Here is a 144,179-nt window from a genome sequence, read left to right as displayed (position 1 = left end):
TTATTATGCCTCCTGTTCTTAAATTCATCATTTCTTTTCGTTCACCTTGTTCACTCCTGCTCCCCACACAGCATTCCAGCTGCGGTCGACCTCTGGTGGAGACACGCGCGTCCATTTATCTTCTCTTTGCCCTCAAACGGCCGCCGGAGTACCTCCCTCCCTGTCTGACTCTTCGAGGGAGATCTTATTTTTGTCATTGACACATGAACTCACCTGCTGCATTTCTTACGAACACGCACGAGGGAGGGGAGGAAAAAAAGGGAGGAAGAGGTCGTCCGACCTTCTTGTCACACGGACCCCCCCCCCCTCCCCCCAGTCATCGGGGTTGCTTCTGTCTCTCACTCCGTCATTCACTCCTCTGTCGATCGTAACATCCACGTCTGCCAGTCAAGAAGAAAAAGGGGGACGTTGCGCGATCCCGCAGACGCATCGCTATGCCCACCGCTGCCACTCGAAAGGAAAGGGACGCATTATTGTTATGTCCACCCGCGGCGCTCAAGTGCCGAATTCCCGTTCACTGAGCCATCAACTCATCCTCTTTTGAAGCTCAACTTAGGTCGCCTGTCTACTGCCTAAAGCGTAATGATATAACCCTTGAGATAAGTCGTGATCTCTCTCTCTCTCTCTCTCTCTCTCTCTCTCTCTCTCTCTCTCTCTCTCTCTCTCTCTCTTTCTCTCAACTCCTGAGGATTTTACTGCTCAAGTTTTCCTTATCACTAACTCCCACCCAACTCTCATTACCCCCTTCAGCACTTAAATGCTCCTCAACTTTAAGCCTTCCGTTATTTGCCCTTCGTAAGATCACAGTACTTCTGCTGTTAGCCCCCCATCCCCCGCACACACACAGGAGCATCGACCCCACATCACCACCACTGCTTTGGCCCCTCAGCCAAACCACCCAGCCAGCCCTCCACTTCACAGTGTCGACCGTAAACAAACACATTAACGAGTCCCATGACACTCACCTCTCCTCCTCGCTTTTTCTCGTTTGGATCCATTATAAGTGTTTGTTTATGTTTGGGACGAGCTGCCTTTGGGTTGTTTACACTCTGTGACACCGATCCCCTCCTCCTCCTCCTCCCTCCCCCTCCCCTTCCCTCCCTCCCTTCCCTCCTTCCCTCCCTTCCCTCCCTCCTCCTTGGTGTTTTAGTCCATTATATTATCGCAGCTGCCGGCCACTTTAGAGCTATTTACATCGTCGAGAGGCTATGAGAGGAGGGTCAAAATTCACTAACCCGAGAGTATTTCAACACATTCCTCATTCCTCCGCTCGAATCCGCGGAGGGAGGATTCCAGCAGTTGCCCTTGGGTCTCGTGTACACGTTCGCGACCGCGTTACTCTGCTGTAGCCGCTGACTTTGTTTATAAAGGGTATATACCATGTAATGTCCTGATGCCTTGGTGTTCCCGACCCTCGCCCACAAGTGGTGACACCGCCAACGAAAAGTGATCCTGGACGAGGCAGGCCTGCATCACAGACAGACGGGAAGGAGTACAGACAGCGTCACATCTTTCAGGGTCAATTCCCCTTCCGAAGATGTCTACGTCGCTGTACATCCGCGTGGAGCGCAGCCTCGGAAGCTGCAGGAACCCCGTTAAAAAGGGGGTCATGGGCGTTCCATAACTAACTGTCTGTGTCGCAGAGAACTCTGAACTGAATCGGTATTTGGGGACTGAGAGAAAATCGTGCGAGTCTTCGAAACATTTCGTCTCCCGGGTGGATTGGAGACACCTTATATTGCCCCCCCGCGAAAAGTACTACCCCTTTCAGGTGTTGTAGGTCAAGAAGGTTAGGACAAACCTTCAGGCTGCCTGTGATGGAATTAGACTTGATGGCAAAAGGTTTTCTACCTTATTTTTTTCTCTTCTCAGAAATTCATGGAGGAAAATGGCGATTTTATACAGATGCTGAAAACGATGCACCTGGTCAGCTTGTAGTCTTTAACACCCTTGGGCACGACGGCCAGGCATCAGCACTCACGTCCTCCTATTTAGGGTCGTACTGTCATGCTCAAAAGCCTGTGCCCTACCGTCGTACCCGAGGGGTGGGAGCGGTTCTCCCTTGCCCCTCCATCCGACTTTAGTATACAGGTAACCGGTAACGCTCCTTAGGGGTATTCCTCAAGAAGGTTCAGGAAGCTAAAAGTCCTGAGATGTGGCCTTACCTTGCGATGGTTTGGGTGGCTCATCTATCCCCCGACGGCTCGGTCTGAGACCTTACCTTACCTTTACGTAAACCTCAGAGTTTCAAGACATTTGCTGTGTAGACATACATAGACAGAGCGATCTTAGCGAGAGCATGGGTGAAGGGCACGTATCTAGGGGTTAGGCGGAGTATAGAGAAGTATTGAGCGTACAGTGCATACAGTACATCGACGTGTCGGCTTTCGAAGTCATCCCACACCTTACCTTATCTTACGTATATACATTACGATGGTATAAGGGAAGCTCTTGTGAGATCTCACCACCTTGCGTATCCCTTACAGTGGTCGAGAAGGCTTTGGTCTGAGTGACCAAACTCCTCCTCCTTCTCCTCCTCCTCTTTTCCTCCTCCCTCCACCAGCACCACCGCCACCTCTTCGAGCGTCTCCTCACCAGATAGCCATCACTCACATCGCGTAGCTCAGGCCACCGTCACACACCGGGCAAATAAACCTTGTAACACTCACATATACATCATGATAAACGAATTTCAGGACCCGAATGCCTCGGGAGGCGAACAGCGCCCGCCACCGTATCAAAGAGCCTGGCGTCCTCTTGTTTAACTGATGTCTCAATCTTCGTGGGGGACATGTGTTGAGGAGACAGTAACATGTACTTTATAATCTCCCTGAACGTGGTACTGTACTGCATTGTCCTGGACGTCCCGACCCTCATCTGCCTGTAGGGTTTACTCGTACTCTTTAACAGCCTGCGTCTCAAGTCTCCAAAGGGCATTGTATGGAACTGTATTCTCTTTAGTAGCAAGATTTTGAGACTTCGTTCCCTAAGTGTTTGGACAATGCTAGACACTCGTATCGTAGATGGTAATTGATGAATGTGTCAATAGGTGAATTAATGAGTCATTTTTGCAAGGAATATCCTCGACCCGTTTAATTACTTAGAAAACGCATGGAGAGTTACCTGTAGTAGAAAACGCATGAGAGTTACCTGTAGTGAAATTTATAAATTATTTACTGGATAATTAAGTAGTCGTATGAACGTCACATGATCGTCGCGCATATGTGTATAATTTCTATATTTGAATGAAATCTTTTGTCTTGATTTGCATTAACCTTACCTCTACGTGGTGTATATCCAGAATAGGCACTGGAATTCGGAGGTCATTTCCAACGGGCCCTTTAACGAAACTTATCAGCTGAGGGATCCGAGTCTGTTCTGCATTTGCCTTAAAAATATTTAGGGAAGAGTTAATGAAGCAAGAAGAAGAAGATAGAAAGTATTTTTATCATTCCAATCCTTCTCGATCTTAGTCTTCTAATGGTCGCGGAGTGTGGAATGGTTTTGGGATTTGTTGAAAAAAAAAATGGGTTAAAGAGAGACGGAGTCGGATGGCGCGAACCAGTCCCATAACACTCGCTTGGTTTTTGAATCGAAGATGTGTTTCGTTGAGGATCGACTCGCGTTGATGTCTCGACTCCTTTCGCGGGCGGGTTTTCTGCGTCTCTTGGGAGAGGGGGGGAAGCACCTGTTGCCGACACCAGACACTATCGGTACATTAATCTATATCCCCCTGGCCCTCCGATGCACTCCCGGACTCTCCCCGGCGGGGCCCAGAAGACCGTCCAGGTCGTCTTTTGTTTCTGGGTGAACCCCAATCACGGTCAGAAAGGTCGGTCCGCGCTCGGATTTCAGACATCTGTATCATTTTCCCGCTAAAATCCTGCCTCGGGAAGACCCAGCGGTCTCTCAAATATAAGGATTCTCCTGATACATGAATCACCTAAGTGTTCAATCCCACCAATGTCGTTTTTCGCTACAGGTCGAAAGAAAAGAAAATAAACAAGGTAAAGTCGTACGTATTTAGCAGTTATCGTACGTGAGACAAAAGAGAGAGAAGAAGTATCGTATTGTGTGGTGTAGAGTGACGTACTTGAGATAATGTTAATCTCGGGGTTTAGTGTTGCTGGTACAGTAGCTGGCTATCTGCTGGGGAGGAGCGTTGCACCAGCTCAGGTTCCCAAGCTTCCCCTCCGTGCATTGGGAAGGCGAAGGAAATCCTCTCCTTAGTGCTAAACGCTGCTCTCTCACTCCTGGTACTCTAGTGTTGTCGTTTGCGAATTACGTGATGTATGCGGTTGTAAATGCAGTGTTTGTTTACTTCAGCACCTTTCACCTGCTCTGTTAAGCTTTTGAGAACATTTTATTCGTTCTCTCTCTCTCTCTCTCTCTCTCTCTCTCTCTCTCTCTCTCTCTCTCTCTCTCTCTCTCTCTCTCTCTCTCTCTCGTTGGTAGGTATTCTCTGTTTATATGTAGGTATGTCATGTTTCCTTTTTTTTACGTTTCTCTCCATGTCACCGCCTGGGAGTTCTCCTGCCACGTCTTTTAACAGCATATTGTCACCTGTTGACTCGCATCTCTCTCTCTTCTTCCCAATCTCTCAGCCCTTCAGCCCACGTCCTCCCAGTCCCCATCATCTTCATCAGTCTTTTCTTTTATCCTTTTAACCCACTTTATTCCTGTCTCTCCTCCTCCTCTTTCTTCTTTCAATTCCTTCTTCATCCCTCTTCCTTTCTTGGCTCTCCTGTCCTTACCGTTCTCTTACAGACGGAAGAGAAGGGGGAGGGTAAGGGGGTTTGGGTACTTGTGCCCGCGTCGGGTTGGGTCGGGTCGGGTCGGTCGGGTCGGGTCAGACGTCTCGAGGATGCTTTACACAGGTCGGGTTCCCTTGGGTCGGCTCGGGTTACCCAAGGGTCGGCTCGGCGGCGACACATGTGGCTCATGCCACGGCGGTCTTAGCTAAATTATTAACCGGGATTAATTACCGGCCAAATCATCCCATTAATCATTTAAGACGTTATCCCTGTACGATGACGTAAGTCAGCTCATGGAAACTGTACGACAGCGCGTGTTGGGGAGAGGTGGTGGAAGCCTCCCCCCTCCCCCCCTTACGACCACCAGAGTATGTTGCCAGTTGCGCGATGATAGCTCTGTGATGTAACGAGGTTGTCAAGTGTGCTGTTAGTGCTTATCTCCGCCAATTAAGGCTCAAACCAGCGGTGTTAGGCTGTCAGGTCCGCCTGGCACTGTGGGTCCCCGCCGGCCGAGGTTCCCCGGACGCACGCTGTCATCCGACCGTGATGTACGGCGGCGTACGGTACTTTGTCGGCGAGCGGTCACATCGGCCACGGTGGGGTGGGGGTCCGTGTGGGCGTGCGACAGCGTCGGGGACGTGCAACAGTGTCTAGGGCGTTCGACAGTGTCGGGGACGTGCGACAGTATCAAGGACGTGTGACAGTCAGGGACGTGCGACAGTGTCGGGAACGTCCGACAGTGTTGGGCACGTGCGACAGTGTCGGGGACATGCGACAGTGTCGGGGACGTGCGACAATGTCGGGGACGTGCGACAGTGTCGGGGACGTGCGACAGTGTCGGGCCTGTGCGACAGTGTGGGCCCACCATGACACAACCAGCACAGCGTAATGAGGCCAGCAGAGCTCACTTGAATACAAGGGTCCTCGAGGGCCCTGGGTCCATTCGGGGGGGGGGGGGGTCCCCACGTGCCACCCACCCGTATCGATGTAATGTACCCACAAGCCATGTACCCTTCACCCAGGCTATCAGTGGAGTGTTTCGTCTGTGTATACGTAGACAAATAGAGATCTTAAGACCTTTGTAAAGACTTTGAATAATAATCGACCACTTTACTGGGTACGTAAAACTGGAAAAGATATCAGAGTGTGGGTGATGTACTTCTGCCTCAAGAGCGGCTAGTTGACGATGCACTGCTACCCGTCCTGTGGGGCGGTGGTGGCACAGAAGAGGATATAGAGTGAGGGAACAAGAGGCCCAGCGACTGCCTATCATTGATTCATTGACGTTACGTGTTACATAATAAGTGAACTGTGTGTAGTAGAGAGCAGTGGATGGGTGACTGGTAGGAAGAGGTAGAGCATAATAGGTAACTGGTAGAGTGAGGTAGTAGTGAGTAACGGGTGGGAGACTGGTTGGCGGAGGTAGATAATGATGGGTAACTGGTGGAAGGAGGTAGATAATCAATGGGTGACTGGTGGAAGGAGGTAGATGGTGACTGATAGGTGACTGGTGGAAGGAGTTAGACTGTGATGGTCGAGATGAGTTGACCGGTGTCTTATTGTTCACATGTTAATGACTGGAGAGTCCTGTCTCGGGGTAGGAGAGAGAGAGAGAGAGAGAGAGAGAGAGAGAGAGAGAGAGAGAGAGAGAGAGAGAGAGAGAGAGAGAGAGAGAGAATGTTAAAATAGACCAACGTCGCTTCTTTTATTTACACTCAGCGAGTCGTATCAGCACTTGATATTCTCGCTGAAATGTCTGGAGGTAAAACGAAATGACAGGCAGGAGAGGGAACGGATGAGTGCAAGGTGTTGTTTGAGGGCGATGAAGGGCTTGGCCCATGCAGCAGATCAGTGTCCGGGACCGTAGAGAAGAATATTTGTCGGAGGTTAGCGCAGGTCATCAGATATTCCCGCGGCGTCGCGGGGACTCGAAATCGAATGCCTCGTAGAATGTAAAACAGGGGCTCCCAGCCACGCCAGGACTGGCCTGGACTCGCAGCCGATATGCCTGCCTCTCACCTGCAGCAGCGAGGGAGGCTCTGGCCCGAGAGGCTGTGAACATAATCTGGACGATTCCAAGAACGTAGGTTGAAGGCGGGAGCGCCAGGGGAGGCGATTGTGCTGTTGGATCGAAAGAGACGACGGTGAATCGCGCCAGGACTCTCCCACGTGTGATTCCTTGACCATTTAGGGACATTGCGTCCCGTCGTAGGTATTCCAGAGCATGATACCTCTACGTTCCAGGGACGCGAGCTCTTGTTGTCATACCTCTGGAAAAATGTATATGTTTGGAGGGGTTCATCTGGACCCAAAGGGTTTTAAAAAGTGTGTTGCCGAGAAACAGGTTCTTATGAACGACCCCCACGAGTCTGGGGACCTACACCGCCACACTCTAATCACTGACACACAACCCCCCCTGCAGGAGTCTTAGAAATCAGTCTACGACCCGCGAATCTTGGTGTCAATGAATGGCCGCTTCTTAGAGAAGTGACCACTGGCGAATCCCACCCTAAGGACACCCTATTGCACAGGTTAGAATCACCAACCCGAATCCCCAAGGGCGAAGAGAGAGAGAGAGGAAGGGAAGAAAAAATATACAATCATGATCCCACCATGATTGTCAATTACCCTTGTAAACCCTGCACTAAAGCTTGAAGAGATTATCGAGGCCATTCCTTAAAGAGCTGCTTGGCCGGCCATTTAGCACCGCGATAACGGGAAAATGTCGCATTTGCTTGCAATAAGTATATCTTAACAGTCCGCCAAATATGTGCGGGACCCGGGTAGTAAACAGGGGGGGACAGCGAGACACACTGATGGTTAACATGGAGCCAAACAGCCAGTTTTTGTCTGGGGCTCTGGGGAAGACTGGTCGACCTGAGTGTGAGAGCTGTTGACCGTATCCCCCCACCTGACGACCAGCCCTGGTCCCTCTGTCTGCGCTTTGGTTCCATTTGCTCCGTCGTGTGTGTGTGCATGTGTGTGTGTGTGTGTGTGTGTGTGCTGGGATTCCATACTTCTAATCCTCCTCAGCATATCTACGTATTCGATTAGTATTTTGCATTATATATATATATATATATATATATATATATATATATATATATATGCTCCTTATTGATCCATTCACTGAATCTCTTACATATTTCTCAGTGGTTCCTGGTCTGAGGCACGTAACAGGCGCTCAGAAGAATCTTCGTCTAATATGGCCATTTCGTCCGACCCTGTGAGGCAGTTCCCCCCCATGATCGTTAACCAGCGCATGTAGCGCGTAGTGAATGTGTTATGCAAGATGTTCGACACACATGCGTCATGCACGGTGCCTTGTATGCATGAGTTGGCCGAAAGGTATGATGAGTGGTCAGGTACGGGCCGCATGCAGAGCGGGGGAGTCGGGTGGTGGTGGTGGTGGTGGCAGAAGCCTGTGTGCATGGCCTGGCTGTTGTAGTGACCACCGCTTGTATGTTGGTGGTGGTGTTGACGACGGTGGTGGTGGTGGAGGTGTGTTGTTGGTGTTGGTGATGGTGTAGTTGTTGGTGGTAGTGGAGGTATGTTGGTGTTGGTGAGGGAGAGAGGGGGGTAAATTATATGATGGCGAAGGAGCTTGAGCGGAGGGTTGATCACGTTATCGTGTTTGTGAAATAGACCTGCGAGCGATTGCTAAGAACGACCTATCGAAGACCTGCGAGAGATCGCTTAGACGAACCATCGAAGACGTGCGAGAGACTGTTAAGGACTGATCATCTTAGACTTAGGAGAGATTGTTAAAGACGAGCCATCGAAAGACCCTGGTTCCTGCAAGGTTCTTGCTATGGCAACAGGGGAGCCGCACACGGCTAGTTTTTTAAGGCCACTATACACACCCGAGTTCGCCTCAAGACCTGATAGATGACTCACGTATTAACCTCATTTGTCAGGTGTGATGCACTTCCTGACCCCATGTGTCGGTAAATGAGGCGTTTGTGACCCTGAATGTCGGGTGTTAATTCGATTTCCTGACCTCATATGTTGGTAATTGAGATCTTTCGTACCCTGTCTGAAAAGTACAACATACACTTTTTTTTTTTTTTCAAAAGGTTCATCAGTTGAAGAACGTCGAATGTTCTTAGCTCCTGTACGTGTGAGTAGAGTTCCACTGACCACAGCATGTGGTAGTTGTAATGAGTCTTTGGGTCAGAGCTGTCGTTACGTTGATTCACATTGGTGCCCAAACCGGAGTCGTATCGTCAAGAGAGCCCCTTAACAGCCCCAGGAACTGTGACCAGCGCCAACCACCGTCACCATCCACCAAATCCAAGATCGTGGTCATTGTGCGTATATCAGCCTTGTTCTCATCCTCTCTCTCTCTCTCTCTCTCTCTCTCTCTCTCTCTCTCTCTCTCTCTCTCTCTCTCTCTCTCTCTCTCTCTCTCTCTCTCTCTAGGCCGCGGGCCTCCTGTTGGCTGTTCAGTCCACCAGGTCTTCTCGGTATCACTTTGGACGATGAACTAAGGTGGAGGGAACACGTCCAGACCATTAGCAGATACTTCCTGCTATCGTCTCGGCCATTCTTTTCTCGACTCGAGACGCTCGTCCTACCCTGACCTGAACTTAAAGGACAAATACACCACTTCCATTCTTCCCTAACTCACCTATGTCTACCCCACCCGGTCCTCCTCCCAGGCCACCATACAAAAGGAGGTTCTAGAAACCCCACACTGAAGGGCATGCAGGATCAGTATTCCTTCTTCTTCTTACACAACACGTCATGAGTCACGTAACACACTAGTCCTCTTGACTCTCTCCAAATATCACCTTGTAAGATAGTATGGGAGGAAGTTACTGCGCCACCGTCGACAGCGATTTGAGATCCCTCGTCCCTGAGTTGCAGTTCAGTACCACAAACACATCGATCTCTTTCTGGCTCGCACAGACAGGTACAAGAAGAGCCCTTCCTAGCTGTTGTGAACGCTATCAGTAATCATTAGACAACCATCCAAGTGTTCATGTAAAGACTATCTGTTTCTTCCCCTCTCTCCATCCTTTTTTATAGCCTTATTCATATATGTATTTTCTCTGTGTATTTTCAGCATCTGGCTATAATTAATTCAATTATTATTATTATTATTATTATTATTATTATTATTATTATTATTATTATTATTGTTATTATTATTATTATTATTATTATCATTATTATTATTATTATTATTTCTATCATCATCATCATCATCATCATCATTATTATTATTATTATTATTATTATTATTATTATTATTATTATTATTATTATTATTATTATCATTATTATTATTACTGTAACCCAAATACTAGTCCACTCAGCTTTAGATATATCTCCAATCCAGTCACGAGTCCCACTGTGACTGCTACCAGCTCTGTCACCACCAGACCCCCTTACCCCCGTGCCACCACTCTCCTCTTACCGTTACCACCACCGCCACCAGTAGGAGGAGCACGCGGCCTTCAGGAGGCCTCCTCCTTGCGCCTCTCGCATCCTGTCATGTAAACCCCGGTCGGCCTGCAAGGGTAAGGGGTAACATTACCTTAGGCCCGTGGTGGCTGGTGTCCACATGGTCCTCCCGCCAGACCCTCAAGAATCTCATCCTTTTACCCTCCCATTTGCATGATAATCCCTCGTCTTCAAATTGCTCTCCGCTCATAATGACCCTCAAGGGTATTGCATATCACAAGAAGGATCTTGTGCGTGAGCATTACAGCAAATTTGCATATTTATTTGTGTGTTTAGTCATTTTGTTTTATTTATTTTTTGGAGGAGCTTTAGGGAAGATGGTCATCTGAGACGGGGTTAAGGCCTTTAAGAGGCCCAGTGAGCTCCCGTCTTAACCCTGGGCCTCCCCCACCCTAACCATATCCCCCCCCCCCCCCGTAGGGCTCTGAGCTTCCCTTCGGTTCACCTGATATAAACGCCATCTGTTGGGCGGAGGTTGCTGCGGGCGGGGTGTGTGCCCGCCCGCCCGCATGCACCTCATCCCACCCACCAGCACCTTGCAGTTTTGCTGCCTGTCTTGGTAGTCTGCCTGTGATTAGGAGACCCTCAGAGCAAGCAGCAGACGGAAGAGCTCGTTGGGAAGCCATGATTATTCGCCATCACTGAATCCTCTTCGACGTACGTAACATTTGGCGTGCGAGGCTCTTATGACTGTGTCGCCAAACGCTAAATTTTTACCAGAATTTTGGCATCGACTTTGACGAGAATTTTCGTCCTGAGGGTCAGTCATTTAGATCCTGAGACATATGAAGTGAATGTCCGCGTATAAGAGACTGTGCATCAAGGAAGAACTCCCGGTGATGAACAGTGTAATGTTCGGATGGATGTTGTCTTCAAGCTTATAATGTTGATTTATTGTCAAGATCGTGGTGAGCGAGGGTGTTGATTAAGGCTGTCGATGAAGAGTTTCCAGAATCGATCTCCTCCAAGAACCGCGGAGGAATTATGCGTACGATCTGCAGAACCGCTGACGTGTGGTATGTCCCTCTGTGGTGTCTTAATCTCCCCTCCGGAGTGTGTGTGTGTGTGTGTGTGTGTGTGTGTGTGTGTGTGTGTGTGTGTGATCACACGTGTCATGATACGTCCTTTGAACCAGAAAATCATCAGGAACTCGGTGCAACCGTTGTCTACACAATGGGTAATGGATGCCTTTCTTGTACCTTTTTTTTTTTTCTTAGCAATACTTTTCGTTTCTTTAGATTACTACTTTCTGTGCGTCAGTCCAGAGGTCCGTGCACTGAATAAGGTCTTGTCAACTCCTTTGGGAAGGACATGAAAGGCCCTAGGTCCAGAGACCGTGGTCTGAGGAGGACCATCATTATCGCACGGGGGGAAATTACGAGTCCCAATTGACCCCAGCTCGTCTGTTCTTTCCATATCCAGCCCGACTGTCCCTTTCAATGCCCTTCCTCTATTCTTTTCAGTGTTTTTTTTTTTATCAATTTCTGCTTTCGCCTCTCTATTCAGTCCGGCCTGTCATTAGGTGGGACCTTCCGCATCGTCATTCAAAAGGTGAGGCTAAGAAAAGAGGATGAAAATGCTATGTGAGGCGGATGCTGCCGAGTAGAAATTGTTTGTAATGACGCCGTAATTATGGCCAGGCATGAATCTGAACCAATTACCGGCCGCCTCGTCCACTCGGCCCGTCGGATCTCTGCCACGCCTGCGTCTTCTGCTGCTGCAAGTAGCCTCGTCCACTCCCAGCTGCCTCTTCCACTCGGCCCGTCGTCTCTCGGCCACGCCTGCTTCTTCTATTTTCGTTTCAGCTGGTTCGACCTTCTGCTGCTTGCTCGACCTCCTCGTCCTCCTCCCCGTCTCCCTTCTGTTGGTAGTCCTACCGTAGTTACCCATAGTAACAGCTGTGCTGAGTGCTACCGCTTGCTACCGTGGCCCACTGATGGTGTTACCTGTTGCTACCCCTTACCTCTCGTTACGACTCCCTCTTGCTACTGATACCTCACGAAGGTGTTACCTCCCCTGCTTCTAGGGCCTCCTCCATCTGCTGCTGCTGTCATGCTGATCTTGTTGTTGCTTCCTTTTCTGTTAGACGAAATGTGGCGGGGATATAGTCGAAAGATAAAACAAACGGAACGTAATTCGTCCCATCTCCGGACCGGACTATATACTGGCCTCTCGTACCAAACTGTGCTGGCTCCTTGCATCAGGCTACTATACAGGCCCCTCAGACCAAGCTGTCCTGCTCCCTCGGACCAAACTGTCCTGCTCCTTCAGATGAAACCGTCATACTCCCTCAAACCAAATGGACCCACCCTGAGAGGTCAAGCCCTAGGCGACCACCGCCGGCACATCTGTGTGGCTGAAGTTGTTACTGGTCGTGATAGGTTCCCAGAGAACAACAGACCCGTGTGACATTGTACTGACTATGTGGTGACGGTGTGGTGTCTGTGGTATGGTCACCCACTGCGTGGGTTGTCCCTCTGTCTCATTCCTCTCTCCCCTCCTCTCCCCAGAACTCCTCCCACCCACCCAAACTCTTTCTCTCTCTCTCTCTATCCCCCCACTCCCTCGCTGTCTTCCCTCACATTTCCCTCTCCGTTTCCTTCACTTTCGCCAACATTTCCTGCTTTAGATAACCGTAACTTACAGTGAATCGCTCCATTCTCTTCTCCTGCAGCTGATCTGATAAATGTGGTGAATTTCAGTTCGCCGTCTGCTATCCGCCAGACATTGACGGCCTGGGTGTAGGGCCGAACATCAGGTAATGTTAAAATGTTCCTCTTGTCTTCTGCTCCCGGGGATTCTTCTTCGCTCGCGTGCCGCCACCTCCTCTTCTGCCATGGACACGCTGCACCGGACGAGGCCACCACTGCCGCCCCACAGATGCGGTGTGTGTGTGTGTGTGTGTGTGTGTGTGTGTGTGTGTGTGTGTGTGTGTGTGAGTTAGTGGCAGCTGGAAGGTTGGCTGACTCAGTGTCTCCCTCTCGCCTTCCTCAGCTAGACTTGCGGAACTCCTTATCTTCTTAAGCATCTTCCGATTCGTACGATTAAGGTGGGTCTAATATTCATCAGGCCCAACCACATATATGTATATATATATATATATATATATATATATATATATATATATATATATATATATATATATATATATATATATATATATGTATATATATATATATATATATATATATATATATATATATATATATATATATATATATATATATATATATATATATATATATATATATATATATATATATATATGTATATATATATATGTATGTATATATATGTATATATATATATGTATATATATATATATATATATATATATATATATATATATATATATATATATATATATATATATATTAAGTCTTGACGGTCGGAGCTTTACGTCTAACGCAACCACACTGGTGGCTGGTGCGATATCGTGTCTCTTGTTTCTCCTGAGGTACGATAGTCCTGGGGTGTTGCTGCCCCTGTGTTGATGGCTCGTACTGCTAAGGTACTAGGGAGCTGTTGCAGGTGTGCGCTATCATCCTTCTCTTCAATGGAAGGAGAAGTTCAGACATGATGGAATCATACAGGCATATCTGTATAGTAAGTCAGATACGTATGTTTCGTTCACTGTCGTTGTGTAAAGTGAAATATGAAATACAGAACAAATTGCAGTATGGTTTTGAATAACTCTCTTTATGCGTATAAAACTTTTCTGGTATCCCGGCATGTGTACATGATAACCATAGATTACAGACGTTTAGTTCGCCTTCGTTCTGCTATCCTTGGCGTCCACGTCCGTGCACGTGCACGCGTGCATGTCCAGAACTTGGTTACGTTTTTTTGCATCCGAATCAGTTTTCGGTCGCTGTACGATGTACGGCCACGTATACTGGTGCACATTGAGGGGCGCTTCAGCATCCTTATCAAATTTAGGTCACCTACAACCTACAAATCACGCCTCAGAGGCGAACGTGGTTAATTGGCGATTCTCTGTCTTCTTTGGGCTTCTTCATTCCATCAGAAGGACTTGAGAAAGTTAGAGTATGTTCATGAGTCACACTTCCCCGGTGAGGTGTGTGAGATGCAGTAGGATCTGCGAGGGAGATGTGTGTGAGGAGTTAGGGCCGAGGGTGTGGGGGAAGAAGAGGGTGGCAGTGGTGGTGGTGTGGAGGAGGAGGAGGAGGAGGAGGAGGGAGATTATTCAGGAACGTCCACATTAGATGGGACAGGAAGCTTGTATATTTAGCCACGAGCCGACCGGGATCATCTCCCTCACACTTTCCGGCCAGCCTCTCCGGTGCACAGCTGCTGGGCACGAGACTATCCCGAGGGCAGAGGACGGCGAGAGGAGGAGGAGGAGGAGGAGGCGGAGGTGAGGTGGCTCGGCCGGGGTCCAGGAGGAATGTTTTGGGGTAGAGAGGGGAGATGGTGGGGAGGAAAGGCTAAAGAATGAAGAGGAAGGGAGGAAAAGTCAGGGGAAGATAAGTTGATGGGGAGAGGACGAGTTTCGAAATGGAGCGAGGATTGTGGGGAGGGAAAGTTAGAGGGAAGGAGAGAAGAATGTGGAGGGGAAAGGTTGAAGGAGAAGGATGTGGTGGAGAGGAATGGTTGTTTAGGGTGACAGAATATTGCAGGGAGGAAGAGCTGCAGGATGGATCTGATTTTTGGCTTAAGATCGACGAATACATTTTGCACTCCTACGCGTCCTGTGTGCAGTGACGCAAAAGATGATACGGAACGAGCGCAAAGAGAATCTAGGGCGTGAGCCTGAGTGAGTGAGTTACATTACAAGTTGTACAGTAAACTATTTACCGTAGGCAGAGTTAGAATGCTATCTGAGGTAGATCTCTGTCATGGATGAAACGCTGACACATATCTTGTAATGTCCTGTAGGAAGGTTCTCCGAATTCACCCATTTGTCAGTAGTTAAGTTCATAATGTCGCAAGGTGTCAGGGTAACTCTGCCGGTAGGGTTTGCACATCTGGTCTGTTCTGTGTCAAGTGGAGGGGCGAACTCTCACGGGAATCTGTAGCTCAAACGGAGTCGGGCAACGGCAGCAACATGCAAAGGCGTCTGCTGATCCTGTTCGTGGAGCCATATATGTATGGCTGTTTTTTTGCATGATGGTATAATGGATTTGTTGGTGTTTATATCACTTCGTCTCTAGCTAGAGGGGAAGAGTAGGGGATGAGATGCGAGGAAATGTGATGAGGGGATGAATGGAACGGACCTTACACCTCTCATCATCTGTTGGTTGTACTACACACGCACTTAATTTTATTTCTATCTTGGTCACGATACGAAGCGCTTCTTAAAGAAAGAGGAAAGAGAAAATCCACAGCAAATATCACCTACCACAGTAGCCGACAGCTTCAGAGAGCCACACACACACACACACACACACACACACACACACACACAGACACCACATCCTTCATCATCTCCTGAACTCGTAAATCACTCACACCGCGTCGCTCCGTAAATTAATTACTCGCCCTCCTCCTACCACCCTCCCCTCTCACTGATACAAAGTGCGGTAAGTAACTCACAAACGTCCCTAAGTAGCCCAGGGACTAATGCCTGTAATCACGACCTCCAGATTATAAGGGAGAGGGAGAGATCATCCCCGGTAGGTAGGATGGAAACCTCCGTCAGGGGCGACAGATGAGCATCACCCTCATCCCCTCTCCCCCGACCCTCAACCCTCCACCCATCGCCACGAATCCATCTTGGACGTAATGATCGCCTGCCAAGATTCGCTTCTTATTGTTTTATTCCCCGACCTCCCCCCTCTTGGCCCATCTCCCGGAGGACGTGTCCGCGTTGTGTGTGTGTGTGTGTGTGTGTGTGGAGGGAGTACGACGGATGCCGCTCCTTTGACAGACGAGGGAACGACGTGCTGTTTCTCTCCCTGCCAGAATCGTCGTAAACGTCTGCAAAACAGTGTGTGTGTGTGTGTGTGTGTGTGTGTGTGTGTGTGTGGGGTGGGCCGTCTGGCCACCATGGTCGCGGGGCGTGCAGTGTCAGGGCGGATAATGAGCCACTCCGTCTCCTACAGACGGATTTATAGGGCGCTTCGATTATTTATAGTTTTAATCGATTTATGACTTAATTAAATTGTTCCTGGCGGAGGTAAAGTGGTAATTCGCTCTCCTACATTTTTTTTTCTTATCATTCCTTTTTTTTTTGGGGGGGGGGGGCGCTATAGTATTTCTCATTTCATCCAGTAAAATGGTTTAACGATTCGTTGAACGTTACCAAGACGTTCGAGGTAGGACGGAGGAGACGAAGAAGTGTGGGGTTGAGTTCTTAGTCTCGTTGTTTTTTTCCTTCCACGTCGTCATCGTGTCGTATCCATCGTAATTACTCCCTATTCCCGTTCGTTTGGAAGGATCACGAGGGGGGGGGGGGGGAAATCTCGACGTCAGCAGGTTTTAAAAGGCGTCACAAGGGGCTTCACGGTGCTCTACTCCTGGGCCACTTCTGGATGACGGCCGTAGCCACTCAACAAAGATGATTTTCGACTCTTCGCACTCAGGATCGCACTCGGGAGTACGTTTGTTTTTTTTCACTCATGAGTTTCCTGCGAGATGTTAATTGATGATTTTGTGCTGAGAGAGAGAGAGTGAAACATTCATACGGTCCGGATATGTCCGCGGCATTTCAACGAAATTATGACTTGAGGAGGTATAACCTGTGCCAGCTCTTTCCAAATCCCTCCATCACCATAACTCAGCCACCGCAGCCAGTGCGATAAAGCACCGATATAAATACCACGCTCCTCCACACCTCCTCCCCCAACACCCCACACACCACAACCTCTCCTCCCCTCCTCACCACCACCACAACCTCCCCAGCTCTCTCTCAAAAAAAAGTCATAAAGATCGCAATATGAGAATAATAACAGAGCGTCAACAAGCGAGAAAATGAGTGCAGTGCGCGGGAGGCGGAGTGAGGAGTGAGGAGGAGGAGGAGGAGGAGGAGGAGGCGAATAACGACATCAAGAAATACCGCTTGTGGCCCAGCAAGAGAGAGAGAGAGAGAGAGAGAGAGAGAGAGAGAGAGAGAGAGAGAGAGAGAGAGAGAGAGAGAGAGAGATTTTCAGTGGAGCACATGCAACTGCCGTTTGATCACGCACACACACACACACACACACACACACACACACACACACACACACACACACACACACGCACACATAGATAGATAGACAGAAAGACGGACAGACAGACAGACAAACAGACAGATAGAGATGTCCATGAATAACTAGAAACTATGTAATAATGCGAGTACGTGGATGGAGACTTCATTAAGAACAGTCGTTGTGAGCGAACCACAATACCAATCTTGACATTGATTATAAAGAGGAATCCAGGCAGGATGTGATTTGATTTTTGCCTCTCGAGCGGCGCGTTTATATTGTGCCCTCCACCCCGTCCTGTGGGCGGGGGGGCAACAGGAAAATGCAGAGGGCACAAAAGGTCCAGAGACTGGGCCTATAATGATCGAATTACTGGTTCCATAATAAGCGAGTCGTTTACAAGGACTGACAGACAGTGATTGGATTATATAACAAGGCTTGTAACAAGTGAATGATCACGTACAGCAGACAGAGTTTGGATACTCTTCAGGTACCTTCACCTAGAGCATTATGTCATGGATGAAACACCAGCATATACCTTGTAATATCTTGTAGGAGTTGTTCCCGAAGTCACTGATTGTACACCAGAGGGTCGACCTCACGTAGAAGTCATTCTGCCTGCAGACTTGACATCATGCCCTGTCCGGTATCAACGGCAGAGGGGGGAGGGCAGCGAACTCCCATGAGTATCTCTATAGCCCAGCCTGAGTCGAACATCATCATGGTATATAGAGACGGGTCGCATTACATGACAATGTAATGGTAGATGGATCTGCGTACTTGTGTTGGTCTCGCTTCGTCCGGAGTTCAAAGGTTTTTGTTTCGAGTTGAGTTCAAACGTTTTTGTTTCGAGTTCCAACCCCCCTCTCCCCCTATTTTTTTTTTTTTTTTTGAGTGGGGGATGGGGGGATGATTGTTGTTACGGTTCTCGCAGGTAGTAGATCCAGGGTGATAATTACCTCCCTTGAGGCATATAGTTCCACGGATTCATCATTCTCGTCGTGCATTCTGAGCCCGACGTGTGAGGGAATCCGGAGAAACTGGACACACTCTTAACCCCACCTTACGATGATTATGATACATGTATCTTTTCTTTTTTCTTTTTTTAAGCACTGGGTCGTATAGGTATGTGTTATATTACGTCACCGGGTTCCGTCTAAAGGCGGGTGGTGACGGAGAAGTAGGAATGGTAAGATACGACTGAAGATGTGGCAAGGTAAGATTAATGTGACGAACGCGAACACGTACGAGGATCACGAATGGATTATTCTGCTCATGGAGACCCGGAATATGCACCTTCATGGCTAAGAACGATTGGTTGAGTCGTGCACGGGAATTAACGTAGCCTCACAGATGTGAGGCATGACCGGATGATTCAAGTATGCAAATCAGCTACATGTTCGGAGGGGGGGGGGGGTAGCAGCATCAGCAGCAGCAGGAGAAGCAGCAGTAAGTAGGAGCAGGGAGGACGAGCAGGTAGGTACCTAGTGGCCGGGCCGAGCCTGTCTGTCACAGACGGGTCATCCGAAGGGACTGCCCTCCCGCTGACCACCTGACACCGGCGAGTGATGGAGAGGGAGACGGATGCTGTCGGGAGAGAGAGAGAGAGAGAGAGAGAGAGAGAGAGAGAGAGAGAGAGAGAGAGAGAGAGAGAGAGAGAGAGAGAAGGGGTCGTGGAGGGGTGGATGGGAGAGGAGAGACAGCAATGCAGCACCAGCAGTAGCAGGCGTCGTCTTCACTCCACATCCCTTCGAACGAACTTCCTCTCCCGAAAAAGATCGACCATAGATGTTGCACTGAGGAGATCGGGCGAGGCGGTAGACTGAAGAGTTTGGTGTCATGGTAGAGTTGCCTCTCATGATGCTTGTGTGGTGGGGTTCTGCAGCGCTGAGACACTTGATTACGCTGCAATGAGTAACGGAGATGATGTTGCCGTGTTGGACTGAGTTATATTGCCGTGATGGGCTGAATTATGTTGCCGTGATGGGCTAAGTTTTGTTCCTGTGTTGGACTGAGTTATGTTGCCGTGATAGACTATGTTGCCGTGATGGGCTAAGTTATGTAGCCGTGATGGACGGAGTTGTGTTGCAGTAATAGAGAAATCAGTGTTGCCGTAATAGAAAGACCGATGTTGGAGTGAAACTAGTAATTTTAGAGTGATTGGAGTGGGGTGGAGGTCGGGAGGATGGTGTTTAATAGGTGAGAATGGTTAGCGTGATTAGGGGACATGGATAGTTGGGATGGTAAGGGATAGTTAGAGTGGTTAGTGGGCAGGGGTAGTGGGAATGATCAGCGAGAAGAGTGGTTGGAGTGGTTAGTGGGCAGAGATAGTTGGAATGGATGGGAGGCAAGGACAGATGGAGAGGTTAAGAGGCAAGGATAGGTGGGGGTGATTAGCGGGCAGGGGTAGTTACATCGATGGGAAGGCAGGGATTGTTAGAGTAATAGTGAGGGATGAAGATCAACTTTGTAGCGATAGTTCAGGTGGCTGACTGTCTAAGGCTAACAGATGGTTTGGTTTATGATGGTGTCGGTGTAGCAGCTGCCTGAAGTGCACTGATTGGTTTTCAAATCTTTGTTTGTGTAAGTATACACAGACGAAGCATTTCGGTGATAGAATGGGTTATGGGTACATGTCATGGAGGGGGGAGGGGTTAAGTTTTGAAATATTTGTCGTCTATATAAACATAGACAAATCATTTCGGTGATAGGTGGAGGCACGTATACAGAGTACAGTGGGTACAGAGACCCCCCGCCCTTAAGTGAAGGCCATGGGTTACCCATACTTAAATCGTTGTGTCAGAGAACCAGGCGAACACGACAGTGATGAATTCACCGCAGCGTCGGTTTTTTTTTCTTTTTTTTTTTTACACATATAAAGATCCTGCGCCTCGGTTAAGCCATGGAATACCTCCCCGTGCACCCGAGTGGGGTTGTTGTTCTTTTTCTCCTGGTTTGTGACACCGGCGGTACGAGTGTTTCCTGCGTTTCCGTTAGTGGGTGCAGGTGAGAAGGTTACTGGCATTGACAGCCCCCCCCCCCCCACACACACACACACACACACACACACTGTGTCGTTTACTGTTACGATGGCCGATAAGGAGCGACCCCGCTAAACATATCTCTCGTGGCGGGAAATGGCTTTGGCGATGATAAATGAGCCACATCTAATAGTCCGTCGTGGAGGATTAAACACGCAAGATCGTAGCGGCTGGGAGTGGGTGGGGAGGAGGAGGAGGAGGAGGAGGAGGAGTTTATTCTAATTTTCGTCACCCAGTCATCACGAATGTCTCTCCCACGACGTCGTTTTCTATCGTGCGAGAGAGGATTCTGTTCTGAGGCCACGTCTGAGGTAGCTGTTGGGCGTCATCAGTCGGTGTGTTGCTTCTATACCCTTTCCTCGCCGTACGTGTGTAAGAAGATGATGTCTCGACATTTGTGGTGCGAGACTGAAGTGTCCGGAAGTGATTTGGGTAAATCCTCGTTATTGTTATCTGTGCCTGCCGCCTCCCCAGGCGCACCTACCTCCCCTCACATCACCCCCTCGGCAACGTGTCGTTCACCCGCGTTATCGCTCAAATGTTACTTTCTCTGCATGACTGGGGAAGTAAAGGATTAGGTGTTGCCAGGACTACGACTCTGCCTGTGGTTACAGCTCGGGTGAAAAAGGTCACCTTTGGTAAGGCTGTGTCACTGAGTGTATGCACTGTCTCGTCTGAAAAAAAAAAAAAAAGACTTCTCACTCTTAAAGGAGTCCACTTTTCCCAGCTACTGGAAGTAGCGTAGCCTTGAGCTGCAGGATCCTCGAGAAAGAGATCCATGGTAACACCAGGACTCCTTTCGCTTCAGAAAGAGGTTCAAAAGTAATAAAGAAATAGAAATAAGAATAATCAGATTAAGAGGAAAGATTGAACCTTGCGTGAGCTTTACGAAATCATGGATTAGATGGAGCCAACCACAGCGGCTCATGGCTGAGCCCGTCTCTCACCACAACACAAGCAGCCGCCAGGGGTCTCCACCGGCTCGTTAAAATGGGGTCACGCATCGGCGACAGCCCTACAGGAGGCGACCCGCAACCTGATCCCGGCCTTTACCGGCCTCTTTTTAACCGAAACCAGAGTTGATATTTTTTTTCTCCTCCATTTTTACCTCAAAAAAGGTGAATTTCATGTGCACTTCTATTCTCTGTTATTTTTTTTCCTGCCTTTTCTCATAGTTTTTTTTTTAACTTCATTTCTTTCTATCGTCTAAACATCAAACTGTGGCTGGATCACCAATGCTCAGCCGATGACATAGAAAAGGCCTCGGAAATTTTTTAACCGTCTTGTGTGTGTTAGTTAACCCATGTATTCTCTGCCTCCCCTCCCCTCTCTTTCTCTTGCATTTTTGATAGATTTTGTTTTAATCCGTTATCTTGTCCTCTCGCTGTTACCCGCACTGTGAAGCTCATCATAAAGATATAATGACTGAATACCGAAAAGAAGTCTTTTTATCAAGTGTTCTCTGCATATTATTTGTTGTCAAATGTTTTCTGGATATCATTTGAGGCTTTCGTTGCATATGGTGACATTTTAATTCAAGGTATCTCTGGTGTCCGATGCATTCTTTGTGGTAATTCGCGTATTTTTGTTATTTCTCTTTGGAACTTCTCCTGTAATTTTCTTAAAGAGATATCAGAGCACTGGGGAAACCCACAGCATTCCACGTTCCGCAGTGGCTCAACGGGGGGGTCCACAGTTGCTTCATCAGTAAACATTTAAGACCTGAGCGTCGTATGGTGAGGCAGGGTCGTCGGGGGGGGGGGGGGGGGGTCGTGGGGATTAATGCACCAACGACACTGTCCGAATCAGGGAGGAAATCTAATTAGGGCATCCGAATTAAGGCGACGCGTGTGATAAGCATATGTGTTGGTTTTGGGGAGCCCCGGGAATGCGCGTGCGCATCTTTTTATCGCGTCATCTATATTGGGTTACGGTCCTCCGGGAGCGGGTCATGTATGTTTGCTTGTGTGTAGAAAAGGGAAATAATTAGCAAGCTGTTCATTACCTGAATTAAGAGAGCTAAGTTAAAGGGAAAGGCTATAGAGGCCTGAACTTCGTCCATCATGGAGGAGAGAAAAGTCAGGAGTGACCTGAATAAGTGTGGTGGATGAATGGAATGGAACCAAATTATGAGACCGCCAATGTGCACAGCACTGTGAAATTTAAGATGCTGGAGGATTGCGCAGAGAATTCAAGAAATGGGGTTCCCCACGAGTGTAGAACTCCCCTCCCTGTACGGTGCACCTACACACACAGACCAGACCTCCCCATGGGTATCTCACCACCCCTGTGTTTTGGCCTCCCTGACAGTTTGACGAGAGGGCCAGGGCCATTTGCCGATTTCCTCAGGGGCAGATGGCACTGCCAGCCAGCCAACCAGAGGCCGGGAAACACTTTCTCTCGACCAATGACATCTGAGTTCTCTCTCTCTCATTTTTTTCTTCCCCTTACGTAGTCCACTGCTTATTTACTTTAAAGTGTGATGGGCTCGTTGGTAATTCCGGCGCTAAGGAGGAATGTAGCTAAAACGTGTGTTATGGAAATGTTCAGTGCCAGTGTTGAAAGCTTTTGACTTCATGGCCATGTGGTACCTGCCTGTGCTGTGGGTTGCAGCCGTGTATGATGGCGTGGAAATGAAAATAGATGAAGAGTGATTCATTAGGTTTAAGTAGCCATTCAGCGAAAATAGACAGTATTACGGGTGTCACAGAAATGGGAGGTCATGGTGATAAGTAGTTAACCAATCATAGAAGAGCATTCGTATGGGTGTGTGTGTGTGTGTGTGTGTGTGTGTGTGTGTGTGTGTGGAACGTAAGTATATTTATATCCACCCGCGAGTACACACGTTTGCCAGAACGAGAGACACGTATTAACACGTCTGTCACAAACCTTACCTTAATCTTCGATTCTTTGAAGAAAATGTACCAGAATGTCACTCTGCCTTCCTTCCGCACCAGGCCTCTCCTCCCCATTTAGGAAACCCCCGAGTCGTTTCACCCCTGACCTCCAGAACTAACGACCCAGTCGCCACTATATCTTCCCTCATCATTTTTCCCTCCCTCCTTTCCACAGTCATTGACAGGGTCGTAAGGTAATACATGTAGTTTTCTCCGTTCCATTCCACCGTGTGTTCCATTCCACCATGCGTTTCATTCCACCATGCGTTCCATTCCACCACGCGTTTCATTCCACCATGTGTTCCATTCCACCATGCGTTCCATTCCACCGTGCGTTCCATTCCACCGTGCGTTCCATTCCACCATGCGTTCCATTCCACCATGCGTTCCATTCCACCACGCATTCCATTCCACCATGTGTTCCTTTCCACCATGCTTTCCATTCCACCATGCGTTCCATTCCACCATGCGTTCCATTCCACCGTGCGTTCCATTCCACCATGCGTTTCATTCCACCATGTGTTCCATTCCACCATGCGTTCCATTCCACCATGCGTTCCATTCCACCATGCGTTCCATTCCACCATGTGTTCCATTCCACCATGCGTTCCATTCCACCATGCTTTCCATTCCACCACGCGTTCCATTCCACCATGCGTTCCATTCCACCATGCGTTCCATTCCACCATCCTGACGACGTCCTGGCTCTCCCCAGGAGAGCAGCCGCTCTGACCTGGCCTGCCCTGACCCCCTGACCTCTAAGCGACCCCTTGCTCCCAGGGCGAGAGGAGAAACAGCGGCAGCAGACCCCAGCTGGCCAGGACCCCAGGGGATGGGTGGAATTCTTACTCGAAGTTGAAGAATCTTGAGTCGTATGACCGCCTGCTAGTGTGCTGGCGGCAAGAGAGTGCTGTTCAGAGCTGTACTCCAGTACATCGTATTGGCTTTGAGTAACAGAATTAATTCTTGGGTCATTTTTCTTCCTTGTTTATAATGGATTCTGTTGACTAAATGTGATTTTTTCGGGGGGAGGAAAGCATTGGAACGATGATTCTTCCTTTATTACTTACTTGACGACGTGGGTTATTAATCAAACTACATCATTACATATGCATATATTTCATTTCCTCGATAGCCATTTCCCGCGATTGCGAGGTAGCGCCAGGAACAGGCGAGGACACTGGCATTGTGTCAGGTTCGTGCGTGTTGTCCGTTTTCTTGCCAACTTGTTGGTTGGCGATGTCTCCATCTCTCAGTGAGGTGATGGCGTCCAAGTCCATCCTTTCTCGATGGCAGATCGTCTTATATAGGCAAGGTAATGTACGTCATCCTTTTTCCATATCTTTCCCGCCTCCCATAAACCAGCTCTCAAAAAAAAAACACTTGCAAACTTCGAGTAAAAGGAAAAAAAAACCTCATAAACCATAAAAGTTACTCAAAGAAAAAAGCCATCGTGGTGTCCGGCCTCCCTCCGTCCCTCTCTCGCCTCACATCGCCAGCACACGTCACGCCTGGCCAAGCCTAGCCAAGCGTCCAGCCAAGCCAGGCTAGGCTAGTCGGGGCTGGGGAAGCCTGGCGCATCCCAAGTGAGGTGAGCGGTGGTGTTGTGTGAGGGACTTACATATGCCTTCCTCCCTCCTCCTCCTCCTCCTCCTTGAGTGTATGTGCGTCACGGCGAGGAGGGGAATTCGCAGAATCGTCCTCAGTGAATGTGAAAACTCGGGTAATGGATTATTATAGCCTGGGACAAAGATACCGCAGCGGTAGCGTCATCCAGGGATTTCGGGGAGGTTTATGGAGATAACGCGTTCTCCGGGAGGGATGTAGGCAGGCAGGTACGTAGGTAGATAGGCTCGTGCCGCATTTGCGTCCGTGGTTTAGTACCGGCGTAGGATTACTAGCTTTTTCGGGTTTAAGCTCCGTGCGAGTTCACGTGTACTAATTAAGTTGTTTCTGCCCACACACACACACACACACACACACACACACACACACACACACACACAGAGGTCAAGTGTTAGTCGTCTCCCTCCCTCCCTCACTCACATCGAGAGTTTCACCGTTGGTTGAGGGTGAGACCCGGTTCTTCTTGGGCTCTTTAAAGTAAGATCGCAGGCAGTCGGGGTGAGGGGGGGAATTGCTTTTGCATGTTAAGAAGATTTGGTCAGTTGCTGGTGTATTGTAGTTGTCATTCAGGCCACATGAGGGGGGGACGCATTTGCATTCATCTTGGCTCCAACAGTTAAGAGGGCGCACTCGGACATTCCTTCTCCCCGTTATAGCCTATAAAAGTTGGCCATAACATCAATTCTGCCTTCGTTAAAAAAGAAGAGAGGGGATTGTTTGCCCTGTTTGCCATTACGTTTGTTCCTGTGAAAAGGGACCGTCGCCCTGCTCTCTCGGGCTACGTCAGACACTTGTCTATTCTTCACTGTATCAGTATCTCATAAAAAGGAAGATACTCTAGGATTATATCCGAAATTCAGTAGGGAGTTCATTTGGTCATTACTATTACTAATTCTGGTTATTCTCTTCGCATACATATTGGGAGGAGCCGTCTCTCTCTCTCTCTCTCTCTCTCTCTCTCTCTCTCTCTCTCTCTCTCTCTCTCTCTCTCTCTCTCTCTCTCTCTCTCTCTCCCCCAGTAAATCATATGTACAACTAATTCGCATGATTTCTATTAACTCGCTGTGTCAGTGCGGTGCAAAAGGTTAATCTAGATAAATGGTAAATAATAAAGTCGAAGAAAGGAAGAATGGAACATGTTAACTGGCAGACACTGGGAAAGGAATGCACCAGTCCATGGTTGAGAGATGTCTCTCATTAGCCACTGCCTCGTCTCTCTTTCACGTCCAGCAGCGCAGTTGTTAAGGGCTTGGACGAGATCGCTTCAGCGCCAAACGATTGCTTAAGATTTCATGAATCGGTCATTTCCGTGTGGAGTCTTACGTATCAATTTAGTTAAGGAAGAAATGAAGAAGAGAGAGAGAGAGAGAGAGAGAGAGAGAGAGAGAGAGAGAGAGAGAGAGAGAGAGAGAGAGAGAGAGAGAGAGAGAGAGAGAGAAGAAAAAAAAGAAGGGGGTGTATTCAACACCTGTAGAGACGATTTCTCAATATGAGTTATGGAGGCTGTTCCAGCGACGTGCACACGGGAGACGGCAAGTTATGCCGGCATCTGTCTTCCAGTTTGGGTTCTTTGTTCTGTGTGTAGGGCATCGGCGATGTTTGAAGAATGTGATGGAAGGATGCTAATGCATGTGTTGGGAGACCTTTTTGCTGTCCACCCGCATAGCTGCTGCAAATATACGGTTCCTTATGGTGGGGGTCAGTAAGTGTTGAGGTACAGGAGAAGCAGCCCTTTGTGGAAAAGGTGTTTGTCTGTCTGTCTGTCTGTCTGTGTGTTTCATCCCCGCTCGTCCGTCCCTGTGTCTACACGACCAGTTAGTTTCCTAAGACGCTGAAGCCCTCCCCGCAGGTTGAGAAGAAGAAGCAGAACGCTCAAACAACGTCTTGAGTAACAGGAAGCCTTCGTAAAGAAAACACCAGGGTGAGAGTGGAGGGTTGCGGTACACCTCGCCTCTCCGGAGGTGGACGACGTAACAGCTTCAAAATACACGGCTGACGTGAGCGACCTTCTTTATCTGGTGAGGTTTCAGTCGCAAGCCTTGACTGCCACTCCCAGTGCAAGAGGTCCCTCCCTCCGGGGTCACTGTCAGGGGTCATCTGATGCCCAGAGCTCGACCCTCGTGGTTAATTTGTGATTAGTTTTTGGGCCATGGATGTGTTAATTCCTTTACTGTCACCTGGGATAACTGTAGTAGTAAAGTGCATTGCATTCTTTGTTATATATATATGTGTGTGTGTGTGTGTGTGTGTGTGTGTGTGTGTGTGTGTGTGTGTGTGAACCGTTTATTTATTTCTTTATTCATTTACTATACATATAAAGTTGTAAATAAGTACTGAAAGCAGATTTATAGTTAGAGAATAAAATGTCGTAATAAATCCGTGGATTCAGACCTCAGTCTGCTTAACGTATCTACACACGAGAGTCGTCTTGACCTCCTTGCGCCGGAGGAGAAAACGCCAAAGGATGTCCCCGTCGTGCCTCCTGCAGGAGGGAGCGGGTCCTTACACCACGCGCCCATATTTAAGACACCTCCCTGCCCGAGCCATAAACATAATTGATGACATGCAATGAATTGCCATTTTATTGACTTGCTCTGGTTGCCAATTAATTATCCGAGGTCCTGTTGCATATTTCATCCGCCAACCCCCCCAGTCAGGAGAGCCACACCGTCTAACTCCCTCGCCATTAACAGATAAGCGGTTGGAGAGAGAGAGAGAGAGAGAGAGAGAGAGAGAGAGAGAGAGAGAGAGAGAGAGAGAGAGAGAGAGAGAGAGAGAGAGAGACGATGATCGGCCCAACTGGAATGATTGGAACACACATGCTGGCTTCGTTCGCGGCCCGGGAGCTTTCCTCGTCCCTGATTGCGATTAAGAACTAGTGCTTATCAATACTGCCTCAAGTGTCGGCAATTATCGAATTATCACTGAGCGTGAGTGTGTTTCCCGGTGTGTGTGTGTGTGTGTGTGTGTGTGTGTGTGTGTTTCTACGGAAGATATATAGATAAATAGATGGATGGATGGATATATATATATATATATATATATATATATATATATATATATATATATATATATATATATATATATATATATATATATATATATATATAATCCCTGGGGATAGGGGATTAAGAGTACTTCCCACGTATTCCCTGCGTGTCGTAGAAGGCGACTAAAAGGGGAGGGAGCGGGGGGCTGGAAATCCTCCCCTCTCGGTTTTTTTTTTTTAATTTTCCAAAAGAAGAACAGAGAATTGGGCCAGGTGAGGGTATTCCCTCAAAGGCCCAGTCCTCTGTTCTTAACGCTACCTCGCTAATGCGGGAAATGGCGAATAGTTTGAAAGAAAGAAAGAAAGATATATATATATATATATATATATATATATATATATATATATATATATATATATATATATATATATATATAGAGAGAGAGAGAGAGAGAGAGAGAGAGAGAGAGAGAGAGAGATGGCGGGCGGTGGCACTTGTTTCTCCCGTCTATAGAACCGCGCAGGATGGTCTCTGCTGAGAGGCCCGAAGTTCTGGTAGTGGTCGTCGTCTCTAGCGGGCAGGAGGATGCTTGGGGGGGGGGGTGATGTATTGGTATATACTCGGTGGCCTGCGTGATTCCCACCTGGGGTTAATTACCTCTAATGGTCGTTAATAGTGGTGGCCCTTGGAACCGTGCCTTCGTAAAGTGTGACAGGCTGTAGTTTACGGTCGTGTGAGATGAAAACATATATATATATATATATATATATATATATATATATATATATATATATATATATATATATATATATATATATATATATATAACATACGACTTTTGAGCTGTGTTAGGTCGTGAATATATGTGGCACACAGAGGAACATAGATGAAGCAAATGAATATGTAACACAAGTCCCCCCACCCCAACAGCCACAAGAGAGCCCACGGTATAGACCCACCTATACGTTGCTAACTCAATAATGCTTCCGATGATGAATCCTTTACTGGGGGAAAAAAAGATGAGGTAAACCTGGTAAGCCAACACTATACTAGAAAAAAAGATATATATACCCCAGACTAGGTAAAAAGACAAGGAGATGAACTTAGTAAGCAAACGCAATATACTAGAAAAAAAATGCATCAGATATGGATATGCCAATAACGCATCTCTTATCACTATAAGTTACAGTGATGAGATGGAAATAAACTCACCCTTGTGGACGCTTAGCGTAACAGCATTTCTCCCCTGACCTCCCAGATCCCGAACGAGGGGTCATCCGTTCATTAATACATGCAAGAGAGACAGATATCTCTGCTGTTGAAGTATGCAAATGAAGAGGAGAGAGGGAGGAGGTGGGGAGGAGGAGGAGGAAGAAGTAATTAATGAACCGAGAGGAGAAGGGTTGGACCTGTGATCTATTGGAGGTTTGAGGAGTATTGAGAGGGTAATGGACGTCCCAGGAACCACTGGGGGAGGACTGACTAATGCAAACAGTAAGAGATTTTAATTATGCTCTGTTTGTCTTGTGTGTGTGTGTGTGTGATAGGGAGGCGAATGTGGAATACGAACCTTTGTCCTGAGATTTACGGTCGAGGCTCTTGGCAGAAAATTATAGATATGATTATTGAGATATATACGCCAAGCATTGCGAGAATATATATTGAATGATTTGCGAATATATATATATATATATATATATATATATATATATATATATATATATATATATATATATATATTTATTTATTTATTTTTTTATTTATATTCTTTGTCGACGTCATGAAAGTGTTTTAGAGACCTGACACATGTGATCAGGTCGCCCCTCTGTCGTGCAATGTTGGAAAACCATCTAATCTTTCACTGTAACCGTTTTGTTTTTTGTCCTCCTCTGCACTCGACCTTCTCTTTTTTATTCGTATTTTTTTTTCTTTTGGTTCGGCAAGTGAGGCGACCAAACTTGTAGAGAGCATCTTGTTGCCATTCTGGCTTCATGTGCGATGTGAATAGCTCCTCGAGTATTTTCGTATCTGTGTTCACTTGAGAGCAGTTCCTACATTTGCCAGCTGTGAAGTTTGTCCATATCCCCCTTTGTAGTTTAATGCAATCGCCATCGCACTTTAACCCACCTCATGTACTTGACACGATCCACATACCTCCGTTATTCAAGTAGCAATCCAGTCCTTGTGGCGAGTCATTAAATAGCGCAAAATCAGTCTGGGACCCAGGAACGAGCCTTGCGGTGTTGAAATATAGCAGGTACAAGACGTGTGAAGTGATGATGATGATTATTCCTATTACCCGCCAGATGATGAAGCAGAGTATGATGATGATGGTGAGTCGGCACCGCTGTACATACTGTGGAAGGCCACCAGTCTGGCAATATCAGACATGGGATGAGCTGCGATAGTGTCCCCCTGGAACCACAGGGTATGATGTATAGTCCGCATAACACTTATCTCTGGACTGCGTTGCGTTCCTACGTAAGAATAAGTCATGACCCCAGGCGAAGAACTACTTCACAAGTAGCGTCACTTTTACTTTATGTCTCGTAATATCCTCTTAGTTCATAGCATCACAGGTGTCTGGATAAGTTGATCACTTGGATTAAAGAGTATAGAGATATCCGGATGTCATCATAGAGATGTCCGGACATCATCATAGAGATGTCCGGATGTCATCAGTTGTGTCAAGTTTATTCGTGACTGACACATCTATTTCTCCTTCCACTAAAGTGTATGTGTGTATGTCTGTGTGTGTGTGTGTGTGTGTGTGTGTGTGTGTGTGTGTGTGTGTGTGTGTGTATACGTAAAATTTGGTTGTTTCTTTATACATGTGATTCAAACTTCCTCGTCGGATGTAAAGATGAATGAACATTTGTGTTGCGTAGCGTGTATGATCTCGTATGCACGTATGAGGGGGCCTGGCATTCATCTCTGTCTGATAATGAAGTACGGGTTGTGCGGCGCCTCTTAAACAGGCGTGGCGGCCGTGTCATTCCTCATGTGCTGGATGACCTGACGTTGTTACACCTGTAGGAAAACCCTTGTGCCCAGAGTGGACGAGATTTGTGATTGGCTGAGGAGGTTTTCTGGGGCATGTTAATCTACTTCAGACTAACTGATCATCTATCCGCTATCCTACCTACCCGCTCACCCGATACTTAATCTTCTCCTATCCTTACGTCTGCTATCCATGCCCAACTCGTGTCCATCCACTGACTTCCCCCCCCACATCCAGCTATTAACAGTTCATGCATCCATTACGTCCCATCCAATACCCATCCCCATTCAGTATCCACCTACTCACCACTCTCTCTCCCAGTACTCCTCTATCCACTTCCTGCTTACTCACGAGCCCACTACCCAACGACTGGACTCTGTCTTATTACCAGCCTATCCACTTATCTTTCCATTAACTATCCGCTAACTTTATATGTGCTCCATCAAGGCCTATCCACCTACCTACCCGATACCCATGTACTTACACTCCATCCACCCCCTATCCGTCCTCCGGTTACGAACCGACTGCTCTGTTCACATCTACCTACCCGCTAACCCCCTAGCCACCCACACACCCAGTGGTCCAGCCATTAAGCACCCATCAGCCAATAACCCACCCAACTCTATCCATCATCCATCCAGCACTCGTACATCCCTTTTCCACCCAGAATCCGCCTAGCTAGCCACGCTCCTACCCATTATCCGCTCATCTACCCGTTCTCTCCACCTGTTACTTTCCCATCCGCTATCCACTATCACGCATCTACCCGCTAATCGCCTGCTCTTCATCCACCCATCCTCTCACAGTCCTTCACACCATATTACCTCTACACCCCAACATACTGCTAGTCCTAACACACACACACACACACACACACACACACACACACACACACACACACACACACCCGTACCAGCCATCCCAATCCAGTAAATCAAACCAGCTCACAGACACCCTTTTAAAAAGACCCAGCACATCCCCCACGTCAGAAGAACCACACAAGTCTACAAGATACCTTGTATGTATTACGCCTCACACATCTTGTACATCTCTATAAAGTCCTCCCACGTGATGATATCTCGAAGACTGAACCTTCGTCAGGAGCCAGAGGTCACTACTGGAAGTCCCTCCCCGGCAGTGGGTCCCTTGCGTTGTGTCTGATACCTCCCTTGGAGGGAGGGGAGAGTGAGAGGAGAAGGGAGGGTGATGGGGAGAGGAGTGTGGATGTGGGAGGAGGTAGGGAAAAGGGAGAGTTTCGTACCCCAGCTGCCTGGGAGTGATCTTTAATGTGACGTGTTATCATATTAGGTGTGGCCGCCCCTTCTCCTCCTGGCGGTTCTGTATCCCTCTCGGTGTCTCTGTCTGTCTGTCGGTGTCTGTTACGCTGGCTGGATGGTGGGGGTCTGTTACGCTGGCTGGATGGTGGGGGTCTGTTACGCTGGCTGGATGACTGGGTCCGTTAACGCTGGCTGTCTGTCCGGGTCTGTTACGCTCTAGCTGTTTATCAGCGTCTATCACAGTGTCTATCGATGGTTCTCTTCCAGTCACTCTCTTTACACACTTCTTCTTCCTTCAGTTTCTTCATTCATTTTTCAGGACTTGCTCCACGTCCTCATTTCCCCATTCCCTCGTATATTTCTTTTGATCTCGTATGGTCGTTTAGTAAGGAATTTAAAAGTACAGTTATGGTTCGTTCTCGTGTATTATTAACTTTTCCTCTGGCCCCGCCATTGTATTACTATATTTGTCATGTTCTCAGGCACAAAGAGAAACATTCCCTCCCTCCCTGTACCATCACGGCGGCTAGCGTGCCCAGGTCATTTACAACCCAATCTATATAAATTAAGATTAGAATATAAATTACATCGACTCTTATACCCCAGCTGAGCTTTAATTTAGATGGAAAGGATAGATTATCGTGCTGGTGGCGTCCCCCAAGGTGTGCGGATGACCCGCGAACATTGTTGTTGGGACGTCGTCGTACATGGGGAGTCAGAAGTAACGAACGGTTGCAGCGTTGTCGTTTCTTGTTCTTCGCCTGCAGCCGTCGTCGCTCCGCTGCTGCTGCTGCTGCTGCGGTACATCCTGGAAAGTAAAGGTTTAATTTACTGATGAATATTTTTGCCTGGCATGACACGGATTATCTCCAAATGGCCAGTTGATAGCCGTTAGTCATGACGTACCTACGTACATACATCCATACGTACATACATGCATAATTTCCTCATTGATCCTTTTTTGCTGGCTATGCCCTATATTTCCAGTGCGTTTGTGCGTGTGTGTTTTTTTTTGTAAGATTATGGAAATGTCTGTGTATCGCAGTGAGTGTCTGTACAGGTCCAGTTTCCCTGTCAGTTTCTCGTCTGTGAATCAGAAGAATGAGTGTCTTTAAATTATTTTCTATATCACTTTTAATTCACAAAATTGTAATGAATTCGTGATTTATAATTATTTTTTTTCGTCAGAGTCGGTTTCTTCCACACCACCCATTCCCCTTTTTCCCAGACTCACAGAGACTCACACAGTCTGGCAAAACCACCCCAGGGTCTAAAGAATAGAGAATAGTCAATATCATGTTTACAATTTCGCTAAAAACTGACGCTCTGAAGCCCCGCCTGTTTCTGGCTTGGTCTCAAACGGTGCATGGGGTTACGAGGGGCTAACACAGACTCACACACACACACACTTACAGAAATTCACACAGACTCACATCTACACACACAAATTCACAGACTCACATATACTCACACAAACTCACGTATGATCACACACACTCATATTCACGGAGAGTTGCATATTCATAGAGACTCACATAGCCTCAAAGACACTCGCATAGATTCATATTCACACAGACTTTCTCATTCATGAAAATTTACATAAGCAGAGACGTACATAGACTCATACTCACTGCCATTCACATAAACTCGGATTCACAAAGACTCACATTCTCGTAGACTCAGAATCACTCTTATATTGACTCGCACAGCCTTACGAAAACCACGCAAGACAAAAAAAAAAAAAAAAATACTCAGTTCAGCAGACTCGCAGACTTACGTATGAAACTTGCTCACTCGTACAAGCTCGGAGGGGCTTTACTAACAAAAGACTCAGTGGTCTCGTAAAGCAGAGAGAGAGAGAGAGAGAGAGAGAGAGAGAGAGAGAGAGAGAGAGAGAGAGAGAGAGAGAGAGAGAGCTTGCCTGCGGGTTCGTACGAGGGAGATTTTTGCCACATAGTAAGACCTGAGAGAGAGAGAGAGAGAGAGAGAGAGAGAGAGAGAGAGAGAGAGAGAGAGAGAGAGACCACCTAGCATTCCTGGCCGGTGTCTGCTCGACCATAACCAGCACACTGGCGGGCCAAATGACACTAATTTCACGGTAGCGAATCATGTGCGGTAACCGGCCGTGCCCTTGTCCGGGGTGCGGGGTGCGTTGCGTGGAGGCAAGAGGGGTTAGGACGAGAGGGGGTGCGTAGAGGCAAGGGGGTAGGGAAGAGGACCACATCGAGGCAAAGAGTTAAGTAAAAGAATATGCGTAGGGGCAAAGCGTAAGGGAAACGGATGCGCTGCGTGGAGGCAAGGGTTAGGGGAGAAGGGTGCGTTGCGTGGAGGCAAGGGGTAGGGGAAAGGAGTGCGTTGCGTACAGGGAAGGGAATTGGGTGAAGGGCCCACGTCGAGGTCAGGGAGAGGATAACGCAAAGACGAGGAGAGCTGCGCGAGGATTCCTCTCGTAGCACCGAGGTCTCTCATTCCGGCTGATGTAGAGAGGTAGAGTACACTCGTATGTGGTCGTTTCGGGGAGATAATAGCTGTCTGCAATAATTACGGAGAGCGATTGAGGTCTCTATAAAGATGTCCGGTCGTAATAGGATCGGGGGCGTTCTTCTAGTCGGTTTACAAGCTTCCTCGTCGCCGTAGAAGGACGACCCGGGTCGTTATGTAGACTAATGAGACGATGCTGGACGCTGGAGAGAGTTATGCGGTGAGCCCCACTGTGCGGCGACTGGAGGTTGTTTCAGAGCCGTTGCGGGGGAAGCAGGCGACCGACTGCGTGGTGATGGCGACGTACACTGGACGGGCGGGTGGTTGTGTGCAACGTTACCGCACCATAGGCATTCCCCGCTTTACGTCGTGGCAATATACGGTGTTCCTCCCTTACGTTCAGTGTGCCAAAAAAAAAAAGGAGTTGAGATATTGTTGGAGGATTCGGTGGCAGCGTCTGGTCTTTCCAGAGCACCGCCAACTTTACCGATGCAGTGAGATGGAGACCAGGAATAAAGAGGTCATATAACCCGGCTCTCAATCGCTCATCCCCGACCGTCTCCCCCGTCACAAGGCGCCCGGCTGCCAGCACCCGCCGCCGCCGTCACCTGACCGGACGTCGCGGAACAGATCGAAAATGGAGATAAAAATCCCTCCCGCAAGGTAATGCCTCCCGAGCCCAGAACACGGCACGGAAATAAGCCATTCGCACCTCTAATACGCGTACACGAGTTTCACAGTTTGAGGGAATAAAGACGTCCCCGTAGATTCAAACCCCCCGGTGTAATGGTAGGGTGAAGAGCGTTCGGTCTGCAGATGAACGGAGGTGGTAAATGGCGAGTATATCCGCTCGGGAAAATCTGGCTGCAAATGGTCACACACACACACACATACACACACACACACACACACACACACAAAGTCTCATAGGACAAGAGTCATGCATGGCGAGAGGCTTGCACGCGTTCAAGCAGGCACAGCTTCATGGATCCAACTCTTTTTTTTTCTCTCTCTCTTCTTTCCAATTACGTTCGTAGATTGTGAGTGGCGGTGCAGGGAGGGCCGGGATATGTTATATATATAAAAAAAGGCTTAACGTCTTGTCAAGTGCGTTTCATTTTGCGTCCATTGAGGTCTTCTGGTGTAATGGGACAAGTTGGGATAAGATCAGGTTTAAAACGTGGCATCATGAGAGGTTGTGGGTGGGTGATGGGTGTTGGTGAGGAGGGGAGTATGTCCAGCCAGGTGACCAGGGGTCTGGCTGGGTTGTCGCTGGTTGTGGAGGTATGGTTCGCTTCGTGGCAACAAGCCGACTTTACAACACGAGAAACAACATCTACAACAAGGGTCTACAATCAGCAAAAGTGTCAGGGGAACAACACGTGGAGCAAGAATATGAGGTTAAACGCAGACTAGCGTAGCACCCATAGCAATAACATTTGCTGGAGAGAATAACAAGTACAACAGTGAAGCAAAAGTTGTAACAACATGTAGATGAAAACTGGAGCAACTGCCACAGTATGACCATAAATGATAGACACAGGCCAAGGAACAAAGTCTATAACAAAGACAACAAATAAACCTTCTATGGAAACAACAAAGACAAACAAATAAACCTTCCCTGGAAACAACAAAGACAAACAAATAAACCTTCCCTGGAAACAACAAAGACAAACAAATAAACCTTCCCTGGAAACAACAAAGACAAACAAATAAACCTTCCCTGGAAACAACAAAGACAACAAATAAACCTTCCCTGGAAGCAACAAAGACAACAAATAAACCTTCCCTCGAAGCAACAAAGACAAACAAATAAACCTTCCCTGGAAACAACAAAGACAGACAAATACAAACGCAACAACGTACCCATGAAGAAGAACAACAACAGTGACACACTTACAACCCCAGAACAAAAACAAGAACCCTTAACCGGAGCAACAACACTGCGAACAAGAACAACAAAAACATTACTTCTCGAGCCCTTCCTGGACACACTGGCGGGCAAGATCAAAGCTCCGCCGAGTGGGGGGGGAGGGGGGGGGTTTAGGAGGGGGTGGCAGGGCAGGAGAAGGGAAGGGATGGGGGGGGCATATGCTGACCTCTAATTGTGGGTGCATACGGTAATTAGGGTTCATTACCAACTACCAAATTGCTTGTTAGGGCCACCAGTCCAGATTCCAGGATTTACACACATTTAGGGAAGGTAGCGGGTTCCCAGCTTGTTGTTGTTGTTGTTGTTGTTGTTGTTGTTGTTGTTGTTGTTGTTGTAGGTTTTTGAGAGTTGCGGGAAGATGTTGTTTGGACTTTTGTGCGTTTGTGTATGGGGTGGGGGGATGTCTGTGCATTTGTGTAAGTTTGTGTGTACGTGGGTTTTCCTGGATTTATGATTGTATACATATGTATATGCGTATGGTACATGTTTATATGCGTATGTCTGTCTCTGTGATTGATGTGTGATTGGATACATATGTGTATTTATATATAAGCGTATGTCTGTCTATGATATTGTATGAATGTGTGTGTGTGTGTGTGTGTGTGTGTGTGTGTGTGTGTGTGTGTGTGTGTGTCTGTGTGTGTGTGTGTGTGTGAGAATATGTTTGCGTCTGTCTCGCGTGTATTGGTCTTTGCTAACTTGTTTATGTATGTTTTGCGTTTGTTCGTATGTTTCATTATCCATGTCATTTGTCTCTGTATGTGCTTTATGATATGTGTATACAACGCTCTGTGTATGAATTGTCTGTGTATGTTTTTGTTTGTCTGTCATTTCTCGTGTTTCTTTGTGGTTGTCTGTGCATGTTTTTGTTTGTCTGTCATTTCTCGTGTTTCTTTGTGGTTGTCTGTGCATGTTTTTGTTTGTCTGTCATTTCTCGTGTTTCTTTGTGGTTGTCTGTGTGTTTGTCTCTATGTGTGTGTATGAATATCTGCATTTGTGTTTGTACTGCATGGCAGCCAGCCAGCCAGTCAGCTGTTACCACGTCATTCGACAGACAAACGTACTTACTTAACCCCTTGAGCACGACGGTACGACCCGTAAGCGCGACGTTACGACCCATGGGTATGTTGACCTGGTAATTACCCATACCGTTAAGGGTTAGGTCAGAGATCATCCAGCCCTAGTACTCAAAGGTCGTGCCGTCGTAGAAAAGGGTTGTACTGTCTTGGTAAAAGGTCGTAACGTCATTCAACGGTCGTACCGTTGTTCAAGAGTTTTGCCATTGTGCTAAAGGGTCGTACCGTCGTGTTCAAGGGTCGTACCGCTGTTCAAAGGTCGTGCTAAAAGGGTCGCAACATCGTGTTCAAAGGTCGTACCATTCGTATTCAAGGGTCGTGCCGTCGTGCTAAAGGGCCGTACCTTGTTGCTCTGTGGTCATACCGTCGTCTCGCTCGAGAGATCAATACAGATATAAACTTACATACACAACTTCTCTCGTTCTCACTTCTACACCTCTAATCCCCCCCCCCCCACACACACACACACAAAATCCTTCTTCCTCTTTTCCTTTCAGTCTCAAGAGGGAAAAGAAAATCACATACATGACAGTTCGAACGCTGAACCTTTCGTGACCTGGGCCTCTGCTGCCGCCGATACATCTCGTTGGTCAACTGCAGGAGAGTTAGAGGGCCCGACGTTCGTATAGTGAATAGCAACAATCCACGGTAATCCGGGGCAATTACCCGGACGATTGAATGTCATAATTCCGTAGATGTATACAGACGTGTAATCAGGTTATTCCGACTTGAGTGTGATTACCAGGGGCCAGCTGATGATGGTGGTGTGTTTGTGAAGGCCTTGAGGGCACTGCTGTTTGTAGTGTTGCTGCGGACTGGTAGGAAACAATACCTTTTAAAGCACCGGTGTTGCGCGAATCTTATATCTTATTTCTTTATCACTTAGTGTTTCTTCGAGTTAATGGCCGTCACATTAATAACGTGTCTCGTGATCCGTGTAATGACTGTTAGTCCGAGGAGTGTTAGGTGGTTTTGTGTTCCTCGATCCTCATCTGAGATGATCATAGTGTGTTGCATCGCCTTAGGAGGGTTTCAGCACTTAGCTAGTGTTGCACCAGATGGTGTTGAGGTTCTCTCGTAGTATAATCCTGGACCAGCTCTTGCTCCTGCTCCTCACACTACTTCATTTGAACTAACCGCTACCACCTGTGGGGGTTCATAGTATACGGTGGGCAGGTGGGCAACACGTATAAAGCATGCAATGAGAACATTCATCTATATATACATATGGTATGAACGCCTGAAGGTGTGTGTGTGTGTGTGTGTGTGTGTGTGTGTGTGTGTGTGTGTGTGCAAGATTTTTCTGTTGACTGTTATAACTCGACAGTTGCGGTGTCGAGCTGCAACTCTAGGGGTGAGGGATCTCAGGTGGCAGGAGGTGATGGTGGTGTTGTAGATTCTTTCCAGACTGTTTGGTTACGGGCCGGGTGATAGTTAGAGAGATCTGGGAGGACCAGTGTCTTGAGCATCTCTTTGATATGTGGTGCAGTAGGGACGGAGCAGGATTTTTACACGCCTCTTCTTCAGCACCTTTTCTAGTTGTCCTGGTTGTATGGAGGGCAAGATGGAACACCAGACGGGGGAGGCATAAGTGAGACAAAAATTCGTAGGTATTCCTGACTTCAAGAGGAGGGATTCCAAATACCGTGGATCTGCGAAAGATTTAGAGAGGAAATACGAATGGTACAATAATGTTACAGTGCTGACCAGTTCCCTCCAGCTTAGTTTATCATCCAGAATGGCACCGAGAAGCATTGGGAAGGCTGAGCGAAGTGGAATGGAGTCCAGAGGCAGTAGTTTATACCCCTATAGGTTAGCAGAACGAATAAAACATCTTCGCGCATCGTGTTCTCGGCAGTAATGCACAGATTACAAAGGCGGTAAGCAGACGATGAAGCTGCGTCAGGGGGTTTAAGCACTCAATTGGAACTGGCTTTTCTTTTTTTTTTTTCGCGTCGACGATGTATAGTTTACGATACGTCCTCGGCTTCCGGTGTGATGGAGACTAAATTGCATTGACGTGGCCCATCATTATACATATATATATATATATATATATATATATATATATATATATATATATATATATATATATATATATGCCCCATGTGCTATATCATATCGGTACTGTTGGCTCCTGCATTAGCTTTATGATGGTATACACTTACCGTGTCGTCATCATCATCATTTTCACTCGTTGAATATTGAACAGAACCAACCCTTTGTCTCGGTATGTGATGCACTGCCCCGACGAGCTTGCAGTAAACATACGGTGTCGAGGATATTTTATGCCCGTAATGGATCCCTCGACATTATTTCTCATCCTCGTTCTTCGGCAGAGGGAGATATTCCGACCCTCGTAGAGAGAAGCAGCTTCTCACAGACGATACACAGAACGCACAGTGAGGTAGAGAGACGAGTTTACATCGTAGAAGGTGACTTTGACCACAGCGTAGACAGGGACACAGGCGCTCAAGACGCTTGAGTGTTCCTCCCACTCCCGGCCTCCACCGCAGATCCCTGGAGGATGCGGCCCCTCCCTCCCGCCTCCAGCCTGCGAGGCATCTTTCGTCATCATAAACTCCTCATCACATGAGACTAAAGCCGAGCTCTTGGTTTCCTCGGCTCGGTAACTTGTAATCTATGTCGTCTTTTTTTTTTTTTCCAGTGCATCCACAGAGCGCGGATTCCAGAAGCTGTTTGGAGTCTCTCTCTCTCTCTCTCTCTCTCTCTCTCTCTCTCTCTCTCTCTCTCTCTCTCTCTCTCTCTCTCTCTCTCTCTCTCTCTCTCTCTCTCACACATATTTTTCTCTCTCATCGGATTAATTCCAGCAGACGTCAAATTCATATACACGAAGCCACAGCTTTTCTCGTCGTCGTCGTCGTCGTCGTCGTCGTCCTTCGTCGTCGTCGTCGTCGTCGTCGTCGTCGTCCTCCTCCTCCTCCTCCTCCTCCTCCTCCTCCTCCTCCTCCTCCTCCTCCTCAGCTTACCACCAGACCTCTGCTCCAGTATCCCCAACGAAGACCAGACTGCAGCATGGACCACGAGTACACCCCTTCTGTACCCTCACGAAAACCACTCCTCTCCCGAGGCCACAACACTCTTGTGTGATATACGAGTTAGTGTACGGTAGGCGTTAAGACAGCTGGGGCAGCTGAAGTAACAGCAGAGCTAGCAGCAGCAACAGCAGCAGCAGCAGCAGCATGATTGACAACAGCACTGCCAAGAGCAGCAGTCGCAGGAACACCAGCAGGAACATCCATCGCCTGTAGTAGGAACACCACTGCAGTGGCAGGAGCACAAAGAACAGCAGAAGTGGATAGAACACCAATAGAATACCAGCACTGGGAACACCTCCAGCAACGGCTGTAGGGACAGCAGCAGCAGCAGCAGCAGCAGTGAGGATGACACCACTAGCAGCAGTGACAACATACAGCCACCAACATCATCACTGTAACCAACATCGCCAGCCAGCCACCACCATCACTAACCACCAGCCAGTCAGCCACCAACATCACCAGGTTAAGACACAAGGCGCCAGCAGGGGCTGTGAACAACCCACCAGACGGCCTCATTAACCATGTTTTTACCTTTATGGCGACTGATCTGCTCTGATGGTGGCTTAATGTCGCGGCTGAAGCTCCTCCTCCTCCTCCTCCTCCCTCGCCTTGCCCAACACGTACCCTCCAAGCTTCCCTGTAGTGAATTGGAGGATACGTCTGGGGCCTCGGCTGACGATTCTCTCATTTTCACTTCTCTTCGACAGGAACTTTTGTTCTCGAAAGTCTCCGGAGAGCTTCCGATTTTGTACGTATTAACATTCTGCAAGTGTACTAGCAGGGACTCTCTCTCTCTCTCTCTCTCTCTCTCTCTCTCTCTCTCTCTCTCTCTCTCTCTCTCTCTCTCTCTCTCTCTCTCTCTCTCTTAGACCCCTACGTTGGTAGTAGATTCACGAGTGACGCAGGGAAAGGCTCAACACGCTTACGTCTGGAGACGCAGGAGGTCGGTGGCGACAATACGGATCAGTTTCGCGTCCTGTCATGTTCATTTATCAAAGTCCCAAGCAAGGGGCATTAGCGGGTCAGCTTTTGTCCCCGCCTCACATGGAAAAGAAGGCAGCCCTAATTGTATTATAAATGCTGATTACCCCCCAGTGGATATGAATTAGCATCACTTACGAATTAGCATCAGTGTCCCCCTTTCTCGCTCCCCTTGGAGGCAGGTGGTGGCCGGTTCACAGTATCGTCGTCCCGTGACAGAGGTGTTTGTGGCGGGGAGGACGACCCGTGGCAGGGCTTGTGTGCGGCGAGGGGTAGGAGCGCTAAGGGACCACCCAGCCTTAATGGATGCAGATAGATAGCTGTAGATAGAGGGATGTTCTTGATGTTGGCATAATTGCCTTTGCTATTAGTCCGCAGAAGTTTGGGTGGTAATGAGATTAAAAGTGATGAGGGTCTGGTTGATGGCTCCGGTGTGTGTGTGTGTGTGTGTGTGTGTGTGTGTGTGTGTGTGTGTGTGTGTGTGTGTGTGTGTGTCTCCCCCCGCCGTTCGTTACTTACTCCTGCCGTTGCTGCTGGAGGAGGAGGAGGAGGAGGAGGAGGAGGAGGAGGTATGTTGATGGTAATGCTCATTGATATTACTGATGGTTGTACTAATGGCTGCATCGGTGGTGGTATTCACGGCGCTCGGGATGGATACTGATAGTGATGATGGTGGTGGAGGTGGTGCTGTGTATGGTGTTGGGGATGGAGACTTTACAGGATCCTGTTGATGGTACAGTTTGATATGACGTTACTGTTGGTTTCAACGGGGGATGACCGTTGTGTGTATTCCCTTCATTTATTAGACCTCTCTCCAGTTCGCTGGACCGTTTTCTTTTTATTTTTTTGTTGCGTTTATTGTTGCTGCTGATGCACCAAGTGGCATATTTGTTTCTCGTGTTCCCTGCTGCTGCTGCTGCTGTTACTGGCTGGTGTTCCTCCATCTGCTGCTTCTGCTCCTCCATCTGCTGTCGATGACTCCGCTCACTTGGCAAATGATGCTGTCCTGCCACTGCCATAGGCTGTATAACCTCTTTTTGCCAACGTACACCACTCAACACGCTCAGTCTGCCTGCTCCACCCTCCTCCCCCACTCTCTCTCTCTCTCTCTCTCTCTCTCTCTCTCTCTCTCTCTCTCTCTCTCTCTCTCCCCAGAACAGCAACTGAAAGAGTGTTCAGATACAGAATACTCGGTGAATATTCACAAAAGGTATCCGTGAATCATATCGACAAGCAAGATTTTTAACTGTTAAGAAACGTTGGCTAGTGAGGAAGGGGTTCGCCTCGTGAATTAAGCAACGCGCACGCCACACACTCATGGCCATAGAGATTAATACATTACGCGTATGACGTAATACGACTCGGGTCAAGGAGGCCCAGATATCTACAGACAAGATTAGATGTTCAATTATACATGTAATCACGACCAGTGATCTGTACACACACACACACACACACACACACACACACACCCGGAGACCATCGTCTTTCATACACGCCACACGTCAGTTTAATGAGCGAATCACAAACAATCACTCCTTTTGGCTTACGTGTCTCGTCCGCTTCACCTGGCTGGCGTCGGCATCCGACCGACACAGATCAACCAATTTGTAAAGGTCACCTCACTTTGCGAGAGTTCCCCGGGGACCCAGGCAGCGGCAGCATCTGCCACGCGCTCGCCCCCGTCCTTCACCTCCGAGCTAAGAGATTTGTACGAATTTTTCGTCTTTCGGGCGCTCGCCGGAGAGTAATCTCAGCCATGTGTCGAGGGGCGTTAGAGACCAAGCTCTCGCTGCAGGAGGAGAGGAAGCATCTGTGCATTTTCTTTTAGGCTTCCATTTTTTTTTCCCCCAGTCGAGCCTCCGATCCACGGAATACCGTCGTCAATCCATCAGCTGGTGAGTTAGATACATACGGACATACGTGTATATGTATGCATGCTTAAGAGACGCAGCCAGCGGCGAGGGAACGGAAAGGGTTTATTATAGGCCTTAAGCACCCGGGGTGTAAGGGTGAGAGTGAGACGGTGGAAGGTGTGAGTCATAATGGCGTCCATCTCTTTTTGATACTAATCCTTAATTCCGCCTTCCGTCTGTTGCCTGTTGTCACGGGCCCTTTGTCCCGTCGGGGACATACCCCCCCCCCCTCTCTCCCTCTCTCTCTCTCTCTCTCTCTCTCTCTCTCTCTCTCTCTCTCTCTCTCTCTCTCTCTCTCTCTCTCTCTCTCTCTCAACAATTTTCCACCCTTATCTTCTCTTTTTTTTCTAATTTCTCCCAGCAGTTTTCTTTGCTCTATGGGGGCATTTAAAATTCTATTTCTACCCTTCAATGCATATTGGCGTGTAACTTTCTCGGTTCCATCGTCCGCGCCAAAATCTTGGCAGACGTCTTCATCTCATCTTATTTGTTTTCCCCCCTGCCATTTCCTTCTTCGTCTTTTACTTCTCACACCACCGTCATCTTCGTCTTGCCCTGTCATCACCTCTCGTTTACCACTTAAGCGTCCGTCTCCACCACCATCATCCTCTTCCTCTCCCGTCTCCATCATCATCATCTTCCTCTTCCATCTCCATCATCGTCCTCTTCCTCTTCATCTCCATCATCATCATTATGTCAGTTTCCCGTCTCCATCAGCTACCTACTTCTCCCTGCCCATTATCGTGGCCCCCTCCTTTCCCTCTCTATCATCATCACTTCCCTTCCTCCTGCATAGTCGTGACCTTTCTCTCTTCCATCCTCTCTCTCTCTCTCTCTCTCTCTCTCTCTCTCTCTCTCTCTCTCTCCCTCTCCCTCTCCCTCTCCCTCTCCCTCTCCCTCCCTCCCTCTCCGTCGCCACCTTGCCTGACCCAGGGTCTTCAGGTAAACACCCCTATTGTTTGACCTCGGCTTGACCTGTCCTGCGGGTTCAGGTGAGGCCAGATGATCTCCTTGAAAAGGAGGTAATGGCAGCTTTGGCTACTAGTCGCTGCTGGTCTCAGGTCCCTCAGACAGCCGCTACCACCTGCCTGGGTCCTGGTCTGGTGACCTAGCAGAGGGGCTTTGACGGCCACCTCACCTTGTGTGAGGTAAAAGGTCGTGGAAATCTGTGTGTGTGTGTGTGTGTGTGTATGTGTGTGTGTGTGTGTGTGTGTGTGTGTGTGTGTGTGTAAGAACGACTCACTTAGGCTCCTCCTGCGTTGTAACACTACTTAGATTGACCCGGTTCGAGGAATTCGCGCTGATCATAGGAAAAAAAAAAAGAAAGAACACAACTTACAAGCAAGATAAAGTAAATTGGTCGTGCTGGGGAAAAAAAAAAGACTCGTCTTCTCAGCGACGAGTGTACATGGAGGTGGACAAACCAGCAGCACCACCACAACACTCAGTGCTCCTCCTCCTCCTCCGCCTCCTTACACTGAACCATTCCTCTCCTATACCTCACAGGAGAGGAGGGATTATACGTTACTTCTGACTACATTACGAGTTTAGATTAGGCTGGACCACCTCGGGTCGAGAGGTCAGCGAAGGCCACGTGTAAGTCCGGACTAGATATAATTAGAATATATGATTATGAATTCCGTGTCCGCGCACCGCTTGACGGCACAGAGTCGCCCATTAAACTTTAATTGGTCGATATCATTCAGCTTATGATGGAGCCTCGTGCCGTCGCGGAGACTCGAGAGCACCGTGTTAAGTGTTACAAAGACACAGGCTTTTTGGGCTGACGCCTACCTAGATCATACACACTGTGTTGTGGGCCATGTCACCGCAGCTCCCACCAACCACTGGCTGGTGGGGGACCTTGATTATAGAGAAATTGTCATAAGCGATAAGGGATGGGGAAGAAAGAATACTACACACGTATTACCCGAGTGTCGTAGAAGGCGACTGATGTATGTGATATCGCAAAATGTATTAGTGCAGATTACACATTGTTTAGAAGTGTAAGCGAGTGATAGTGGCGGAAAAAGTGAGGGAGAGGGGGAAATGTGACAATACGACAAGTATACGGCGCTCAATCGCCAGAAACGTAAATCCACCCTCGCTTACAACCCGTCCAATGTAACTGTAAAATTGTCTTTGCTTAGACTGTGGGGAGCAGATAAGATCGCGGGACCCCTCGTCCGGGACCTCTTCTCCCATCGCAAGCACCGACAGTGTAAGGTGGGTGAGGGGGTGACGAGCCGTTGCCATCTTCATTTGCAAGCACTGAAAATATCGCAGGACCAAATCTAGACCAGGACAGCCATTAAAGCCAGCGTCGACAACTGTATCCCGTGCCATTTTGGTGCCATAATGGTCACCCGAGCTGGGGAGCATGTGGTCCGAAGGGGTAGGGGGTATGCCATTATAAATACAGGTGAGGGAGGGGGAGTGAGGGGCTATGATAGCATCGGAGGCGGGTCCCTCTCGTGAGCCCCAAAGCATGATAAGACGGTGACAGTATCACCCGCCCGCTCCTCATTAACTCGGCTCCCCGCGACCTGATAGCCATCGGGATAATTACTCACATAAAGCAAGATGGGGCGGACGCGATCGCTGACGCGTCTGTTCGTGGTAAAATCGGAGGCGGTTTGTCCCGGGTGACGGGGCGGGGGTTGAGGAATGCATGTCCGTCCCGTGCGAGGCGGTCCGTCTGCTGTTCCCTTCTGCCTCCCCCACTCCTCGCTGCTGCTGCTGGCTGCTCTGGCTCGTACGTTCTCAAGGGGCGCTAATGAAGTTCTTCCACGGCCTTCCAGCTTCCCGTCCCGTCGCCTCTGTCAAACTTGGCGGTGTTAGAGTGTGACCGGAGAGCTGGCTTCTCTCACAGAGCTATTACCGCTCATAACCCCTCCGTATGTGCGAGGTAGGATGTAAATACGAGTGGCGTCTACTGAATGTACGATGGATATTTGATTATGTATTTGTTGATTCCTTCCCTTGGGGCACATGTAGCCGAAAGCTGGGGTATATCATCTTAATATTCTTTCCTCTGAAGCCTTCGGACCTGGGTCTAGTCACAGACCGATGGCTGCTTACCTGTGACCACAACACTCACGAACTGACCCAGTTTTTTTTCCCCTCTATAACAGACACACGCGCCTGTAACGGTGAGTGCCCTTGGTACGACACTGCTGTTCCTCAGACGACCATGGGAATGGCGCCGAAATATCAGGGTGAGGGAGTAGCTGTGTACAGAACACAGCAAGATTTGTTCTTCCGTCCCTTGTTGACGATGCAGTCGCCCTCCTCTTTTATCCGAGCCCATGCATCTCTCTCTCTCTCTCTCTCTCTCTCTCTCTCTCTCTCTCTCTCTCTCTCTCTCTCTCTCTCTCTCTCTCTCTCTCTCTCTCGGCTGTTCTCATAATAGGATGATCTCCTCTTGTTACTTCTGCTTTATATTTCTCTCCTTCTTCTCCTTGTACACCCATCTTCCCCACGTCACCCATCCTCCTGATACCTTAGCTCGTCCTCACCGTCCTTCCTTCCTGCCTGCAGCCAACCCTGAGATAGTGTGTAGTTCCCTAAGGGAGTGAGGAGGAGGCCCATCTGGTGGTACGCCCCTGGGGTACGGACCTTCATCCGACCTCCTCCTATACCACCACCGCCACCACCCCACCCCACGCTCCTCCGCTCTCCACTTACAATGCAGCAGCCAGCTGCCTCGTGAATTGGCGGGAGGGGGTAGCAGTACCCCCAGCAGCCTTGGGTAGGACGGGATGGGGGAAGAGGAGGGGAAGGACGGTGTGGGGGGAGGGTGGAGGGGGAATGTTAACGACCGCTAGGGCCATTAGGTCTCGAGGTCACACTCAGGTCTACCCCGGGCGGGGTCGCGTGCGACAGTTGCCTTCCCCAGCCAGGGTGGGCCGTGTCCTGAGCCCGGGGGCTGAGGCTTTGCACCCGGACGGATGTACCAAGGGGCAAGGTACGTCTGCACAGTGGGTGTAGCATTACAATGATTCATCGCACCTGACAAAGTTGTTGACTAGACTTCTCTCTGTTGGTGGTTGTCACCTGACGGCCTTTACAGCCCTGAGAGTCGATAGGCCTTACGCGTAAGCAAGCAAGCAAGCGTCCAGCTCCCCTACAAAAGAGTGACTGCGTATGATCAGCACATTGATGTTAATAGTAATAATTGTACAGTATCCAAATAGATTATGGAAGTCATGATAACAAATGGTGATCATTTAACGGTAGAATTACTACTCTTTCTGATGGTAGAATAACAACAGTAACAATAATATGAGAATAAGAAAATAAGATGATAAGTAGAGTGAATAAGAAAATATGTGAAAAAATTGTATGAAGGAAAACATAGAGTGCACAAAACCTAACGAAAGTCAGTTACTTAGAAGTTAAGACACACACAGACACACACACACACACACGAGACACTGACACAGTCGCGAACATAGGACTTAATTCCCCTGTGTTATCACAAAGGTCAGAGTTGGTCCAATCTAACGAGATATTAAAACCGCACATTAACCCGCGTCCACACTGAAGGCAAAGTGCTTTCGCTGGTGTGTCTGCAGCCGCCCAGCAGTGTCCGCTCGTTACCAGAGGATCTCACCACCTCCCGTTGGTACCGAATGAGTAAAGTTTTTTCTTTTAGTTAATGTGTCCTTTGATATGACCAGGAGGAGAGTAGAAGATAGTTCGTTGGATTTCCCAAGAGCTTGCTTAGCCTGATGTCTGCCCGACAGCTGTGGGAGAGACTGCGACAACGGGGAGAGAGAGAGAGAGAGAGAGAGAGAGAGAGAGAGAGAGAGAGAGAGAGAGAGAGAGAGAGAGAGAGAGAGAGAGAGGCTGTTCGACTGCCTATTTCCCCAGTTTTTTTTTTTTTTTTTTTTTTTTGCCCGGAACCTTTTGAGGTTTGGTTCTCCTTTCTGCCGCTCTCATCCATCCCCTTCCTCCTCCTCCTTTCCCAGTCTTCTTTTTTCCCCATCTATTCTCGTATTCTCTCTCTCTCTCTCTCTCTCTCTCTCTCTCTCTCTCTCTCTCTCTCTCTCTCTCTCTCTCTCTCTCTCTCCATGGAAGGAGTGCCTTGGCCTGGCTTCAAGAGCACATATGGTGATTCCATTAAGTGGTAGTCAAGAAAGTTACACGCACCGTCTACGCTGTTAGGAAAAAAATAAATAAATAAAATCATTGTACCAATCAGACAAGCCAGAGTACAAGTGAGGATCTTAGGATGTATAAGTAAACTGATCAATATTGGACATGAGTCTCATGGAAAGAAAAAAGTATATATATATATATATATATATATATATATATATATATATATATATATATATATATATATATATATATATATACACGCGTGTGTGTGTGTGTGTATGTGTGTGACTCTATAACAGCTTTATGCACGAGTGACATAGGGGGAAAAAGTAAGGTTCTTATCTCTACTGACCTTAAACAAGGCATCTAGCTGGTGGACACGTCTGAGGACAGCAGCAATCCCCTCACAGTGCCTTCTCTGCTCCCCGTGACGCACTCCCCCACCCAGCCCCTCCCCCAGCCCTAGACAGCAAACAAAAGCTGATCTGATAAGGGGAAGTTGTCATCTTGGTTGGATAACTGATGTGCCATTGTGTGGGCACGATTGAGGAAGCCCCGTCGATGACAAGGGACCAGATCCCGAGTTGAAAGCCCCGATTCAGTCATCTTAAAATTAAGACGCGAGGAGCGGTCTCCTCCAGCAATGATGTATCCCTTTGCCACGAGTGGGGACTGTTGCTGCGTCCAGCGACGTCAGCTATGGGGCTCGAAAAAAGAAAAAAAGCGGAAGTGTAGTGGTGTAGTGACCAGTGATGAAAGAAAGACGTATTGGAAACGGGACGAAGATTTCTGGTAATCTTGGGATGACGTAGGAGATGCCATAGACCTTGAAATAATCTTCTTCTCTCCTAATTACTCGAAACGGCAGCAGAAGCTTCGTCACTGTTTCTGATGTCTTATCGAGTCCAGGACTGGTCAGGGGAATTAATTAGTTTAAACCTGATTCTTCACCTGAGAGCGAAACATGGGTGGAATAACTGAACAAAAGCGATGTATCGGTGGGAGATTTTTATCATCCTTAAGGCCAGGTTCTGCCCTGTAAAGATTCAGGTGTTGGGATTTTTCTTTCTATTGACTTATAGTGAGCGACATGACATGGACAAAACATGCCCTAATCGTGGCCATCTCGAGTGAGGGGAATATGAGGTAAGAAAAAAAGAATGAAGAAACTGATTAGAGTTCTCCTCAGGTATTTGTAGACCTGACCCTTGGAATTAGAGAGATTGTTAGGAGCGGGATGAGAATTCCATAGCCTTTACTCTTCGAAGGCAGGAGGAGGCATCATAACTGTCCATCCTCGTGTGACTGGCCTCCTCACAGAAACTGTGGGAAGCCGCAGCCAGAAGTGTGTCACGGGTCCCAGCCTTGGTGCTAGGGGAGGCATTGCACACGATCTCACGAGAGCAGTTTAGAAACAGTATACTTTCCCGTAGGCGTAGTTACCTAATACTTATAATTATTACTTGTTAAGAATATGTCTTCTTTGTAACATACGCAATAGCTGTCACAAGTAGACCAAAGTCAGAAGCATAAGTGTGGAAATGATCTGTTCCTTTCATGTACGTGTAGCTTGGTCCTCCAGCGACCCAGACGGAAGCAATCTGTATCATCTGAGACCCCGCTCGGCCCGTCTTCTCGATCCGTCTCGTGTATGTAGCGTTTCTGAGGCGGTTCCCTCGACTGTTGCCTCTCTCGTCCGTCACTGTAGATAAACAGGGGCCCTTATCTGTTGCGCAGAGAGGGACAACCTGGCGTTATCGGGGAGCGGTGATAAGCTCTCATTTACCTTCGAGACGGGCAGATGGGGGGTCGATACTGTCACAATCTGCCACCATTCCGTCCGGAGCAGCTCTGATTCGTATCTGCGAGTCAGCTGTTGCTGCTCCTCTAGGCCAAAGCCGTGGTTGGTTTCTGTTGCTAGTGGTTAATTGGTTGTTGAATGGATTATGTGTTTTTTTTTTCTCTTCTCTCGGTCAGTGGGTGTGGAGGAGAGGTGATGCTGTGAGGTAAGGGTGGTGGTGGCTGGCGGCGGTGGTCACTGAAGGTGGGAGTTGTACGTGCCTAGCTAGCTGTTGGCCGTGAGTGATGTATGGTTGGTATGTTTGAGGGTGATATGGTCTGTAGGATTTCGTGGTTTGTGGTTACTGAAGGGGATGAGTTTATGAGGATCTTATGTTTACGATCGACCTTACTGTTTGCATTTGACTGCAGGATTTTCTTATCGTTTGTCGTAGGAAGTTGGAGGAAAGAAAATCCGAATCTGTGCGAGATCATTAAAGTCATTACCAGTAGCCCTCATTAGACATTAGTTATTTTACGCTGAGACAGAGTTATACTTATTACTTGAAGCTCTTGATTAGATTGTTTTTCCCCTCCTCCAGAATATCACCAGATCTCTGTGGCGTTAATGAGGACCCGGCTATAAACGAAGCGTAGACCTGGACAGTTGCTGTTGTGATTGGCTCCTGTCATCGCGCTTGGTTCTTATATGTCTGGTACTTCTTGTCTAAACATATATATATATATATATATATATATATATATATATATATATATATATATATATATATATATATATATATATATATATATATATATTTTCTCTCTCTCTCTCTCTCTCTCTCTCTCTCTCTCTCTCTCTCTCTCTCTCTCTCTCTCTCTCTCTGGTCATTACAGCCTCAGTCTACAGGTCTTTTTTAAGTACGATAATTAGAACTTGTTTGAGGACACTTGGCGAACCTTCCAACAAGCCAACGGGTAGCTTGATAGGTGTTGGTGATTATCATATTCCGTGTTTAAGAGTCATAAGAGTGGTTGACACAGTGGTTGATTGGCAGTTAAGTACGGTTAAGCGCTTGTACCTTCATTTAAAACAGGAGTTAATATCTTTTGGGACAGAGGGACAGGTCCCACTCCCACAGACCCAAGCACGGTTCCCACGCACCGATAGTGAGGGTTTTCCCAAGGCAAGATTTTCATTTGTTTAGGGGGAAGTGACTCGTCTTCAAAGCCTCAGGCCCAGGCCCAGGTGTGTAGGGAAAGACCCAAATATTATCGCCACCGAGAGAGAGAGAGAGAGAGAGAGAGAGAGAGAGAGAGAGAGAGAGAGAGAGAGAGAGAGAGAGAGAGAGAGAGAGAGAGTGGCCCCCCTAGGAGACAGCCAAGCCAGAAGGCACATCATGACCCGTAAAACTCGAGACTTTGAAGCGTCGATCTACGTCAACACCGAGAATGAATTGAGACAGACCAGGACCAGAGATGCAGGCATTGGCTTAAGCAGGTGTCATCCGAGGAGGAGACGGTGTCTGGCTTGAGACGAATCTGAGGGCCTGGTATGACCTCGGTATCGCCACGGATGGCCTGAGCTGTACGTGGGCTTTACTCTCGTAGTCCCTTCTTAGATATGAACGGGTCCTTATTAGCCACAATGTCCCTCTCTTTTGGGCAAGGTAATCCGCGCTTGGACACAGTCTTTAGGTGGCGAAGATCTCTCATATAGTCTAGCCTGAGTTTGGTGACACAGAAGTCATCAATTTACAAATTATTTTCGGATTATGAAGCTAACGTATATATATATGATTCATGAACTGTTGCTTTACTTGTAAGGGAGGTCTGTTCTAAATTTCGATCCTGCACAGAATCTCACCGTACGTGAGAGACCATCACCGTGAAGACGGATCTGCGTCGTCAACACCAAGTCTGTGTTATGTGAGGCAAGTCTCCGACACATTACTCGTGTGATACATACCTTATCGAATCCCCACTTTACCCTCCTTGATTTAGGGAGAAGAAAAAAATAGATAATTTTGTACCAAGCAGCTGCATAATGATGTTGTGCTAGGGGTCATACCACTCAGAGGTCATTATGATGGCTGGTGAAACGTAATGATTGTGATACATAATATCATTCACCTCCCACTAATTATGGTACTTGGTGTGATAACCTTAATTACTTTGTCCTTTTTTTTCAATCACGATGATCCGACGTATCAATTTTTTTGTTATTGAATATTTTCCAGATATCGTGACCCAGGGCTGAACTTCTCCTCTCTAACGTAAGAAAAATAACGAGGAAATAATATGAATAATAAAGAGAATGACCAAAAAAACACTTTTCACTTAAAAGTAGAAAGATTTCATATGAAAAGTAATCGGATGGGGGGGGGGGGGAGATATGAAGCAAAAAAATTATGTAATCCGAGAACTCCCACAACCGAAAACATCACACACACACACACACACACACACACACACACACACACACACACACACACACACACGCTCGCTGGTAAAACAAACGAACAATTTGTAGGAGCCACGAAGCACGGCCATCACCGGACGAGGAGGCCAATACAGAAATCATTTAAGCCTCCCGGTATAGCTGCAAATTACACCCGCCTTCCCTCGTTGCCCGTCATTAGGGGGAAGGCAATGTTGTACTCGCTTGTTTTACACCATGTCCTTATAAGGTGTAAGTGGAGACCAGGATTTCCCCCCCCCCCTTTTTTTTTTTAACGGCTGGGTTGTCCACGTCAGGGGCAACAGCAGCAGCAGGAGGAGCATCATCATGGACCCAGGAACCTAGCCAGATTGGAGGAGTAATTGGTGAAGGAATATTGTGATTGTTTTTTAAGGGGGAGGGGCTGTTGGAGGTAGGGCTTGTGGGGGGGGGGATTGGCAATGGTGGAGGAGGAGTTGGGGTTGGTGGGGATGGCGATTGTGAGGTTAGTGTCTGTGGAATTGGTGGTAGGGGGGTGAGTTGGCTCTGGTGGGGGAGGAGTGGAAGGTGGGGTTTGATGGAGATGTCGCAGGTGGAGTCGGGGATGATGATGATGTGTCTTGTGTGGTTGGTGGGGGAGGGGGTGAGCGGGAGTGCGTGATTGTGTGTGTGTGTGTGTGTGTGTGTGTGTGTGTGTGTGTATGAGGGGAGGAGGAGGGTGGTCTGAGAGTAATTGCTTCGCCTATCGAAAATCGTGAGCATCACCGTCGACCATACTCGGCCCTAGTCACGCCGCACATGTTACTTTGAATATTGTCTTGAGTAATGAAAGTAATATCAGAGGAAGATCATCTAGTAAGCCATCATATAGAGTCGCTGTACATAGGATACAGCCACACCCACTGGAGAGGGAGACATGTCAGTGAAAACAGCAATTAACATATCGGAAGACAAAAGAAATTCACCTGTAAAAAAAAAGAAGAAAAAAAAACTGGAATCCAGCGCAGGTGCATGAGAGAGAGAGAGAGAGAGAGAGAGAGAGAGAGAGAGAGAGAGAGAGAGAGAGAGAGAGAGAGGCCTAATTAAGTTCACTCTAAATTGTTCGTGATGAGCCCATGCACATTCCGAATGGGAACAGTTACCGAGACCAGATGTTCTTCCTAGCTGCTTACACTCAGCCTGAAGGTGTCGGTGAACGGGAGGAGGTCGACCTCGACGAGAATGTCTTTAACGAAGCAGCCAACCTCCTCTTACCGCCGCTTGGACGAAAACCCCTCCTCACCTCACCTTGCGCCGCGATCCTGCGATCTCCTTCTGTATCGCAGGGATGTCAGACGGACTGACCGTCTCAAGACAAAGTCCCAGGCTTGGCGGGGGCTTGGCGGAATCTAAAAACCATGAAGAGAGTTTTTAGCACTGTCAATCAAGACTTCAGCCAGTACATCTGATGGCGGACCATCGTCCCTGCTCATCGATGTACACGGAGTTCACACTCCGCTTCAGTACCCAAGCTTTACCATCGCGTCCTGTGGGAGTCCTGGATGTAGCAAGACTTTTGATGGGTATAATCTTTGCTACTGTTATATCAGACACCACAACGTTGTTAGGTACTCTTGAAGAATTCATGAACTAACTTACTCCTGGTCTTTTCTTGCATCCGCGAATTAACGTCAGGTCCAGAGACTAATCCTCGCTTGTCTCCTGTTCCTACTTAAGAGAAAAAGACAATACAGATACGTGCATCGCCCAGCAGTCAGTAGGTTGTATAGATAGTCGAGTAACCTCCACTTTGCGTCTGTAGACAGACTGTCTTTTTAACCCCCTCTCCAACTCTCGCCCTGCATCCTTGTATATCCATGTTGGTTGTGTTTTCTTTATTTATACGTACATATATATATATATATATATATATATATATATATATATATATATATATATATATATATATATATGGCTCAAAATATACCAAACATCTTATGATTATTGTTATTGGTATTATAATGATAATGATAATAATGATAATTATTATTATTATTATTATTATTATTATTATTATTATTATCATTATTATTATTATTATTATTATTATTATTATTATTATTATTATTATTATTATTATTGTTATTATTATTATTATTATTATTATTGTTATTGATATAATTCTACATGCATGATGTAAAAATACTGTCGTAATGGCGGTTTCCTAATGGCGGGTCTCTGATAACCTCTAGTGGGCTTCATTACACGGTTAATATAATGATCTCTCATCACGAAAGCTTTTTCGTTTGTTCAGGAGATACGAACACCGACCTGAAGACTCCTGATGAGTTAATAATTAGTTTTTTTCTCCCCCACCTGTTGGAAGGATGGACAGCTGTGGGTACTCCACTCGACAGATCCGCCTGTCTCACTTGGCAACGCTGTCTGCCTCCCGGGCACATAAGTCTTCGGGCTCGGTGGTTCGATATCTGGTGTTTTGAATCGGATTCGACTCTTGCCATGGATATTTACGAATTTGAGAGACACTTAAGATCTAACTTAGTTTTTTTTTTTGAGACGTGTTTACAGTAGATATTGGCCTTTTATTTGCTTATCTGTCTATGTTTGTTTGTCTGTCATCTGTCATTGCAGTTTCTCTGGTGTGGTTCGTTACGACACGGACCCCGATCACCCGACTCTCGGGCGAGTCTGGACTATTTACTTACACATGGTGGTTTTGGTGGTCGTGTTGCGCCGGGAGGGTGATGAAGACGGACGTGGTAGTCGGGCGAAGGAAGAGGAATGAGTCAGGATAAAAGAGAGAGAGAGAGAGAGAGAGAGAGAGAGAGAGAGAGAGAGAGAGAGAGAGAGAGAGAGAGAGAGAGAGAGAGAGAGGAGAACATGAAAAAAGAAAACGATTGAGTAATACGAGGAAGAATAGGTGGGAAGCGAAATGGGAGGAAGAAAGAAGGGAAGACTAGGAACAAGGGAGAGAAGGAGAAGGATGAAGAAAGAAATTCTCTTACGAAGAAGTGGAGGTATTGAGTTATCGCCATATGGCTGTAGAAGCACTGTTCTGCCCTCCACACGTCGTGTGATTCAGGAGTGATTGGTTCTGACTGTGTCGGTGGTGTGGCTCGCCACGTTGTTACTGGCTCTGGTGAGTCTTAAACAACAGTATTTTCCTCTTGGCGTCACGACCAGAGGGCACTAAGCAGTTGAAGTTCTTACTCCCCCTCTTCTCTTGGATGGCTTTTCCTATTCAAGACCACCCCCCAAAAAAAAAGAAGAAAAAATACACACTATTTTACTACTTGTTCCCAAGGGTTTTGGTCTTCACGTGTGCCATTTGACGCGGTTGTTAGGCGGCCAATTATCCGCATTACCAGAATTCTTCAACCTTGAGTCCTCGTTCTTAAAACACTCCCGTTCCAGGACTGTAATGGCCCAGCCAGCCACTCAGCCTGACCCAGCCAGCCACTAGCTGGATCGCAACTATTCCTCTTTCCTGAGACCTTTGTCCCCCAGCAGTCCCCCAGGTCACTCCCACAGACCACAGACAGTATCGATCAGAAAACACCCAAAGCATCAGAATATGACAGTGATCCCCGGAGAAGGTCGTCTATCACGCGTAGACGATCGTTACGGCCTCGATCCCCGGAGAAGGTCGTCTAACACGCGTAGACGATCGTTACGGCCTCGCTAATGACTGCGGGCTGGATCGGTCACTTGGTCGGTCGGTCGGTCAGTCGGGTTAAGTCGGGTGACTTCGACTGTTGCCATCGTCTTCGTCATCGTCATCCAGTGATGCCAGATCACCCAGGTGCTGGCAGAGAGCTCTCAGGCACGTTCGACGGGTGCAGTCCAAGCATTGACGTTGCGTTTGGGATACGTCAGTTGGCGGGGAACGTTTCCGTAGGTCATATTTGCAAATGTTCCTTCAAGATTTATCCCTTGAGTCTCGTATCGCCTGTTCTCAGCTCAGAATCACGTGGGAATCAGTTCGGCCTCCCCATCGTCGCTTCAGAATCTCAATAGAACTGACGCCGAGACCTCTGGGCCCCCGGGCCTGCTGAGTTCGATGTCGGTCTCGTGGCCTCGTCCTATACGACCGTCGTTCCCCATTGCCTTAGCCTTACTTTTCCAGCCACTTGTTACCCGTTGTGAAAGGGCCGTTTAAACAGTGAGATCGTGTCTGGATGTAGAAATATCTCGAACGCCTGAGTAACGGCGTTAAGATTATCGATTGGTTGGTTATAACTCGACGTTGAAACCCCTCGAAAGGCGTAAAACTGGGCCACCCGCCTGCGGGTTTCGATCCTGCCGTCCCTGCGTAACGGGATCTCTTGCCTCTCCTCACCAGCAGCGAGTCACCATGGCTCCTGCTGGGTAAGCAATTTGTAGCGGACGTCCAGGATATCCCCAGGACGTCCAGGATATCCCCAGGACGTATAGGATATCCATAAGACACGTTAGGGTCAATTGTTGGAACAGAACATGGTCGAACTGGTCGAATAAATCGGATAGATAGACGAGAAAGCCCTCGAGAAGCCGTCGAAAGAGGTCGATCAGGATGCCCCCGAAAACCCGCCCGTCCAGTGGATCGACAAGAGAACCATTTGGAGGTAGGGAGGGAGGGAGGGCATGATCGGCAGGATAGAGGACGGTTTCATGAAAGCCATGATAGAAACCGGTCGCTGAGATCAAGAAAGGATCTCCGTTCAACCGGTCGCATTTACTACTCACATTTACTTTATGCTGTGACCTCATACAGAACGATTATCCGTCTGACCTTATTTATCGGCGCCTGGTTTGCTCGTCACCCTTTGAGGCCCAAGAGACGCCTGCTGGTGGTGCCGCCGCCCGCCGCCTCCTCGTCCAGGGGGAGATAATGGGATGAAGCATTAGTTTTGAGATAACGTGATAATCCGCCACAAATTGCGGGCTTCCCCCCACCATACCCCCGGCGTAAATTTTGCGCGGCCTTCGTGCCGAAAGATCCCAGCGATCCGCAGGTGCTGAAAAGATTGAAATATGTCTTGCCAGAGAGACGATGATGATGATACGGTGAAGCAGACGGAGCGCAGCGTTAAGGGGGAGAGGAGACTACTGTAAATGTTTGTTCGCTTTGTAAGACCTGTGTAACAGTATTTTCAAAATTGATTTTTAAAGATTAGGAAAGGATAGAGCCTAACCTGACGTACATTCAAGATTTGATATATATGTATATATATATTTTTGGTCACTGTTATCGTGTTCAGTGTTCTCGTATTCGTACGCAGTTTTCATGATATTTTGATTTATGATGAATTTGCATAACTATTGCTCGGGTAACGTAAAGTCTCTGGAGGTCTGTCCAGCGTAGACCAAAAGGAATATATATATATATATATATATATATATATATATATATATATATATATATTTTTTTTTTTTTTTTTTTTCAAACTATTCGCCATTTCCCGCATTAGCGAGGTAGCGTTAAGAAACAGAGGACTGGGCCTTTGAGGGAATACCCTCACCTGGCCCAATTCTCTGTTCCTTCTTTTGGGAAAAAAAAAAAAAAAAAAAAAAAAAAAAGGGTCAGGCTGCTGAAGAAGAAGAAGAAAAAAGAAATAAGCTGGTGGCACTGACCTCATTCATACCAGAAACTATTGTGAAGGTCTGGATCCCTCGTCGACCAATACGCCTTATCTAATTTAAGACAAAAGTGCATTAGTTTTTAAGATAGCGCCAGGCAAATGGATGACGTTGCTCTTGGCATCATCTGGCTGTCAGATTTATCGACCCCTCACTGCCTGCAATTTCTTACAATTGCTTAAATTCTTTTTGATCTTTATGTCGACGCAATCTTTAGGTGTTTTTTTTTCTTTTTCTTTTCTTTGGAGAGAATACTCCGTCCCCATGAGACTGTCCCACACGGCCGAGGTAACGCGAAGTCGCTTGTTGCGGTGATGGGATGAGGTCTCGGTCCGGTGCGTCCAGACGTCGTCAAAAGTTTGAGATGTGTCTCCAGACTCCATAAAAATGGGTGTTTATCCTCGTCACTCCCCTGTCCAGACTCCCCCCCCCTCCTCCTCCTCCTCCCGTACATTTTCCTGGCGTCTTTTATTTTTTCAGCTTAGCGTATCCAAGATCAGTTTCACCTCCCCCTCGCGCGTTCTTCTTCTTCTTCCTTCTCTTCCTCTTCACCCTCCTCCTTCCTCCTATTCCTCCAAGTTCTCCTCCCCGCCTTCTTCTTCTTCTTCTTCTTCTTCTTCTTCTTCTTCTTCTTCTTCTTCTTCTTCTTCTTCTCCTCTTCCTCCTCCTCTCCCTCCTCCTCCATCTCCTCCTCCTCCTCCTCCTCCAAGTCTTCTTCTTCTTCTTCTTCTTCTTCTTCTTCTTCTTCTTCTTCTTCTCTTCCTCCTCCTCTCCCTTCTCCTCTTCCGCAGATGACAGAGTTTCGTTATATCCACTTGTATCATTATCCTCCATAGTGGCACCTCTCCTCCTCCAGCAGTCGTCTCCCAGGAATCAAGAAGTCGGTCTTAACCATATGTCACCCTCCTCTCTCTCTCCCTTTGTCTCTCTTTCTCTCTCTCTCACTGTGTGTGTGTGTGTGTGTGTGTGTGTGTGTGTGTGTGTGTCACCCCAATTAATCTGCAGACAAAAGACGGGTCCTGGAGCACACTAACCTTCCCAGCGGGTAGTCTTGGCGGCGCACAGGCAGGGGGTGCTAACTCCTGCGGCTACCTAGGTGTGTGTGTGTGTGTGTGTGTGTGTGTGTGTGTGCCCGCCCTTCTCTCTCTCTCTCACACACACACACACACACACACACACACACACACACACACACACACACACACACACACACACACACACACACACATTTCCCTTTACAAACGAGGCACCTTCTTTTTTCTCTCCCTCTCTCTTCTTCAACTCGTCCGTTGACTTAAGCATTATCGCGCATTATAAATACTGTCATTCAGAGAGACGCTGGGGGTTTGTTGACTCGCTGGATCATCGGGGTATTGTCTGTGCTTTTGTGTGCGCTGTCTTGTTTGCGCGTCACCTCTTTAGAACTTGGCGATTTATATATATATATATATATATATATATATATATATATATATATATATATATATATATATATATATGTATATATATATATATATATATATATATATATATATATATATATTCTTATTTGCTAAGAGTACAAAACCAGACATAAGAAGCTTGTTTGTGGCTCTGTAATCTTATTTGGGCCGTAATATATAGAATCAGATTTGCATGTGTTTAGAATATAGTGTTTATACCTTTGAGAACGCTTTTGGGTATCGAAGGCTTATATTTGGTTCCGCATGATTGATATTATTTATTTTCCTCTTTTTTTTTCCTCCTTGCGAATGATTAAGTATGATGGATAGTCTGTGAGACGAGGAAGCTGTCGCAATGAAAAATGATGGAAATTATGAAGCCTTGATGTTAAGGTACGGTAGAAGCATTAGATGACATGAAGGAGAGTTGAGCAAATACATGTGGCTTGAGAATTGGGTTAAAAGTATATAGTAGCAGAGACACATGGGATGGATGTATTTACCTCTGGTGGTTGTGGTGGTGGTGTGTGTGTGTGTGTGTGTGTGTGTGTGTGTGTGTGTGTGTGTGTGTGTGTAAGGGGGATACAAAGACCTTTTTTTCCATTTTTCAGCGACTCTTCTATGGCAGAAGTGACAAGAAACGGTCATCGTATGGATGTATTGTCCAGTGTCTGCTGTTTCCCTTCCCACCCTGTTTCTCTTTCTCATTCCTCCACACCCCACTTACTCCTTCCCTCATTCCTCACCAATCTCCTCTTCTGTGTTTCACAGGTCTCCTTCCTCATTCCTTCGTAGCAGCATCCTCACTCCTCTACGTCATCTCTCTCATTCCTTCGTTTCCTTTTCCTCGTTCCCTTACAATATCCCTTTGATTTCCTCTTCATCCTTATCTTTCTACTTCACTCCTCCCTCATCTTTTCCCTTCCTTCTCCTCATTCCTCTACACGCATTCAAGGTACCCCACCCTTTTTTTCATTCTCTTTCTTTCATCCTTTCTTTTCACTTTAATATCTTTCTCTCTTCTCGCCATCATCATCATCATCATCTCTCCCTCTTCCCCACGTACTTCCAGCCATCCCTTGCTGCCTTCCCCCAAATCCATCCTCTCTCCTTCCCTCTCTACCCAACCTCTCCCTCCTCCTTACTCCTCTTCTCTCACTCAGTCTCTAGTTTCTAGTTTTTGCCGCTATCACCGGCTGATTTATTGTGGCAGCCAGGCTCATCCCGTGAGCGGTAGCGCTAAAGGATTACAGAGGTCACAAAGAGTCTTTGTCAGACCGCAGTGGCCAGGTAAGTATAACATTAGATGTTACAAAGGTGATTCATTACATAAGCTTACGGCCTCTTGGTATTGTAGACTCGTACACTAGATGCGGAAAGTGGATACAGTCTCAGGATGTCGGGGTTGTCTTATCAATAATAAGGTGGTGTGCCATCTCTTGCAGGGGGGGGGCGTTTGTTTAGACCTGTATCAAAAAAAAAAGAAGATGCACTATTTCTTTTTTTCTTTTAACACAGAGTCAGACACAATGCTGCAGTGTGTTCTGTCTGTGCCTCCACCCCCACGTTCAGTCAGTCATGAACAGTTCTCGAGAGACTTGAGTACCCGGTTGTGCTTTTAGCCCAGACCGCAGGCTGGTTGTGGCTGCATGTTGCAGTCTGTTGATCGTTGTTGCCTTCGCTACACACACGCTGTGTTCGACGTGTTTCATTATGACGGGCGGAGGACGGGCTGGTGCCTATATCGCCACACTCCCCCCCGCTTTCTGCGAACACATCTGCTGGTCCTGTCCAGATCGCAGATTTGAAGAATTTCACTTAGACGACCCGTCATTACGCTCAGCAGTTTTTTCTTTTTTTTCAATCCTCTTGTTACTAACTCCTCACCGGCATATCTTCCCCCATGTATTTTCCTACTCTCTCTCTCTCTCTCTCTCTCTCTCTCTCTCTCTCTCTCTCTCTCTCTCTCTCTCTCTCTCTCTCTCTCTCTCTCTCTCTCTCTCTCCTATTCCCGTATTCTTCTCGTATCTCCAAAATTCAACTGTAACATCTTTCGCCTGTGCTTCACCGTCCTCGGTCCAAGTTCTGTGGATTGCGAGTGCATTAAACCAATAGGTCTCTTCCAGCAGATAGCCTCGTCGTAGACTATCAAGTCTCGTGTCATTTGTGCTGCTTTGTAACACCCCTTCCCACTCTCTTTCACATCTCCTCCCTTCCATTCCTGATCTCTCCTGTATCTTCTTCCCTCATCTCACGTTTCTCCCCCCACATCTCTCCTATCCTTCCCGTTCTATACCTTTTTTTTTCTATCTCCCCCTGTTTCCCCTCCTCTTCTTCCATTTCCTTCTTCTTCTTTTTCCTTCCATTTTCTTCTTCTTTCTCTCCCTTCCCCCTTTCTCTCCTCCTACCCACACGTCCTCACAGGCCACCTCTTTATTGTTTTCATATCTAAACCCCGACATCAACTCGGCCTCTCCTCCATCATTATCACCAGAGTAATCCTGTGGCCATTAACACCCATTCAATCTCGTCAAAGTGTGAGTCCATCATCACGTCTCTTTAATTCAGCTTCCTTAAAGCCATATCGTATCACCGCCCATTTTCATCGAATCTCATAAAGGTCCATTTCATCGACAATTCTCTCTGATCATGTTTACCCCAGAAAATATATTTGTATAGGGCTGAATTCCTTTTTAATCCGTGGAATGCATTTACGTTTTTTTGAGGGTGATGTTTTACACGATAGGTATGTAGTTTGTGTTACGTGTTTTATCAGTTGCTGTTATTATTATTATTATTATTATTATTATTATTATTATTATCATTTCGAAGTGTGCTAATTGAGAGAAATTTTATATTTGATAATTTTGTTTTTTCAATGAGAATTGTGCAGAAGGTCGGCCAAGAGAGAGAGAGAGACAGTGAGAAATACAAGAACAGAAGGTAAGGTGAATCATCTGTACATTTTTTGCCTTGAGCTAAATTTTTCCCCCGTCCTTCGTCTTCTTCTCCTCGTCTTCTAAGTGGCCTGCTTCCCTCTTCACTTTTCCTGCATCTCGTCACGTCTCTGTTTTCCCTCTACCTCAGAGACAGGTGATAATTCCTCTCCTTTCCCCATTTCTTTTTATATATTCCCTTTGTCCTTCCCACCTCATCTTTTTCTCCCCTCCCTCCCAACGGCCCTTTGTAGATCCCCTTTCTCACACTCCTTGTTTCTTTTCTTCCCCTTTCTTCCCCCCACGCCCAACTTTCCCCTCCAATCTTAAGCCTTTCCCGTCTTATCTTTTTACTATGTTCTTTTATTTCCTCCACTCCATCCACCTCTCTTTTACTCCCTTCCGCCGCTTCCTTGCCTCGCCCTCCGCAGTGACCCTGAGGAAGGGAACAGCCGAAGGAGGAGCGTGTGGAGCATGGCACCTGCCCCGTATTGTAATCACCTGTAGTGTAGCACAACGCTGGTAGCAGCATTTCAGGTTGACGTTTTCTGCCCTCGTATGACACACAGGACGAGAAGCTGTCACGTCCAGCACCTGGGAGACATGTCCCACACCAGGCACAGACAGAATTACGGTTGGGAATGTTTTTTTCTTTTTCTTCTTTTTGTCTTCGTAAGTTTCATGTGAAAAGCAGATGGTTAGAACCTTATTAAACTTGGCCGGTCGATCAGGACAGAGATGTTACCCAGCTCACGTCATGCAATGTGTTCGTAATGTTTGGTTTACGTATATTGTTGCATGCACAGGTCATGCTTTCAGGATCGTATGACATGTGTGATTTTCTGTCAAGAAAGATGAGGGTTTAACTCGGTCGATGTTGTGAATGTCGATTTACATGCGTATAATTCCATGTTCTTTTGTGTGTGTGTGTGTGATGCTCTGTGTCTTCTGTATTATTACTGACCTCTCCCCCACGTACATCCCCACCTAACCTGGACTCCCCACCTAACCCTCCAGCCACCGATTACATCAAGCATTCCACATTACAGATACCCACCTGTTCATCCACGTCATCTGTAAGCCACTAGGCGATTGGACAACCTCCTCTCCACCTTCATGATCCATCGACCATGCCACCACACACCTCCTCCCCACGTGATCCATCCCCCTACCCCTCCCATCTACTCCACACACCCACCTGTTCTTCCGCGTGATCCATCATCCACCTAACCATCCACCACACACCCATCTATCCATCCATCTGTCATCAATCTATCGACATGACGCCCTCCTCAGCCACAACCATCACATCTACCCCTTTACGTAGCCCCTGCACACTACCCCTGTTACCCACCCATCACCCGGGTCTTCTGCCCATACTATCACCGCCACCATCACACCTCCACTCCTTCCATCGTCTCTAACATCCTCTCTCTCTCTCTCTCTCTCTCTCTCTCTCTCTCTCTCTCTCTCTCTCTCTCTCTCTCTCTCTCTCTCTCTCTCTCTCTCCCCCATATCTTCACCTGCCCCAGCTTCACGACCACCCACTGTCTTATAGCACCTCCACCCCCCACCACCCACGCCAACCCCTCCTACCTCAATTTCCCCCCCCCCCTCCTCCCTTCCTCCATCATATCACCCTATTATCTCAAGACTGCCGTGTGCTGGCTGTGGTGTGGCTGGCTAACCTCACCCCACCTCTCTTCCAAACCTTGGCGTTAAACCTCAATCACCCTCAACCCTACGCTTACCTCCCAACCCCCCCGTGGCACCTGCCTTCCAACCAACCCCCGCAGGCAGCAACTCCCCCTCCCTTCCCTTGCCTCTCAAACCCCCACCTCCCTCCCTCCCTCCCTCCCCCGCTCTCCCCTCCTCCCAACCCCGTGGCGGCACCTCCTTCCTAACCCCACGGTCATGACTTGTGGTTTCTGTCGGACACGCACGGATTCGACGCCTTGCATCGGGCTGCCGCCCGCTCGCCGCCGGTCCTGCCCCTACCAGCCAAGCCAAGCCAAGTCAAGCCACCAGGTAGAGAATAAACTCGTTTCAGGTGTAATCTGAAGTGATGCTGCTGCAGACGGCGGACCCCAGATACACCAGATTTATGCAGTCAAATCGTCTGGTTGGAAACCTTCCACTCCTCTGTTTCCACCCCGTTGTATCCCCCAAAGCATAGAGGGTGTTGAGTAAGAGAGGGGTGTGTTGCTTGGGGTGTTTTGTCGGGGGTGTAGGTGGAGTGTGAGGTGGTATATGACTGCCGTCAGGGGTTCTAAGGTTTGGTATGGAGGAGCTTTAGAGAAGCAGATCTGGTGGATTTATATTGGTATCTGTTGGTATCTGTTTCTGTAGGTGGGTAGGAAGAGGTGGGAGTGGGTATAAAGATTGGTATAGGCATGTTTGAGGGGTGGGAAATGGTGGATGCAGATGAGTATAAGGAGGTTTAGGTGGGCATAGTTGGATTTAGGGAAGTATAGGTGGGTATAAGAAAGTATAGGTGGATGTAGGTTAAATATGAGGAGCTTATAGTGGATTTGAAGCATTACAGACGGAAAGATATAGATAAATCTGGTATGTTATCAGGGGGATATGCGGTGGAAAAGGTGTAAACGAAGTGGCATAGGTGGGCTTGTGGTGGTATGAGGTGGTACAGATGGGTATAAGATGGCCCAGGTAGGTATAAGGAAAGTGCAAGTAAAATGGAATGACGTTGGTGAGTTTGAGGTGGGTATAGTGCTGGTATGAGGTGATATAAGGGGATGTAAGAAGATAAGGGGAGAGCATAAGCAGGTATGAGGTGGTACGAATGGGTATTAAGGGATTTATAGATGGATATGTAGTAATATATATATATATATATATATATATATATATATATATATATATATATATATATATATATATATATATATATATATATTGCATTATATTATAGCTGCCTTCGAAGACGATAACTAGCAGACATACCAACAACATATCCCCCTAGTATAACCGAGCATACCGGGTCCAGTAGTATATCCGCATTATGATCACACTGGTTAAAAGCACTTATCAGCGGGAGCCGTTTAAATCAGGGAGTTATTATTCGCCAGCTCCGGCCGTCCCCGGCGTAATCTCTGGTCTCTGTCCAGGGTAATGGGGCCGTTGGCTCATCTGCTGGCGGCAAACCGGTAGTTACTGGTGGTGGGGTTTGGGGGTGGGGGAGGTGTGATCGTCACTGGTCGGGTGGTTTTGAGGAATGGTTGCTGGGTTGTTAGATGCGTTACAGTCAAGAGTCGGAGGCTGCTGGGTTGAGGACGTCACGCGAAATAAGAACTTGTATGTGTGTATATATATATATATATATATATATATATATATATATATATATATATATATATATAGTATGAGGGTAGTTATGGCATTTGTTAGTGTAAGAGGCTAGTGGTTGGGTAGTTACATGGGTTGCTGGAGGGTAGTTTAAAGAGAAGGCGATTGCGTAGTTTTGGGAGATCACGAACTGGTTGTTTGGAGGGGGTAGACGTCAGGAAGGAGCTGTATGAGGTAGGTTTATTTGTTGTTAAGTTACGATATAGAATTTATGAGGTTCGGTACAGCATGTATCAGATAGTGAGTCGAGGCTTCCACTCAGTATTCTTTGAGGTACAATACAACGTTGGGTTGTGTCAGGTGGGATACAGAATAGAGTGGAAAAGGTGCGAGAGAGAGAGAGAGAGAGAGAGAGAGAGAGAGAGAGAGAGAGAGAGAGAGAGAGAGAGAGAGAGAGATGCCATGCCATGAGGTAGTGCTAAGCGCGTCGTAGATGCGACAGAGAGAGAGAGAGGGAGGGAGGGAGGAATAGGTTGGGCGTGACCATCCACATCCTCGCCGGAGACGCCTGACAGATCCCCGGGGTCTTCTCCATCCCACACTGATCCATTACAACGCTCCTGCAGCACCGTGTCAGGCAGAGTGCTTGGGTTATAACACGTATGCATTATCGCGGCTGCTGGTCCCCGCTGGGCTGGCGTCCGTCCGCGCGACTGAAACCAAGAAACGAGCGAGTATCTGTTTACATACGGTTTAAATAGAAAAAAAAAAAAACTGGTCTCTGTGAAGATTAATAATCATCTCGTCTTTTTTGAGACTCTTTAAGCTGGGGAGTAGCTAGCAAAAAGTAAACCTGTTTTTTTTCTTCTTAATCACTCAGAGATACAAGCAGAATTCCAGGTTCACACGTGCTAAAACAGATATCATTACCAGTCGGGTCATGTCCCGAGATATTGAAAGGGTGGCATCAAGAGGCCATATGTCTTTCCCATTTTTATGGCAGTATGTACAAGGAACCTACTAACAGAAACGATGATAAAACGTAACTGACCCGAGAACGTCTTGGGAATACAAGCAGATCACCAGAAACACAAACGAATAGAACACTTCTCCAGCTATCAAGATCACGCTCCTGAAAATCGCTTCGACGGTGTTGAAATGCCATTCCCTGTCGTGTCCTTCCTGAGCCTCGGAACCAACTAACGAAATGCGCTGATAAATCCTTTTACCTTATGAACCTCTTAGAAATACAAACACAATAGCGGCAACACACAGATAGAATGGAGGGGGGGAAAAAAAAGAAGAAATAATCCATTACCATTAAGATCATGTAGCAAGAATTGACGGGATGGTATCGAGGGGCCATTTCCATATTATTGCCGTTAGCGAGAGGCCAGCGCAGCGGTGGGCGTCGAAGGGGTATATTGGGGCCACATCAGATGGACTCGCGACCCTCTCCGTGCGCAAGTCATGGCCACGATTGATGGAGGGGAAACTGCTTCTCTCTCTCTCTCTCTCTCTCTCTCTCTCTCTCTCTCTCTCTCTCTCTCTCTCTCTCTCTCTCTCTCTCTCTCTCTCTCTCTCTCTCCACACACACACACACACACACACACACATATCTTTAGTACCGATATCGTCAGTTCGAGAGGAGCCATCTCTGGTCTCACCAAGGGCGTCGCTCCACACCGCACCGTGACGGCAAGCCAAGCCGCCTCCCTGCAGGACCTCTCAACATATGCAGGGGGGGGGGGTATATTATGGGCGTGGTCGCAGGCTGTGGCCACGCCCATCACAAGGGAATAACTACATCGACTTTCCCTACCAGGAGAAGCTTAACATGGAGAAGGCTTAACCCAGTTGTCTGGGGATCCGCAGGAAGAAGTTATGGTGTTTGCGCGCTCCAGGATGAAGCAGGGTTAGTGTGGTTGACGAAGAGAGAGAGAGAAAAGAAAACGCGTTTGTTGGTGGGTGTGGATAGTGGGGGTAGAGTCGATAAATGGGTCGTGTGTGTGTGTGTGTGTGTGTGTGTGTGTGTGTGTGTGTGTGTGTGTGTGTGTGTGTGATTACCATTTGTGTTACTGGGAGAGTTTTACAATCGTGTTGCCTCATTTCTTAGCCTTTTATATGTGTACCATGTCTCCCGTCAAATACACACACACACACACACACACACACACACACACACACACACACACACACACCTAAGTCAGGTACCCACTTATCGACCAGCCCTAGGTTGGATGTGGGCCGACTGCCTTGCCCAGGATGCGAACCCATCCCGACCCAGCCTCGGGCGGGCCCTTGCGTGAGTCACGGCCAGTAACCCTAACCACTACACCATGGAGGCCCGTGTGTGTGTGTGTGTGTGTGTGTGTGTGTGTGTGTGTGTGTGTGCTTGATCATGAAGAAATTACACATACCAGAAAGATGTGTGTGTTTACGTTGATATTCCCTTCACATCATTTTCTTTACTAACTCTTGCATTCTTCGGTTGTCATGCCAAAAGCCCCCACTTGAAGCATTCGACCTGCAACAGGGGATTGATATCTCGTATAATTCTGTCTTTTGCGTCGCCCTGTCGATGGTCCGTGGTGGTTTCAGGCAGCAAGAATCAAGACACAAATAATCAAGCGATTATATCGTGACCTTAGTATGCAAATGAGACGGTTCTTTCATTCTAACATGTGTCCCCAGCGCCTGAGACATCAGACCCCTAAATATAACAGCCGCTCGGCCCGTCGTAAACATGGTGGGGACCTAATGGCTCTCACTGGATGTTTGACAGGAATAGTTTTAGATGTTAATTCTTTGTTTATGGTCAGAGTGTGGCTTTGTGGGCGGGAGAGCTCAGTGACTTAAACCGACTTATATATATATATATATATATATATATATATATATATATATATATATATATATATATATATATATATATATATATATATATATCCTCTTTCATACGTATCATATATTCCTGTAATTTAAAGCCTAATGTGCCTTCTAGCTTACGTTTTTGACATCTCATCATCTCAGAGCATACCACAGCATCATCGAGCTCCGGTGCTGAATCCCCTGCCCAAAGATAGATCGAAGTTCATTTGTGTGTATATAGAGCAGTGCAAGGCTACCCCCTCCCCCCTCTCCCAGCGGAGCGCCACGAATATCTGTCTCCCCAGGCACTCAGTGGAGGTCCTGGTGTTGGTAGCAGAGACCCATGCAGGGGATCTCGGACGCCTCCTCCTTGAAGGACTCGGCATATAACACAGCCGTCAAGGAAGGGGACACGTAGCTCCCTGCTCCAAGGAGTCCTAGCTAATGCTAGAGAATATCAGTGTACTATTAGTATAACGTATCCAAGAAACGCTCTCAGTAATGGCGTTACTGCAGATTCAAAGTTGTGCTGCTGCTTCCAGTATCAGGGAAATGACGGTGTTCCTTGGAGTGAGAAGTTCTTAGACGAGTCGTTACGTCCATTTTTCGACAGACGATAATACTGTTTAGTCGCAGGGAATCCAGTAATGCTGTGCTTGAGGGTATGTTGGTGAGTGTGCAAGACTTTGGAACATCCGCTTCAAGCATATATATATATATATATATCATGTGTTGCTGTGGACTTTTTCTACATTTTACTCTTCATGTGGCTTGATTTAGTATCCGGTTTTTCCGTCTGAATTTCGAAGCTTCAAATCTTGCTCGCAGCACATCCTGACGGCGGCGTGGGATGCCTCCCGACCGACCGTGACTACTGCTAACACCGGAGCTTCCTACTCCGCTACGGCCGTCGCAGTTAGTGCTGCCGCCGTAAGCACCACCCCCCCGGGAGCCAGCTACCAGCATCACCCAAGTCCAGCCGTCTCCACCACCAACATTTATACTAGAACATCTGTTGTTGTTACTACTACTACTACTTCTACTACTACTACTACTTCTACTTCTACTTCTACTGCTACTACTACTACTACTACTACTACTACTACTACTACTACTACTACTACTACTACTACTGTGCTTCCAGCGCTGCTACTATCACACTCCCACCACCACCATCACCACACCTGTATCGACCCGGTGAGAACCCTTGGCAATGCCACCCACGATATGGTAATCAGATTATGCAAAAGCGACCTCCTTAACAAGGCCTCATACCCTAAAGTAGCTTGTCGGCTGGCCTGCCCCGTATCGCCCAGGATCTCCTAACTACCCACCGGCCACCCATTACCCCACTAACAACCGTGGTACTAATAGCGACTTCAGTAGCCCGAGTTTTGAGGGGGGAGGGGGTGAAGAAAAAAAAGAAAAAGGCTCGAAATGATTAGTGTTGAGGTGAGAGACGTCGAGTCTACACCCATTTTATTTATGGTATCACTGGAGCCTAATTGAATTTCTCAGAAGTGTGGGTTTCAGGAGAGGGGGAATGATTTACGCGTGGGATTTTCACCTGCAGTTGATATAGAAATTATCCTCGCCTGCCTGTGTTGGCTAGGCTAGGCTAGGCTAGGCTAGGCTGTGGGAGATCGTCTCTCCATCTCCCACGAGACGTAGGAAGAAGACCCCGCCACACCCTCGGCGGGCGTGGAACAGAACCTCGGAACGGCCTCGCAATGACCCGATCCCTATCCTCGAACACGAGATAACGTAATGATGTAATATGTACCCCCTTTTTACGGGCAAATCATGGCTAATTGAAGGCTATTACGTGAGACAACCCCTCCTCCCCCCTCCCCCCCGTGGCTGGCTGGCGGGAAATTGCCCCGGCGAAGAGGGGATTATTCAGAATGCCAAACATAATTCGGGTAAAAAAAAAAAAACCTCAGGATCGGGGGAGATTAAAATTGAAGACTACTTGGCCGAGCGCTCAGGGAGACGTTCGCCGGCGGCGGCGGCGACCCACCCACGAAGATGGCCAGTCTTCTCTTCAAAGCTCTCGAGCAGTTTTCAGGCCATTTTACCCGAGTGTCCAGCTCGGTTCCCAGCAGCTCCTTGACGCTGCAGGGGATCTGTACTGATTCATCTTCTAAGCGCTTGACCCTTTTTTATGTATTTATATTTTCTTTTTACTTCTCGTATATTCGTTGAAGATATTATTAACAGGAAAAATGAGAAAAGGTCTGGCAGGTTATGTCTTCCAGGCATAGCCACGCCCCCAGAGTGAATGCTGGACACTGTTGATGCTCGCAGTCGCTGAAATAGAGAGAGAGAGAGAGAGAGAGAGAGAGAGAGAGAGAGAGAGAGAGAGAGAGAGAGAGAGAGAGAGAGAGAGAGAGAGATGGGGAGGAGACTGAAGACGATGATGACCAACGGAGAAGACGGTGAGCTGTTGCAAAAACAAACCCGCATCCTCGACCTGTTTGGAGTGTTCTCACGGGACTGGTGTTGGAGGGAACTTCGTGACACCGCCTTTCCACAATGAACCTCTTGGACCGCGTTGCCGAAGACTGCAAGCGAGAGCAGACCCAACAACACACAACGGGCGGGAGAAGAGCAAGAATCTCCGGTAGGGCGGTCCAGAGGGCGCTCTTGTGGACGTCTACACGGCCGTAAAAGTTGGAGTAATGGCCGCGTCAACTCTCGAGTCCTTCCCCCAGGTTGCTAGCAGGAGTGAGTCTCATGTTGTGTTGCTAGTAGTGTTGGTGTTCAGTGTCTCTCACACCGCTGCGAGGAGCAGTCTTTTGTGTTGCTGTAATAACGATTCGTACCCACGATTAGTCACTCATGTTCTGTGTTGCTGCTGCGGTTAGTTGTTCATGTTTTCTGTTGCTTCGATTAGGGACTCGTGTTCTCTCGATATGACTAGTTTTTCTTGTTCAGTGTTGCTTCGATTAATGACTCATGTTCTCTTGGTCCAATGTTGCTCATGGTCTCTGTCGATTCGATCAGAGATTAGTGACTCATGTTCTCTAGCTGCTCCTATTCTCTGTTGCTCCGAGTACTACTCTTGTTTTCGTGCTACGAAGAGTCGCTCATGTTCTCCCTAGCTGGCAGTAGTAGTCAGTCACTCTCAGGAGAGGCCGCTTGGTGCGAGAGGTCACGCATGTTGTCTGTTGCCATGAGCACGCTTTCCCCAGGATCAGTTAATACGATTAAGTCGATATCAGTTTTTTTTCTTCTTCCCCACCCACGTCCGAACGGACAGTACAAGACGTATTACAGTGGCTTCACTATGTCGTTGTTTTCACGATTAACTTCTTTCGTGCCGTGCAGGGAATTTCGTGGTAAATCAATAAATTTCGATGCCTGATGACGGTGCCAGGAGACAGAGTTGGAGCCGGAGGTGGAACACACCCACACACTCAACACACACCAGGTGTTGGGTTATGAAGGGAGGCCAGGCACTTACTCATACAGGCCAAGACGGGAAGGTGGTGGTATGGAGAGCTATAGTGCCTTGCAGGTGTGTATGGGTCTTACTATGTGGCAAGGGTGTTAAGGGTTGGTTGGTGCCTGCGTGCGTGTGTGTGGTTGGGTGTAGGTTTGTGACAGACACAGGTGATTTAAGATGTGGGTGGATGATGAGCGTGAGGGTATGGTAGGTGTGGATGTACGGTGGGTGTGGGTATATATATGATGGGTGGAGTTATGTATAACATGTTCAGAGGTGTGGTGGGACGGAGGATGACCGGAGGGGGGGTTGGGTTTGGTAGGTGGGTCGGAAATGGCTGTGAAGAGCAGAGATAAGTGGCAGGGTAAGAGAGTGGGTGGGGCTGATAAGGGATGTAGGGAGGATGGGGGGTGGAGCAGGTTGGACACGTGATTGTGTGTGTGTGTGTGTGTGTGAGAGAGAGAGAGAGAGAGAGAGAGAGAGAGAGAGAGAGAGAGAGAGAGAGAGAGAGAGAGAGAGAGAGAGAGAGAGAGAGAGAGAGAGACCCACTGTGTGTACCTGGGACCCGAGGTACCCAGGTAGGTGGGGAGTTAGTGGACCCGAGGGTAGCTGAAGCTAAGCCTTTGATGACTCCACCAGCTTAGCTGACAGCACGCTCCTCTGGCACGCCCCACACACACACACACACACACACACACACACACACACACACACACACACACGTATATATATATATATATATATATATATATATATATATATATATATATATATATATATATATATATATATATATATATAAGATCCTGTGCTCTAAATGTCCCATATTCAAATGGCCATATGCCCTCATAGTTTCATTCATAAAAGAGATCACGTACTCCGAAAAAGTCTTATAAACGAACGATCCAGTACCTTAAAGGGGTGTTTCGTATACAATACTATACCCCAGAATGTTCTTCCTAGCGGACCACACATACAGACGAACGTTTGAAAGCTAATGAGATAACCATATACAGAATAAAAATCGCATGAAAGCACATACATGAGGAAAAAAATATCATTAGAAATTCGGGTACTTTTTTGTCTTTCTTTTACAAATTTCTCTAGACAAGTGCGGGAAATATGATAACAAAACCAAATTAATAGATTATGGTGCATCATGTCTTATAGTATACACTTCTGATTATGATGTGGTGAACGATGACTTATCGCACAGTACCTGTGGAATATAACCTATGGCTCCATCACACTTTCAACGTATATACTTCTATGTCTTTCGAGGTATATGACTAATATAGTCTTGCTAGGTGATCTGACTGTGGCTGTGCTGTATACACGGGAAATCCTTGCTTCTCCCGGTCAAATCATGTGGAGGTTATTGAGGTCTACGAAAGGAGGAGAGAGATTTGTGTTTGTAGCAACCTCGCATGGCCTTCGCCACCACATCGGTGACGGTGTGTGTGTGTGTGTGTGTGTGTGTGATGGGAGAGGGGGTATGTGGTGCTGGTGTAGTTAGGGATGTGAGTGAGGGTAGGTGGTGGGGAAGGGGAAGTATTTGTCATGCCAGCAGCAGTAGCCTCCCAATAAATCCCCGGAGAGATTAGCCTCAAACTGCGATTGTCATATTTGTCGGTGCCCGCCTCCATCTCCTCCTCCCTCCCACCACAGTCACTCTCCCACCCCTTCCAACCATTATCCTCTCCCCTTTCCATCCCTCCCCTCCCTCCTGCCTGCCACCCACGACCCCCCCCCCCCACCAACCCCCTCCACCTCCCAACTATCCTATCCTGACTTCTACCCCCCCCTCCTCCTCCTCCTCCTCCTAACCCTCATCTCACCACAACCGCCTCCTCCCTCCCATTCCACACCCCATTCACCCACCCATTCCCACCCTCCGCCCGCAGCCAGCTGCTCCAGACCATTAAGGTTGGACTCAAAGATAGTGTGTGGAGGGAAGAGTGTGGCTCAGGTGACCCCAAGGTGTCGTATTTTTGCGTTCGGTTGCTTTGGCAGCTGAACCTTGAATGTAACTTATGTCTTCGCTTCTTTGCAGTTTCATCATCCCTTTTCGCACGGATTAATGTGGGTGTTGAAGTCTCATTCCACAGAACTACAAATCTAAGAAGTTATGGAATTACTTAGACTATGTGTGTGTGTGTGTTTGTGTGTGTGTGTGTGTGTGTGTGTGTGTGTGTGTGTGTGTGTGTGTGTCTTAAGATGTAGAAGGATGCACGTTAGAAGTATGATGGAGGTTGTAGGTTATATTCTATTGGTGCTGTACATTGAACAACAGTGGGGAAGTTTTTTTTTTCTTTTATTGATGATGACGTGTGCAGCGGTGGGGAGTATAGTGGTAGATGATGACGCATGTAGAATGGATAGGGAGTGTAGCGGAAGATGATGTATGTAGAATGGATGGGGAGTGCAGTGGTAGATGACGTATGTAGAATGGATGAGGAGTGTTGTGGTAGATGATGTATGCAGAATAGGTAGGGAGTGTAGTGGTAGATGTAGACGTATGTAGAGTGTAGTGCCGTGGTTGATGTAGAAGGTCGTTGCATAAGGCCCAACAAACACCTTTCCCTTCTGACGGGTTCCTGTGTGTGTTTCCCCTTGAAACTCCCTGGAATTCCTGTGGTCTCTATAACTCCACCATCAACCTGGCATTATCTCTCTCCCTCGCTCCCTGGGTCTGGCAAGGGAGAAGGGGGGTCCTGAGCCCTGACGGTGAGCCACTCACCCATAGCTGATCCTTAACCATCATTCATCAGAAAAAAGGATCCCTTTTTTTGGTCGCCATTATGGGCGGTAATTGGATATATATGTCACTGGAAGTGTCCTTTTTGTGTTTCGTATAATAAGGGAACGTGAGGCATAAAGACGGACAATTTTGTTATTATGTCATTTTTACCCCCGATTTTTGTTGCTGTTGTTGTTGTTGTGATGGCATTTATATGTTTTTCCCTTCTTTTGTTGACGTGTCACTGAAAGTGTTCTCCTTTATTGTAGCCGGAGTTTAAAGGGAACCATCCCGTGTGCATTGAAAGCAACGCTTCCTCCGTGCGGACTTGGAAATAATGCATCCAATGTGAAACATTTATATATTTACTGTCAAAGATGTAGATGTTGTGTTCTGGTAAGGTAACATTTCTCTCCTAAATGTAGTGTTTCTCCAGCAAGCGACCACCTATTATCACAGAGGAAGCCATCTGTATGTGAGTGAATGTCGGAGGTACAGAGCCGCCTCGCGTCTCCTACCATGCCTCCCTCCTCAGCCTCTTCCTCTTTCATCTGGTCCACTGTCCCTGTCTCGTTCCTCTCCGTCCCTTTCTCAGTTCCTCCCCTGTGCAGGCTCCTATTTGGGGTTTGGTGCAAACTCGTATACCATAATTTCTTTACATCCTTTTCAACAAGTTTCTCACTTATTTCGCGTTATGGCCTCCGGTTCCTCTATCCGTACATTCCTTAGAAGATTCGTTCACTATCCACATAGTCGATCTCTTTTTTAAATGCTTAAAGGTTGTGACCAGGAGGGAGAGCAGATATTAACAACGGATGATGATGGAAAATTCACAACATCCAAGTGGTATGTGAGGCCATGTTTTATCTGGTAGAGAAAACGTATCGGGTTTATGAGGTGTTTGGATGGTAAATTCAATCTGTACCTTAGCTCAACGGAGTTATCGCCTCCCTCCCACACCTCCCTTCGTCGTTACCCCTTCCCCCTGCCTCTGTGTCAGTTCAGTCCCTGTCTAAGTTCCCTCCAGTCTTCAGCTGTGCTTCTGCTCCTGCCTCTGTCCTTACCTCAGTCCCCTCCCGACTGGGGCCGGCCCCGTCCGTCTCCGCCGCACGCTACCCAGTCCCCCTGCGTTGCTCCCGTCCCGTCGTGCGGCACACCATACCTGCGGGTGTGGGATGCCTCGCCCTGCATTGCCCCTCCTCTTCATCTCTCTGTCTCTCAGTCCCTCCCTTCCCTTCTTTCCCCGTTTCAACTCCCCCCACCAGGCATCTCCTCCTCTCGCTCTTCTGCACCGTGGGCTTTTTCCCACCGGCTCGGTCCAGTCCTGCCTGCCTCCTCCGCCCGTGACCACTTCGTCATCCCTCAGTTAGCCATCAATCATGCCGTACCCGAGGTTCAGCCTCCTTCCCTTCACAGCTTCCATGTCGGGCCATAAATTGCTCTGAATTATAGTATATATAATCTTTGGGACAAATTACCCCGGGCCGCTATAACAGGGACGTCGGCTATAATCTATGGCTTCATTGTTCTGTAATTATGAAACTCCTGAGGAGGGTAATTATAATTACTCTAACCACGGCCTCAAGATGAGCTTTGATTACAAGAATGACAGGGATGAAATTTTGGTTACAAACATTTTAGAGGTTTGGCTCAGTTATGTGTGTGTATATATATATATATATATATATATATATATATATATATATATATATATATATATAGAGAGAGAGAGAGAGAGAGAGAGAGAGAGAGAGAGAGAGAGAGAAGAGAGAGAGAGAGAGAGAGAGAGAGAGAGAGAGAGAGAGAGAGAGAGACTTTATATGTATATATTATATAGACTTTTGTGGTAGTTGCGGATGTATATAAATCTTCAGAGTGATTAATCATTGCCAATACACATCCCGCAGCTCCTCCATCGTAAGTCAACAACCCTGCAATCACTGGTTCTCCTTTTATTATATACACAATGCCAACGTAATGGCCCGATACCCCGCTCGTACTCCGTGCCATGTAACCCGTGCAACACTAACAAGACGAGACAAGAGTCTACATGGTTTGAAAGCGGACTTATTTATGAATACACGAGTTTCATTCTTTAAATAAACCTCTACCTTTTATTTTTTCCCCCTTCTCATCCAGTGGGTGAATGAAGTTCGCTTATTTTTTTTCCCTTCTCATCCAGTGGGTGAATGAAGTTCGCTTATTTTTTTCCCTTCTCATCCAGTGGGTGGATGAAGTTCGCTTATTTTTTTTCCCTTCTCATCCAGTGGGTGGATGAAGTTCGCTTATTTTTATTCCCTTCTCATCCAGTGGGTGGATGAAGTTTGCTTAATCCCCACTTAAATCAGATATATATTCAGAACTGGTATAGCAGATTTGCAGTTAGTGATGATCATGAGTAATCTAACCCTCAGATTTTCCAAAGTGCTTGATAGAAGCGAATCATTTAACTCATGTGGTCTCTTACCTAAATGACGAGGTACAATTTTAAGTATCATTAATACTTATAAAGTAGGGTACGAGTCAGCAATTTTAAGTATCATTAATACTTATAAAGTAGGGTACGAGTCAGCAATTTTAAGTATCATTAATACTTATAAAGTAGAGTACGAGTCACTATACAGTATCATCATTCTCGGTTTTGCGTCCCGGTAAGAATATAAATCTAAATTATATCCCATACACACAAGTCCCTCCTGAGGAAACCGTATACATTGCTGAATGGCTGGAAGGCCTTCCCATTCAAGCTTAAAGAATGTGGCATCCAGAGTTCATGGCTGGGTATTCTAGGCTATTCATATGAAGACATTTACGGCAGGGCTTTTCAGGTAGTGACAAAAAGCGAGAAGAATTTACTGGAATCTTTTGAAATAGCTAAAAAAAAAGAATATAAGCAAGAGGAGTTTACTGAAGGATCTTCCTCTTAAGTTTACAGAAAGCAAGTAAAACGCGTGCATGGCAGGGTTTTTATCCGTGGTGACCTTCCCTGAAGCTGTGTCGAACAGTGCGAGAGAAAAACCTCCGCGAAATCATTTTTACAGACGGAATATTTACAAGTAGATCTTCTCCCGGAGTATCATACAACAGAGAGAGAAAAAAGAAAGAAAGAGGATTGACAACCTATACTTTATGTAGCCCTTCGCGCGTGGATATAGACTATAAGAAAAAAGAGAAAACAAAACTAGAGTTATCTGCAAATTAACCTCCTCCCTCGAAGGCTCAGTTCAGTGCCTGGTAGCCAGACCACACAGGCAGAAGGAAGCAAGTCCCATCCTCCCCTGCTTCCAGTCCGCTGCTGTGTTACTGGATCAGATTCCCCCGGCGGGAAACGGCCGAGGGTCGGAAGGGTTGAGCAGAAGGGGCGGGATTTCAAAAGGCCGCCTTGAAGGAATCCGAATCCTTTTGTCGTGCCGATCGTCAGTTGTGTGGGCAGGGGAGATTATATGCCGTTTTATGCTCAGTCCTCTATGGCGGGTCTGTGGTCATGTGTGAGAGGGAGCGCATGGACGTATGTTTTATAGAGACAGGTGGCTTGTTCACTAGACTGGCTGAAATCATCCATGAAAGTTCGAGTGCATGTTATATATCTTTTTTTTTTATCTAATACAAATGACAAAAAAAAGAAAGTCATTTCCGAAAGAGATTTGAAGAGGTGACAGTCAGGGTATAGAAAGGCTTTCAGCAACGTTGTTTGGTCCTCGTATGACCTTATGTAATCAGTAATTACATTGTGTAATCAATCATTGATCTGCAGGGTAAACCTTCACTACGTACCGAATTTTCGACCGTCTCTTAACGCTTGTCAGTTCGTATCAGTTCCTGAGTATGAGCGTCATTTACATACATTCATTGTGATGTATGAATAACGTCTTCATCAACCGGGTAATCTGTGTGTTATACACTCCCAGGAGGGCAAGAAGGCTCTTCATTTGAATATGAATGAGATGAAAATTTTCTGGGACTATGGTCCTATTTGGAGGCAGAACCCGGCCGGTAGGAGCGGAGTCTACCGAAGTCCTGGGCAGTAATGCTTCTTCATGCGGCCCCTGTACCTGGGAGCTCGTGTCCGCTCGTGCGGCCCCCTTCTCCCCCCCCCCCTTATGCATTCCTCCCTCACTCTAAACCCTTTGCCCCATTGTGACGTTCCTCCTCACGCTCGACGTCCCCGACCATGAACACCGTGCAAATGGGGTGATGGGAGTGAGTGAGAGAAGGAATCGAGTTTTGAGATAAAACCTCAGGAAATTCAGTGTTACATAGATGGGTAAATCGTAGGTCACACTGTTCAGAACGAAGTGCAGGCAGGCAGGTAACGGTAAAGTTCACTTGTCGGTAAAGACAAATTTGAACAAAGAAAATCGGCATTGAAAGACAAGTTAAAACGAATAGATTGATCACAATATGCTTAAGAACAAGTGAATGAGAAATTGGATGACATCAGAATACAGAGAAGTAAAGAAAGTTTATTTATCGCAGTCGCCTCAACATGGACTGATTTCCTTTTTGTAACTGTAGTCGACCGATCTGTGTACGGTTTCTCCGCAACGCTAGTAATGCACACCATGTAATTTCACTGTAAACTGGTATATCCTTTGTTTCACTGGCTCGCATATCCTTATCAAGTCCCTCACTAGTTCCTCAAACCTCACTCACACCTGGTCGTCAAGACGCGGATCGAATTTGTACCCTTCGCGACTCTTCCTCCTGTGTCTACCGCAAAGCCCCCACCTTCCTACCCTCCTCACCTCTCCTTTACCGTAAATGCCATCTGTCCCGCCAGTCCACGTCACGATAGGTCAAGATCTAGATCACAGATAGTATTACAGGCAGATATAGCCACTGCCTCTCATGCTGGAGGCTCTGGGAGCTCTTATTGAGTGGGCTTCTTTTTTGGACAACACGCGAGGTTCGATGTCAGTCTTGCCGACAGTCGTACCTCTGGTTAGGGTTGGAGTATTGAAGGATTTGTATGGCCCTGGGAGGGTGGGGTGAGGACCTCCTGCGAGTTGGGGGGGAAAAAAAAAAGAATGGCGGAAAGCGAAACACCGTTTGTAAACAAACTTTAGATGCCAATTTTACGGTCTGTGTGTCGGTGTTGTTACCATTTGTCACGATCGTCCGTTGATCCTCAGGATCAACCTTGCCCACTGCATATTTCGTTGATCCTCCTGTTGTAATCTGTCGATGGAAAGAGCATTAGGGAAACACATAAATTGTCGTAACGAAGTGGATAAAAGGCTTTAAAACTAATAGTACCGGGAGGTTCCCACCGCCCCTTTCGGCAACACCACCACGCGCACGAACAACTGAGCATCAAAAGAAGGATTAAATCGGGATTAACCCTCACCCCCACACCCCCCCCCTTTTTCTCCCCCTCTTCCCCTCCCTCCAGCTTCCCCTACCCCCCAGCGACAGCTTACCAGACCCTCTCTCCATTGACCGGCCCCCCTCCAACTGTGTCGTGCCGTCCGGCTCCCGAAAGACGCGTAGACTCCCGAAGAATAGGGAGACGCTGGGACAAATGTTTGGAAGCCTCGGGAATGAAACACGGGTGAAAAATCGCCATTGTAGCGCGTCAGAGAACGACGGCGACCCAGAAGGGGGTCCGGCGGACAGGGGAGGAGGAAGACATACACATACAGGATGGTACGGACGTCTCTTGTTCCCCACCACCCCGTGAGGCTAGTGGACACAAGAGGCTGCCCGGCCGAACACACCCCCAGCCAAACCAGACAGCTAATGATAACCCAACCTAACGCGAATCTTGGCATGGCATCGTCCAAGCTGGTTTAACTCGATATCAAACCCAGTTCAACTTGGTGAGATCGACGAGAATAAGGAATTGAAATGATCGCTGTCGGGAGGAAAATTAGGGAAAACAAGCGAGGACCCTCACTCGTGCCTCTGGGTAACCCCCGGTTCGATAACCGGACGGACCACAGCCAGCGCGGTCTCTTGTCGTCCACCGCCGCCCAGTAGCTCTCAGCTGAAAAATCGCGACCGGAGTCTTTGTGCGGATGATGGATCACGAACTTCTGGGGAGGCAGAGGCAGGTCCTCAAAGCTTCCGGTAATGCCCGTGGCATCGTTTGTCACAACAATTAGACACAGTTCGGCGACCTGCGGACGGCCTGGATACGCTAGATGTTTATTCAAATGTTTAGATCACTCGTAAATCGAAGGCGAAAAGAACATATATATATATATATATATATATATATATATGTATATATATATATGTATTTTGTTTATCAGCGATGAAAGTTTATATATATATAGTGATGTGAGATGGTTTCGAGGCTCCAGCAAGATTTTTTAGGACGTATATATTTGTTTAGTCTTCGCATTTATTCATTATGATTATCTCCCAGGCACATAGATATATTTCTGGGGTTGTGAAAGGAGAGGAGGGGATCTGGGTCTGCCAGTCAAGATATTGTTTCGTAATTCGCCGTCCTCATTGCCGTCTTGGCCGTATGGTGGTGTGGCGGGTCAGAATCTAAGAGATGGGAACACGTCAAGCAAGACCAGGGTGGTCGAAGTCGACTTTCTTTTTTCGAACAAAGTGTGTGTATTGTTTGGTCAGACCGTAATATAGGTACGATTTCACACCTCACGCCCAAGCGTCCACGTGCGCGCTAACGCCAGCTTCCGTATCCACGCCGAAGTCCGCATCAGCGCCCACGCATTTAAACACCGCTCTCACCACCCACTTTTGGGGAACACACTTGCGCTAGTCATGAATAGCTCTTGTTACTATGCTGACGTTCGTTCACGCCCGCGCCCATATCCTCAGTTCACGGTCCCACGCCCGCGACCACACCTTCGCCGCCATCGACACCGACAGCCACTTGGACGCTACCGCCCACGATGACACCAACGCCTCACAGCTCCACACACATCTACCTAATGGCACGTATATTCCCCCGCGCCACCCACTTCACACACCTACAGCTCCTCTCAAAGCATATTATTCCTGCTTCTGCACCTGAACCAATTGCATGTACAGGTCCACTCCATTAAACGCAGAGTTTATGATTCAGCCAGTCACAAAGCCGACCTCTCGCGCACGCAAAACAACATGCATATCAACGCACAAACCCTCTCCCTCACACGCGGGAGTGTGCATCCTCACACACCGCACAAAACCTTTGCCTTACATGCAGAGGCACACATCCTGGCCTACTTCACCGCCTCATTACCCACATCAGTATGCAAATGGATACAGTCCTTTCCTGGTTTGTCAGAAATAGGCTGTCTTTAAGCTTACAGAGACGTCTCACATGATATTCCATATATAAAAGCCCGGCTCATTAAGAGACACTGAAGTTCTCATTGCTGTACACAGACTAGAGGAGCATTGCTGGCACCAAGTTCTTAAGGCTTTACTGGACGATTAAATGAGGTGGCAGTCACACACTCTCTCTCTGTCTCGGTCCAGCAGGAGACAGCATTCATAACCTTCTGACATGAGACAAGGCGCGCCTTGAATTACTCGCGAGTTTATCTACAACCAGTTAACTGTATTACGATCCCGGGGGTTGGCGCCTACAGGACCTGACTACACCCTGTTGTTATGGCCCATAAATGAGGGGTTAAAGTAATCACATATGTCCTCCTTCGCGCTCCCGCTTGACCCATATTTGAAACTGTGGACTTACACGCTGAATCATGTGTACGTGTATCCTGTCTTCATCTTAAGGGTTATGAGAATTAGGAGCTTGCTAGACTACGTAAAACAACGGCGATGACAGTGTATCGCAGTAATGTTTCAGGAGATACAGGAATACAGTACTTTCCGAACGGCGCTTGGAAATCCTCACAGTCACAGAGATCCATCACAAGACGTGGCCTCCCCACTCCGCTGAATTCTACCTCACGAATTTCAGATCGAATGTTCGCCGTCAGAAATACATCCCTCGCTCCTGTACCATAACTGAGGTATCCTCATCTTAACGTTCTTCTGTACCCATCACTCCCTCAACGCTGACTGCCATCTGGAGGTGTCTAACTTCTTTTTATCAGCAGGTTATATCATCGATGCGCGGCCTCTCACAGGCGTGCTCCTGCATCAAGCTCGTAATGTTCGTAAGAAGAATATGAAACCAGAATGTTACACTTACCCCATTCGTTATGCAAGTTTTACACGAGTTTATAACCCCCCCTCCCAAGAAAAGAAAAATTTGCTTTGATTCAGAAATATTATTGTATGTCATTAATACCTGGAGCCTGTATGCGTAATTATGAACGATATGAAATACGTCTGAGTCAGGCCATCTTCATGAATGTCCAAAAATCATTGAGGAACCTTTGAGTCAGACGACGCACAACATATTGTACTACATGTTTGTGTCCAGTCTGTTATGTGTATATTACTTGACAGCCCGTAGATTATTATTATTATTATTATTATTATTATTATTATTATTATTATTATTATTATTATTATTATCATCATCAATATAATTATCATTATGTTATCGCAGAACGTCCGGCAGGGTCTCGTAGAAGGGCTAACAATAATTTTACAAAGACTTGAGACTTTGTTGAATAAATGAAGGAATAAGCTTTAGCCTTCCTGAAAGAAAATGCATAACTTACATCTCATCGTGATGTTTGGATGAAATGAATGACCAGCGGGGGATGGAATTCATCGTCTCATCCCTCCAGCAGATGTATGAATGTGTCAAAACAGGAGACATTCTTAGTTTCCATGTCCATCACTCGCTCAGGCAGACCCTTAAAAGCCCTCCCTCTTCTCCTTCCGTTCCCTCCCTCCCTCCTACTGTGAGCTGCCTCTCAAATCGGTCTCTGTTTGCCAAGAAATCCCACAGGAAATCCCCCCACACCTCCACCTCCTAACCCAAAGGAGGGATCTTCCGGGAACAAACCCGAGGCGTCCAAAGTCCTTGATCCTGCCACATAATCCTGCAGTCCCAAGTCGACGGGGACGTGGAAGTAACAGCCATTGGGTGGGTGGGGGGAACCAACCCCAAAAGGGGATATTTTAGGTCAGCCCTAAAGGATTATTTTAAGCGTTTTTCGTAGATTTTACTTTTTACTTATAGAGTTTGAATGCAGGTGTAACCCCTCAGTTACTCTGGAAGTAATTATTTAAGTATCAATTTCGATCATTCCCCCGGGACCCCACTTAATTCTGACAATTTTTCCATTTTTTTTGTGATAAAACGCACGTCTAATTTTCCTAGTTGATTCTTTTTGTGTGTTGTCGCCTCGAATCCCTTAGAACTAGTTTTTCTTTTTCCCTGATTTCTCGAACTTCGTCTTCTCTCTCTCTCTCTCTCTCTCTCTCTCTCTCTCTCTCTCTCTCTCTCTCTCTCTCTCTCTCTCTCTCTCTCTCTCTCTCTCTCTCTCTGGCTAGACTCATAATTGCTTTAGATTGTATTAATACAGGTTTCGATGCGGGCAATTTCCCCAAAAGGTCTCCTGTTTTGTAAACCTCCAAAAGAGACTCTCTCTCTCTCTCTCTCTCTCTCTCTCTCTCTCTCTCTCTCTCTCTCTCTCTCTCTCTCTCTCTCTCTCTCTCTCTGTACTTGTCAGTTATCATACGCTGCTTAATGTGCGGAGGGCGGGCGATTAACTTCCACAATCTGTCGGGCATAAAGCCCACGGATGCCCTCGTATTGCGTGTATATCAAGGCATGAAATAAGTTTTCTAGACTCTGTTAACAGTAATGATCCATGAAATTCCTCTCTTCCCCTCTTCCACCCTTTTTTTTTCTATTTGGTCGCGATGCGAACGAAGGGAGGAGAAAAAAAAAAAAGGTAATGTCAGTTCCATTTTATGATGATCTTGCCGGGGTGTCCTGCAGGATACTCATGAATCCCAGAAATTGCAGCCTTGCGATATTCCTCGCCTTCACTGCATATATATATATATATATATATATATATATATATATATATATATATATATATATATATATATATATATATATAGATAGATAGATAGATAGATAGATAGATGGATGGGTAGATATAGATAGATAGGACATTTTCTCTCCGTCTTTGGATCGTTTTTTTACCTCCTTTTTGTCTCACGTACGTTGATATTAATGTCCACACCAGACACGGGTCTCTATGCTGGCGGTGAACGTGCAGATGATGTACAGGGGTGGCCAGGGACTCTCATTTCCTTGATTTGCGCGACTTTCAGGATGTTCTTCCTTCCAGCTTGGGCAGGGGTGGCGTTGTGTGGTGACCATCTGTCTGACGTTATGACGTTTTATGTGTGAATCCAGTCTCCTTCACACACACACACACACACACACACACACACACACACACACACACACCACACACCATGAAAAAGCCTGTTCGGTCCCTTGAGTAACCAGCGGTAGTCAGGTTTCCGTGGTAGTCGAACCCTGGCGACTGGTTAGCATCGCCGTGGTAGTCGTTGGAGCAGTATGGGGGACCCTGCAAGGCAGCAGCTCCTCCATCCTCCGTAAGTTGCCCTCCGTGCGATACCCAAGGTATGGCAGCGCGAACAAGTGGAAGGGAAACCTTTCTTCATGTCATGGTTATAAGTACTTAGTTGCTCGGTGTGGGAGAGCCATTAAGTATACCCTAATAGCAGAAAAAAACAAAAAAGGGATACAAAATGAGGGTCGGTTCCACAGAAGACGTTAGGGTGTATTCGGTTCGAGTCATAAGCATCGCTGTTTTATCCTATTTCTAACATTGATCCTCAGTGCATTTGCTCACTGGATAGGAAGGTAGCATTCCAGATACGTCGGACCAGCGTTTAAGGATTTTTTCTCTCTCACGTTACTCCAACGTATTATTATTTTTTTTTTCTTACCCCTGCTGGGTGATTAGCAAGGTAAGCATCGTGCAGGTTTCTGGGGGGAGTTCGCCTTCGCAAGCTGGGTTGGCGAAACTCGTGGAGTGACAGACGACGAGCGAGTCTGTGTCCCGCGCCCGTGGGAGAGACCCCTAGTATTTCTCAATTAGGACGCATACCGAACCCCAGGCAACAACCTGGCGCATACCACTCCTCGAGGGGGAAGGTTTATACGTGTACCAGACGGTAAAAGGGGCGTTGGACATGGAGGCGAAGGGCCCATTAGCGTGTATCTCGGTTAATTCAGAATTCCCGTAAACGTTGAGAAGGGGAATGGAAGAGATGATCCGGATAATTCACGTGTTTTAGGGATACGGTGCAAAGGTTTTTCTCTCAGACTCCTGGTGTAATCGAGATGTGAATAATCGAGGCTGGGGCAGACCGGTCGGGTGTATATTATAACCGGTGCGATAACTTGAAAGGTCAGGGGTCAGCAACAGTCACTAGGAGGCCGAGGATGGCCCAGATTTTACCATTGGTAAAAACGAGGATGGTTATCATCATTATTTCTAATGTGCTCATGATGATAATAGTAAGAATGACAGCCATGACTGTCCACTTGACTATAGTGACCTTTTTTTTTTCAAACTTGGAGACAGACCTTCTATATACCTGTCTTACTTAATCCATTTATATAAACTTAGGAGACAATCCATCTGTATACCTGTCCTACTTAATCCTTGAATGTATATACTTATTGTGTACCTTATAATGTCAGTTAAGAGCCTTTATCCTGAGAGAACAACCCATTATTTTGATAGTCAAATGAAATTAGCATCGAGCAAACCTGATTTTATTTTTTTTCATCAGACTTGGAGATTATGGGATGGGTTCCCTGGTGGTGTATAGGCCCTCGGATACTCCAGATGCGCAGTGACGCTCCGTCTCCATAAAGTGCCACAAGTGCATATGCTGGTGACCCAAACCGTTTCCTCGATAGATGATCAACATTATTTGTTCAGGGTCGCCTTGAGCGTTGTGTGGTCAGCATTATGGCCTAGCCGAGTGGTGGGTGTACAAAATAGACGAGATGGTTCAGACGACGGTGCCACGCCCCCAGGAGTGTACGACCCCCCTCCCCGTATACCGTAATAAAGAGATAATTACAATTAGATAATTACAGGTACCGGATTATTCTGTAGGGTTAAAAGCAATTGGATCCAGCGGTCTCTCTGTTCGGTACATGGTGGATTTCACCCTCTTTTTTGAAAGCTTATATGACCACGTTTACCTGTTATTTACTCGTTATTTACCCGTCACGGAAGGTCTGGTAGAACGTAAAGACGCTTAGCTCAGGGAGGAGCAGTGTCCTGCAACACTGACGAGACTTAGAAGCGCCGACAGGTCTGGCAGAGATGAGCCACATATCTCTCAAGGCCGTTGATCACAGCCAGAGGGAATGTGAAGAGATAAGATGCGATGCTTCTTTCTTCCTCTTTATCAAGACGTACGACAGCTGGATTTTAAGTACGAGATTTCATAATCCTGTGGATGTACTGACTGGTAGGCGTTGGTTTTTTTTTTTTTTTTTTACTTAAACTTATCACACACTTAACAACGGGGAGAGAAAAATATGAAGGGAGATGTTCAACGTTGAGTCTCTGACGGTAAGGCCGGATTCTTGGCTTCGTTGAACGCACCACTGAGAAGTATCGGGGCTGGTCGGTCAAAAAAAATGGGTGCCTGGCTTCAGCTTCGATGTGTCTGTCTATACGCACACGTAGCGGTAAAGACAATGGTACGTCCATACAGAGTTGAAGACACGAGGGCAACAAGAGTGCGAAATTCACAACCTCTGTAACGCGCTAGAAGTAACCACACACACACACACACACACACACACACACACACACACACACACACACACACACTCTGCCCTGTAGATACATTAAACAGTAATTGCAAAACAAGGAGGAATGAGCGGTAAACATGCCTGTGTTCTGCATGTGTTCCAGTGTTCTTGGCCGACGTGATGCACGGGTCCAAGTGACCATTTTCGTTTCCACAGGGCATTAGTCAGAGGAATTGATTAGTATTACATTTGCGTCGATTACATCCAGCTTTGAAGGTAATTCCTCCTAGTATACTTCCAGCCGATCAGTATTTTTTTTTACCCGTTGTAAGTAAAAAAGGAATCATTACTTTTACTTACGTGTAAAGTTTGTTCTGTGATCTCTATTTTGTAAAGTTCCTCCAAGTGTTGCCTCCAGTAAGCCCAGATGACTTACTGTACTTTAATAACTTAGACCAATCCATAAACACATCAGGTCTGCCTCTTTAGACATCTAAATTACTACAACTCCCCTCTCCCTTTCTCTCTCTCTCTCTCTCTCTCTCTCTCTCTCTCTCTCTCTCTCTCTCTCTCTCTCTCTCTCTCTCTCTCTCTCTCTCTCTCTCCTCCCATTCCAGATCTAACGATATGGTAATTTTCTTTTTTTTCTTTTCTTTTTTTCTTCTTCTTTTTCTTCTTCTTCTTAGGCTACAAATAATATATGCAAACGTTATAGCTGCGTCCTTAAAATGAACAGCTCTTGCTTTTTTTATTTTTTTCCCCTCTCCTCCCTCCCTCACTTGGCTCTGCGCGATATTTACAACGCACGCGGCGTTTCTGAGCGCACAATTGGCTATTTATAATCTTAAAAGCTAAAAAATCACATTATCCAATAGTCAGAATTAGCTCTTCCTACGAATAAGTATAAGGAAGAGGGAGGAAGAAAGAAAAAATAGATGATTGCTAAGCCTGAAGCACCGCTCAACGCAGCTTTTGAGTCCCTGACGTCATAAGCATTAGTTAAGTGGACCATTAGAAGATGGTGGACGGGGCGGGACAAACACCGCGGATATTTAAGCGGCGAGACTGTCACATATTTTCTGCTTAACCGTAGTGTCTCGGCCGCGATACTGTCGAAGTTACAGGCCCAGATAGGGAAAAATCACCCATTAAGCGCCACAAGACAAAGCACCATTAGAAAACAATAGACGATCGGGTGTCAGACCTATAGAGGATCGAGTCCGCCCCAAAAGTTACCACTTCATGGATTACTTAGCTGTTTATGTATATATTTTTCCCCACCCCCCAACACCTCCCTCCTCCACTCCACTCCCTCCCGCTGCTCGCGCGGGTCTAAGTTTTCATTTATATCATTCATTTTTAACCATTGTGTGTGTCCTTTTGTAGGCTATGATAAGCGTGGGAGACAAAGGCCCTCGCGAGAAACAATGGACAATCGCGGCGCGCCAGTAGGGAATCGAGGAGGAAACTATTCCTGTGATTCTTCGTTTTTTTTCGTCTTTCGCTCACTTGATTGGCTCTTTGGGCCCTGGGTGTGTGTCTGTGTATATATATATATATATATATATATATATATATATATATATATATATATATATATATATACACGTACGCTCATATATTGATTTTGCAATCAAGAGAGAGAATAGCAGAGAACGAACGCATCATGCGTGGCAATAATGGCCGCCCTCCACAAGAAACATTGGATTGGTGCTTAAATCTCGTTGAAATCGCCCCACGGTGGCTGCCAGGGGTCGGCCAAACGTTACAGCGTTGGGCTGGGTCCTGGGGATGCCCCTGCCCGGACTAATAATTGTCTACTTTACATGTAAATGACGCCACATCTGGGGCAATTACGGACAATTTGAGAGACGGCTTTGGCATGTGCCATAGCCGCGTCCGGACGCGTGGGCGGAGACTTGGGCTTGGCATTAGTTCAGATTGTATTCTTATTCTCGATTTTCCCCTTTGAATTTTAAGATATCGCACACTGCTTGTTGGTAAAGGTATTGTCAGGAGAGTAGATGTCTTATATGATTTGCATCTTCTGTATATATATATATATATATATATATATATATATATATATATATATATATATATATATATATATATATATATATATGAGAGAGAAGACCAAATTTAAATCTATACAAGGTTGTCCGACGAGAAGGGAGCGTTGGCCTCCCTCAGAGAAAGCTTTGTGGCCCCGAACATTTAAGCTGACGGGATCGAGACGGGTTGAAACTATCACTTACCTTTAATTAATACATTTCGCCATCTTACTGTAGCGCTCGCTGTTGTTTCTCAGACCAATGGACAGGAGAACGGCGCCCCTGTCTCCAGAGGATAAGACGGGAATAGCGATTGGAAACCTAAAGGAGCCCGGGCTGGGGGCCGTATCGGCAGGAGGCTGTTACTTGTTTGGTTGTTAAGATGAGGACATAATTTGTTTACGGTCAGGTGAGCGTGTGTGTGTGTGTGTGTGTGTGTGTGTGTGTGTCCTCTATGATGACTATATTAGGGCCATTAGAAGGGAGGCGAGGTGTCTCCGTAGGTGTGTATTAGGGGGGGGTGGAACAGACGACCTTCTTTCTCGCCCTCACCTTCGGCAAACACCTCTGTGCTAATTAGGGCAGAGTGTCCTCCTGTGGTGACGATGGGAAGATACAAGACAAGCGCGGTAAGGTTTTCCTCCTGATGCGAGGCTGAGATGACGGCCATAATGATAGCCAGGCGTCCTCACATAATGGCACGGGGTTAAATGAACGTAATTATAATGAGAAGCGATCCCGGGATGATGCTGGGGAGGGTGATAGACGTAATTATAATGAGGTGTCATTCCATTAATGGCGCTGGGGCGATAGACGTGATCGTAAATGAGATGACCATTCGTAATGACGCGGGGCTTAACAAGCATCATTATAATAAAGGCGATATCCCTAACGTCCCCGTCTTGCCCCGACTGAAGGTGCGCGTTTCCTTCCCACCCTCCCACTGCTGCTGCCGCCGCCCAGACCATCATATAACCATGATAACATCTTGGGTGAGAGAGAGAGAGAGAGAGAGAGAGAGAGAGAGAGAGAGAGAGAGAGAGAGAGAGAGAGAGAGAGAGAGAGAGAGGAGTGTTTACAGCTCTTAATTGGAGTTGTCCTTAAGTGGGTAACACCCGATGCCCGGACACCTGGCACAGCTGTCGTGGTGATGTACACACGGCAGATGTTCCCTGATATAGTAGACGACACCTCCGGATCATAAGGCGTTTGTCGTCCACGTCCCTCAGATTGGTTTACCACGGGGCGATATAAATACAAATTGAGTTTCGGACTTGGAGGCTACTAAATTTTCACGAAGGGATTAAACGATTTCTGATTACATTTGTCTCGCGTTACGGTTCGAGGCTTTGGTTCGTTCGCGTCGCGTGTGTCTGGAGCGTCGCCGAGAGGGAACGTTGCTTTTGATGCTATGGAACCGAACGTAGCCATTACTCGGTAACGTAAGTTCAGTATGGCGAAGGGGAAGAGGGGTGATGTCGACGAGATGATGGTCTGGTCTTTATTCATACGTTTGAGAGAGAGAGAGAGAAAAGGACAGGAAAGAGACGTTGTTTGCCCCTCATAGCCAGTCAGCTGCAGAGAGACAGATTGCAACTTGACACTGGAGAAGTGATGGGCCTCTTGTTACCACTCCCTGCTAAGGTGTGGTGCAACACATTGCAAAGTGATTTGCAACAGTGGGGTCGGTGGTAGCTCATGCTCTTTGTTGCATGGGACCCCAACCAGACCTCATCTGTAACTCATATTCAAGCTCATGTTGTTGCTGAAGGAATTATTAATTTTACATGGAGTTCTTTGGCTTTTTTTTTTTTTTCTTAACATGGAAGAGTATTGCTAAGATATACTGCCAAAGTAAATTTCGTGTCTGTAAAATAAATTTTAGAATTTGCTCATAAACCACAAGGTCATCTCTTTAATAAACGAGGGATCATATTCTTATTGAGGAGGGAGGTGGGGAGGAGGATACAGACTTACGGATGGGATTTAGGGAGCTTGAGGTGGGGAAGGTATGTGCGTGTGTGTGTGTGTGTGTGTGTGTGTGTGAGGAGTAGGTAGATGTTGAAGAAGATGATATAGATGATGACGTTGGAGGCGGAGGTTTTGTACGTGGTCAAAATCAGAGAAGGTGTGGAGTGTCAGGTTTGGGGCTCGAAGGGAGATGTTGGAGTGGAAAAGAGGGGAGGATGTTAGGATGGCAGGGAGGAGGGCTGGCTGCTGTTACCGGGCTCAAGGGTAGGCGACGGTATTGGAAAAGGGGAATGGGGAGAGGGAGAGGAGGAGGTGCCCTGATACCATCCTTTAAGAGGAGCACAAAGGTCAGAGTGCATAATGAGACAAGTTGCCACGCCCCCACGTACTCTCTCTCTCTCTCTCTCTCTCTCTCTCTCTCTCTCTCTCTCTCTCTCTCTCTCTCTCTCTCTCTCCTCCAGGGATATCTTGCACTCCCTTTCCCAACACGCACGCAGTCAATGTATAAACTTCTCTTCCGTAAACACTTAGTTGATGGAGTCGTGCACCGCGAAGTGACTCTTCACGCGAAGCACTGTGAACCACTTCATGGCTTCATAACACTATGGATTCACCACCGGCTATTATCCTGTGTGTATTCATGTATTCATTTTTTTTTCATCATCACCCATTTTCCACTTCCATATGGGTTGGGTCAGCTACGTACAGCTTCTGAACGTCGCACACACACACACACACACACACACACACACACACACACACACACACACACTCCTCCTCAACCCGTTGTCCACTGTACCTAACGTGAAAACTTGAACTTCCACGCTTATAAAAGTGTTTGATACTTTTATTTGTTGAGGTAGGGGAGTGCCTTTCTCGTTGATGGAGGGTGGGGAGTAGCTCCTGCTTCGTTGGGGTGGGGGACAGTAATTCCTCCCTCGTTTTAGTCAGGGGAGTAACTAGTTTCATAGCTGCGACCTGGCACTCCAGTCGCCTGCAAGCCCCTGGCGTGCTGGTACAGACTGCTACAAGAACAGACTGTCATCCCAATCTTCGTGAACATCATGGACAATCATTGGGCTGCACATTAGCCGTGGGTCGGGAGCCCCAAAAGATTTGCTACGAACTCCCTCTTCACCACCTGTCACCTATTCCTTATCCTCTCAGGGGCCGTTGTCTAAAAGACTTGGGAAGGCAGTATCACCAAGAGGAGCTATGCCAGGTTTACTATGTTCACTCCTATGTGTCGTAATCTAATTCAATCCACCCTGTTCTTATCCCTTTCCTTTAGGCTTTGTTATTTTGGCAAATTCAAAAGTATAAGCTTCCAAGGCTGCATTAGCGGTCATAAATATTTCTACAGTCATACTGAAGCTAATCCTAACCTAGACACCCATACCTCAAATCAGATATATAAAAACTGACCAAAACCTGTTTAGATTTATTATTCATTTCCTCCCCGTGACTCTCTAATCATCTGTCTCTCTTGGAAATTAAACTCAGCGAGGAATACGATAAAAAGGAGGCTTGATTCTACATCATGCCGCCTCTTCTCACAGCCCAGTGGGGCATCTGTCCTTGAAAGTGGAAACAAATTGGCAAAAACGGTATAATTCTCTGCTCTTTTTTTTTCTCTCTTCTTTTCACTTCCTGTAGCAGACAGGCTGCCCATCCCTTTGTAAGACGCAAGTTATCGAATAATAATATACTCCTATAATAACTGTAATCCTGTATCTCTATATTACCCTTTACGGCGGAATGACCCGTCTCTAATATAACATCAAAGTTAACGAAATATATATAAATATATATATAAAAAAGAGGCAAAATATCATCCTCCATCGCTCCCAGACAGTGGGCGTATTAATCACCCGAAGAAAAACTGGAGAGGAGCTTCGTGTAGGACATGTGGAGCATTAGATCATCCCTTACTGGTGGCAGTGAGGGGGACTGGATCGTGCAGTGGGGTTAAGTGAGTGAGCGGAGGGAGGGATTGAGGGGCAGGGAAGGAAAATTGGGTATAGAAGTCCGTGGAGGGAGGAGAAATGTGTGGTAGAAGGTTAGGGGTATGAGAGTGGACGACGAGGAGGAGGGAGGAGGTCTTGATGGGAGTGGTAAATGGACCGTATTGAGATGGACGAATAAGACATTAAAGGGATGATTGTAGAGTAAATGGGGTGAAAATACAGAGAGGAAAGGGCGTTCGTTGAAGAGAACTGGGAATAGAAACGACTGAAAAAGGGACTGGCGAGGCAGGGATTTATAAAGGGCGGGAGTGAGGTAAAGAGGAATGGAAGGGTTTGGTGGAAAGGACGAAGGCTCTGGCGGAGGCTGGAAGGGGAGTGTCTGTGCTGTAGGTATGCTCAGTGGCTAGGCTGATGTGGAAATGAGTTGAGAAGGTCTTGCTAGAAGGAGAGGGTGTGTGGAGGTTGTCATGTTGTCGTTGTGTGTGTTTGTTGGGGACGGGGGTGAGGGAAGTGTCCAGGAAGGTCGTGTTTTGTATGGAAGGAGGGGATGTAATGGGGGACTTGGGATAACCCCCATAGGTTCAAGAGGAGAGGGAGAGTGGGAGGGTTGTTGTGTGTGGGGTAAGAGGATGGCTAATGTATGGGGCCCAGTGGACACACAGCCCACTAAATATCACGGGCAGTACATAAGAAAAAACGTAAGTTATGGCTGGAACTGGTTGTTGAGTAAATCAGAGGAGAGGTTGTATATATATATATATACAGCCCAGGGTGGAGGTCTGCTGTGGGTGCGGACGTGGGTACGAATGTGGGTGTGATGCCGAAGCCGAGTATCTTGGAGGTCTCTTGAGTGGTGGTCCTGGCAGGGGGTGTGCTGTGCTGGCGTGGGCTTAGCGTGAACACAGGATCTGTGGGAGGCGAGAGAGGAAGGGGTAGGGAACAACGTCACTATGGGCGTCAGTCGCGGCAGCCGTGAGGGCAATAATGCTGGAGGTGTGGGCTGCATCACAGTCACATTCTCGGGGCCGGGTGGTGCAGAAACGCTATTGGCCTCCGTTTGTCTTTCCCGAGGCCCATATCGCTCCTCCGGGGAGGTGGAGGGAGGTCAGGAGGTAGGAGAAGAGGTAGGGATGGAGGGAGTGAAGGAGTAAAGGAACGGAGAGAAAGGTAGATAAAGAGCGAATAGGGAAAGAAACAGGAAGGGGTAGAGGGAGAGAGGCGAGTAGGACTGGTAATCTGATGTAGAGAAGTGGTCGGAAATTTCGGTCAAATTTAGATGATTTACCTCTGGATGGCGCGTCATCACTTTCCCCTGAATATCCCTTGCGATTACTAAAGTAACATTAGGCTGGCAGGATGTGGGTACTAAACCCCCCTGGTCACGGTGAGCTGCTCAGCTGATGACCAAACTTGATATCACAAAAACAATTTTTTTCCCTCACCTCTCTATCTTTAGCTCGCCAAGTGAGGTATTGTATTCTTCGCTCTTCGTCCATCGTCGTCGTCGGTCGAGTGTCTATAAATCTCTGTTATTCTGATCGCATCGTCAGGAAACAGCGGGTCAGCCCGGCCAAAACCCCCTGAGAGAGATATGTGGATGATCCTTTATTAACTTCCCTCATTTCCTGCCGATCGTACATCTCGTGAGGACGGCACTGCTCAGAATGGTCTCTGACTGGCTGAAAATGTACACAAATTTCTGTCGTGTGTGTGTGTGTGTGTGTGTGTTTGTGTGTGTGTGTGTGTGTCTGTGTGTGTGGCCAAGGGAGAAGAGGGTTCTTATGCGCGCCCATACTCCCTCACTAGAGATAAATCAATTATAAGAAAAGCTGAATAATTCATGAAGCGATCCTCTCTCCCAGATAAGACCCTGTGACATCTGAAAAGGAAGAGGCACGCATACTGCCGGAGGGAGAAGGAGGACGAGGACGAGGACAGAACGAGGACGAGGTGGTGGGGTGAGTGTTTTCCCAGGTTTTCACATAATGCTTTTCTTATAATGTACTTGAGATAAGACGAATATGATGTTGAGACAGACCACGAAAAAAAAAATATGTGCTCAAATGGCATGTGATGTTCAAGAATTCCCACCGTCGACAAGAGTATGCCATCTGGCCCTGTGGTTCCTCTCGCGCTAGAAATTACAGCAGAAAATATATGAAGAATGATTCATAGAAATTACAGCAGAAAATATATGAAGAATGATTCATGTGTTTATAGTGCTGCGGAAAATATTTCCGAGAGTAATTAAGGTTAAGGAGATTGGAGTGATGTATGATACAGTTATTGTAGTAAAGCCATTGAAAATTACTATAGAAAAGTAGACTCGAACGTAACCAAAGGAGTATCTGTAAATCCACGAAGTATCGCTATGGATAAAGATTCAATTCTATAAAGAAAAATCTTACAAAGGGTTAAACCCTTTACCTATATTTCTCCTCTCCTCTCTTTCCTTCCTGACCTTCCTCTCTCCTTTTCTGCAACTCTTCCCTCCCCTTGCTGCCCCTTCCCTTCCCCCTACTCCTCCTACTGACCCCCTTTATCCACATTCCGGTCGGCCTAACATCACTCAGGCCGCTCTTCTGTCGTCCCAAGAATTTCCGCCTCACGCGTCACAAACAAACAGACATGAGGAGGAGGAGGAGGAGAAGTGATAGTCATCTCCCCCCCCCCCCCCCCCCCCCTGGTGTGTGTGTGTGTGTGTGTGTGTGTGTGTGCCAAGGTCGGGTAGAGAGAGAGAGAGAGAGAGAGAGAGAGAGAGAGAGAGAGAGAGAGAGAGAGAGAGAGAGAGAGGAGGCTGTGGGGGAGATTGAAGCAGCTAAGGATGATCCTCTGGCCTGCTAATTACCGACAGGGACCCTTCTGGACATGATCATCCAGCTGTATCGCCTTATCTTCCACACCATCTTCATCATCATCATCTCCTTCGCTTTGCCTCTCTTCCTCGGGCACTGTTTTTTCTTCTCCATATCCTTTCCTCATCTTGTGTTCATTTCTTATCTTGCACATTAGCGATAGATCTTTCTATGCTTCATTAGTCTCTAAATTCTTCATTCACGGGTTTCTCATCCTTCTGTCACTGGTCTCTAAATTCCTCATTTCCAGGTTTCTAATCCTTCTACTCACCGGTTTCTAGTCCCTTCCATGGGTCCTTCTGAATCCTTCGATCATTGGTCCCTAATCTTTCTAATGTTTCTGACATTCCCCCCCAACACCAGTGTCTAATCCAAATATCGCTTTCTAATCCTTCTATCACTGGTCTTCATCTTTCACTCGTCGTTCTCTAATCTCGTAAGAGTCGGTCTCTAATCCTTTTGATAAGTCTTTAATCTTTCTACCGTTGCTCTCTAATCTTTCTATAATCGGTTTCCAATCAACAGTCACTGGTATCTAGACCTTCAATTATCGCTCTCTTATCCTTTCGCAATTGGCTTCTATCATTCTATCATTGCTTTCTCTATAATCCTTCTTTTCCTCGCTTCTCCGTCGATGCCTCTTTTGAACATAACTTCTCCATAAACAAGGGAGACATCGATTATATACTCTCCTCCATCTTCCTTTCTTTCTTTCACGTTTATATTCAGTTTTCAGTCACGCCCTCTACCCATGTCCCCTGGCAAAATACAGTCACAACTTGTATTCCCGTGGATAAATTGACGTCTTGCCTTCCATTGGTAGATTTGCGTCTCCCCCTCCCTCCCCCCCAACCCCTCCTCTCGCTCCACCTCTCAGACCATCAAACAGAACTGCATGAAGTCCTGTGCTGCATGACGGCATGGCGATCCCGTCCCAGTAGACGAACGTAAGTCCGAGGAACGCAAAGCGAAGACCAGACGTGAGCCAACCTGATCACCCTCAACCCGATCAACGTCAGCCTAAACCCCGAGCGTTTACCTCAACCTCAACCTTTCCCCATCCCAGACAGCCTCCCCATCTTCGCCTCAAGAACCCGCCCACCCCTCACCGTCAAAACCTCCTGAGCCTTCCCCATGCCGGACCGAACCCCGCCATCCCTCGACCATGCCAGCCGCCACCCGGCACCGCCGTGAAATATATGACACTAACCCAACAACACACAGTCTCTGGTGGGCTTGTATCCCTCGCATCCCCTGCTGGAATGATGCTACAGGAACAAAGGAATAATTACCGAATAAAACTCTCCCGGTATTGGTATCTTTACCCCCCAGGGGGTGGGGCTACCCTCTTTACTTTCCCCCCCCCCGCTTCTACCACCTTGCTCCCTCCTCTTGTTAGTGATGGCTATGTAGAGTGACTCCAATTTGGAGGTATCCGCCTGTGAGAGACAAAGAGAAGAATGAGGGAGTCTTTAGAGGAGAAGGAGACAATGAGAGTCGGAGAGATTTAGTGATGGGGAAGTCTTAAAGCTAGTCGCTTCTGGACGGTCAGCCGCAGTGGTTGAGGAGGGAGGGAAGGAGAATGGCTTGTAGTAGTGATGGGTGGTGGTTGTGGGGGTTAGGGGGAGTTGTGGTGGAAGATAGGGCTGGTGATAAGATGAGTGTTGGAGATGGTCTGAGCGTGGGTAGTGGTGGTGGTGGGAGAAGAAAGGAGAAATGGAAATGGGTAGAAGAAATATGTTGGTAAGAGAGATAGAAGAGGGAATGGTGGAGATGGGAAGATGTTTGTTGATAATGGCGATGATATCAGAAAGATGGTTAAGATAACGGGACTGAGCGTACCCGAAGTACATGATTAGAGTACGTGGGAAGTGTAGATAGCAGATGACCTGGTGGTTCCTGACGAGGTTATCTGGCGGAGGAGGATGGTGCTAGTATCTTACCTTCCCTGCTGTGCATAGAGGGAGATAGGATAGCGAAGGTAGGAGGAAGGGATGGAGATACCATTGTCTCGGGTGCTAGTGAAGGAAGAGAACGGCGAAGATGGGACGGAATGTACTGTCGATGGCGGCGAGATGGGAGAGGAATGTACTGTTGATGGTGGCGATGTAGCCGTGAAAGAAAGCGGGAGAGGTGGCAAGGAATGTATGTGGTGGTAATGTTGGTAGTAACGGCAAGTAGTGTTGTAGTAGGAGTACTAGTAGGAGGAGGAAGTATATTGGCGTTAGTGGTAGAAGGGAAGAGTTTAGATTAATAGGTATCTACTGTATGGGCGGTGAAGACATTTCAGCTGTTGTCTGTGTTAACCCGTAATGGACCGGAAGGAAAGACAACTCAGAAGTGAAATATCGTTCACAATCAGTGGAGACGACTTTGCGATCAAACGCAGACAAGCTGTATAGGCAAGAATAATGCTTAGGAAGATATCAAGGTAGATGAAGAATTTAAGATATCACCTGGTGTGATTGTTTGATTGATCTATGAGTACCCTGTTTTTTTGCAAAGTGGTGCTCTTTCTCATCAATGATCCTTATAGAACATTTGAGATCACACTGTTTTAGAAAGTAGTCATTGCATCATCTGTAAACATAGAGATAAGCCCCAAAGACATATCTGTCGTGGATGAGAGAAAGACACGTAAGGAGTAGACCGGACAAGCAGGATTTTGAGAGTCCCATCTACAAAAAAAAAAATAGAAACGGATCTTGACTCATCCTGAGCAAGACGTAAAAGTGTATTGATGTATATTGATGTGAGAATTAGTACAGACGTTACAATATGCCCCTATATGTTCAAAAGGGGTATGGGCTTTTACGCGTGATTATCATTATTATATTTATTAGTAGTAGTAGTAATAGTAATAGTAGTAGTAGTAGTAGTAGTAGAAGTTACATTATTCTATATGACTACGGTATGCATGACAACGATCACCCTGTAGTACCTCCTGCTCCAGTAGTCACCATCAGCATCAACTCCCAGTAACCGTATCACCATCTTCATCACCCGCCACTATCACCATCATTTATGGGTCACTATTTATAGGCCACTCCCAGGCCATCATCTGCGAACATCACAGCTTAAAGCGCCGTCGTAATGAGTCTCACCATCGCCAATCACCATTTGTCGGTCACCATCTCCATCTTAACGGCCATCACCATCATCACGAGCTTGACTACCATCAACTACCTCATCGCAACGACCTGTCTTAACGACCACCACCCCCACCGACTTCCTCACGGCTTTGTACAACCGGTCTGGCCACAACCATTAAGAACAACCACACACAACACCCCCGTCCCTGCAACCACCAACAGGGAACCTCATCATCATAAGCCTTCGACCAAAGCATCACCACCATCACTACTCTCCAACACCACCTCGTATCTCCACCACCACCACCGTCACACCGAGCAGTTCCATCCCACTCAACCCCATCCGTCGAGCGATAAGGCATCACCTCGAGGCCCGGCCGATGATGCAGGTGATGACGGCGTTGATGTAGACGACGTTAACTGAACGCCCTGCATCACATAATTGCCACGCGAGTCCACAGCCGACTGAGGGAGAGAGAAGATGGCACCCGGCGATAAGCCCCGGCTGCCCGGGAGACGTCGGAGTTAGTGAAATGACTGCAGCTATAATGAGGTATAATAACATGTATTGAACGTGCGGAGGTGATAATGATGGAGGGGAAAGCGCCAACGAAAGGATAATGGCATGCTGGCGCGTTGCCTTACTGGTCTTTATGTATGGTCAAGTAGTTTATGGGTAGGTGAGGCGGGAGGAGGGAGCTCCGAGCCTTCCGCTGCTCGAGTGTCTTGAGTTTCTGTTTGTTCATTCGTAGCAAGATTGAGATAACTTAATTATATATATATATATATATATATATATATATATATATATATATATATATATATATATATATATATATATATATATATATGACATGGAGTAGCTATGTAGATTAGATAATGAAATGACTGAAGAGATGGATATTACCAAGGCATAGTGATCAAATGATATGGTTTTGGTGAGGAAGGAAATGAAAGCCGAACATGTTTTTTAATAGCAAGTCCATCTGTCCCTGTTTTCCATATCAGTCACCAGTCTCGGCCCTTATGGTACTGTCTTGTCTTCTTACGCTCGTTTTCCTTTTTCATCAACGACAGAAACCGTGTGCGTGCACTCGCTGCCTACTCAACTCTGCGTTCCTCCATTTTCTGCAGATTCTCTTCATCCTCCTCGATCTGCGTCTCGTTTCTTTTCTCCTTTTTGAACATTTGCTTCGATTATACAGAGGAACGATCCGTCCCTGTATGGAGCACTGCAATCACAGTTAGGGTGGTTCTTGTCCTACCTATTTGCAGGACAGACGAATCCAGAGTAATCCGACTCATCATCAACTCAGTCTAACGTTGAAACGTGAGTCGCTTAAGTTCCTCCCGTAGAGCTGGTACTGTTTCACTCCTCTGTAGATATCATTATCGGTTTCTGCTCCCGAGACCTGGCTGCCTGTGTGCCTCCATCCTTCGCTAGACCACGTAATGCCACCCCTTAGACCTAACAGCTCAAACGAACCACGTGATGATGCCACATAAACCTTCTTAATCATCTAACTACCCAACGAACCACCAGGTACCACATAAACCTTCCTAGTCATTCGACCTGCCTAACGAACCTCCTTGCACCACAAGAGCCCTCCTTAGCAATCAGACTGCCCAAACGAACCACTTGGTACCACATAAATCGTCGTAATCATCTAACTACCCAGAGACCCTGCAACCACCAACCAGACAGGCAGAAGGATGGTGACTTCATCCCTGTGTGATGGTCCCTGAACGATCATCACCACTAGCAGCCTCCCCAGGACCCAGCGGGGAGTTAGGGGGGGGTGGTTACCTGCCTCATTCCGGCGAGTGAGTCGTTATCGGCATGAAGAATTACCCTGGCAGGGATGAGCCCCTGTTAAACGGCCGTGTTAAATCCCAGATTCTCGTTAAGTCGATCTCGGGGACTCGTTAATAGCCTCGCCCTTTGCTTGGACGAATTGTTCGGGCAGCTTCACGACGCCTCGGCCCGCGAGTTCGAAGCTTCTTTAGTTTCAGTCCGACGATGGTCGAGGCGGGTCGTGGGGAGGGAGATGCTCATAATGGAAAGGGAAGGAGATGGATTCCTCTTTGCGCTAGCTTTATCGCGAGCGGAAATGCCTTTGAAAAATGTGATTGGGGGCGTTGGTGATTGTATATGAAGACATGGAGGGCTTCGCTTATCAGGGTTCCATTAAGGATATGATAGTGGAGTGGGCAGGTACCGTGGTGGCGCTGTACAGTCAACCCTCACACACCGACCGGGTATAATCCATTCGATTCTCCCGATGAGAATGGCACCGACATTTTGTTCTCGCTCCTTTTTGTTTTTTTTGTATGTTTGTTGTTGTTTTACCATATCTTTGATTTGTTATTGTTAATGATAGATTTATTTTGTCAACTCGATAGATAACCGGTGAATATTTACCGGTGTCTCTCCTCAATACAGCGGGTATTGTATGCAATAGATCAGTGTTACGTGTATAAATTAGTGCGGCTGCAGGGGCGTAACCCGAAGGGTTAATGTTGGGTGGGTGTTGTGAGGATGGGGGGAGACGTACCCCTTTTGGCTATCAGTTTTACGTATCTCATGATAACGAATGATATCAGATCTTGTCCCTTTGTAAGCTCAGGAAATTCAGCGCAGCGCTGCTTCAATATGAATCGTGATATCGGATACATCTACAACCTAGTTAAGGGGGAGGGCATTTCCCCTCCTTCCATTTTCCCCGAGGTCGTGGTCACGCCCCTCTTCTAAACGGGGTGGTCGGAGGCTTGAGATATTGCTCTTCCACCGTCGTAACTTGTTAGTCCACGCACAGACTTACGTACCTCATGAATGTACAGCGTGGGTTTTAGGTGTTTCAGTAAGGAAATGGAGAGTTGATAAAAAGCATTTAGGGTGAGCAGTGGCTCAGTGCAGAGGAGGATAGAGAGAATATTCTTCTTTAGTGGCTACCAGTACCAAAGGATTTTATTTATATATATATATATATATATATATATATATATATATATATATATATATATATATATATATATATATATATATGAGAGAGAGAGAGAGAGAGAGAGAGAGTCATTATATCGAATGGCTATATCGATTGCTTGATGGGTTGATTATCATTAAGCCTGATTCCGCAACCATACACGACAGTGGTGCCCTCGATCGGTATCTGGAGTAATATCTACGATCTCTCTCTCTCTCTCTCTCTCTCTCTCTCTCTCTCTCTCTCTCTCTCTCTCTCTCTCTCTCTCCCGTCGGTCTGGGACAGACCTGAGCGGCGAGAACCGAAATTTACTCGAGGCTTGATGAATGAATTTGACAAAACACCGAGATTGCTGAAGGCGGAAGATATATATTACTAGTTTTTGACGGGCGCGGGTTGCAATCTCTTTAAACACAGGGACTCCAGGTGAACCCCAGGCTCCGAAACTAACGTATAATTTGCTTTTTTTTTCAGACTAGGATAATGACGAGCGCACAAGCATCATCCCAACACGTCACCAGCAGAAGGAAGAAGAGGAGGAAGAGGAGGAGGAGGAGGAGCTCGATTATGCCTTTCTGTGAGTCATGCTTATTGCAACTCTGATTAGCACAGTTCCTCTCCCGTATTCCATATGTATTCTGCCTTTAAGGCCAACCATTTTCGGCCGTCAGATCCTGGGACACCACCTCAAGGTCTGGCCTTCCTTCCTCCCCCGCGTCAAGTCCCAGTAATCCCCCATCAAGAACAAGGCCACCCCCATCAACTCCAGGAGGGGACCTCCCTGTCAAGCTCTGGTGCTTCGCATTAAGCCCTAAGCCTTCTTGTAAATTCCTGGCTCTTCCTGTCAAAGCCTTAGTCCACTCCATCACAACCCCGGCCTCCCCTTCAGTCCAGCTGCCGTTCTGTCTTGCAAGACTCCAGATTGACAGAATGAGGGTGATGGCGTCCCCTGTACAGCTCCCTGCCTGATTCCGCCTCCCATGGCTTGTAATACAGCCCTTCGTAATCCTCGTGGTTGTTCTCGTCTCTTCTGCAACCCGGACATAAACTGCCTTTTATTGTGGCTTATAATCCGTTTGGGTAAATACCTTCCGAAGGCATTCCGCCCAGTTTGGCAGACCAATTAGCGAGCGTGCCGGGGTCCTGCGGTGGTGGTGATGACGCCCGGCTCTAAAAGTCTCCATCCTTGGTAACTCAACCGGGAAATTATACCTCTTATAAGTACGTGTCGCGGTAGCTGGGCAGCCATGTTTGGCCGAGCGGATTACAGGCTGGGATCCTGATGTTGTGGAGTGGACACTCTGGGGGGAAAGGTTTTTTGACCCCCTTTTTTCTCCCCTTGTTTTTTTTCAGGGTGGAGGCTTTTGTATACTTTTTTGTTCCTTTTTGATTTTTGGCTACAGTTTGTCACATATCATGCGTGTATATGTGTATACACAAATATGTATGTGTATATATCTGTAAAACGTACATACATAGGCATACACACGTGTACACGCAGAGCCAGTCATTCATACATGGATATGAGATGATTAGGTGCAGTCTCTTAAGTCGTGCCTTATCCCATATTTGACCTGATACTGCATAGAACCACACACACACACACACACACACACACACACACACACACACACACACACAGCTGCTTAACATGTTCAGGCAGGAATAAGGGCGGATTCCCTCGATAGAGAGAAAATTAGATGAGTGGAAGGAACAAAGGAGGCATGTCAGAGGATCCTTGACGAAGTAGGTTGTGGTCCACACTGGCGTGCCGCAGGGTTCATCTCTGGGACCATTTCTCCTCTCGATCTATGTAAATAACTGGCCAGAAGGCTTGGAATCTAAGCTGAATATGTTTGAGGATGATGCTAAGGTCATGAGGGAAGTGAGTGACGAGGAGGATTGTATTTCCTTCCGAGGAGACCTAAAGTACTTCAGTATCTTATATAATTACCCTCCCATTTACCTCTCCCGTTTAAAACTTCCCCTAATTATCTGGTGAGTAGGTTCATCTTGCTTCAATCGTTTCGCACCAGTGTATTAAACAAGCACCGGGATTCCCTTAACCCTTGTATCTTTAAAAAGTGGACTTCTGTACCTTCCCATGTCTTTCCCAAACACCCCACGACTTCTCAAGCTTTCTTGGAATTCCTATAGTTCATTCGTTTTGTGTCTTGATGAGGACTCAAGTCTGTGAACCGAAAGTCTTCGATCTAAAAGAAGGAAGGATAATCATATAAAGTAATTATAAAGTTCCCTTGAGTCCAGTGTAACTATGGTTTAGTTATTCTTTCACAGGTGTTACCGCTGCAGAATTGCGGTGGTTCATGTAATCATATTGGAAGTAAACAAAGAGTATTGGATCTCTTCCGAGACTTTGGTTATGATCCAGTGATGTAGACGAACATCCATCATTTAAAGCATTAAATATCGTATGACTACCGAGAGTGTTCTTATCAGTCTTCATTACACAGCCACTATTAGTTTATAACAAAATAGCTATAGTAATAAAGTACTAACAAACTATATATATATATATATATATATATATATATATATATATATATATATATATATATATATATATATATATCCTAAACGCAAGGTACACTGTGAGTTCCAAGAACCGTGCAGTAATTACAATGATTACCACTAATTAGTCTTAATTACATAGCAAGAAAGTTATATGGCTCGTTGATAGCCCGGCTCCCGTGAAACACTGGCGGAAACATACACACACACACACGCACAAAAAAAAAAAAAACAAGCACAAATACGTCCACAAACACACCCACGTTACCCCTCACAAAGACGCACCTCTCCTAACCTTTCCCAAGAGTCCACATCGCAGTACACTCACTCTTTGTCTGCGGCGAACCTTCTCCCATTTTCCAATAAGTTTCTCGTAGCAAGATGCCGTCATTCGTATAACCTTCCCCCCGAGGCGAGTTCAGCGTCACTCATTTGTAATGGGGCATCAAAATGATATCTTCCACTGTAGCTTTTTGTCTCCAAGGATTCTTTTTTTCATTTTTTTGTACTCCCAGACGCACTTGACGGTCGTCCCATAATTTACAGTCTCTGTACAGTCGCTCTCCTGAATTTATGAAGGCCCGCAGTTCAGGTTCACGGGTTTATCGCTTTCCAAAGGAGACGCGAATCCAATCTTGCCTAGGAACGGTTCTCATTAATCCGTTTTCCATTCGCACTAATATCCTCATTTTCCAACCTCTTTGTCGCGTCACGCACCCGACTCCGAAGCTCATTTCCGTCGTGAGATTTACGGCGGGAAAGAGAGCCAGGCTGTGCTCGCTCTGCCAGAGGTTGCCCGGAGCTTCCCCGTCATTCTGTAGGCAGCAAAATGTGTATAGAAAGTACACGCATGAACGCTAAGAGACGTATCTGTAGGCAGAGGCTCATACTAGCATACGTATTTGTACGTTTGTTCCCTATTTGCCACGATGTCTTTAGCTTTCATGTATAAGGGACAGAAATTGCCTTCGGCATGCCTTGAACCTAGTTAAGGGAAGCTAAGTGGTGATGGCCTGTGCAGTGAAGATGGGGATGCACTGAAGGAAAGTATGGTGAATACAAATTGATGACATTTAGTTTCAGTGACGGCCTTGACCCTAGCTTAGTAAAGGAAGGGATATTGCAAATATGAGAGTGGCGTAGAGTATAATGAACACAAAATGATCTAAGTCAGGTTTCAAGACTGGTCGAGGAAATTACCCCCTCTTGATCGTGACTTTGGCTTGTGTGATTCAATTGAGAAGGCTCTATTTGCAAGCTGGAATTCCGAAATGACATCCAGATTAAAGAAAACTTCGAACTTAAAGCAGTACGAGCCATCCATGTGACTCGAGATACATATCCAACGTGGACCGCTGGAACGAGACGGATTCAAATGTTTTGGTCAAAAATTGGACTTCGAAACGTCCTTATCCTTAATCCAAATTACTTACAGGCACGCTCCAGATGTCTTTAGAACTTTAAAAAACTTAGAGTATTTGAAGTGTCTCGAGTGTCTGGAAGGATCGACTGGAGTTCAGACCAAGAACTTAGAAAATGAATCTGAAGCACGAAGAACCATAGTTATAGAACATGTGAATATGATGGGCAAATTTATCCTCGAACTGGTTTTGAATGAAAATTAAACTAGAAGTAAACATTAGGCGATTGAAAGAAGAACTCAGACATCCGGGCTATCACCTACAAGTAATGCAAAATGTAAAACAAGTGATTACCGAATCACCCAGAGGAAAAGCTTGAATCCAGAGCAAGAGCAAGAAACAGGCGAATGGAAATAGAAATGTGTCAGGTGAGCCCGAAGATCTTATATCAAATTATCCAGAAAGCGTAGCCGCACGCAAGAGCCATGTATCATGGAAGGTGATCTGGAAGAGACCTGATGGATCATGGAAGAACCTCAAATGGCCAGACTGAGTCTGCGTCACGGCCAAGCGAGCTTTAATTTTTTCTGTCACTTGAGGTAGTTGTCTGGAATGATGAAGATTGCACTCATACTGAGATGGTCTGTAAGGCATCATCATCAGCATCATCGTCAGCACGGGCGAATGAAGAGTAGTGCCATCGTGTACCAAATACATGCCTTCAAGGATACTGGAACTAAAACCTGGTCACAGAACCTGCAGTCGGAATTCAGATTTTTCGTAAATGAACCAGTTCCTAAGACGAGCATCTGGAAACGAAAATACGAAAGTGGACACAGCAGCTAAGGATGGAGAGAAGAAAAAGCGTCTTCGAATTAGAAGTTATATATTTTAAAGATAGAAATTTGACCGAATGCTTAAACAGAAGATTCAAAATCAAAGGCTGACCGGATACTTTAAGAGAAGATTCAGAAGCAAAGGCATTTACCGAAAGGCAAGATTAGAAGAAAAAATAGAGTACCAGCTACTACTTTAATACTGCTTCAGTCTTTGTTCTGGAAAGCCATGGATCCTAAAAGGCTCGCTCTGGATCCTGGACGAGTCGCTAATGGCCGCTTGGAGTCTCCGCTCGCAGCCACCTGGTCAATTTTTTTTTCCCTTCCCTCCAGGTCGAGTTGAAGGCGGACTGCTGTTTGGATTCTTTCCCCTGGTGATGGATTTTATGGGTGGGCAACCATGTGTTTATTGCAGGTGAGCAATTAAACTATTAACCTGTACTAGCTTACGGTTGGCGTCTGCATTCTCTAAGTGTATGTATGTACGTGCCTATTTATTTCAGTGTGTGTATTTTCATCCCACTGTGGATGTGTGTGTGTGTGTGTGTGTGTGTGTGTGTGTGTGACGCAGGAATTTCGAAAATTTCTTTTGAGATGTAGTTCGATATTAATCACATATGTGGATATGGATTATAGGACTGACGAACTCTGTGGGTCGTTGACATGTTCACTGGTGGCCGTTCTTCACATGGGGGACTTCATCTACCAACCAAAATTTGCCCAGGTGCCCCAAAGCTGTTTTTTTTTTTCTCTCTCCATTTGTTTTCGACACTGTTTTGTTACCGTTTGAGAAAGAGTCGATCCGTTCAGCGGTGATAAGACTTTGAAAATTTACAATTTTCTTTTTAATTTTTTTTTAATACGTTGACAATTTTTCCCGGTTACTTAACGAGGGTTTTACGATAAAGTTATCAAATCCGTGTATGACTTTGTTGCTCATTTAGAATCATACGAAGATTAACGAACCTACGAAGATCAACGAATCCTTCCTCTCTCTCTCTCTCTCTCTCTCTCTCTCTCTCTCTCTCTCTCTCTCTCTCTCTCTCTCTCTCTCGGGGTCTTGAACACCACAATAAGGAATCGAATGGTTTATGACCAAGATATTGTTTATGTGACGTGAGAGGGCCGCAACATCTGGAGTTCCCACATGTATTGGAAGTCCTTTTTTTTCGTATTGATGATGTTTTAGGACTTGTCTCCATGACAACTGGGACACATCGCTGATGCTGCTTGCACTAAGACTAATCTCCGTTTTTTGTTTATAAGAATTTGAATACTCTGTTGGAGAAAATGGGGGGAGGTGATTCCCAACTTTATGGTTTGTTGGTTCGCCTCCTCTTATCTTCGTTTCCAGGGTTCGATCCTCTTCTTCTTCTTCTTCTTCTTCTTCTTCTACTCTTCGTTTCGTTCGTCAGGGAATATTTTTACGTAACTCTGACTGTGGGAGATAGTTCGTTTTCTCGAAGTTCATTATTGTTACTGATAGACTTGGGAAACCATTGTATTTCTCTTTGCCCTAAAGTCGTTCGCGGCAATATTGACGTCATCAGCGAGACGGATAACCTTACGAAAACGCAAAGGGACCAGCTAGTGCCCCGTGAGAAATCCATCCATGCCTCTACCTCCGTGAAATTCTTGAAGGAGCCGGGATCCGTTTAAAGAAAGAAACAGGAAGAGAGAGAGAGAGAAAAAGAAAAAAGATAGTCAGGGCACGTCTTTTATAGAGAAATAAAAGTTATATTACAACACGACTGAGCTAAAACGAAAACAATGTCGGGTTAAACATTAAACTGAGCGGGTTTATGAGGTAAAATCCCGAATGGCCGTGTTTACGACAAGCCTGATGTGTTTTAGCTCTCGGCTTGTTTACCCGTTTGTGTCGTTCCACCCCCCCACAACCTCTTGCAGCTCAACAGCGTCTTGGGGCTAACTTCTAACCCCCCCCCCCCCTCTCTCTCTCTCTCTCTCTCTCTCTCTCTCTCTCTCTCTCTCTCTCTCTCTCTCTCTCTCTCTTAGGGTCTGTCTGGCTGCGGCGACCCTTGAAGACACGGAACAACCGGGCCTATTGTCCAGCCCAAGACGGAGGTCAGCGGGCGGCTTCTGTGTTTAGAGGTGAGTTAAGGAAGGAGGAAGAAGGGTGGGATAGGAATATCCTTACAGCTGCATTTTTGCTGGTGTTCGCCGGGCTCAGGTTACGTGAGGTTCTGTGCCAACGTGTGTGTGTGTGTGTGTGTCTCGGTTTACAGGCTGAGATTTTGTGAATGTGCAGCTTTAGCTTACGTGTGTAATCTTCTTAGCAACGTTTTATTTTCACCGCAAGATTTTTTTTATGGCGAAACTTTGCGAATTGTTCCTATGTGTATTTAATGCAACTGCTGCGAAATACTCCAGACTTCGTGGATTTGCAGTTGTATTACTACACCCAGATTTTTATAATCGATTATTGTAATTGATTTCGCGATTAGAAAATTTCTCATGTTTCTTAAGTACAAGACAAAAATATTCTTCCAGTTATGTGATATGCGCCAATTTGCTTCAAACGGTAAGACTGAACAGGTGGTTGATGTTTCGTGTCTCCCTGTTATGTATCTCCTGCTCCTCATAGTTATATATTAGTCATAACACTAGTGTCACATTCCTCAGGGTCATGTCGCATTATGGTCCTCGACTGCAATTTGTGGCCGAGTGGCTCAGCAGCTGCTGAGACCAGGACAGTGGAACAATTTGAAGACTTTCAAAAGGATCGTGGATTTGAGAAACTTGACTCGCATTTGCTCTGGATTTTACGTATAAGTATACAGAGAGAGAGAGAGAGAGAGAGAGAGAGAGAGAGAGAGAGAGAGAGAGAGAGAGAGAGAGAGAGGTAAACTGATAGAATGTGAATTTTTTTGCAAAGGAAATTTTCAGTGATGTGGATGACCTGTGGCGGTAGCTGTAAGTAGTAGATGTGCTCAGAGGGGGAATGAGAATGAGTCGTTGAAGCTCCGGTAGCATATAATGAACCTGAGTACAGAGGCTCAGTAGCCGTAGTGATAGTGAAGATATCCACAGCATCAGGCCGTGGGAGATGGCTGAATGGCCCCACGCGGACTCCCGCTTTCCGTAGAGCCCCTCCCGCTACAGCCCTCTCTGCTCCTGCGCAGCTCCCTCACCGTACAGGCCATGTGTATGACCTCCGCCACTAAGGAGGATGAACCCGAGCGTTCATTTTCCTCCCTCTGGACAGGCAAGCTGGGGAGGGGAAAATGAATAGCAATTCACCAAAAGGAAACCAGGACAGTGACCGGATCGTATACTGTCAATTTGTCCCGGAATTCTTCAAGGGAAAATAGAAGCGGGAGGGTCACTAGAATTCCTCATCGGCTGGCAGTCGAGGGACGATTAAGAGTGGTTTTAAATGCAGCCCATGTAGCCAATTAAATACGTAATCTCGCCATTAACAACCCAAACGAGGCATGAATCGTTGAGGCTCGCGAGCGCAGTTCTTACATGCAATACCAAAATCCCTCGTTACGATGTCGCTAAGCGAGTATAACCAGCGTTTTGAGGCCGGGGGAACATAGCCGAACAACCCAGACGTAATCAGATAACCATGACGACTCCCAGCGAGAGCTCGTATAAACAGAGAAGACTCAACCACTCTCAGGGAGGCCACGACGACGGTGCGATCCTCCGAGCACGAAGGCGACTCCATCCTAGAGCACGACGGTGCGATCCTCGAGCCTGACGTTACGATCCTTGGGCACGGCATTACTGGCGCTGAGGATGACGGATGGTCCTTGAGCACCACAACGGTTCGATCCTCGGAGTACGACTGTGCGACCCTTGAGCGAGACGGTGCGATCGTCGTAAAGCGCGAAGGTACGACCCAAAAAGCACGACGGCACTGCCCTTAGATGTGATGGCATGACATTGCAGGCCCATTCATCGTATCGGAGTCTCATGCCATCGTGCTCAGGAGTCGTACCGTCTTCCTGAAGGTCGTAGCGTCGTGCTCAAGGGTCGTACCGTCTATCCCAAAGGTCATAACATCGTGCTCAAGTGTCGCACCTTTGTGCTCAAGGGTTGTACCGTCGTGTTCAAGGGTCGCAATGTCGTGTTCAAGAGTCGCACCATCGTGTTCACGGGTCATGCCGTCATGCGGGGCCGTACCATCGTGTTCGAGGGTAGAACCGTCGTGCTCCAGGGGATAAGAACATCTGCTGCATTATGAAGCCCTGTGGCCAATACTTGGTCTCAATTAGACAGGGAAACCACTCGATGATAATTGGGGAAGAGGAAGCCTCTTCTAATTAAGGGCACAGAGAAGCAGCCGAGTTTGTGGTGCACATCTTCAAGTAACGATTAAGTATATATATAAATATATATATATATATATATATATATATATATATATATATATATATATATATATATATATATATATATATATATATCTTACTGACGTGAAGAATGTTATAGCACTTTTTGATTAACGAGAGCTGTTTGTGATTAATATAGCTAAAAGTAACGAAGGCATGATAGAAAATTAGATCATGTGATTAACGAAGCCATCACGTATATGAAGACTAGAAATAAATGCATGTACTCATAAGCAGAACAAACAATAAATGAAAAGACGTGATGAGAAGAAAAGGATTAACTAAGGTAAAGTGTATACCAAGCCGCTCGTGTGTACCTGGGATTTCAGACAACCATCAGATATAAGTATATTTTATATGACATTTACAGCTGTGTTGTTTGAACCCTCCTGGACTTCACAAGTTCGTCTCCTGTTTGTTGCCTTGAGTCGATGGGAAACATTTGCAGGTATCCCCCACCTGATCTTGCCAGAAGCTACGGGGCTTCGAGCGGAGAGACGGTGGGGGGGCACGGTGTGTACAGGGGATGTAGGGTACAGAGAAGATATTGTGTGTGAAGGCAGGTATGGGTACAGTATGTGGACGGGGTTTGACGAACGCTGGGGATCGCTATGTGTGTGTGTGTGTGTGTGTGTGTGTGTGTGTGTGTGTGTGTGTTGGAAGGCTGAGTACTCCTTCATTTCCTAGGGTACATCTTCGGGATGGCATCTCAGAATACATATATTTGCTGCCACACTTGATGGAGTATCCATCATCCGCCTGTTGGTGGTGTCTCAGGGCACAGGAATTGGTCACTGTTCTTACATCTCCCCACACCGTCTTGTGTGCAGCACGAGTGATAGATGTAAATACCTCGTTGGGTCTCTTGTGTGTTTTGTCGCTGCGGTTAAGATGATAACTTCAGAATGTGGAAAGGAAGTACATGTTGGATGAATCTGATGTTCACATACATACCCTTCACATGATTTGTCTGTCTCTTTTTTTTTTGTATGTTTTTGCATCGACGCAAATCGTTTAAAGTCTTTAGTGTAAGTAGTATAAGGTTATAAGTTCCCATGTGTAGTAATTCAAAAAAAGTGTCCGTACGTAGACTATGGATAGAGTTGTGCGCAGGAGGATGGATGTGCTGGAAATGAGATGTTTGAGGACAATGTGTGGTGTGAGGTGGTTTGATCGAGTAAGTAACGTAAGGGTAAGAGAGATGTGTGGAAATAAAAAGAGCGTGGTTGAGAGAGCAGAAGAGGGTGTTTTGAAATGGTTTGGGCACATGGAGAGAATGAGTGAGGAAAGATTGACCAAGAGGATATATGTGTTGGAGGTGGAGGGAACGAGGAGAAGAGGGAGACCAAATTGGAGGTGGAAAGATGGAGTGAAAAGGATTTTGTGTGATCGGGGCCTGAACATGCAGGAGGGTGAAAGGAGGGCAAGAAATAGAGTGAATTGGAGCGATGTGGTATACAGGGGTTGACGTGCTATCAGTGGATTGAATCAAGGCATGTGAAGCGTCCGGGGTAAACCATGGAAAGCTGTGTAGGTATGTATATTTGCGTGTGTGGACGTGTGTATGTACATGTGTATGGGGGGGGGGGGGTTGGGCCATTTCTTTCGTCTGTTTCCTTGCGCTACCTCGCAAACGCGGGAGACAGCGACAAAGTATAAAAAAAAAAAAAAAAAAAAAAAAAAAAAACGTAGACTTAAGTAGTAATGTAAACTATGATTCTCTCTCTCTCTCTCTCTCTCTCTCTCTCTCTCTCTCTCTCTCTCTCTCTATGTATCTATATATATATGTATATATATATATATATATATATATATATATATATATATATATATATATATATATATATATATAATATATATATATGATAAACAAGAAAGAGAATAGGCCCATCGCTAAGTTCCTTCGGAACGCCTCCCTCCCTCCCTCACTAGTGATCATTCAGAAGTCATTAAGAGGCGCGTCGGGGGAGGAGGAGGGAGGAGAAGGCCTTTTTTTTTTATCCCCGCCATCTAAATTAGACCTAACCCCGTCCTTCAGGACGATCTTATTCCAACATTATTCTTTTCACTGCTTTTTATCACGGGAGGCGCGCGCGCGCACACACACACACACACACACACACACACACACACACACACACACACACACACAAGAATGATAAAAAAAAAAAGCCTAAGTGATAAGTAAATTAAGAAGACTGTCTCTCTGAGGATACTACACGTCAAGCGTGGCCAGTAATGGACGCTTTATCATCCACAGGGAAGGGCGATTTGGGGTTAACCTGGGGATGTCCAGCGTCAGGCCCGGGTATCGGACATCATCTTTAGAAGGGTATAATGACACTTTACGGTTCTTGATGTCCGGATATAGTCTGGACCCCAGCCACGGTTACGGAGGAGAGGCCGGTTCTTCGACAACTCCTGATGATGCCCGGTGGAGACATGGCAGCCGGGGTTATATAGCTTTTAGATATACGCTATATCGTCGTATATAGCGTAGAGAAAAGGGGGGGGAGGGAGGGTTAAGTTATTTACAAGCACACGCATAAAGATAAGACGTTCCGTGTGATTTGTTTACCCTGAGACACACCATACTTGTGAGAGCTCATGGCTGCCTTTATCATCGGCACTTTGCCACAGTTCCTTCTACAGACCCGACGAGCAGTCCCCCCATGCTTTAAACAGCTTCTGCCAGAATGCCTCCGACTTGCGGTAAGGCCGACCGCAACATGATTCACTCTCCAAGCACGTTGCACCGATATCCCGTGTCCAATTCGAGAATTTGTCTGCTGTAACAGTGAAATATATGTATCACCCTCTTCTGTTAATTATTTTCGTGCACTTCCATCAGCCTTTTATATAATTTTGTGATGACTTTATTGAGTCTCTGTGTGTAACATGTTTTAATAACCGTCTTTTGTGTGACCCTAATTACTATTAAGAATCTTATTTCTTATCTGATTTGTGAACAGATATTATTTTTTTTCTCCCCTGCAACATTTTACAAAGTCATGTATTTCTTTTTCGACATTGATGCTAATGGTTAATAGTGGTTAATGTTGTAGCAACTTTAATAGGTGCTTTGACTGCCGGTACGGGAGTTGGGGCCCTAGTGGAGTGTAGCCAGCAGGTGGCTCATGGTTTTAGGGAACGTCTCAAGAGAGAGGGTGGTGCTAGGAGTGGCGGTGGTGGTGGTGGGTGGTGCTGGTGGAGGAGCCGGGCATATGTCTCAGGCGAGGCCGAACCTTCCCAAATCCCCCGGCCGTAGTTTTGGAGTTTTAGGAGGGAGGGACGTCTGACGGTGTAGGTGCGTGTGTGTGTGTGTGTGAGAGAGTAAGATGATGGGAAAGGACTGGTTGGGAACGAGAAAGAAGGAGGGGGAGGAATGGGAAGGAGAGAGATATATTTAAAGAGTGGAGAGGGAAAGAGATAGGAAGATGTTGTCATTAGGGTTGGATAGAAGGGAAAGATGAAGAAAGATACTCCAGGGTGGATCAGCACTGTCATTAGCACTGAGTTATCAGTGCCATTAGCACTGTGTTATCAGTCATCTTTAGGTGTGGTGTCCCCTTTTTCTTCACGCAGAGTACTTGTCGTTTACTTGTCCGCTTCAGTCTTGCGTTTGTTGTCGTTCTGAGGCCAGTGGGTAGCAAGTGGGCATTGGAAAGAGTGTAGTGGATGGCACTGTGAAGTTCGTAATAGGTGGTCGAGTTACAGTGGATGGTTGGTGGGTTTTAGTGGATAAGGGTGATGGTGATAAGGTCTGTGTCGTGAAATGATGGTGATGGAAGGTGAATAATTTTGGCTGTATGTAGATAGTGGTGAGGTCGGTTTGGTTAACAAGGATAATGATGATGATGGTGATAGTGATGGTGTTGATGGTAGTAGTAGTGTTGATGGTGACATGTGGTGCACTAGATGAAGCGATGACAGTGAGCCCCTGGGAGGGCCGTGGTAACATTATAAATCACCCTTATGATACAACGTCTACGTTTATCACTGTCATGTTCCCCTCAAACTGTAGCACACAAATCATCGTTTTACATCGTCATTACCTGGATGGACTGAAGCAAAAGTGATCCTTCCTCCCTTATTCTCCACCAGATCGAAAATATCTCTCTCTCTCTCTCTCTCTCTCTCTCTCTCTCTCTCTCTCTCTCTCTCTCTCTCTCTCTCTCTCTCTCTCTTTTTCCTCGAGGGCGTGGAAGGAAGTACCAGAAGGATAGCGGCAACTCACGAGACGACCTCCTCCCTCGTCCGTAATTCTTCTTTATGTTAATGGTGTTACCATAATTACAGGGTCCTTAGGAGGCGAGAGCTGACCCTTTTGGGGACCTCAGAGGAAGGGCCTTCTACACTCGCCCTTTCACACACACACACACACACACACACACACACACACACACACACACGCGCGCGCGCGCGCGCAGACGTCAGTTGCCTACCGACCACCTGCTGGCGTGTTCGTTTCGGAAGAAGAGCCTACTGCAGGGACGAGTAAGAGGGGGAATTATAGGGTGGGGGAGAGCGACGAGGGAGGGAATTTTGATCAGAGGGAAAGGCTGTACCCAGCTCGCTAACCTGCTCGTGGTTGTATGTGTCGTTACCCGCAATGGGTGAAGTGTCACCCTTTTTGAGTTTTTTTTTTTTTTCCCAGGCCGTCGTCTCTGTCATGTGAAACAGTCGCACAGATTTGATACTGAACTGAGAAATGACGTCCGACCGAGCATTGTGCAGAGGAACCCCTGATATGCTGTGGTCAAACGGAGGCGAAATGTAATTCCGAGGATATTGGCCCGTAATGAGTAAAGTGGAATGACCACTTGAAACCCCTTTAGTCTCCGACGTTGAATAGTAATTGATAGACATAGTCTCACTTAGGCTTCGGGTTCTGGACGCTTAACTCTCACTGTATTGTGTCTTTCATGAGTGTAGTGACTGTAGTAAAGGAAGTTAGTAATGGAAGATGATATTTCGGAGGATATCGGGCCATTATTTTTCTTCTTTTTTTTTAAGCTGTGAACCTCATGAGATAAATGTAATAACGCCAGGACCTCTTTCTCTGAAGGGAGGGTCCTTCAGCATCAGGGTTTGCGTTGTTTCCATTAGCAGGGAAATTATGGATTCCTTGGGAGTGGAAATTTTTTTTCGACGAAACTGTTCTCACTTTCGTCAACAGACGATGCTGCAGCCTCGCCCAGGATGACTTTTCACTTGCGTTGTAATCACAGCCAGGCAGTATGTCTATCTGTTTATCTATCTATCTATCTATCTATCTATCTATCTATCTATATATATATATATATATATATATATATATATATATATATATATATATATACATTTATATATATATTTCATGCTATTATTCTATTTATTTATTTATTTATTCATTATATCCTCTTCATATTGCCAACAATTTTTCTTATGATTTATTACATAATTCTTAATTCACTCACGTTTTCTTTACATTAGCATATTTATCTGCCTGTGGTTACGCTGCCTGTGTCACAGATCTTAGGACTATGTTTAAGAAATGTTTTTTATGACCCTCCTGTCGACGTTGGTAGAGGTAGCATTGGGGTATGGAAAATGTATATTTGTGTCTGTCTGTTCGTGTATCATCTCATGTTGATCACGGAAGTAAAGTAATCATTATATCATTCCACGGTTGTCAATTAGGGTATATAACAAACGCCATTAACACGTACGTGAGGATGTGCAAAATATTGCAGACTTTACGGCAAATGGCGAAAAAAAACTGTTGATTCGTGAAGTTATTTGAATATCCTTTTTTTTTTCCTAGGGTATAGTTATCTTCAAGGACCGTCCACACAGTGCCCGTAGCTATGTTTCACACGGTCTTCTGCACAGGTTAACCCTCGTCACTTCCCCTGTCGTCGAGAGCTGAACTATTATTGTGACATTTCTTCGCGGTGGCTCCACCACAGTACGCTGTGGCAGTTGATTCCCCCTTCACGATGCCTGCACTACACTACGCTGTGGCAGTCGACGCCCCTCTGCTCTGACGTAGTCAGGTCCCTGTAACGAACGTCTTGATTGGTCAGGCACTGTGCATGTTACAACACAGTCACTGGTATCGTCACAATCGGAAACGGGTCTTCAATAGCCTTCCGCAAGATGGGGAGTAACTTTAACGTTGTTAGTCGAGAAGCGTGATGTACTTACGTGCGCTTACCGATGATCTAGATCACCTTGGTACATCTTAAGACTCACCTTCATTGCGATAAAGGAAAAATGTATATACTTTTTTTTATCGTCTGCGGTGCGATGGAATTGCGGGGTCAAAACTACAGTGATCGCTTATCGCTGGTATGCCTTGCCAGGACTTTGTTCTTGCTCAGAGATCGGTCAGTCGTGATGCGTCCTCCGTCAGTACCGCGTCGACCCGAGAACTCGCGATGAACAGTTATTGAACTCGTTAGGAAATTCAAGTGTAATGGATGATTTTTACATCTCCAAGTTCCGTACGTCTCTGCAGTGTATTGAGGTACGAGTGTATTGACAAGAGTAGATAAGGAGAAGGAACCACGGTAGACATAGAACGGTGAGGCACAGAAACCAAACGGAATATATACGGTGAGGTGTGATCTGTTGAGAGAGAGAGAGAGAGAGAGAGAGAGAGAGAGAGAGAGAGAGAGAGAGAGAGAGAGAGAGAGAGACGGTGATATACTGAGACGGGGGTGCAACGACAGAGACAAAATGGGAAGGAGAGAAGGAATGCGTAGGGTATCTCTTTAGTAAGGGCGTGACTGGCGAGGCTGGTCACACGACAGGGTCTGGGGGACGTGTCCTAGACAGTAACATCCTGGTCGCGGAGAGTGAACCCAGCTCTCGAGCCTAGGGGAAGATACAGGCCTAACAGGTGCTCTTCGCGGTAGCTGTGGGTATCTTTGGACCCCATCGTCTGAATATCTTATAATGACCGCCAAACACCCGTGGACCCCTTTTCTCTCAACCTATCGTCGGTTTTACCAATCCTTCGCCTGCTGCAAGAGCAGACGGTAGTTCCCCCGTCGGCAGCAGCTTTGCCACCTCCGTCGACCAGATTGTTGGGACCTTCGCTTACGTTACCGTAAGGATATGGCTCCCTATCCCATGTGTGTGTGTGCGTGTGTGTGTGTGTGTGTGTGTGTGTGTGTGTGTTGTGTGTATGTGAGTGTGTGTGTGTGTGGTAGAGGTACGTGGTATGTGCGAGGATCACCTGGGTGGAGGCGGGTGGAAAGGAAGGCGCCCAGGGTGGACGTGGAGTGGCACGACACGCACCACAAGGGGAACGCGAAGACACATATAAACGACCTTTAATAACCAACCTGGCCTTACCTGCGTCAGGAGGGAGGGGGAGGCCTCCTCTGTAGCGTCCGGGACTTGGGGCAGGAGGGAGGGAGCTGGGGATGAAAGGTGAGTGGAACGACGAGGGGGAGAAGGACAGACGGATGAAACAGTAATGATAGGAGTAAGGAAAGGAAAATATGTCCAAAAGGAAGGAAGAGCGAAGGCGACGCAGAGAGTGAGGCAGACCTGTAGAAGTCTTCACGCTATCTCCATCCTGCTCACGTCACAGAGAAATGAACCTGAATTATCTCAAGAAAATGGTCTCAACACCAGGTCTCTCATTATCACACTCAGACCTGAGTGTAGCCACAGTCCCTCGAGACCCGAAGTGGGGGGAAAAAAATAACTGCTAGGTCTTATCTACGGAGGAATTACACCTTTACGGATGGTTGGTGGTGGGTTGGGTGTGTGTGTGTCGTGTCGTCAGTACACGGGAAATGCCTCACTGGAAGATAAGGTACACACACCCATGGCTCTACTCCTCTGTGCTCTACTGTGTGTCGTATATACGTTGAAGGATTCAGGATGATCTAAAGAATATCTCAGGTTTATACATCATCGCAGTCTTATATTTCAGTCCTATACATCGTCGCAGCCTTAAATCTCAGTCCTATACATCGTCGCAGTCTTATATCTCAGTCCTATACATCGTCGCAGCCTTATATCTCAGTTCCTATACATCGTCGCAGCCTTATATCTCAGTTCCTATACATCGTCGCAGCCTTATATCTCAGTCCTATACATCGTCGCAGCCTTATATCTCAGTTCCTATACATCGTCGCAGCCTTATATCTCAGTCCTATACATCGTCGCAGCCTTATATCTCAGTTCCTATACATCGTCGCTGCCTCATATCAAACAGCAGATACCCTATACGCAACATGCGAAAGAAATGCGTCGTGTGAGATCAGAATTTACACCATCAACACACATTTATAAGATCGTGACGTTTGATAAATCGTCATATCTAATTGGATCTATAATTGGCATGGCTGGGAGGGGCTATACACGCAGCCTCGTGACGGCTCTTGTAAATCACGGAATGAAGGTGCCTGTAGGGGGAGAGGTGGCAGGGCGGTCAGGATGGGTGGAACTGTACGTAAAGTTGACTGTATAAGGGGATTGGATACTGTCCATAAACATAGGGTGTGTTCGGGAGTGCACGGTCGGAAGTGTAGGGATGACAGTGTATGGAATCGTAGATGTGGGTAGACATTTCTATGCTTGACGGCTACGAGGGCGTCTGAGCACAAGAGGAATGTATATTTTGTATGTGTGTGTGTGTGTGTGTGTGTGTGTGCGAGTGAAATGTATGTCTTGGTATCTGTGAGGAGGAAGGGTCGTGTTGCCACGTGTCTGTTACTGTTGCCAGAGCAAGAGCGCATATATATGTAATGTACTCTGTACAGACCATGTAATGTACATTGTACATATTAAATGATTAAGCTCTGCGACGGATTCTTCATAGATTTATTACGTACGTTGGTTGTATGTAGGGCTAATTACACGTTGCATCGTGAGAGCGTATTAGAATACTGGTGTCTAACGTATAATCATATGCCCGAACTTTATAAGGTAATCCGAGGTCATGATTATGAATGCATACCTGCATTCGCAAGTCGCATATTTTCAGGGACCCCGACATGGTTCCTTTCCTGTCGGTAGATGTGTTCACACGGTGTCTACAGTCTATGGGTACGGGTGAGTTGAGGAGCAAGGCCAAGCTGACCCCTTCCACTGTATGCAAATCAACGTAATCAGTAATTTGAAGTATTTATGTCCCGTGCATCGTTGCTCAGTCATGTATTCCCCCGTTTTCATGTCACGTAGTCTTCAGTCTCGTTGTGTGGGAGGGTTATTCAGGTGCGTTTGCATTTTAATAAAGGCGGGTTTTCATGGCAATAAAAACGGCGAAGTGACCCCGGCAGATCCCACTGAGGAATAGTTCGATAGCTACTGATTCTACGTTATCTGTAGTTTCATTTGGTACAACTATGTCGACGTGGGGTGTGAAGCCGCACCGGTGCAGTAGGTAGGTGATACCGAGAGGTCCAGCAACGATTGATGTCTTTAGGTATTTTCTAGGTAATGGTGTCACAATAAGGGTATATATATATATATATATATATATATATATATATATATATATATATATATATATATATATATATATATATATAGAGAGAGAGAGAGAGAGAGAGAGAGAGAGAGAGAGAGAGAGAGAGAGAGAGAGAGAGAGAGAGAGATAGATAGATAGATAGATAGATAGATAGACTGATTGATTGATTGATAGATAGATAGATAGAAAGATAGATTGATAGATAATTAGATAGATATAGATTATGGTGTTACCAGAATCCGTTTACTTGAGCTTCCTAATCAGGTGAAAACATCACATTTGGGCTAGTCTGTATCACTGGGATTAATGTCTCGGCAAAGAACTGCTCACCCCAGAGGAGTCCACATTTCCCTTCGACTGGGAGTAGCGCCACCTTTGGTTTGCAGGGGCTTTTGGAAAGAAGTCCTTGGATAACTCGTATGTAAATTTTGGTTTTTGGGATCATGACGAATAACTGGATGGATCAGTCCGTACCTTCAAGAGGATTTAAACCTCCTTTTCGCATTCTTAAAAGAAAGATTGATCACCATTAAATTCTATAGATGTGACTGCAACCAGTGCCAGACCCATTGGGATTAATTAATTTGCCACGCCATGCAAAAGCTATTCATCTCGGCATCGTATTACCAATTAGACAAACTGTAATTAGCGAACAATGGCCCATACTTCATCCTTCAGACCAATATTTCCTCGGTGATAAGATGTATGTAATTTATATATTGCCGTTTGTTCGCTCCCTGCGCTCCCCGTCCGGCGAGCGTAACAACGAGGCAGGACTTGCAGAGAGGGAGGGGTCAGTCGTCCTCCTCACACACACACACACACACACACACACACACACACACACACACACACACACACACACATGCAGCTCTCCACAGGGCCAGGTCGCTGGGTCGTCAGGACGACCTTCTATAATCTTGCTTCGTTATAACGTCAAGTGTTTAAGAAAGGGCAGCCGTCGGAAGAAGCGGGCTTCATTCACTAGACACTTCATCGACTGGCTTAATTGTACGAATTAGCCAGCAGACACTCGTCACGCAGATGGAAAAGGGTCTTGTGTGTGTGGGTGTGTGTGTGTGTGTGTGTGTGCTTCGTTTCTTTCTTTTCTTTTTCAAAACAATGAACTTCGCCTGCTCTGATCACAGCACAAAAGTAGCATTGGAAGTACGAGATTTATCTGAAGTGATAGATTTTTACCTGAGCGTCGGTCAGTACTCCTTCCATTGTTCAGATGGATAAGGAGACACCAGGACACACAAAGGCCTGGGCTGGGCTGGGCTGGCCGCATCATCACTACATTCTGGCTCTCTTGACTCTACAAATGAGGATCGGATCTAAAGATTCACAAGCCTCTAGCATTCGTCGTCCGTCCGCCGTGGTGCATTCACAAACACGCGTCTTCCCTGTGCAGTGCAAGACGTGTCGTCCCTCCCACTCACGTCATGAGGTGGATGCTGCACCGTGTTGTCATGGCTGTGGACACTGATGGTGTGTAGGTGGCAGTAGTATCCTGCCGTGGCAGATTCCCTCCCTCGTCCCAACAGGACGAACGGAGGGATCGTGAACAGAACGGAGGAGAGGCATCGGTGAACTGAACAGAGAGGGAGGCGTCTTTAACAGGACGAACGGAGGGATCGTGAACAGAACGAGGAGAGGCATCGGTGAACTGAAGAGAGAGGGAGGCGTCGTTAACAGGACGAACGGAGGGATCGTGAACAGAATCAAGAGAGGCATCGGTGAACTGAACAGGGGGAGGCATCATCAACAGGACGGCCTGAGGCATCGTCAACAGAACAACCAGAGTCAACATCAACAGAGCGACCAGGGGCATCGCAAAGAGAAAGGCCTCGGGTGTCATCACCAGAGCGACCAGAGACGCCATCAACATACTCTCTCTCTCTCTCTCTCTCTCTCTCTCTCTCTCTCTCTCTCTCTCTCTCTCTCTCTCTCTCTCTCTCTCTCTCTTCTTATTCTCTCTCTCTGCCTCATGCAGGTTGCAGGCATCAACCCTGGAGGTTGTTTACCAGCGTGGTCAGTTTAAGGAGATAATGACCAGCCCAGCTGGATATAGCTGGGACTCCTCTGTCCCACTCGCTATCCCACTGTTGCGCCTCTCTGTCTTCCCTCTCACTGTTGCAACTGGCTCTCTTCTCTCTTCCCACTCTGTTACAACTGCCTCTCTCTCTCTCTCTCTCTCTCTCTCTCTCTCTCTCTCTCTCTCTCTCTCTCTCTCTCTCTCTCTCATAGCTTTCCCTCCCCCATCCGCCCTACCTTATACCATCTCCTTACCTGATGAAAAAGCATTCCGTCTAATTACGTCATTATCTAAATGCTCCTATGAGCTCCCGTGAGAGACTGGAATTACATATACTAATGTGACGGTGTTTTCTCCCTGTCAAGGAGGAGGAGGAAGAGGAGGAGGAGAAGGAGGGAGCTGAGCTGAGCCGGACAGAGGGAGGGAGAGCAAGAGAGATGGATAGGGAGGAAGGAGGAGAGAAATAGTGGAAAGAAAGGAGGAAATGAGAAGGAAAGAACTGTGTTCAGTTCAGTAGTAGTAGTAGTAGTTCTAGAAGAACATTAGGTGTTATTTTGTTCCTCATGCGTATTGCTCAGTTGTCTCCATCCATAGCTAGGGTCTCCATCTCGATCACATCCATAGCTAGGGGTCTCCATCTCGATCACACCCATAGCTAGGGGTCTCCATCTCGATCACATCCATAGCTGAGGTCTCCATCTCGATCACATCCATAGCTGAGGTCTCCATCTCGATCACATCCATAGCTAGGGTCTCCATCTCGATCACACCCATAGCTAGGGGTCTCCATCTCGATCACATTTATAGCTAGGGTCTCCATCTCGATCACACCCATAGCTAGGGGTCTCCATCTCGATCACACCCATAGCTGGGGGTCTCCATCTCGATCACATCCATAGCTGAGGTCTCCATCTCGATCACACCCATAGCTGGGGGTCTCCATCTCGATCACATCCATAGCTGAGGTCTCCATCTCGATCACATCCATAGCTGAGGTCTCCATCTCGATCACATCCATAGCTGGGGGTCTCCATCTCGATCACATCCATAGCTGAGGTCTCCATCTCGATCACATCCATAGCTGAGGTCTCCATCTCGATCACATCCATAGCTGAGGTCTCCATCTCGATCACATCCATAGCTGAGGTCTCCATCTCGATCACACCCATAGCTGGGGGTCTCCATCTCGATCACATCCATAGCTGGGGTCTCCATCTCGATCACATCCATAGCTAGGGTCTCCATCTCGATCACACGAGCAAGCAAAACGCCTTATTGTAATTGTAATCTAAAAACACACCATCATCCGTATCATGACAGGGAGGGAGGAGGAAAAAAAGAAGGTAATCGGTTGGTTTTTCGTGGATCTGGGGAAATTAAGGTAATTACCCAATCAGGAATCAATGATTAGGTAGGGGCCAGCGTTGATTACGGGTGATGACACGCCGGCTTAATCTCCAATCGCCGAATATGGGGAATGGTGATTAGGGCTCCCAGTTTGGGGTCCAGGTAGGCTGGTCATGCACTATCACAGTCAGAATCAATCTCTATTATTATCTTTTTCCTTTTTTTTCATCAGGAGGAAGACGGACGTTTTGAAAAGCTTGTCATGAGGTGTATGTAGATTCCAAGCGATTTGGCTCCACATAAGATGAAAAGGTAAGGGAAAAAAAAGAAAATAGGATAAACTTTTCCCAGTTTACACCATTGATGAAAAATGTTAAAAGAGAAGTCATAGAATAGAGATACGAGGAGAGAGAGAGAGAGAGAGAGAGAGAGAGAGAGAGAGAGAGAGAGAGAGAGAGAGAGAGAGAGAGAGAGAGAGGTTACAGCTGGTAAAATACACGAGAGATGTCATCTTTCCATCTCTGACCTCCGAGGTCCGGCTTATTGACGCCCTCCATCACCCAATCCAGGGGCGAAGGAGGGAGGTCGTCGACACTGTGTCTTGGGAGCTACGTATATCTGCGTGTAGGGAGGAGGAGGAGGAGGAGGAGGAGGAAGGTAAAGATATGCGATTCCACCCCATTAGAGACAGCGGGGACAGGCGAGGTCTTGAGAGACGACGTCTTGAGAGAACACACTAGCATCGTCAGTCTTATGATACGATTGGGTGTCATCGCCATAGAGACGCGAGGGTGTTGCTTCTAAGTGACGCCCAGCAACTTTTTAAGACAGCTGTTGGCCCCTTGTCCTCTGTCGCAGCAGGAACCCCTTGGCCTCTTGTCCTCTGTCGCAGCAGGAGCCCCTGGAGCCTTGCCAGTGGCTGTGTTAGCTGGGCTGGGGCTTGTGGGGGGAAGGGTTTGCGACACTAGGCAAGGGAACCTCTCGTCCTCTCCTCACCATACTAACATTCCGCTGTATGTACCAATTTTTTCTCGTGTTTTGGTTTACGGTTAGGAAGAGTCTCCGGGAATGACTAAAGTGCTTGAGCACGACTGTGCGATCGTTGAGCGCGACGGTACGATCCTTTGAGCACGACTGTACGATCCTTGAGCACGACTGTACGATCCTTGAGCACGACGGTACGACTTTTAGGCAAGATGGCCTGACTCTTCACATGGCTCCTCATGGTCAGGTCAAAGGCTACGTCATTGTATCCAAGGATCGTACAGTCGTACCTTTTCGTGCTCAAAGATCATACAGTCGTGCTCTAGGATCGTACAGTCGTGCTCAAGGGTCCTACCGTCTCGTGCTCCAGGGTCGTACCGTCTCGTGCTCCAGGGTCGTACCGTCACTTGCTCAAGGGTCGTACCATCTCGTGCTCAAGGGTCGTACCGTCACTTGCTCAAGGGTCGTACCATCTCGTGCTCAAGGGTCCTACCGTCTCGTGCTCAAGGGTCCTACCGTCTCGTGCTCAAGGGTCGTACCGTCTCGTGCTCCAGGGTCGTACCGTCACTTGCTCAAGGGTCGTACCATCTCGTGCTCAAGGGTCCTACCGTCTCGTGCTCAAGGGTCCTACCGTCTCGTGCTCAAGGGTCGTACCGTCTCGTGCTCAAGGGTCGTACCGTCGTCATGCTGCAGGGGAGGTAGTGTCAACCTCCAGTGAGGGTGAACACATCTCCCAGGGGCGGCTTGATAAATCATACTGAAGGAGAAGTGCGATGGCGGTCCATTACTCTATAGTGTGGCCATCTGGGGCGCTGGGGAGATAAAATATAGGACGCTGGGGAGATAATCAAAGACGTTAGGGAGATACTAGGGACGAGAGTTGAGGGTAAGGGGAAAAAAAAAAAGGAGGAGGTGAAGAAGGTTAAGGAGAGAAGATGGATGGACGTAGAAGGTTAGAAATAGAGCAGAGAGGGAGAGAGTGTGAATAATTCCCGCCCGTAACACCTAGGTCTATTATGGTGAGGTTCGAACCACCGTCCGGAGAACGGGTGACGGACGCGCTGCCATCTAGGCCAGCGGTTGCCAGAGATCCGATTATTAGATGACTTGAGGGAATGGCCCTTAATGAGTAGGAAGACGAAGGAAGTACATGGGAAGAAAGGTTCATATGGGGAGGGTTATACACCCCTATCCCCCCCTCACAGGAGGGTAGTTGGGGTATGGGGGTTGGGAGTGGGGAAAGGGGTAGGGGGGGCGTTGTTGTGACAGTTGTTGTGTTAGGTTTCGAGTCCCACTCAGCTATATGAGGTGAGGCTTCACCCTCGAGAATTCGTAAAATGTTCCGTTGTGTTGTTTACTGCCTGGTAAATATGTGCTTAATAGATGGTAAATATGGAGCAATTATTTGTATATATATATATATATATATATATATATATATATATATATATATATATATATATATATATATATATATATATATGTATATAGTACTTAAGGGGACGGGTTATCCGTATCTTGAGTGTAGCATCACTGTGCCCGTCATGTAAGTGGCACTTCCCGCAAATTTATTGCTGACAATCATACATTCCTCCCCGAGATCTTACCTTCATACATATTTCATCCAATCAAAACGATAGAGACTCCTGAAGTGGGGTTCTCATTGGTGAAGTTTATGGCCGCGTTGACGAGATAAGAATTTCACATGGGACTCCGCCGGCCAATGAGAAGCGAGAATGAGATAGCAAGGTCGTTATGTGATTGGCGGAGAATGTTCATGGCGCGACGCTCGTTGGGGGTTGATAGGTTAGCCCTAATCTTTTGTGTGTTTGCTAAAACTACTGTTATCTAAATTAACTCCGCCGCGCATAAAAGTTTAAACGCCATATTTCTGAAGAAAATTTCCCCCGTTGGTAATGTAGTTTTGGGGGGAAGGAAAAAAACATCGTAAATATACCACATCGATAAAGTCTCTTGCGCGGTATATGTAGTCTGTATTCAGGCGCAGAGGTTCAGTCTTTTTTTTATGTTTGTTCTTGAGTGTGTTGTAAACAGTGTGTGTGAGACCCCAGGAGGATGCCACAAAAATAATCTAGATTTAGTCGCATCTGGCACGGACATGAAGCGGCCCGTGAGTTATGGCACCATCCCGGGCCGAGGTGCGCTACTGCCCACCCGAACCTCGCGTCCGGTTGCCTATACGTTGACTTCATCTTAAGTCAGATCAATTCGTTTCTCTTAATGACTTCCTTGATGTGTTTTCCGTAAATTGATTAATATAGGTAGATACTTTTAGCAATCGTTTGTATACGCTGGATTTCGAAAAAGTAATATTTATATCGTTGTAACATCTTGTAGTCACAGCAAGAGTTGCAGACACCGAGAGGTCTGTCCCCCTAGCGGTGAAGCGTCGTAACTCTGGCTGTTCCAGGTAAGTCAGCATAATCTGTCCATCTTTGTCATTAATTGTCCCTTATCACCTACGGCCCCGCGGCTCACACCAATATTTTGAGCGAGTTAAGGATCTTGGCCGATATTCACTTAAAAATTTCTACGCCTGACGGATCCTTAACTTAGGCTGTGAAATACCAGACCTTTGGCAGTGACTGGTAATAACACGGGTATGCAAATAGATATCTTAACCCTAACTTAAACATTGAACAGAGATTGATAGCTTAGCGTTTTCTTCCTTCCTTCACACCCACCCTGCCCCCCCTCTTCGTAGAATGTTTGGCTTCGTAACATAATACGTCCCTGAGATTGGAAATATGATCTCTAATTCTTCACAGTGGGTACATAACACCTTAGCATATATTAGAACTTTTTTTTTCTTCTCCTCTCTCTCTATATCACATTCCCTGCGTGTGTGAGTCCATTATATGGAGAGGCAGAGGGCAGTGTATATCGGTCAGGTGATCGACCAAGACACAAATCAGTCACCAGGTTAGGCTTGGGGCTCTCCTCGTCTGGTGTATTATTTATTTTATGAGGTAATTGAAATTGATTACAGTTCAGACATTTACGTTTGCTTAGAGAATTATTATTATCTTTATTATTATTATTATCATAATATATTATATAATTATTATTATTATTATTATTATTATTATTATTATTGTTATTGTTAATTATTGTTATTATTATATATTATTATCATTATTATTATTATTATTATTATTCTTTCTTTTAAACTATTCGCCATTTCCCGCGTTAGCGAGGTAGTGTTAAGAACAGAGGACTGGGCCTTTTTTGGAATATCCTCACCTGGCCCCCTCGGTATCACAATTTCGTCTCTTGTTTCTATTTCTTTACTGATTTGCATGAGTGCCATGTGTGTTATGAGTTGTGAGTCACAGGAACGAGCCTGTTGACCTGCAAGCAGTGGAAATGACGACGTCTGAATAGATAGTTTTGTGAGTGAGGAATGGTATCAGAGTGAGGTATGTTACACAGGGGGTGGTGGAAGAGTGGAAGATATAATTTTTTTTTCTAATGCTGTGGACGTTTGGGAGAGATTGATGTGGAAGAACAGATTGCCGCTGGGAGCGAGCTGTCCTTATGAGAAAGTCGAGGAAAGAAGGGGACAGATGGGATCGAAAATGTAGTGGATAGTCAGATTGAGAAAGTGCGGGGATGAGAGGGATGTTGGTGTGGTTTAGTGGATAGGATTGTTGGTGTGGATAGGACTGCTGGTGTGTATAAATGGATAGGGATGTTGGTGTGGATGAGTGGATAGGGATGTTGGTGTGTATGAATGGATAGGGATGTTGGTGTGGATGAGTAGATAGGAATGTTGGTATGTATGAGTGGATAGGGATGTTGGTGTGAATGAGTGGATAGGGATGGGCAGGGACAGGGATGTTGGAGGCCTGGCGAGGATTGTGGAATGTTAGTGTAGAGGAGTGGCCAGGGAAGTGCAGGGATAGGAACGCTGATATGAAGGAGTGTCTTGGGCTTTGCTGGGACTAATTGGTCCCACTCAGCACAAAATCCTCACCCAGACAACTGTCATTGATTAATGATGATCATAAAGAATCTGAACTCTAATCATCACGTAGCATGGTAAGTAAACTATTCATTACTTCAACTGTTCCCGGTCTCGTAAGTGCTGATTAACCTCTAATTGGTGGGCAAGCGAGAAGTGGGCGGGGACTCATGACGTTTCTCATTCATTAACCAACCAGCCGTGAGCAGCTTTCTCCTGATTAGTTGGAGTCCATTAATGGGGGAGTGGCTCTGCTGTCGTCACCTCGATCCCCGGTTCGACTTGGAAGGGCAGCCGAAGAATTCTGGGGGGGTTGTGTGTGTGTGTGTGTGTGTGTGTGTGTGTGTAGAATCATGTGAATCCGAAATTAGGAGGGGAAGACTTGGAATCATGTCTCTAATGTACGAAATGACGGAGAGACTGGAAGGATATATATATATATATATATATATATATATATATATATATATATATATATATATATATATATATACACGCATGATACTTAAGGAAAGATTTCAACTTTGTTCCTTTGATGAGAAACTTCTCTCTTAAAAATTATTGACCAGTTTCGATAGAGGTTTTCAGTGACACTCAGGCCGGAAGGACACGCCAAAAATAGTTCAGGGCATCGTCATTTGGGAGGTCATTTTGTACCTGAGGAGGATCATCTGGGTTCCTTACGGCCGACCTCCTCGCCAGGTCATTGTGAGGGGGTGGTGGTGGGGTCAGCGGCCCCGCATCAGGTCACGCGCCATATGACACTAACTTGGCCGGAAAAACAAACTGAATGGGTTCGGCAGCACGAGGATTAGCTCTGCCTGGATCCCAGAGCTGAGAAGGATATGATAGACGTCGTTGTGGATGTATATATATATATATTTCTGGTTCACAATGTGGAGAACTTCCTTATTCCTTCGTTTGTTTTTTCTTATAATCGTGAACGTACGCTTGATTGATACCGAAAACGTAAAGTTTATGGCTTTCAGTAACGACTTAAAATGGATCTGGTTGGAAAGAAATGCTTAGGAGTGGAGCAATGAAATGGGAGGACCCTCAGCAGGGTAGAGGGGGAGGAAGGAGTAAGTTAGGGCGAGGCTGTGGGACGGATGCCGTCAGATGTCACCGTGGTGTTGTGAAAGGCGACCCAGGCTGTCAACGCCCCGAAGTTCAGAGTTCTGGCCGAGGCGAGTAGTTGACAGGTAGATGGATTGTGAGGGAGGGAGAGGGTGGGAGAGGAAGCAGAGTGACATATGGATGTGACTCCAGTAATCCGTATTATCCTTCATTTCAAACAATATTGTCATATATGCCCATCAACGACCCAGCGTGCTTGAATTAAATCCCCCGCCGGTATGGTCATACAGGTGTGTGAAGAACCACCGATGTACGCACTCGAGCAGACCCGGGCAGAGGCGCTTTCTGAAGGCGTGGGTGTGCCGCCGGGGCGATTCTTCTTCGAGGCTCCAGTGTGTTTATCATATTGGCGGGCGGGTCTCACAAAACTGGCACGGGGAGGTAGGTAGGCAGGTAGGTAGGGGGTCACAGTTATATAGCCGGGTGGGTTCTGATATACTGATGTTGCGTGGTATTGATAGATAGATCCCTTAGGGTTTACATCTAATCGTGGGGAAAGGCTCGGTGGATTTGCTAGTCATGGGTTGCTACAGATCGAGGTGGTTGAGAGAGTCTTACGAGCAGCCATATTTTGCTGCGAGATTGATGATCGGTAATGGATGGCTGGTAGTCAATCAGCATCTGTAAGGTGGACAGGATTAAGGATGGATATGATGTATGACGTGAATCGAATATCAGTCCACCTGGAAGGGTTAAGGCGGCAGAGGCCGCTCATTTACCCACCTGGAAAGAGGTTGGGCGTCGACCCATCAAACTTTTGGCGGTATAATTACCCTGTGGTGTCGTCCAGATGGTGCTCACCCCCTAAGGCGTTGGACCAGTTCATTTAGGAAAATGGTCCAGTCAAACGTTTCACTTGTTCTCCCGGAGAAGGACTATTAGATAAGCTCTACGATCAGAATGTTGAGTTGCTTCTCTTCAGCTGGACCCTCCAGATCTATCCTCTGTTTGCCATCAGGCATTCCCTTCGATGTGGAGGTGGAGAGTTAGTGTTTCGTGCCTGACTCTTCGTTTGTTGCATTTCGTTAGTCCTTTCAAGCTCCAGGCTTTCTAAGTGTTCCATTCTACGCGGACCACCATGTGTTTGATTGTGTTAGACCCTTAAGACGATGCTTCTTACCGAAATCATCAGGTATTCCTCCTCCTCCTCACCTGGTCTTTCGGATGTTTTCGTCGACCAAGTCTTTGGACTATTTGATAGATCTCTGGACTTGTTGTTTTCAGCCAGGAAAGAAAAAGTGAGGTATAGGAAAGGACTCTGCTCGTCACTGGAGAATAAGAGAGATGCTGGTCTGGTCGGCCATGCTGAGCTGTGAGGTAACTGAAAAACGCGATGAAAAAAATTACCTTGACTTGAAATGATCGAGAAACTCATGGTGAAATAAATCACCTGACATACAGTGATTTCTCCAGATACTGAAATTATTTAATTTATTCATGTGTTAGCCCTAAGAAACTTTAAAGTTCCTCCTCTTCGGCTCTTCTGCATCCTAAATATTTGGAATGGAAGAAAAAGTCTGCTGATGGAGACAGTTCATATCGGATATAGGTAGCAGTTATGGACCATAATGACCCCTGCTTTCCATCCCACGTCCATCCATCCACTAAGGAGAGAGAGTTAATGGTTCAAGGGACATTAGGCTACACAATAATGAAAAAAAAGACGTTTGGATTTTTTTGTTTTTCCAAGGAAGGAACAGAGAAGGGGGCCGGGTGAGGATATTCCCAGTCTTGATGGGAGATGTATTGCTGTTCTAAGAGAAGAAACTTTTACAGTTTATGATCACTTGTAGAGCCTTTATAGGATGATGCACAACCTTCATCCTCACTATAGCGAAGACTTGGAATGATATACAGCCATGAAATCATCATCACTATAGCGAAGACTTGGAATGATATACAGCCATGAAATCATCATCACTATAGCGAAGACTTGGAATGATATACAACCATGAAATCATCATCACTATAGTGAAGACTTGGAATGATATACAGCCATGAAATCATCATCACTATAGCGAAGACTTGGAATGATAAACAGCCATGAAATCATCATCACTATAGTGAAGGCCGGTGTATTATGCAGCCCTCATCATCACTATAGCGAAGACATGAGATGATATAAAGCCCTCATCATCACTTTAACGAGGATGTGGGATGAAATGCAGCCTTCACCATCACTATGGCAAATACATGGGATAATATTAAGCATCATTTAAGCCAAGATAAGGGATTATATTAGTGCTAGGGGGATAAGTTGACCTGAATTTTGATTTTTTTTTTTTTTGCCTGAAGAGCTGCGAGTTTGTTATTGCACTTCTTCCCATCAGGTGGGTGGGAGACAAAAGAGAAATAATGGCTTGGAAGGCGTCACGGGAAATTTAGATTAGATGTCAATTTAAGAGCATGATGATTTTTTTTTTCCAGAGAGAGAGAGAGAGAGAGAGAGAGAGAGAGAGAGAGAGAGAGAGAGAGAGAACCCAGCACAAAGAAATATGTATCGTAAATTAGCATAAAAGGCTGTGACCAAGCGTGGCAATATCGCGGATACATATTAACGACTCTGGGTCTTCCCTGCGTCCTCCTATTGGCTTCTGGATATACCAGGGAGGCATTTTAATTGGTCATAGCATATATGCCCGCGGCGTCTGATTGGCTGCGCCAGACTTCCAGAAGGACCGCTGCGCTGTGGTCTGGTCTGGGGCCAACTGCCAGCCAACCTGTTAATGGTGACTGTTTCTCCTTATTTATATTTCCGGCTTTTATAATACATCGCTCTTTTAGTTGCGGTTGGTAGCGGTTTTTGGAATTGAGGCGTGGCGGTGTTTTCTGTATTCGTCTTTTGGATGCGAATGGTTTCGGAATTTTGAGGAAAAATAAGAATGACAGAAGTCTGAAAAGACGTGTAACTCTTATGTTTTACTTCAGAAAACTGATTTTTCTTCGTACTACCTTCATGGCCTCCTCCCCCAGTGACTTCACATCCCCTCCCCTCAGTCTCGTGATGTCCCTCCCCCAGTGTCGTGACGTCCCTCCCCCAGTGTGTTGACGTCCCTCCTCCAGTGTAGTGGTGTCCACACACCCCAGTGTCCAGATGTCCTTCCCCCTGTGTGTCGGTACTCCCATCATCAGGGATTTAAGATCCTCCCCAGTGGCTTGATATCGTCTTCCCCAGTGTCTTGAAGTCCTCCTCCCCAGTCATCATGTTTCCTGTCCCCTGTGTCGTTGTTGCCCTTCTCTGCCTTCATGTCGTGTATCCATGGTGTCGTAAAGTCCTGCTTCCCAGTCTGGATGGTTTTTCTCTCCCCAGTATCCTAATGTCTTCCTTCCCAGGCTTAAATGTTTTCTCTCCCCACTGTCGTAATTTTATGCCATAGAATTAGTAAAATGAAAAATGAATTCCCCTTTCGCCCGCAAGACTGAAACTCTATGTTCCCCCCTAGTAAACTGGGAGCCAAACCTCCATTCCCCAGCGAAAACCTAGAACCCAAACCCCAACCAACCCCATGTGAACCTAAACCCCCGCCTCCCTCACACACACACACACACACACACACACACACACACGTCTTAAGTCGCACATACATTCTTCTTCCATCTCCGCTCCCAGTGCCTGCCTTGGGTGGGCCAATGCGAGAGACAATTACTTCCCTCCCTCCCGTACAGACGGGAGTCCAAAGGTAACCTGTCCTTTGGACGTGGCGTCGAGCGTGCGTACTGTATACTTGAGACTCGTCTCCCTGGCCCTAACTCGGCTTTCAATTACATCTTCAACAGTCCCAGCAGACTCGTCAAGCGGACCTGGCGTTAGCACGTACTCGTTGATCATTAAACTCAATTTTCCAGTGTTAAAAGGTCATACTATACCCTTACGGACATAACTTGTCCGAATGCTGTAAGAAAATCGTTGTCAATGTCCTTAAAAGTCTAGGAAAATTCCGCCTGTAAGTAATTAAGTTATCAGCCTCACAAGAAGGCTCTGTTTATTTATCTCTTAATTTGTTATCTTCATCAGAATTCATAGTTGATTTTTTTAATGAAGGACAAGTTGTCTTTCTAGTCCGAGCCGCGCGGAAGGATCCGGACGCAGCAGGAGTCAGCTGGTAGGTTAGACGGGAAGGCTGGCTCTGTCACCATGAAATCGGGACCCCAAAGTCGACATTTTATGAAAGAAAACGAGTTTACATCACTGACCTTGGCAATTTGTAGTCGTCTTGGTTCTCATTGTCATTCCCAGTCTACGGGGGTGGCATGTAGAGGCTACGTTATCATTTAGTGTCCGGCCGGCGCTGGGTTTTTATAAATGCGTGAAATCGCGGAGAGCGGGGCGGTTACGAGCGAAAAAAATGCCGGTGGGGAATTTAAACTTTTGCTTCTCTCGTTTTCCTAAGATATTTTTTTTCCACTGTCGTTTTTCTTGAAACTTTTGCTTTCTTAAGGTTAGTGAAATTATAGAACATATTAGATAATAATGCTTTCACGCTACGCTGAGGCTTGCTCTGGTTGATGATGTTTCCAAGGGTCAAGCGCGTAGATTCGAATCCTGGTTTGCGGCAGTCGGTCCACAGTCAACCCAGCCGTTCATCCACCCCTAGGGGTTGGTCGATGAAACGGGTATCTGGTCAAGGCTAGGGTATATATATATATATATATATATATATATATATATATATATATATATATATATATATATATATATATATATATATATATAACGTTATGGGATGGCCTTGGTTAGGGCATCATCTGCCCGTGACGTCTCAGCTAATATAATAATTATACCATAACAGTATATCACATACATCTACAACCACCACTACTACTACTGCTACAGGTACTGCTTTTCAGCTACAGATCCTTCGGTGGATATACTTGCCACTTAACAAAGGAGCTACTGGAAAATAAGGGGTGTGGCGTAGATGATATTACGTTTGTCTTCCAGATTGTCATGCAGCCGTGGATATTTTCACAATCTGCAGGATTGTAAACAATTTTACCGTCGCGCGCCCGAGAGACGAACCTGGGCTACTGAGAACAGTAGACGGACGGCTTACCACTGGACCACGGCCACGGGGTAATCCCGGGTTCAATTCTCGGGCGCGCAGTGGTAAAATTGTTGAGATTGATTTCTATGTGAACGTTGCATGTTCTGATATATCCACACCGTAGGTTACCTACATGATATACAACACGATATCTTCACTATCCTAATCATAATTCATTTTGCCATTACTATTCATCGTTACTAATAATGATGATGATGATAATGATGACAGGTGACCAACAGGCTTTTAAAAGCCAGCGTCATCGTCATCATCATCACAAGTGACTGTCGTCATCACACACACTTTCAAAAGTCCTCGCCGTTAGCGCCATCCGTGTCAACGCTGCCCTTCTTCGTTACCGTCGCGACTGACCATCGTCATAACTACTAAACCCCCCCATCTACACCACCCAGTTTTTATCATCGACGCCACCGACCAACAACATCACTGCCATCAACATCGTCATCGCCGTCGGCTGCTACCACCGTCATCATCAAGTGTTCCCGCCCATCATCATCAGTGCCGTCTTCGCCATGAATAGTGAGTGTGACTCGACCATCATCACTATTACCAGCCACTGGACACGCCGTGGTCATCAGGAAATCAACATCATCACTATGATCTCACACACACACACACACACACACGGTGGACGCTCCCCACTGACCACCATCCAGTCGGGCGGTGATCAGATAGCAGCCATAATCAATTAGCTAATCCTGCCCGTAAACCGCTCGAGATCACACCCTAATCATTCTCCCCTCCCCCACCTCCCCTGCTGCAGCTAATCCCTACCTTCCATATCCGCCCCAGGTGGAAAGTGGCATTTTTGCCATTGACTACCGACATTCCAGACTCAATCCTCTGGCTTCCAGAGCCCTCGGTAATTACTGCCTCCGTCTGTGAATAACCTGCATTCAGAAGACGATAAAGAATCGTATCCTAATTATTCGACTCACGCTACCCCTCAACCCTTTTTGAGAATCATTTCCTGTATGGATCGATTCCATTTTTTTTTTCTCTTTAATCTCATCACGGCTTTGGGCTGGCAGCCTCTACGCTCGGGGGATTCCACGACGGTCCTGGATCCTATAGTCTTAATACGCTCGCGTGATCGTCCAGCCTTCCCTGGAGGGCTGGAGGTGGCCACGATGGGAGATATTCAGACGCCATCTGGCGTATCACGATATATATATATATATATATATATATATATATATATATATATATATATATATATATATATATATATATATATATATATGTGTGTGTGTGTGTGTGTGTGTGTGTGTGTGTGTGTGTATAATGTTTTGAGGGTTTTAGTGTCTGCGGAGGCTGAGATCACTCCGTCCGTCTACGTGATATTTCAGCAGTATTTCTCATTATTGCCTTGTAATTGTAGATGTGATCCCACTGTCCCCAGTGATTATCAGCTGTTCGTTTGGACTGTAAATCTCAAGATGATGTGTGTAGATTATGCAGGGTGTTGCGTCAGGCCTGCGGAGAGAAGTGGGGAGGGGGGGTGATTATTTAACGTGAGGGACCACACAGGGCGGGTTTGGTCGTGCGTCAGGCAGCGCCAGGGGGGTGGGGGCGGGCGAGAAGACGGGGCACAAGCACGCGCCGTAGGAGAACGCGGGACGACTTGTTGGGAGAGGGCTGGACGGGAAAGTTTGAACGTTTATTGAATTCAGTGGAGAGAGAGAGAGAGAGAGAGAGAGAGAGAGAGAGAGAGAGAGATTCAGTAAGTCAAGTCGTTGGAGGGGAGGGGAGCAGAAACAGATAGACACCCTCCCTTGTACTGAGAAGAAATTACACAACGTCTTGGGATATTCGGCGAGACAGGCGCACGGACAGAGACAGACTGACGGGAAGGAAGAACCGACCCAAATACAGCCACGGTGGAATAGATTCGCCCGGATCCAGGAGAGCGAAGGCATGGTCAATACTAATAAGCTGTATAAAGAGTGGCTTCTGCCCCCATAACAAAGGACATTGGGGCAATGTCTTCAGCATAATGTCGTCTACATGGTCGCTCCTTAACACCCCCATGCAATGCTAATGCCTCCCGTATCTATGTCAATCGCCCCTCCTCTCTCTCTCTCTCTCTCTCTCTCTCTCTCTCTCTCTCTCTCTCTCTCTCTCTCTCTCTCTCTCTCTCTCTCTCTCCGCGGAGCAGTGTTTCTGTGTCGCTTCCTATCTCTTGTTTTTTTTTCTATTCTTTTCCACAACTTTTGTCCTACGTATTTTACAGTTCATTCTGAGTCTTAAGTACCTTCTCTCTCTCTCTCTCTCTCTCTCTCTCTCTCTCTCTCTCTCTCTCTCTCTCTCTCTCTCTCTCTCTCTCTCTCTCGCCTTTTCTTTTTTTCCCCCCTGCTTCAAACGTTCGTGTCTGTCCGACAGTCGTCGGGTTAGAGAGGATTTATATATTTCTTTTGCTCTCTTTCTCGCTTGCTCTTCCTGATGATTTATGTGATAGTCAAGTCAATTGGCTTGACCCAGCGGTCCCCGTGTTCGCTGGCCCGCGACCTCTCGTGAGGCCTCGGGCGCCCTGCCCCGCTTTTCCTCCCTCAGCCCTACCTTCCCTTCCCTCCCTCCATTAATCTAGCAATAAAAAGAAAAAAAACTTATTGAGGAAACTGAAACGTTTTAAATTGATGTATGAAAGTAGAGGGAGAATGAATAGACCAGTGGACGCATGAATGGATGGCGGACACTTGGCCATTTTCTGGAATGTCATGACGTGGAGCGGACCTTAGCTTGGTCGAGCCGTGAAAGTTCACGTGATAACGAGAACCTTTTTTTTTTTTTTTATTGATGACTAAAGATGTGTCAGTAAACTTGGTGACATGTCAGGTGACATAAACGAGTTAGAGAAACGACACAGACACTTAAGAAAGGGGCAAGTGTAAGGAAGGCACAAGAGTGAACGTATTAGGAGAGACAGGAGGAAAATGTGACTTCGGTACAGTTTCAAGAATAGTCGAAGCTTTAGAGTAAATCAGAGGAAAGAGTCAAATGTATGAAACCAATGAATGGACCACTCATGAAGTGAAGCAGTTGAAGAATTATGAACTACGAACAGAGCTGAAGTAGACTGGTGTACATAATTATAAGGAGACCTGAAGCTTCTATATGAAATGATAATGAGACTTCATAAAGAACCAAGGGTGAAATAAGCTGGAGGTAATCACTGAAACAGTGAACGAATCTCGAGACTGAACAAAGGGAAACAATTCATCATTCCAAGGACTCGAGATATATCTTGATACTGAACCAAATGCAATGAATAGATATGAGAATTACGTAAATGTACAATGAACAACAGAATGAACTAATGTGAGACTGAGCGAACAATAAGAACAAAATCATCTTGAAATTAGACGCAGCACCAGAACGAACCAGTCACAAAAATTAATGAAGCAGCAGAACGAACGAATTAAGAGACTAAACGAAACAGCAGAAGGGATGCGTCCTCCTTCCCAATAACCCGTCACTTCCCTTCTGAGTAGCATGAGTCGACTCCGTTGCTCGAGCAGTGTTTCGAGGCAGCGAAGCGGTGGATGCGTAAAATGGGTGTCTAGGCCGGAACGACAGAGCATGTCGGGGTTGTGAGCGAAGCTGCGGGGGATGGTTATTAAGACACGAGTTATTACTCAGGTTGGGTATACACGCGCATACACTTGTATTACCTGCAGGCACAGGAGTCAGAGAGCGGGGCTGGGTAAAGACAAGAGCCCGTGCCAGGCTGGGGACTTGGGGCGAAGCTAATTAAGCTAACGATGGAGGGAATAGCAACGGGGTCCTTAATGGGAAGGTAGGCTGCTTATAGATCTTACAAGTACATGGGAAATTAAGCTGCTTACGTACCTCTATCAAGGACCATACACGCAGTGAGAGCGTGTATGGTCGTAGTAGAATTATATTAAACACAGGAAGGAGTTCGAGACTTTGTTATTTTTATTTCGATGGTTGATCGTAATTTGACAGTGACGGCTTTGATAGCCCTGACATACGGCAGACCTTAGTAAAAAAGACCAAATAACTGTGTAACCCACTTTTTCTCTGTACGCTGAATTTTCGCACCGTAAGTGTACATTCGTAGTTCATTATACGTATTGACTTTTTAAGAGAAATTCGGTAGATCGAGCTTATGTGTACACATAAGGGATCACCCATGCATGAGCCAGACTTTCTCTGGCATGATTGAGTTCGAATATAGACAGAATTTGTCCTTCGGTTGACGGTCCGTTCTGATGAATTTTTCAAAATGTCAGGACTGAATGTTCCATGACCTCTTCCTCGTCCTTCGATGGTCTACCGTCATCTCTCGCTTTTTCCCAGTTTTCTTGGTCATTCCATATTTGCATTTTCATTTATTTCCTTGACCATCGGAGACTTTATGATGTTTCCCGCTGATTGTATCTGACGTGTGACAGGGTTGAATTGAATACACGCTCTTACTTTTCTCTTGACGGAGGCAGAATCATGTTCATCTCTGTAAATGCCAAAAGCACCACTGATGAAAAGAGATTTTTATGGTTTGCCAGTACCTGGCATTTGGAATATCAGTCTTTTGTGATTGATATTAAGGAAAAAATTTAGAAACAGAGTTCATTTAGCATCCATTTTTATCATATGTTTATTTGTATTTTTAATAAGTATAAAAAAGAATGTCATTTTTGACATGGTTTTTGGAGACTGGATCTGTGCAAATAGAATACGGCTTTCATGACCCTTATAGTCAGTTGGCATAAAGCCGAACATTAACCAGTTCATCGAATGAGGCCATTTTTTTTCGTTTGCGCTTGACGCTGCTTCACCCAAGTTGGGAAGGTCCAACAGGCTTCGGTGAACAGCCAACCCCTCCAATACACACACACACACACACCTCTGGCTGGACGGGTTTGTCGGTCAGGAGAGGTTTATTCCATCATCATCATCATCATCGTCGTGAGAGATGAAAATATATGTTTGAATGAGATCATTGGCCATGCTCAGTGCCCCGATGCTGCTCTCTCTCTCTCTCTCTCTCTCTCTCTCTCTCTCTCTCTCTCTCTCTCTCTCTCTCCTTCCTTTTCCTGTGCGTGGGTATTTCGCTCAGTATTAGAGCTGCCTTTATTTTCTCTATCTCTCCCTCTTTCAGATCGTCATGAAAGTCTTCGCGTGACATCATTACTTCTCTTGGTGCGTCGACGACGAGGGTCGTAGATGGACCCAGAGGGCCTGTTGCTTCGTGGAGAGTTAGGGAAGGCCTTTGGGTTTGTTGGTTCGAGACCAGGGAGGGTACAGCTGTATCTGTCTCTGAGGGCTTGATGCTGTAGGTTCGAGACCAGGTTCGGGCCTGTTGTACCCGTCTCTGAGGGCTTGATGTCGTTGGTTCGAGACCAGGTTCGGGCCTGTTGTACCCGTCTCTGAAGGCCTCGGGGTTTGTTAGCTCGAGACCAGGTTGGGTTTGAGCCCTTCTCGGAGGGCACGGGGGTCCTTGGTTCGAGACTAGGCTAGTCAAACGGTGACCGTGGCGGAGCCAGGTCCCTCTGCGACGCCAGGAGCCTGGGGCCACCCAGGAGATCTCCTCAAACACTCCACCTGTTTCCTCTCTCACTTGAGCTCTCCTGCATATCCCATCTTCTGTGTCTTCATCTCTTTGTATTCCTTTAATTGACTTCCCATCCGTTTTCATTGGGTTTCGCCTGCGCTCATGTTCTCATTATTGCTCTTGTTTCATTCCCACGTGTGGTCGCGTCACCAATTTTTTTTTTGGGGGGGTGGGGGGGAATTTTGATTTATTATTCATTAATCCTGTCTTTGTTCCTCTGATCTTGCCCTTTCCGTTTCTCTGGCCTTGCGATACACTGCTTTCATCTTGGCCGTTTTATGTTGGTCCCCCGTCCCCACTTCTTCACGCCCCCAATTTTTTTTGTTTCTTTTTGAGCCCTTTTTCTGTCTTTATGATTTTTACGGTAATGATTTATAGCCAAGAAGGACTCTGGGAGGGAGATGCTGTGCATGTAAGGTGTCTTATAGTCTTCCTAATCTCGCGTTTCTACGTTGTTGTACTCTGGATTTAGAGGCTTATTCTATAATGTAATTCTATAGTGCATTGACTCTGTGTGTGACCAGAGAAGTGAGGTGCTTCCTGTCTGAGTGAGTATTGTGTGGGGGTTGATGACGGCGGTGCAGTGAAACAGCACTTCAGTGACTGTCGTGTTCCCCTCCTCTTTAGAGCCAGCATTTCAGTAACTGTCTTGTTCCCCTTCTCTTTGGCTGAGTCTGCTGTCTTGTCTTTATGCCTCTACATATACATGAGTTGCTGGTATTTCAAGTCCGCTTTCACTCACATTCTCTCTCTCTCTCTCTCTCTCTCTCTCTCTCTCTCTCTCTCTCTCTCTCTCTCTCTCTCTCTCTCTCTCTCCTCTACGCCATCGTTCCCTGAAACAACAACAGTTCCTCAGTAGCACTGAATGATTTCTGACCGACCCGTCTGAAGATATGGGTCACGACGTGGGTTGACTCTCGAAAGCATTGGCCACCACAGTGACTTGGCTGGATGATGATGATGATGATGATGATATGTGCACTCGGGACCTTCGTCGTCGTCTCCTCCCCACGTATCTTTCTCTTCGTTGTGATTCAGAATGTACAGCCCGCGAACACAAGAAGAGGCTGGCGTGAAATTACCTTCCTTCCTTTTTTCTTTCTTTTTTTTCCTTTCCTTCCTCCTCCTCATCTTTGAAAAGTCAGAATTCGCTGTTAAAACACCAGCGACGAGGAAGACCGTGCGTCATAGACACGCTATATAAAACCTTCTGGGTTCCTCTGGTCTTTATACGACCAGATTGGATTCTTCACGCGCCGAATTTTTAAGACCAAATTTAGACCCGTTTTTCTTCTAACCTGTTACACGCTCTTTGAAGGGAAAAGAGAGAGAGAGATTAGAGAAAAAGAAGAGAGAAGTGTTTTTAAGGTCTGATCAAAGTCTTAGTAAATGAATTTGCTTGTCATATCCTCTTTATTACGGTGGATTTAATTGCCAGCATTGTTTAAGGCTACTGTGTTTGTCCTCCCCCCCCCTTCGGCCGCTAGTGCCCTTTTTTTCCCTAGGAGAGGCAAGGCTGTTAACCTCTTACAACTTGTCAAGTCTGATAGTATCACAATAGTATCTACGGAGTCCCCATGCTATGGAGGTAAATTCATAGCCACATCCATATAGTCAAGGTTCAAAGTAACTCTGGTTATGTTTGATTTACTGTTGTTTTCTCAAAGCCACGGGAGAGATGATGATGATGATGATGATGATGATGATGATGATGATGTCGTAGTTTCTCATGGGAAAAAAAAATGAATTCGGTTGGCGGGCTCGCCCTCCCTCCCTCCCTTCCCCTCCCCCGCTCGAGCGAGTTGCCAACTACTATTTTCTCCTCAGTAAACCTCGCCAGATCGCTCAAAATTATCCGCTTGCGTAGTCCTCCGGTGTAGAAAATTACGACACCCCCGAATTGATAAGCGTGATAAACGAGAAATGTAATCCCGTAGGGGGGTCCATATCCAACGGAAGGTATGGGGGACAAAAAAAGAGACAAAAATCCGGAAATAGCTAGCGTTTTCTGGTACTTCCTCCTCCTCCTCCTCCTCCTCCTCCTCCTCCTCCTCCTCCTCCTCCTCCTCCTCCTCCTCCTCCTCCTCCCCCCCACCTCCCGTTCGTGTGGGTCGACGATGAGCCAACATAACATGGGGACAGCGTGACCAACACTGACCACCTATTGTGAATAGTCATTTCCTAACCTCATTTTATCGGCTTCTTCAGCTTTTTCTTTCTATTGTGAATAGCTCAGCTTTTCCGTGTTTTATTTTTGTACAGAGATGTTTTGGAGCATAAGCTTGCTTGGCTTTTATTATGAATCTTAAGCAAACTCGTCATAGTTTCTTAGCACATCCTGAATATATATATATATATATATATATATATATATATATATATATATATATATACATACTAGCTTCATAGCTTTTGCTTCGTCTTGCTTGATGCGTGTGAGTGTGTGTGTGTGTGTGTGTAGCTTTCACCTAGCTGTTCTTGATTTGGTTCATTGTCACGATTTTTGTGGGTAATTTTAGTCAGTCATGTCCAGTGGTGTCGTCTTTCAGTGTTTTCACCTTT

The 144,179-nt window shown here is 46.7% G+C and overlaps 1 long non-coding RNA gene across 1 annotated transcript; it reads left to right on the top strand.

Annotated features, from left to right (window-relative positions):
• The first annotated feature begins 62,914 nt into the window (after positions 1-62,914).
• LOC139760572 (uncharacterized) lies at positions 62,915-103,477 on the top strand. Its single transcript, XR_011715366.1, has 3 exons — positions 62,915-62,978; positions 95,849-95,944; positions 103,392-103,477. It is a non-coding gene; the product is annotated as an uncharacterized lncRNA (long non-coding RNA).
• Positions 103,478-144,179: the final 40,702 nt, after the last annotated feature.

The sequence above is a fragment of the Panulirus ornatus genome, chromosome 37 (genome assembly GCF_036320965.1).
Source record: "Panulirus ornatus isolate Po-2019 chromosome 37, ASM3632096v1, whole genome shotgun sequence".
Taxonomy (NCBI): domain Eukaryota; kingdom Metazoa; phylum Arthropoda; class Malacostraca; order Decapoda; family Palinuridae; genus Panulirus; species Panulirus ornatus.
The sequence above is the reverse complement of the archived record's forward strand: the minus strand, read 5'-3'. Positions and strand labels throughout refer to the sequence as shown.